Source organism: Salmo salar, chromosome ssa18 (genome assembly GCF_905237065.1).
Source record: "Salmo salar chromosome ssa18, Ssal_v3.1, whole genome shotgun sequence".
NCBI lineage: Eukaryota > Metazoa > Chordata > Actinopteri > Salmoniformes > Salmonidae > Salmo > Salmo salar.
Genome location: NC_059459.1, coordinates 60,751,033 through 60,895,211, shown reverse-complemented (window position 1 = coordinate 60,895,211; position 144,179 = coordinate 60,751,033). Strand labels below are relative to the sequence as shown.

Below are 144,179 nucleotides of genomic sequence, written 5' to 3'. Positions count from 1 at the left end.
ATAGGCTGTGCTTTACTTCACTTTGTCTCGTGTTACAATGGATGACTATGATTGGCTGCCAATACTGCCTAAACAAGTAATTGCGTCACTCACACTATTTCACAAGATAGTTAACCAAATTCAATGATCTGAGATGTCATGGGCTGACACCATATCCAAACTAAATATTCAACATATTAAATGAATAATATTAGGAAATCCAGCCAAGTCCCACTTACAAATAACCCCTTAACCCTGCAGTGAGGGTACGTTAAAAAGTATATGAACATACCACAATCCCACACTTAATGATGATGGAACACACACTATGTTCATCTACATCTACGCCCCAGCTCTGAATCTGCATAAAGCCATGTGAGGATAATGCTAGAACCTATTAGGGAGGCCATTACTGAGCGCTAAGTAGGTTGCTATTCAAACAGCATAGGCTTGATGACATCAGACCAGGACTTGGCTCAGGTGCTCATAACGCCATGACCCATATCACTTTATATGAACACTTCCTAGGTTTGTGACGCATTATGTGTTAATGGTGCCGGAAGAAATGGCAGCAGCTTTACGGGCGCCCAACCAATTGTACCATTGTGTTTTTTTTCACGTTATATGTAACTTATTTTGTACATAATGTTTCTGCAACCATATCTTACGGCAAAAAAAGAGCTTCTGAATATCAGGACAGCGATAACTCACCTCGGCTTAGACAAAGATATTTTCTTCAACAAGCAGGAAGCACAGGGCATTCTCCAAACACCTGACAGGGCCAACATCCCCGTTATTTGCAAGAGGAGATGCTGGTAGAGGACACAGAGCGGGATGCCTCGTGAGGACCAGCAGGAGGCGAGTGGGAAAGCTGCCGTTACCGTCAATATTACCCGCCAACGTGCAATCATTGGACAATAAATTAGACGAGGTACGATCACGAATATCCTACCAACAAGACATCAAAAACTAATATCTTATGTTTCACGGAATCGTGGCTGAATTACGACACGGATATTGAGCTAGAGGGATATACACTGCACCGGCAAGATAGAACGGAACACTCCGGTAAGACGAGGGGGGGGGTGGTGTGTGGATATTTGTAAACAACAGCTGGTGCACGAAATCTAAGGAAGTCTCTAGATTTTGCTCGCCTGAAGTAGAGTATATTGTGACAAATTGCAGGCCACACTACTTGCCTAGAGTTTTCAGCTTTTCGTCGCTGTTTATTTACCAACAAAGACAGATGCTGGCACTAAGACCGCACTCAGTCAGCTGAAAAGGAAATAAGCAAACAGGAAACAACTCACCCAGAGGTGGTGCTCCTAGTGGCCGGAGACTTTAATGCAGGGAAACTTAAATCAGTTCCACCAAATTTCTATCAACATGTTAAATGTGCAACCAGAGGGGAAAAAAAAGTATAGATCACCTGTACCCCACACAGAGACATGTACAAAGCTCTCCCTCCATTTGGTAAATCCGACCACAACTCTATCCTCCTGATTCCTGCTTACATGCAAAAATTAAAGCAGGAAGCACCAGTGACTCGGTCTATAAAAAGAAAGTGGTCAGATGAAGCAGATGCTAAACTACAGGACTGTTTTGCTATCACAGACTGGAACATGTTCCGGGATTCTTCCGATGGCATTGAGGACCACATCAGTCACTGGCTTCATCAATAAGTGCATCGAGGATGTCGTCCCCGCGGTGGCCGTACGTACATACCCCAACCAGAAGCCATGGATTACAGCAACATTCACACTGAGCTCAAGGGTAGAGCTGCCGCTTTCAAGGTGCGGGACTCTAACCCGGAAGCTTACAAGAAATCCTGCTATGCCCTGCGATGAACCATCAAACAGACAAAGCGTCAATACAGATTGAATCATACTACACCGGCTCCGACGCTCGTCATATGTGGCAGGGCTTGCAAACTATTAGACTACAAAGGGAAGCACAGCCGCGAGCTGCCCAGTGATACAAGCCTACCAGACGAGCTAAATCACTTCTATGCTCGCTTCGAGGCAAGCATGCAATGACGCATGCATGAGAGCATCAGCCGTTCCGGACGACTGTGTGATCACACTCTCCGTAGCCGACGTGAGTAAGACCTTTAACCTGTTATGATAGGGGGCAGTATTTTCACAGCCGGATAAAAAAACGTACCCGATTTAATCAGATTATTACTCCTGCCCAGAAACTAGAATATGCATATAATTATTAGCTTTGGATAGAAAACACTCCAAAGTTTCTAAAACTGTTTGAATGGTGTCTGAGTATAACAGAACTCATTTGGCAGGCCAAAACCTGAGAAGATTCTGTACAGGAAGTACCCTGTCTGACCATTTCTTGGCTTTCTTGATTATCTCTATCCAAAACAGGGGATCTCTGCTGTTACGTGACACTTCCTACGGCTCCCATGGGCTCTCAGAAGGCGGCAAAAAGCTGAATCGTGGCTTTGCAGGCCCTGGCTGAAAAACAGTACCGCGTTTGGATAGTGGCCGGTCAGAGTACTATGAGACTGAGGCTCGTGCACGAGTCGACTCCGTGTTTACTTTCTCTCTTTGAACGAAAACCACCACTCCCGGTCGGAATATTATCGCTTTTTTACGAGAAAAATGGCATAAAAATGTATTTTAAACAGCAGTTGACATGCTTCGAAGTACGGTAATGGAATATTTAGAATTTTTTTTGTCACGAAACGCGTCAGGCGCGTAACCCTTCGTCACCCTTGGATAGTGTCTTGAACGCACGAACAAAACGCCGCTATTTGGATATAACTATGGATTATTTTGAACCAAACCAACATTTGTTATTGAAGTAGCAGTCCTGGGAGTGCATTCTGACGAAGAACACCAAAGGTAATCAAACTTTTCTAATAGTAAATCGGAGTTTGGTCAGGGCTAAACTTGGTGGGTGTCAAAATAGCTAGCCATGATGGCTGGGCTATCTACTCAATATTGCAAAATGTGCTTTCACCGAAAAGCTATTTTAAAATCGGACACCTCGATTGCACAAAGGAGTTCTGTATCTATAATTCTTAAAATAATAATGTATTTTGTCAACGTTTATCATGAGTAATTTAGTAAATTCACCGGAAGTTTGCGGGGGGTATGCTAGTTCTGAACGTCACATGCTAATGTAAAAAGCTGGTTTTTGGATATAAATATGAACTTGATTGAACAAAACATGCATGTATTGTATAACATAATGTCCTAAGATTGTCATCTGATGAAGATCAAAGGTTAGTGCTGCATTTAGCTGTGGTTTGGGTTTATGTGACATTATATGCTAGCTTGAAAAATGGGTGTCTGATTATTTCTGGCTGGGCACTCTGCTGACAATCTAATGTTTTGCTTTCGCTGTAAAGCCTTTTTGAAATCGGACAGTGTGGTTAGATTAACGAGAGTCTTGTCTTTAAAATGGTGTAAAATAGCCATATGTTTGAAAAATGGAAGTTTGGGTTTTTTTGAGGAATTTGTCATTCGCTCCACGCCTATCATTGGATATTGGAGCAGGTGTTCTGCTAGCGGAACGTCTAGATGTAAGAGGTTAAACAGGTCAACATACACAAGGCCGCACGGCCAGACGGATTACCAGGATATGTACTCCAAGCATGAACTGACCAACTGGCAAGTGTCTACCCTCACATTTTCAACCTGTCCCTGATTGAGTCTAATACCAACATGTTTCAAGCAGACCACCATAGTCACTGTGCCCAAGAAAAAAGGCAACCTGCCTAAATGACTACAGACGCGTAGCACTCACGTCCGTAACCATGAAGTGCTTTGAAAGGCTGGTAATGGCTCACAATACCATTATCCCAGAAACCCTAGACCCACCTAATTTGCATACCGCCCAAACAGATAATGCAATCTCTATTGCACTCCACACTGCCCTTTCCCACCTGGACAAAAAGGAACACTTATGTGAGAATGCTATTCATTGACTACAGCTCAGCGTTCAACACCATAGTACCCTCAAAGTTCATCGCTAAGGATTCTGGGACTAAACACCTCCCTCTGCAACTGGATCCAGTTGCAGAGGGAGTACTTTGAGGGTACTATGGTGTTGAACGCTGGACTTCCTGACAGGCCGCCTCCAGGTGGTGAGGGTAGGTAGCAACACATCTGCCATGCTGATCCTCAACACTGGAGCCCCCCAGGGGTGCGTGCTCAGTCCCCTCCTGTACTCCCTGTTCACCCACAACTGCATGGCCAGGCACGACTCCAACACCATCATTACATTTGCAGACGACACAACAGTGGTAGGCCTGATCACCGACAATGACGAGACGGCCTATAGGGAGGAGGTCAGAGACCTGGCCGGGTGGTGCCAGAATAACAACCTATCCCTCAACGTAACCAAGACTAAAGGAGATGATCGTGAACTACAGGAAAAGGAGGACCGAGCACACCCCCATTCTCATCAACAGGGCTGTAGTGGAGCAGGTTGGGAGCTTCAAGTTCCTTGGTGTCCACATCAACAAACTAGAATGGTCCAAACACACCAAGACGATCGTGAAGAGGGCTCAACAAAGCCTATTCCCCCACAGGAAACTAAAAAGACTTGGCATGGGTCCTGAGATCCTCAAAAGGTTCTACAGCTGCAACATCGAGAGCATCCTGACTGGTTGCATCACTGCCTGGTACGGCAATTGCTCGGCCTCCGACCGCAAGGCACTGCAGAGGGTAGTGCGTACGGCACAGTACATCACTGGGGCTAAGCTGCCTGCCATCCAGAACCTCTGCACCAGGGGAAGGCCCTAAAAATTGACAAAGACCCCAGCCACCCCAGTCATAGACTGTTCGGTAGCGGTATCGGAGTGCCAAGTCTAGGACAAAAAGGCTTCTCAACACTTTTTACTCCCAAGCCATAAGACTCCTGAACAGATAATCAAATGGCTACTCGGACTGTTTGCATTGTGTGCCCCCCCCCCCCCCAACCGCTCTTTTACGCTGCTGTTACTCTGTTTATCATATATGCATAGTCACTTTAACTATACATTCATGTACATACTACCTCAATTGGCCCAACCAACCAGTGCTCCTGCACATTGGCTAACCGGGCTATCTGCATTGTGTCCCACCACCCAATCTTTTACACTACTGCTACTCTCTGTCCATCATATATGCATAGTCACTTTAACCACATCTACATACTACCTCAATCAGCCTGACTAACCGGTGGCTGTATGTAGCCTCGCTACTTTTATAGCCTTGCTACCGTATATAGCCTCGCTACTGTTATTTTTAACTGTTGTTTTTTTTTTCTTCCCTTACTTACCTATTGCTCACCGAATACCTTTTTTGCACTGTTGGTTGGAGCCTGTAAGCAAGCATTTCACTGTTGTATTCGGCGCAAGTGGCAAATAAACTTTGATTTGATACAGGCCATTACATAGCCACAACCTGTTATAGAAGCTAACATACATTTTAAAGCATGATGGGGATAATACACTATTCATATGTGGTTCATAGAACGTTAGAGTTGTCTCCAAGAAGAGGTACACTTAGAATTTCCTGACCCTCTCCTACTTTCCTAGATAGTAATCCAAACTACTAGAAGCTATGTGCATCCCCTGAACGTGGAGGTGAACTTCACACAGCCGTGACACAATAGCCTACTGAGGAAGAGATTATCATTCTTATCGTCTCACTTAAAAATGTGTCTACTTTCTGTCCCAACAAGTGTGCACAACGGAACTGATCCAATGCATGTTTTATCCACAAATTCTTGGCTTTGATAATCCTTTATCTAGAAATGCCTGTACTGAGTGTGTACGTGCCATCCTGCCCAGTACCACAATGTCATTGTGGTCAGAAGCTTTGTGGTTTCATGACAACAAGTCAGTGGGTAACCACAGCAGGGCCAGACAGCAGAAGCACACTGCATATGACACACACCAGGGCTATAAACTGGTCCTCCATCAAAAACAGCAGAAGGGGCATAGCAAATTGTCTCCTTAATAAAATCCCCTGCGGCATTTAATGTAAAGAGGTTTTGAGCCCTCCAGGCATTGGATTTAGTACACCAACTGAGCTGGCCCTGTCTTTTTACAACAAAAGTCATTAATTTGCCAATAATTGTATATATTGTGCCATTTTAAAACAGAACACTTCACTGTTAGGAGCATCATGAATTGTTCGGCTTTTACTCAGACACTACCACTCACAAGCACAAGAAATTGATACCATGACCTCGTTGACCATATCAAGTAATATGGATATACCATGGGGAAAATCCTAAGACAACACAAAGCCCAGAACAAGGAAGCCAATGTTGAGGTCAAGTTAAAAACAACGGCTATGAAACATAAAACTGCTGTGTGTGAATTCATAATGCAGTCGACTGCCTTTAACTTTGTTAAAAAAACATGGACGGTATCAAGAAACATGCCATGACAAGGAAAGAGAGATGACCATAAAAGACAACTCGGCACGTTCCTTGTTTACAATAAATCCCTGCACTCACGTGGTGGCATTCATCAATAAGGAAACAGATATTTGCCTGTTTTATTGTACTTTGATCAACTACTACAGGAATCACTCGTAAACACTTATATCAGCAACACTAGTTAACCATTGTTAGGAATTCATTTTGTGGCTTGTACTGTATAAAAGGTGCATCTCTTTCTCCAGATGAACAGAACCCTGTAATAGGAGACTAGTGCCATGGCGAAGTTGACCATCCTCCTACTTGTCAGTGCCGTCCTGGAGCTCAGCAACAAAACGCCCTTAATGGAGGCCCAACTTCTTCCTCTTGAGCGTTCACTAGAGGCAAACCCAGAGCTCCCGACTTTTGAAATCTTACAGAAGATTGACGCCGAACATGTTCCTCCTATGGAGGACATGGGTGCCGAGGGAAAGTACTTTGAAAAGAACCCACCTTTCGAGGTGTTTGAGGAAACAGACGCCGGACAGGGTCTTCTCTCTCGAGCCATCAGAGGAGCTTGGTGTAGTGCAGTCCATGTCTCTGGAGGAGGAGCAGGTACAGACAGAAAGCAGTGGCATATGCCCCACAGGATGGTTCAAACATGGACACCGCTGTTTCACATACATCCACACCGAACGGGCATGGGCCGAGTCGGAGCAGTACTGCGTGTTTCAGGGGGCCAACCTGGCATCCATCCACAGCACAGAAGATAACCACTTCATTCATGAGATGATCCACAGACAGACGCACGACTTCCCATGGGCCTGGATCGGCGGACAGGACGCTACCCAGGAGCGCCTTTGGCTGTGGAGTGACGGGTCCAGGTTCTACTACCGCGACTGGAGCAATGTACAGCCTGATAACGCCGGTGGAAATGAGAACTGTTTGCATATAAACTATGGAGAAGAAAAACGCTGGAATGATAATGTCTGCAGGATGAAGTTACCTTCTGTATGTTCCATGAAACTATAAGCTCTGACATCGCCTTAATCAAGATGTCTATTTTGTTTAGTTTTCCCATGTATTTCCATGACTATTAGCGAGTGAGTAAGATTAAATAAATTGCTACTTAACATGATTAACACGAAAAACCACACTCCATTATGTGCATCATCGTTTCTAGTTCTCTGCATTTGCTAGTAACAGCCATCTTGTCAAGACCAAAATAAGGGAAGTTTGATCATGTTTGTCAAATGTAAATATTGGATTAGTTCTGTATATATTCAAAAGGCTACACATGTTATTGTAAGGACACAACCTCTAAACTGGTTTGTAGGGTGACACGATTCTTAGACTATGTATCTGTAAAGAATACAACTTAAAGGAAAAAATGACTTATATCCCAATCATTGAATAGAATTACATGCCAATCAAGAATTTTCATACTATAGTAATAATTATACAGAGATTGTAATTATTTCCCAAATGAGACTTCGGCAGTTTTTATTTTATTTTTTAAATGGGAATTGTCAATTCTTTTTATTTCACCTTTATTTAACCAGGTAGGCAAGTTGAGAACAAGTTCTCATTTACAACTGCGACCTGGCCAAGATAAAGCAGTGTGACACAGACAGAGTTACACATGGAGTAAACAAACAAGCCAATAACACAATAAACAAGTCAATGATACAGTAGAAAAAAGAAAGTCTATATACAGTGTGTGCAAAAGGCATGAGGTAGGCAATAAATAGGCCATAGGAGCAAATAATTACAATTTAGCAGATTAACACTGGAGTGATAAATGAGCATATGAAGATGTGCATGTAGAGATACTGGTGTGCAAAAAGAGCAGAAAAGTAAATAAAATAATATTAGTAAGGGGATCAGGTAGGTAGATAGGCTGGGCAATGTACAGCTGGGCAATGTACAGCTGGGCTATGTACAGCTGGGCTATGTACAGCTGCAGCGATCGGTTAGCTGATGTTTAAAGTTGGTGAGGGAAATAATACTCTAGGAAAGAGCCAACTTCGCATAATTGTAATGAATAGTGAGAGCGGCGTAGTCCATGTTTGCTTGATCTCAGTCTCCCCCCATAGCAGCCTTTTCACCTGACATTAACGGCCTGAGTAGCAAGCCACTTTATAGACACACGAGTCACGACACACACACACACACACACACACACACACACACACACAGGAACCTTAAACCCATCTTTTCTCAGGAGATGTGCCGTGCTCTGACGGGCTGGAATGTCTCCATAAATTATTATTTAGGCATGCGGTGCCTGCTATACGCAGATAACAAGTGGCTCTTTACCAGTCAGCGTGTTCCAAAGACACTGTAGAGATGCACACTTAACAAGCCACCTGGGATTCAGGCCTCTGTCCGTGAAGGGCTGCGTGTCATTGTTGCAAAGGAGCTCAAAACAAAAAGTACTGTATCCTACATACTAGAGGTCACTATTTTTCTCAGGGGCTCCATTTTCTCAGCTCACTAGCAAGAGGCTATTTGGGGTGAGACTTTACACCAACAGTGACAAAATGTACATCAGGAATGAATGAAGGCAGCGTGTGACAGCACTGTTCGGCCCCACCATATGCTAGACTATCTTAAAAATAAATAATTGTTTTGACAGAATTTGCAATCAACAGTGCTGAGCTTAGCTAAAATACAATACCTATTTGGTAGGGGTGTAACATAGGGCTGGTCAAAATAACATATTACGGATTTTTTTTTTTTTTAAAGTGACAGTATTTTATGTCAGAAAAAAGTATGAAGCTAGCCTGGGAAAAAAAATATATATATACATATTATATACACTGATTTTAAATTTGGCAAATTGGCTTAGTTGCGTAGTGAGGAGCCTATAAAACATTGATAGATTAATAAAAAAAAAAAATTGCAATTCTGAAATGATTTGAATAAATGACCAAACTATAAAACTAGCTAGCCAGCTATGTGTAACTGTAGCTAGCTACCCGACAGGAGGGCTACCTACAGTTGAAGTCGGAAGTTTACATACACCTTAGTAAAACACATTTAAAACGCAGTTTCACAATACCTGACATTCAATCCTAGTAAAAATTCCCTGTCTTAGGTCAGTTAGGATCACCACTATATTTTAAGAATGTGAAATGTTACAATAATAGCAGAGAGAAAGATTTCAGCTTTTATTTCTTTCATCACATTCCCAGTGGGTCAGAAGTTTACATACACTCAATTAGTATTTGGTAGGATTGCCTTAAACAATTTCAACTTGAGTCAAACGTTTTGGGTAGCTTTCCACAAGCTTCCCACAATAAGTTGGGTGAATTTTGGCCCATTCCTCCTGACAGAGCTGGTGTAACTGAGTCAGGTTTGTAGGCCTCCTTGCTCGCACACGCCTTTTCAGTTCTGCACACAAATTTTCTATAGGATTGAGGTCAGGACTTCGTGATGGCCACTCCAATACCTTGACATCATTGTCCTTAAGCCATTTTGCCACAACTTTGGAAGTATGCTTGGGGTCATTGTTAATTTGGAAGACCCATTTGCAACCAAGCTTTAACTTCCTGACTGATGTCTTGAGATGTTGCTTCAATATATCCACATAATTGTCCTACCTCAAGATGCCATCTATTTTGTGAAGTGCACCAGTCCCTCCTGCCGCAAAGCACCCCCACAACATGATGCTGCCACCCCCATGCTTCACGGTTGGGATGTGGTTCTTCGGCTTGCAAGCCTCCCGTTTTTTCCTCCAAACATGACGATGGCCATTATGGCCAAACAGTTCTATTTTTGTTTCATCAGACAAGAGGACATTTCTCCAAAAAGTACGATCTTTGTTCCCATGTGCAGTTGCAAACCGTAGTCTGGCTTTTTTATGGCGGTTTTGGAGCAGTGGCTTCTTCCTTGCTGAGCGGCCTTTCAGGTTGTGTCGATATAGGACTCGTTTTACTGTGGCTATAGATACTTTTGTACAAATTTCCTCCAGCATCTTCACAAGGTCATTTGCTGATGTTCTGGGAATGATTTACACTTTTCGCACCAAAGTACGTTCATCTCTAAGAGACAGAATGCATCTCCTTCCTGAGCGGTATGACGGCTGTGTGGTCCCATGGTGTTTATACTTGCGTGCTACTGTTTGTACAGATGAACATGGTACCTTCAGCATTTGGAAATCGCTCCCAAGGATGAACCAGACTTGTGGAGGTCTACAATTTCTTTTCTGAGGTCTTGGCTGATTTCTTTAGATTTTCCCATGATGTCAAGCAAAGAGGCACGGAGTTTGAAGATGCCTTGAAATACATCCACAGATACACCTCCAATTGACTCAAATTATGTCAATTAGCCTATCAGAAGCTTCTAAAGCCATGACATCGTTCTCTGGAATTTTCCAAGCTGTTTAAGGCACAGTCAACTTAGTGTATGTAAACCTCTGACCCACTGGAATTGTAATAGTGAATTATAATTGAAATAATCTGTCTAAAGAAATTGTTGGAAAAGTACTTTGTGCATGACACAAGTAAGATGTCCTAACCGACTTGCAAAAACTATAGCTTGTTAACAAGAAATTTGTGGAGTGGTTGAAAAATGAGTTGACTCCAACCTAAGTGTATGTAAACTTCCGAATTCAACTGTATGTTCTGGGTCATTATCTTGATGTAGGATGAACACCTGAAAAACTAGACGTATACCAGAGTATATTGCTTAGAACTGCAAAATGCTGTGGTAGCCGTTTTGGTTCAGGGTGCTACTCACTCCCTGCAAGTCGCCTACACTGGATCCAGCAAAGGACCATCATGCTTTCTCCATGTTTGACAGTTGGTGTCACACACTGAGGAACCATCGTTTCGCCTAATCGATGGCGTACAAAAAACTTGTGTTATGAACCGAAGATTTAAAAATCAGTCCATAAGACCTTCCAGTCTTCAGTAGTCCAATGGCGGTGCTTCATGGCTCGGGAGCTTTCCTGAGCCATGAAGCACCGCCATTGGACTACTAAAGACTAGAAGGTCTTATGGACTGATTTTTAAATCTTCGGTTCATAACGCAAGTTTTTTGTACGCCATCGATTAGGCGAAACGACGTGTGACACTCTTATTTTGCCATCTCAGCAATGGCTTGCTTACTGCCACTCGACCTGTCAAACCTGCAGCTCGAAGTCTTCTCTTCACAGTCGAAACTGAGACTTGCTTACTTCTACCAGTGTTAAGCGGTGCTTCAAGCTGCTGTCCTGTGAGCTGCCTATCACACAAGTAGTGGACTCTGAGAAACTTGTCTTCTGATTCTGTTGTGGCTTTGGGTCTGCCAGACTTCTTCCTGTCAGAGTTTCTTCCAGTTTCCAAGGGCCTTTTGATGGTGTAGGAAACTGTACTCACTGACACCTTGGCTTTCTTTGCAATTTCTCTAGATTTTTCCTTTTACACTTTTAAGGGAAATAATGGTGTCATTCTTCCTTTGTTAATTGCCTTTTTCCTTAAATTGTAAATAATCAAAAGTTGGGACACCTGTAGGAATTGTTAGCATCAACTGTCAAGGCTTAATTTACTTCCATTACATATTCTCTGAAAAATTCATATTTTTATTTTTTTTATAACTCTGAAATGTACATTAATTCCGATTTACGTAACCTAAACTTTTTAATTTATTTTTACCTCTGGCAGTTTACCACTTACCTTTGTACAATTTCAGGTTATTCACTGGACTTGAACTGCTTAAATTAAGAATTTTAAAAAAATTAAAAAATGGGAGTATTCTAAAACGTTTTACACTACCGGTCAGTATTCGAACCCTTTACTTAGTACTTTGTTGAAGCGCCGTAGGCAGCGATTACAGCCTTGAGTCTTTTTGGATATGACGCTACAAGCTTGGCACACCTGTATTTGGGGAGTTTCTCCCATCTCTGCAGATCCTCTCAAGCTCTGTCAGGTTGGATGGGGAGTGTTACTGCATAGCTATTTTCAAGTCTCTCCAGAGATGTTTGATCAGGTTCAAGTCCGGGCTCTGGCTGGGCCACTCAAGGACATTGAGACTTGTCCCGAAGCCACTCCTGCATTGTCTTGACTGTGTGCTTTGGGTCATTGTCCTGTTGGAAGGTGAACCGTAGCCCCAGTCTGAGGTCCCAATCGCTCTGGAGCAGGATTTCATCAAGGATCTCTGTACTTTGCTTCATTCATCTTTCCCTCAATCCTGAGTACACTCCCAGTCCCTGCTCCTGAAAAACATCCCCACAGTATGATGCTGTCACCACCATGCTTCACCGTAGGGATGGTGCTGGGTTTCCTCCAGACGTGATGTTTGGCATCAGGCCAAAGAGTTCGATCTTGGTTTCATCAGACAAGAGAATCTTGTTTCTCATGGTCTGAGAGTCTTTAGGTGCTTTTTGGCAAACTCCAAGCGGACTGTCATATGCATTTTGCTGAGTGGCTTCCGTCTGACCACTCTACCATGCAGGCCTGATTCATTGGTGGAGAACTACAGATATGGTTGTCCTTGTGGAAGGTTCTCCCATCTCCACAGAGGAACTCTGGAGCTCTGTCAGAGTGACCATTGGGTTCTTGGTCACCTCCCTGACCAAGGCCCTTCCCCGATTTCTCAGTTTGGCCGGGCGGCCAGCTCAATGAAGAGTCTTGGTGGTTCCAAACTTCTTCCATTTAAGAATGATGGAATTATCTGTTTTTGGGGACCTTCAATGCTGCCGAAATGTTTTTGTACCCTTCTCCAGATCTGTGCCTCGACACAATCTGGTCTTGGAGCTCTACGGACAATTCCTTCAACCTCATGGCTTGGTTTCTCCTCTGACATGCACTGTCAACTCTGGGACCTTGTATAGACAGGTGTGTGCCTTTCCAAATCATGTCCAATCAATTGAATTTACCACAGGTGGACTCCAAACAAGTTATAGAAACATAAGATGATCAATGGAAATAGGATGCACCTGAGCTCAATTTCAAGCCTCATAGCAAACGGTCTGAATACTTATGTAAATAAAGTATGTTTATTTAACACATTTTCAAAGTTTAAAAACCTGTTTTCACTTTGTCATTATGGGGTATTGTGTGCAGATTGTTTACATTTAATCCATATTTGAATAAGGCTGTAACGTAATAAAATGTGGAAAAGAGGTCTGAATACTTTCCAAATGCGCAGTATTCATGCTTCCCCTATTCCTCTGATTTAGAAGATACTGTTGCACAAACATGCCGATTTAAGCCTACACCATCATTAGTATCAGGCTGTATAGCTACCTACATTTGCTCTGACTCATCCTCCTCCCTCAGGTGGTACCCTTCCTGCAGGCTCATCCTGACATTACCCTCCAGCATGACAATGCCACCAGCCATACTGCTCGTTCTGTGTGTGATTTCCTGCCAGACAGGAATGTCAGTGTTCTGCCATGGCCAGCGAAGAGCCCGGATCTCAATCCCGTCTGGGACCTGTTGGATCGGAGGGTGAGGGCTAGGGCCATTCCTCCCAGAAATGTCCAGGAACTTGCTGGTGCCTTGGTGGAAAAGTGGGGTAACATCTCACAGCAAGAACGGTCAAATCTGGTGCAGTCCATGAGGAGATGCACTGCAGTACTTAATGCAGCTGGTGGCCACACCAGATACTGACTTTTGATTTTGACCCCCCCCCCCCCACCCTTTGTTCAGGGACACATGTCTGTGGAACTTGTTCCGTTTGTCTCAGTTGTTAAAGCTTATGTTCATACAAATATTTACACATGTTAAGTTTACTGAAAATAAACAGTTGACAGTGAGGGGACATTTCTTTCTTTGCTGAGTTTCAGCAAATCTCATTAGGCCAACTGTTTACAAATGGATGAGAGCATAGCAAACTGTCAGTACATAAGACTGGAGCCATGTCTAGCATCTTTCCCACGTAAAACCTTTTCTAATAATATTTCCTCCATGACCACTAATCTGACAGGGAATAAAAGGTGAAGTATGCATGGCAGAAACCTATCAAGTCCATTCACGTGTCAGTGGTGATGGACGAAAGGAGACAAGGAAACTATGCCAATCAACTAGAACATGTCATCCTGTGCTTAGTGTACTGGGATCTCATGTTTTCTTAGTATGTAGAAATAGTTCAGTTTCACTGTATTACCACTGGATGTCAGTCTTGCACACCATTACTGCTGTTGTACCAAATAGTGGTTTCTGGGAATGGATATGCCATCCAGCTGTCCATTTCAGATATGTAACAGAAGAGATTTATTTTTCTTCAGAGATATTTGTTTGACATTTGTTAATGTGTCTGTTTGATTTCTGAAAGGGGTGAAGGGTTTACAAGACACAGCATAATGTGGGTTATTGCACACATCATAGGTGTGTACATTGTGGGATAGTAGGAGCAGCACGACGTTGTCCCACGACACTAGGGTCAGTATCGCTTGCCATCTAATGATTAAAATGGCACTCCAGTCTCCTTTTCCCCTAATTTATAACCTGATTTATTTAACAAAGGCACAACAGGTGGTCCACGTATGACATGGCACAAGTGGGGAGGTGGGCCTTTTCTCTTTTGTCCTCCATTGCTTCTGCAATCGTGTATATTACTGTATTTATACTTGGGATATTGTTTTTCAACACGAAAGTTCAAGAATAGCTGAGTGTCTAAGGTTAGGATTTGGTAAGGATAAGCTGATCCTAACTTCTACCCAAAGCGGGGTTGTTTGGGTGCAGAAGTGGGCAGGATTATGGGCGGACTCTGAGGACATGGACAGGGCCAGACCGGCCACTTCAGCTGGTCATGTTCCTCCTATATAGGGTCATAACTCCTCAGTAAAGATGCAGACCCACCCCCACACATGGCCCACAATGCCCAGCTCCGATGCAATCACATCCAGTTCACCTGTCTAACAGAGAGCACACTAAATGTCACACATCGAGGTATTGAAGAACTCAATGGATTCATATCAAATTCTGTCACATGCGCCGAATACAACAGTGAAATGCCTACTTACAACCAACAATGCAGTTATGAAAATACCTTTTTTTTTTTTTTAAATGAGATAACAAATAACAATAGCGGGGCTATATACCAGGGGGTACCGGTACAGAGGTAATATGAACATGTAGGTAGAGTTAAAGTGATAATGCATAGATAACAGAGTGGAAGCAGCATGGGGGGGGGGCATGCAAATAGTCTGGGTAGCCATTTGATTAGCTGTTCAGGAGTCTTATGACTTTGGGGTAGAAGGTGTTAAGAAGCCTCTTGGACCTAGACGTGGGGCTCTGGTACCGCTTGCCGTGCGGTAGCAGAGAGAAAACTATGACTATCGTGGCTGGAGTCTGACAATTCTTAGGGCCTTCCTCGGATAGCGTCTGGTATAGAGGTCCTGGATGGCAGGAAGCTTGGCTGATGGGGAATAGGTTTTGTCGTGCCCTCTTCGCGACTGTCTTGGTGTGCTTGGACCATGATAGTTTGTTGGTGATGTGGACACCAAGGAACTTGAAGCTCTCAACCTGCTCCACTACAGCCCCGTCGATGAGAATGGGGGCGTGCTCGGTCCTCCTTTTCCTGTAGTCCACAATCATCTCCTTTGTCTTGATCACGTTGAGGGAGAGGTTGTCCTTGCACCCCACGGTCAGGTCTCAGCCTACAGGGAGGAGGTCAGTCCCGTCGTTGATCAGGCCTACCACTGTTGTGTCATCAGCAAACTTAATGGTGGTGTTGGAGTCGTGCCTGGCCATGCAGTCATGAGTGAACAGGGAGTACAGGAGGGTACTGAGCACGCACCTGAGGGGCCCCAGTGTTGAGGATCAGAATGGTGGAGGTGTTGTTATCCACCCTTACAACCTGGGGGCGGCCCGTCAGAAAGTCCAGGATCCTGTTGCAGAGGGAAGTGTTTAGTCCCAGGGTCCTTAGCTTAGTGATGAGCTTCGAGGGCACTATGGTGTTGAACGCTGAGATATTAGTCAATGAATAGCATTCTCACGTAGGTGTTCCTTTTGTCCAGGTGTGAAAGGGCAGTGTGGAGTGCAATAGAGATGTGTCATCTATGGATCCGTTGGTGCGGTATGCAAATTGGAGTGGGTCTAGGGTTTCTGGGATAATGGTGTTGATGTGAGCCATGACCAGCCTTTCAAAGAATTTCATGGCTACAGACTTGAGTGCTACAGGTCAGTAGTCATTTAGGCAGGTTACCTTAGTGTTCTTGGGCACAGTGACTATGGTGGTCTGCTTGAAACATGTTGGTATTACAGACTCAATCTGGGACAGGTTGAAAATGTCAGAGTAGACACTTGCCAGTTGGTCAGTGCATGCTTGGAGTACACGTCCTGGTAATCAGTCTGGCCCTGCAGCCTTGTGAATGTTGACCTGTCTAAAAGGTCTTACTCACAACGGCTGTAGAGAGCGTGATCACACAGTCGTCCGGAACAGCTGAAGCTCTCATGCATGCCTCAGTGTTGCTTGCCTCGAAGCGAGCATAGAAGTTATTTAGCTCATCTGGTAGGCTTGTGTCACTGGGCAGCTCACGGCTGTGCTTCCCTTTGTAGTCTAATAGTTTGCAAGTCCTGCTACATCCGACGAGTGTCGGAGCCGGTGTAGTACGATTCAATCTTAGTCCTGTATTGACGCTTTGTCTGTTGATGGTTCGTCGGAGGGCATAGTGGGATTTCTAATAAGCTTCCGGGTTAGAGTCCTGCTCCTTGAAAGCGGCAGCTCTACCCTTTAGCTCAGTACGAATGTTGCCTGTAATCCATGGCTTCCGGTTGGGGTAGGTACGTACAGTCACTGTGAGGACGACGTCCTCGACGCACTTATTGATAAAGCCAGTGACTGATGTGGTGTACTCATCAATGCCATCGGAAGAATCCCGGAATATGTTCCAGTCTGTGCTAGCAAAACCATCCAGTAGATTAACATCTGCTTAATCTTATCAGTTTTTAGAGACCGAGTCACTGGTGCTTCCTGCTTAAATTTTTGCTTGTAAGCGGGAATCAGGAGGATAGAATTATGATTAGAATTGCCAAATGGAGGGCGAGGGAGAGCTTTGTATGCTTTGTGTAAGGAGTAAAGGTGGTCTAGTTTTTTCCCCCTCTGGTTGCACATTTAACATGCTTATAGAAATTAGGTCAAACTGATTTTAGTTTCCCTGCATTAAAGTCCCAGGCCACTAGGCGCGCCGCCTCTGGATGAGTGTTTTCCTGTTTGCTTATGGCGGTATACAGCTCATTGAGTGTGGTTTTAGTGCCAGTGTCGGTCTATGGTGGTATGTAGACCGCTATGAAAAATACAGATGAAAACTCTAGGTAGATAGAGTATCATGATAAACTGTAGACCACACTACCTCAGGCAATCAAAACCTAGAGACTTCCTTAGATATCATGCACCAGCTGTTTACATATATGCATTGGCCCCCGCCCTGTCTTACCAGAAGCTGCTGTTCTAGCCTGCCGATAGTGTATAACCCACCAGCTCTATGTTCTTAATGTCGTCGTTCAGCCATGACTCAGTGAAACATAAGATTTACAGTTAATGTCCCGCTGGTAGGATATACGTTCTTTCAGTTTGTCCAATTTATTTTCCAGCGATTGAACGTTAGCTGGCAGGATGGAAGGCAAAGGCAGATTAGCCACTTGTCTCCTGATCCTCACAAGGCACCATGATCTTTTTCCACAAAATCTCAGGTTTCCTTCTCCAGCCAATGACGGGGATTTGGGCCTGGTCGGGTGTCTGTAGTATCTCCTTCATTGAATATAAATAAACTGTCTAATCTGAGGTGAGTAATTGCAGTTCTGATGTTCAGAATCTCTTTTCGGTCATAAGAGACATTAGCAGCAACATTATGTACAAAACAAGTTACGAACGCGAAAAAACAAAATAGCATGGTTGGTTAAGAGCCGATAAGACAGCAGCCATCCACTCCGGCGCCATCTTCCGATTCCTATGCAAAACAATGCCTACTGTAACATATTATCCTACTTCAGGGGAAAGTAGTCTTACAAAGATAAAGTGACTGGCCTATAGTATAGAGCAACAGAAAATTGAAGGCAAGAGTCACTTAATATAAGTTGCTTGTGGCATAATCTTGTCAGCCTGGGTTCATGGCTCAACCGGCAATGTCAACATTAACAAAATAAGCCTGATAGAACAAAAGTTGTTTGAGCCATAAACCATTATTCCCATTACATCGGATTTTACAGTGTATTATTCTTGAATGAGCAAGTTGAAAAAGACATTACTTACCATTGTGTTTGTGTCTGCCTATGCATACAAGTAAAACAGTCACTAGTCCGATGTAATACAAAATCTGAATGCAACTACAGACAGACAAGGAATGCCAACTGAGCAATATTGTGAGAATAGAACGATTAGAATGTTTTAGATTTCACTTCATTCTAGTCCAAACTGAAAGAGCAACAATTTTAACACATGGTTGGGTGTTAGAGAGGAAACACTGAGTGTACTATACACAGGTGGTAAGAAAGGGTTTCTACTTTCCCCTTATTCCAAATCGATGTGTCGCTTATTCTGAGTAATGAACTTGGAGAAATAAGACAAAGCTAGAGTTGCCAGACTGCTTTATTGGGGAGCTTTAATGGACTGTAGGTATAAATCAATGGACTTTTTTTTCTGACTGTATATCAAAAACGTCAAATCATTAACATGCCAGACCTTTGTCTGCTTCAACAGTGTGGCAAAATAGTTATAATGCACTTCCATCTGCACTGCACCCAAAAACAATGACAACATACATTGGTAAAATTAGTTATCAAAGCACTTGATCAATACATGTTGGGACTGAGTCCATTTGTGCAAATCATTTAATCCTAAAAAGCAAGAGTTGAAACCGAAATTATTTTACAATTGTTATGTTCTGAACAGAATGATTGTTGTTTTCATTCTGTTCCACCAATTAGTCCACAAAAATAAGTTTTGAACAGGTTCAAATCCCCAAAAAGTTAAGGTTGATCTCATTCCTTTTGTTCATTTTGCAACCTTGGAAAACAAAAATTATTTTCAGCTCAACATTACATCACCAATGGATAGAGCAGCTTGCTATGGAGTGGGCAAGCTATGTACATGCACTGGACAGACAAGTGTAGTGTTGGCAGGATTTAACTGAAATTTCAAAGGTGAGGAGGGTGCTGGGCATCTTGTTGTTATGACATGCATTATCTGAATTAGGCCCACAGAATTCTACCTACGGGGGAGCGGCTTCTATGAACGAACTTTGAACTTCAGAGTTGGTTGAACTAGCGTTGGATCAGAGATAGCACCCTTGATCATGACTCTGTTTCACTACATTACACATAATGCCACCTAGAGTTTGAGAGCTAGACTAGAGCTAGCTAGCTATGTAGCTAACAAGCTTGTGTGTGCGCAGAGCAGCACTCGAATGTAAATAAACATCTAACCTTTGTAGTTAGTATCAAGTTTCACTTTGGATTTATTATAGTATCCTTAACCCTCAATGAAAAAGTTTATCCATTCATCTAATAAAAAATAAAAAATCTCCCTAATTACTGAATCATGCTTGTAATGCCAGTCGCTACGATAGACTATGCTTCAGAGGGTGGGGGAGGTAGCTGGCAGGCGGATACGTTTGAGTGACAAAGTGAGGGCTTTGCATAGGCACTGTTGCGTTTGCGGGACTGAAAAAAAAAATAGCATGAACGTAAAATAATGTTATTAACGGTTCTGTTCCGGAACAGTATACGGTACCAGTCAAAAGTTGGCACACACCTACTCATTCAAGGGTTTTTCTTTATTTTTAATATTTTCTACAATGTAGAATAATAGTGAAGACCTCAAACTATAGTGTAGTAACCAAAAAAAAGGTGTTAAATTAAAATATATTTTATATTTGAGATTCTTCAAAGTAGCCACCGTTTGCCTTGACAGCTTTGCACACTTGGCATTCTCTCAACCAGCTTCATGAGGTAGTCACATGGAATGCATTGCAATTAACAGGTGTGCCTTGTTAAAAGTTAAATAGTGGAATTTCTTTCTTAATGCATTTGGGGCCAATCAGTTGTGTTGTGCCAAGGTGGGGGGGTATACAGAAGATAGCCCTATTTAGTAAAAGACAAGTCCATATTAGTGCCATAACAGCTCAAATAACCAAAGAGAAACGAAAGTCCATCCTTACTTTAAGACATGACGGTCAGTCAATGCAGAACATTAAGAACTTTGAAAGTTTCAAGTGCAGTCACAAAACCATAAAGCGCTATGATAAAACTGCCTCATGAGGACCACCACAGGAAATGAAGACCCATAGTTCATTAGAGTCACCAGCCTCAGAAATTGCTTCCCCCAAAAAAATGCTTCAGAGTCCAAATAACAGACATCTCAACATCAACTGTTCAGAGGAGACTGCCTGAGTCAGGCCTTCACGGTCAAATTGCTGCAAAGAAACCACTATTAAAGGACATCAATAATAAGAAAAGACTTGCTTGGGCCAAGAAACACGAACAATGGACATTAGACCGGTTGCAATTTGTCCTTTCCTATGATTAGTCAAAATTAGAGATTTTTGGTTCCAACTGCAGTATCTGAGAAGCAGAGTAGGTGAACGGATGATCTCTGCGTGTGGTTCCTACCGTGAAGCACGGAGGAGGTGTGATGGTGCTTTGCTGGTGACACTGTCAGTGACTTATTTAGAACTGAAGGCACACTAAACCAGCATGGCTACCACAGCATTCTGCAGCGATACACCATCCCATCTGGTTTGCGCTTAGTGGGACTATCACAATGACCCAACACACCTCCATGCTGTCTAAGGGCTATTTGACTGAGAAGGAGAGTGATGGAGTGCTGCATCAGATGACCTGGTCTTCACAATCACCTGACCTCAACCCAATTGAGATGGTTTGGGATGAGTTGGACTGCAGAGTGAAGGAAAAGCAGCCAACAAGTGCTCAGCTTATGTGGGAACTCCTTCAAGACTGTTGGAAATGCATTCCAGGTGAAGCTTGTTGAGAGAATGCCAAGAGTGCACAAAGCTGTCATCAAGGCAAAGGGTGGCTATTTTGAAGACAATCAAATATAAAACCTATTTGGATTGATTAACACTTTTTGGTTACTACATGATTCCATGTGTGTTATTTCATAGTTTTGATGTCTTCACTATTCATATTGTGTATGGGTAGTAGGGGGTGTGCTGACATGGCCGTAATCGTATCCTTAAATTGACAGTTGATAGTCGGATCGGATGATACTAGTGATCAGAAAAAACTAAAATGTTTTAATATGCCTAAGTAAATGTTGGCAAAATAGGTTACCAATCTCTCTGCACGTTTATAGACCCAAACAAGCTGCAGATTAGGAGCCGGGAGAGGGTGTGTGAGAGTGTGAGAGTGTGAGAGTGTGAGAGCGTGAGAGTGTGAGAGCGTGAGAGCGTGAGAGCGTGAGAGCGTGAGAGACGTGTCTGTGTCCTCAACTTGCAGAGGACAGACAAGTTGACTATCAATCAGAATGTGCATCGGCGTGTCATCTTTTTTCCCCTACCCTCGCCCCGCTTAGACATGATGCACATTGATAGATTGATAGCAAATATCCTTGCCATTTGTCATAGTAGCAGGCTAACGAGAGGCAGCAGCAGTCTGAATGATTAGACTTAAAACAGAAGAGAAAATGGGGTGAAATTATGACGTGAGTGGACAGAGAAATACAACATTACTCTATCCAAACAGAGCAGCAGGATCAATGTACAGCCCCACCCTTCTCTTTAGACAGGCAAACAAGCCAGTTGAGTTATGTAGACCACATAGCACCTCACTTGACTGACATGAGAAAAATGCGTGCTGGCACCCGGAAATTACTCCCCCCACCACGGATAATTACATAAAATACTCAGATCCAGAAAAAAATCCCATTTCGGTTACGATACCAGTTTTGTCCGACTACTCTACACACCTCTAATGGGCAGTGTAAGATTTGCTTTTCTTTTATTGAATGAGATTGTGAACATAACAATTTGAATGATCTATCATATGTTCCAAATGGCAATAAGGTTCCAAAAAACTCCCCTATATAATCAATACATAGAACTGTATATGACGTCGTCAGAGGACAACAATAGAGTACCACAGTAGGAGTCATAATACCCATAAAACCTAGCAGCCAAACAAGGAAAATAGTTCCTATAATTTTTCCACCATAGGGGATTTTTAGAAACACTTAAATAATGTCTGTTTGGTGTAGGCTACCCTGGTGTGACTTAATAACCGTGTAAATCTCTCTAGGACACTATTTTTACCCCCCAAAAATGAAATGTTAATTAGCTGCTAATGTGACTATCATAAAGAACTACAAATGTCATGATATGGACGAGACTGCCGAATCAAGGCAAAGGTAAGAATCTCTGGATGAACTATGAATACATTTCAACATTTATTTAAATTGACAAATCTGTTCACTGTCATGTGCAAGATTTAAATTGACAATAATTATTTCGCAAAGCTGTCGACTAAAGATGATGCGCAGGAGCATGCAGCGATTTGTAGTCTTGCATGATGTACAACCCCACATCTGTAAACACAGGCACCATCATAGATGTCATCCTAACTCACACTCCAAATACACCTCTGCTGTTTTCAATCAAGATCTCAGCGATCACTGCCTCATTGCCTGCATCCGTAATGCGTCTGCGACCAAACGACCACCCCTCATCACTGTCAAACGCTCCCTAAAACACTTCTGCGAGCAGGCCTTTCTAATCGACCTGGCCGGGGTATCCTGGAATGACACTGACCTCATCCTGTCAGTAGATGCCTGGCTATTCTTTAAAAAGTGCTTTCCTCACCATCTTAAATAAGCATGCCCCACTCAAAAAATGTAGAACTAGGAATAGATATAGTCCATGGTTCACTCCAGACCTGTCTGACCTTGACCAGCACAAAAACATCCTGTGGCGTTCTGCATTAGCATCAAATAGCCCCCGTGATATGCAACTTTTCTGGGAAGTTAGGAACAAATATACACAGGCAGTATGAAAAAGCTAGCCTTAGCTTTTCTAACAGAAATTTGCATCCTTTTTTGTCCAAACTCAAAAAAGTTCTGGGACACTAAAGTCCATGGAGATTCAGAGCACCTCCACCCAGCTGCCCACTGCTCTGAGGCTAGGAAACACTTACCACCGATAAATCCACTATAATTGAGAATTTCAATAAGCATTTCTCTACGGCTGGCCATGCTTTCCACCTGGATATCCCTACCCCGGTCAACTGCCCAGCACCCTCCACAGCAACCCGCCAATGCCCCCACCATTTCTCCTTCACCCAAATCCAGATAGCTGATGTTCTGAAAGAGCTGCAAAATCTGGACCCATACAAATCAGCCGGACTAGACAATCTGGACCCTCTCTTTAAAGGGGGTGACACTAGACCCAAACTGCTACAGACCTATATCTAGCCTAACCTGTCTTTCTAAGGTCTTCGAAAGCCAAGTTAACAAACAGATTACCGACCATTTCGAATCCTACCGTACCTTCTCCGCTATGCAATCTGGTTTCCGAGCTGGTCATGGGTGCACCTCAGCCACGCTCAAGGTCCTAAACGACATCATAACCACCATTGCTAAGAGACATTACTGTGCAGCCGTATTCATCGACCTGGCCAAGGCTTTCGACTCTGTCAATCACCACATTCTTATTGGCAGATTCGACAGCCTTGGTTTCTCAAATGATTGCCTCGCCTGGTTTACCAACTACTTCTCTGATAGAGCTCAGTGCGTCAAATCGGATCCACCTCTATGCAGACGACACCATTGTGTATACTTCTGGCCCCTTTGGACACTTTACTAACCTCCAGACGAGCTTCAATGCCATACAACTCTCCTTCCGTGGCCTCCAACTGCTCTTAAACGCAAGTAAAACTAAATGCATGCTATTCAATCGATCACTGCCCGCACCTGCTCGCCCATCCAGCATCACTACTCTGGACGGCTCTGACTTAGAGTATGTGGACAACTACCTGGGTGTCTGGTTAGACTGTAAACTCTCCTTCCAGACTCACATTAAGCATCTCCAATCCAAAATTAAATCTAGAATCGGCTTCCTATTTCGCAACAAAGGATCCTTCACTCATGCTGCAAACATACCCTCGTAAAACTGACCATCCTACCGATCCTCGACTTCGGTGATGTCATCTATAAAATAGCCTCCAACACTGTACTCAACAAACTGGATGCAGTCTATCACAGTGCCATCCGTTTTGTCACCAAAGCCCCATACACTACCCACCATTGCGACATGTACGCTCTCGTTGGTTGGCCCTCGCTTCATACTCGTCGCCAAACACACTGGCTACAGGTTATCTACAAGTCTCTGCTAGGTAAAGCCCCGCCTTATCTCAGCTCACTGGTCACCATAGCAGCACCCACTCGTAGCACGCGCTCCAGCAGGTATATCTCACTGGTCACCCCCAAAGCCAATTCCTCCTTTGGTCGTCTTTCCTTCCAGTTCTCTGCTGCCAATGACTGGAACGAACTGCAAAAATCTCTGAAGCTGGAGACTCATATCTCCCTCGCTAGCTTTAACCTGTTATGGATAGGGGGCAGTATTTTCACAGCCGGATAAAAAAACGTACCCGATTTAATCTGATTATTACTCCTGCCCAGAAACTAGAATATGCATATAATTATTAGCTTTGGATAGAAAACACTCCAAAGTTTCTAAAACTGTTTGAATGGTGTCTGAGTATAACAGAACTCATTTGGCAGGCCAAAACCTGAGAAGATTCTGTACAGGAAGTACCCTGTCTGACCATTTCTTGGCCTTCTTTGCCATCTCTATCCATTACAAAGGATCTCTGCTGTTACGTGACACTTCCTACGGCTCACATGGGCTCTCAGAAGGCGGCAAAAAGCTGAATCGTGGCTTTGCAGGCTCTGGTTGAAACAAAGTAGCGCGTTTGGGTAGTGGCTGGTTACAGTACTGAGAGACTCAGGCTCGTGCCCGCGTCGACCGAAAGCTTTGTTTTCTTTCCTCTGTTTACCTAAACGGAGATTCCCGGTCGGAATATTATCGCTTTTTTACGAGAAAAATGGCATAAAAATTTATTTTAAACAGCGGTTGACATGCTTCGAAGTACGGTAATGGAATATTTAGAAATATTTTGTCACGAATTGCGCCATGCTCGTAACCCTTATTTATACTTTGGATAGTGTCTAGAACGCACGAACAAAACGCCGCTATTTGAATATAACGATGGATTATTTTGGACCAAACCAACATTTGTTATTGAAGTAGCAGTCCTGGGAGTGCATTCTGACGAAGACAACAAAGGTAATCAAACTTTTGTAATAGTAAATTGGAGTTTGGTCAGGGCTAAACTTGGTCGGTGTCTAAATGGCTAGCCGTGATGGCTGGGCTATCTACTCAGAATATTGCAAAATGTGCTTTCACCGAAAAGCTATTTTAAAATCGGACATATCGAGTGCATAGAGGAGTTCTGTATCTATAATTCTTAAAATAATTTATGTTTTTTGTGAACGTTTATCGTGAGTAATTTAGTAAATTCACCGGATGTTTGCGGGGGGGTATGCTAGTTCTGAACGTCACATGCTAATGTAAAAAGCTGGTTTTTGATATAAATATGAACTTGATTGAACAAAACATGCATGCATTGTATAACATAATGTCCTAGGGTTGTCATCTGATGAAGATCATCAAAGGTTAGTGCTGCATTTAGCTGTGGTTTTGTTTTTTGTGACATTATATGCTAGCTTGAACAATGGGTGTCTGATTATTTCTGGCTGGGTACTCTGCTGACATAATCTAATGTTTTGCTTTCGCTGTAAAGCCTTTTTGAAATCGGACAGTGTGGTTAGATTAACGAGAGTCTTGTCTTTAAAATGCTGTAAAATAGTCATATGTTTGAAAAATTGAAGTTTTTTTTTTTTTGAGGAATTTGTAATTCGCGCCACGCCCATCATTGGATATTGGAGCAGGTGTTCCGCTAGCGGAACGTCTAGATGTAAGAGGTTAAGCACCAGCTGTCAGAGCAGCTCACAGATCACTGCACTTGTACATAGCCCATCTATCTACCTACCTCATACTGTATTTATTTATTCATCTTGCTCCTTTGCACCCTAGTATCTCTACTTGCACATTCATCTTCTGCCCATCTACTATTCCAGTGTTTAATTGCTCTATTGTAATTACTTTGCCACCATGGCCTATTTATTGCCTTAACTTTCCTAATTTGCACTCACTGTATATAGACTTCGTTTTCTTTTGTTCTACAGTATTATTGACTGCATGTTTTGTTTATTCCATGTGTACAGTGGGGGGGAAAAGTATTTGATCCCCTGCTGATTTTGTATGTTTGCCCACTGACAAAGAAAGAATCAGTCTAACTTTAATGGTAAGTTTATTTGAACAGTGAGAGACAGAATAACAACAAAAATATCCAGAAAAACGAATGCCAAAAATGTTATAAATTGATTTGCATTTTAATGAGGGAAATAAGTATTTGACCCCCTCTCAATCAGAAAGATTTCTGGGTCCCAGGTGTCTTTTGTACAGGTAACGAGCTGAGATTAGGAGCACACTCTTAAAGGGAGTGCTCCTAACCGCAGCTTGTTACCTGTAAAAAAGACACCTGTCCACAGAAGCAATCAATCAGATTCCAAACTCTCCACCATGGCCAAGACCAAAGAGCTCTTCAAGGATGTCAGGGACAAGATTGTAGACCTACATAAGGCTAGAATGGGCTACAAGACCATCGCCAAGCAGCTTGGTGAGAAGGTGACAAAATTTGGTGCGATTATTCGCAAATGGAAGAAACAAAAGAACTGTCAATATCCCTCGGCCTGGGGCTCCATGCAAGATCTCACCTCGTGGAGTTGCAATGATCATGAGAATGGTGAGGAATCAGCCCAGAACTACACAGGAGGATCTTGTCAATGATCTCAAGGCAGCTGGGACCATAGTTTCCAAGAAAACAATTGGTAACACACTACGCCGTGAAGGACTGAAATCCTGCAGCGCCCGCAAGGTCCCCCTGCTCAAGAATACATATACATGCCCGTCTGAAGTTTGCCAATGAACATCTGAATGATTCAGAGGACAACTGGGTGAAAGTGTTGTGGTCAGATGAGACCAAAATGGAGCTCTTTGGCATCAACTCAACTCGCCGTGTTTGGAGGAGGAGGAATGCTGCTTTTGACCCCAAGAACACCATCTCCACCGTCAAACATGGAGGTGGAAACATTATGCTTTGGGGGTGTTTTTCTGCTAAGGGGACAGGATAACTTCACTGCATCAAAGGGACGATGGACGGGGCCATGTACCGTCAAATCTTGGGTGAGAACCTCCTTCCCTCAGCCAGGGCATTGAAAATGGGTCGTGGATGGGTATTCCAGCATGACAATGACCCAAAACACACGGCCAAGGCAACAAAGGAGTGGCTCAAGAAGTAGCACATTAAGGTCCTGGAGTGGCCTAGCCAGTCTCCAGACCTTAATCCCATAGAAAATCTGTGGAGGGAGCTGAAGGTTCGAGTTGCCAAACGTCAGCCTCGAAACCTTAATGACTTGGAGAAGATCTGCAAAGAGGAGTGGGACAAAATCCCTCCTGATATGTGTGCAAACCTGGTGGCCAACTACAAGAAACGTCTGACCTCTGATTGCCAACAAGGGTTTTGCCACCAAGTACTAAGTCATGTTTTGCAGAGGGGTCAAATACTTATTTCCCTCATTAAAATGCAAATCATTTTGTAACATTTTTTACATGGGTTTTTCTGGATTGTTTTGTTGTTATTCTCTCCCACTGTTCATATAAACCTACTATTAAAATTATAGACTGATCATTTCTTTGTAAGTGGGCAAACGTACAAAATCAGCAGGGGATCAAATACTTTTTTCCCCCACTGTAACTCTGTGTTGTTGCATGTGTCGAATTGCTATGCTTCATCTTGGCCAGGTCGCAGTTGCAAATGAGAAATTCTCAACTAGCCTACCTGGGTGTATATATATATACACACATATACACACTTTGATGCTAATTAGCATGTTCGAATCAGAGTAAATAGAGCCGAATACATTGATAAGTCACCTTGTCCGAGAGAGATTTACATGTTTATCAAAACGTCACGCCAGGGTAAGCCTACACGAAACACTGCCCTTATTTTAAGTGTTTCTAAAATTCCCTATGGTGGAATGACTATTGGAACCATCTGTTTGACCGCTAGGTTTTATGGGTATTATGACTCATACTGTGGTACTCTATAATGTGTGGATCTGGGATCTCAGCCAGCAAGACTCATGGGCTGAATGGTTTCAAATCGGTGTCTAAACCGAGCTCTTTTGCTCAACATCAGATTTATTTTCCACAATCCAATTCGAACCATTTCCAATACTGTTAGAGAAAAAGAAAGAACGCAAAGAAGCCAATTGGACAGGCCATTCCATTGTACATGTGATGATTTCACTTAATTGCATGTTATGCTCTTACATCATATATATGAAACATTAACCATGACCTCCATCCCACACCAATTAACATATGGATAGGCAGTTGGGAACTTTTTCATTTTATGAAATGTCCTTCTTTCAAATTTTTCAGATGGGACATAAATGAAGAGCGCGGGGGACTATGAGCATGAAACAGAACATTTATCATTGACATGGGGGACTGATGGTTGTCGATGTAGCGTTCCAGATCAGTACTTCAGGATATGGGCAGGCAGCATGACATTTCAGATGACCTCTATGACAATAGTGCAACTCTGTACATTATAAGGCTTGACTACATTCTCTGACACGTTGCCCTAGTTCAAACACCACTCAATTTTTTTTAAAATAAAATAAACACCTCACTCTCTTTGGAAGAGTGGCGATAGAGTGCCGTCTGAAACATTGCAGTGCGCCTCCTCGGACTTCACTTTTGATGATAGGGGCAAAGGCTGCCGAACTCTTTCTGCACAGTGCGGGTGAATCACGGCTCCGTTTCATGCAGCGCACCAGAGCAGTTCTTCCACTGTCAGGAGAAATGGTAATCCACATTAATTAAATGTTAATTGCTTCGCTACCATACCCACAACGGAAGCACAATCACGGCCTCGGATTTGCAGGTGGTCATTCGAACAGACCCAGGGTCTGTTTGTGGTGGCAGAAACACTATGGCTCATGGTTAGTGTAGTTTTGGTGCCCTTGGAAAGTAGGAAATAACAGTAAAACATGACTAACAGGGGCACTACATCAACGTACAAATTGTTTTGCAATCTGAGGAGAAAATATGTCTACTTTGCACAGTAGGCTTTATATTGTTAACAGATCTCAAGAGATATATATAGATATAGATATAGATATATAGATATATATATATATATATCTCTTATGGATGAGACTTTGTGATTCCTTAGTAAAAAGGGAGTTATGGAATCTGAAGACCTGTTCCATTAACCAAGACAAATTAAACCAATCACATGAATTGTTTAAAACATTAAATTCCACAATGCACAGGTGTGTGAATCGTGAAAACCAATGAGCAAGTCTGCAGTGTTGAGAGTGGTTGTATGAAACCAAGCAAAGCACTCAACCATGCCAGCCCGCTTAGAATTTCTATTCAGTTAGACTCGCTTAAGGCGTCTGAACTGTACGTAAGTAGCCTACAGCACACTACAGTGAAGGAGCTGACTGGCACTCAGTGGCACAACCTGTTTGGTATACCCATCCAACTGAGTCAAACGGAGTAGAATGTGTGGCATAAACAAGCCTAGGGGTTGACCATCTAAACAGTCCAGTCTCCTTTTGGCCTCAAACAATCATAAACAAACACCTTCTGTTCCCTCTTCCCTGCGTTGTTTATTTCTGCCACCAACGCACACCGACTCCACCACTTCCACTCCCCATCTGCCTCGATCCATCTCTCCCTCCCTCACACTCTGGCCCGCGTCTGATGGCCATCCTAGCAGATGCTTCCCACCCCGGCATCACTATGGAAAAAAATTAAAGCTGGCTCCAAAGCAAACAGAACCTGGTGGAGACAAACGGGGAAGTTCTCCTCTGCAATTAATCCTCTTTTTCAGAGGGATGTTTTTTTTAGGTGAAATCAACTTGGTAACTAGCTAGTCTTATTAAGTAAGACGGCTGGCATGGGCTCACTTTTTTAAAAACAGTTTCAGGGATCAATTTGTTTAGAATGCATCCTTCCTACCTCAGTTCTGTATTGGTTTGAAAGTCAAATGGGTGAATTTGAAAGCCATGGGGTGGAACCATGCCTTCACTTTCCCAATTCAATGCAGAACAGTGGTCTGCCCTTTCTCCAATTCATATAATAGTCAGCATTACTGATTAAAACACTGTCTGTAGACACACCGACAGATCACTCAGCAAGCCGTAAACATGTGTGCCAATTCTGGAATTACTTTCTGCTTTTTCAGAGATCTGCATTCTGATAATCAAGTAATCTGACAAAAATAATTTTTAAAAGGCACATTGCCATTGTTTTAAAGACACAGCCACCTACTGTGTCTTTATAGTATGTGCTAGTGTTTGACACTACTTTGTACATAGAATACACACATCCTTTGCAATCTGTATTCACCAGAAACGTCTGATCATTGATCCGGTGTTAAGAAACAATGTCCTCTGAAACAAAGATGTACGTCTCTATTGTCGGAGATTGAGGACAGCCTGTTCAACCAGTCGAAACTCTGCTGTGAGCTCAGGAAGATTGGCTGACAAACACAGATGCTTCAAAGATGGCCCTATACGCTCTCACGTGGTGAGCTCTCCTCAATCTAGCTGAACTCAATGCTCCCATCTACTACGAGATGATTAAAGCCAATAGCAGGAACAAAGAGCAGGAACACTGCGATTCCTTGTTATAAGACTAGGTTTAATAGCCGAGTGCTAAAAAACTAAGTTGCATGGTTCTCACAATAAAGGTCCCACAACCCTATTACAGGGGCTGAGTCACTGGCTTACTGGTGCTCTTCCATGCCGTCCCTAGGAGGGGAGCGTCACTTGAGTGGGTTGAGTCACTGACGTGATCTTCCTGTCTGGGTTGGCACCCCCCCTTGGGTTGTGCCATGGCGGAGATCTTTGTGGGCTATACTCGGACTTGTCTCAGGATGGTAAGTTAGCGGTTGAAGCTTCCCCTCATGGTGTGGGGGCTGTGCTTTGGCAAAGTGGGTGGGGTTATATCCTGCCTGTTTGGCCCTGTCCGGGGGTATCGTCAGACGGGGCCACAGTGTCTCCCGACCCCTCCTGTCTCAGCCTCCAGTATTTATGCTGCAGTAGTTTGTGTCGGGGGGCTATGGTCAGTCTGTTATATCTGGAGTATTTATCCTGTCTTATCCGGTGTCCTGTGTGAATTTAAGTATGCTCTCTCTAATTCTCTCTCTCGGAGGACCTGAGCCCTAGGACCATGCCTCAGGACTGCCTGGCCTGATGACTCCTTGCTGTCCCCAGTCCACCTGGCCGTGCTGCTGCTCCAGTTTCAACTGTTCAGCCTGCGGCTATGGAACCCTGACCTGTTCACCGGACGTGCTACCTGTCCCAGACCTGCTGTTTTCAACTCTAGAGACAGCAAGAGCGGTAGAGATACTCTGAATGATCTACTATGAAAAGCCAACTGACATTTACTCCTGAGGTGCTGACTTGTTGCACCCTCGACAACTACTGTGATTATTATTATTTGACCATGCTGGTCATCTATGAACATTTAAACATCTTGGCCATGTTCGGTTATAATCTCCACCCGGCACAGCCAGAAGAGGACTGGCCACCCCTCAGACTGGTTCCTCCCTAAGTTCTGGCCTTTCTAGGGAGTTTTTCCTAGCCACCGTGCTTCTACACCTGCATTGCTTGCTGTTTGGGGTTTTAGGCTGGGTTTCTGTACAGCACTTTGACATCAGCTGATGTAAGAAGGGCTTTATAAATAAATGTGATTGAATGGTATTGTATGCTTCTCCAATAGTGTTCATTACAATAGAGGCATTACACATAAGTTAGGTCCAAATGTCAGAGGAAACAAATGGAAGCTATAGAATTATCATAGAGATAAAATAATTAACTATAATTTAGTCATGTTATTATGTTTTGTCAAATCAAAATAAGATCTGGGGGAAATATTGCATGGTGAGGTCAGGTGCAGGCTGCATACAAAGAGTTAGAGTTCCATACAAATCCGAAAAGCTTTCTTGATCTATTTACAGTAGTTGTAAAAAAAGGTAAATTGATTGTTACAGGCTGGTTCAAGGGTGGACAAAGCATATAACTTAGTGGTAAAGGAAAGAGGGATACCTAGTCAAGTTGTACAACTGAATGCATTCCAACTGAAACTTCCGCATTTAACCCAACTCCTCTGAATCAGAGAGGCGCAGGGGGCTGCCAAATTAGCAAAAACTCAGCCGGTGTGAATCTGAATAATACCAATGCACCTAGATCTAATTATTGATTAATGCAGAAGTGTTTATTTATATACAATCTACCTGCAGTGAAGCCGCTCAACATTTACAAGAGTGTTCATCTTAAAGCCAATTTGTAAAGTGATGCATATTTGTTCTGAGACCAACCAAATAAAGGTGGAGAAAAAAAAAAACGCTAGCAGAAAGAAAGTGCTATTATGTAGAGAATCCACCTGACTCCAAAAGCGAAAGTATAAAATGTTTGCACTTGGACAATGTCAACGCAAACCAGGGCCCAGCTAAGTTCATTGTTTGAACCTTCGTAGGAGCATTGGTAAATCTCTGAGCAGTTTCCCAAAACAATCGTTATTATCATTCGTAATCGAATGCCTGCCTTCCTCAGACTACCAGTAGAAAAGCTTAGTGTGTCATTAGATGTTTTGCCCTCCCGCATCACTTTATACACAGAAGAGCTCAGCTAAACATAGAATCACATGGTTTCTGTCTCTGTGACCCCCCCCCCAATAACTTCAGAACAAAGTTGACTACAAATAAAGTTTCCAATGTCTTTGCAATTGATACAAACAAGCGACATAAAAAAAAGGTGCTTCAAATGGAAACCAAAATGACTGCATAAAAATATACATTAGGCCTATTCAAATCATATTGAAATACATTTCATGTTCAATAAATTGAGTTCAATTTTTCTACGGTCTAATTTGTTTCAATATATTTAATGTGTAGCCTAACAAACGTGGGCATTTTTATTGGGTAGGCATTAGAATAAGCCACCTGCTGTAGCCGTAGGTGGTCATCTCTAGGAGCTGATCCGTCAGTATGCTGAAATAATTCACGTTAAACTAAGATTACAATTGCGAAAGCTGATCCAAGCGCTACACTGCCTTTCTGACCTATCAGTAGCGACATGCTCCAACGACGCATTCAGCTAACTTTCTGCTTGGTGTTTAACCTGTTAGGGCTAGGGGGCAGTATTGACACGGCTGGATAAAAAACGTACCGATTTAATCTGGTTACTACTCCTGCCCAGTAACTAGAATATGCATATAATTATTGGCTTTGGATAGAAAACACCCTACAGTTTCTAAAACTGTTTGAATGGTGTCTGTGAGTATAACAGAACTCATATGGCAGGCCAAAACCTAAGAAGATTTCAAGCAGGAAGTGGCCTGTCTGAGAAGTAGTGTTTCATCTTGGCTCTTTTTATTGAAGACTCAGGATCTGTGCAATAACGTGACACTTCCTACGTCTTCCATAGGGTCTCAGAGCCCGGGAAAAAGTTGAACGATAGAGGCAGGCTCTGGCTGAAACACTTTATCGCTTTTGGCAAGTGGCCACTCAGAGTACTATGGGCTTAGGCGCGTGCCCGCTTCGACCGAATGCTTTCTTTTCCTTTGTCCGTTTATCTAAACGCAGATTCCCGGTCGGAATATTATTGCTTTTTTATGAGAAAAATGGCATAAAAATTGATTTTAAACAGCGGTTGACATGCTTCGAAGTACGGTAATGGAATATTTTGAATTTTTTTGTCACGAATTGCGCCATGCTCGTCACCCTTATTTACCCTTTCGGATAGTGTCTAGAACGCACGAACAAAACGCCGCTGTTTGGATATAACGATGGATTATTTTGGACCAAACCAACATTTGTTATTGAAGTAGAAGTCCTGGGAGTGCATTCTGACGAAGACAACAAAGGTAATAACATTTTTCTTATAGTAAATCTGACTTTGATGAGTGCTAAACCTGCTGGGTGTCTAAATAGCTAGCCCTGTGATGCCGGGCTATCTACTGAGAATATTGCAAAAAGTGCTTTCACCGAAAAGCTATTTTAAAAATCGGACATATCGAGTGCATAGAGGAGTTCTGTATCTATAATTCTTAAAATAATTGTTATGCTTTTTGTGAACGTTTATCGTGAGTAATTTAGTAAATTCACCGGCAGTGTTCGGTGGGAATGCTAGTCACATGCTAATGTAAAAAGATGGTTTTTGATATAAATATGAACTTGATTGAACAAAACATGCATTGTATAACATAATGTCCTAGGGTTGTCATCTGATGAAGATCAAAGGTTAGTGCTACATTTAGCTGTGGTTTGGGTTTATGTGACATATGCTAGCTTGAAAAAATGGGTGTCTGATTATTTCTGGCTGGGTATTCTGCTGACATAATCTAATGTTTTGCTTTCGTGGTAAAGCCTTTTTGAAATCGGACAGTGTGGTTAGATTAACGAGAGTCTTATCTTTAAAATGGTGTAAAAGAGTAATATTTTTGAAAAATTGAAGTAATAGCATATCTAAGGATTTGAATAACGCGCCACAGGATTCAACTGGCTGTTGAGTAGGTGGGACGCAAGCGTCCCACCTAGCCCATAGAGGTTAAGGAAACGCATTTTAAATCTTCAGCTGTTGTAGAAAAAAAAAAAAACACTCCTAAGCTATCGGGAAACCGGGCCCATGGATTTCTGCGTTAAAAAACCCAACACTACTACATATCTGATAAACCAGACCAAAAGATCCCATTTCCTTCTGCCAATTGTGACTAGGCATGTGACTTGTCATCTGACAGATGGTTGAGGAAAACCCTACCGTGGTTTGTTGTATTAATATGGCTGTCAAATTACAGAATCGAAAGAGAAAACAATAGGGAGAAATAGCAGCCGATCCTACAGAATGCATCTTCCTCCACTGTAAAAGCTCAGTGGTATTCTACTAGGAGGATGAATGAGGCAGTGACGCCAGTCATAGTTGCCCCCACAGTACCCCAAACTGGGTGGCTAGTTGTAGCTTTTTCACAAGGGACAATTCCATTCCAAGAAAAGTTAAGGGGGGGGTGGGGGATTAGTATCAAGTCCTGGTAGACACAACCATTATGCGCTGCCACATGAAAAGCTGGATTTGCGGTTGCCAACGCCGATCAACAACTGAAAGGGTGACTGGCCGCTCATCAGTTTGTTGATGCAATGTAGTGAAATGGCCAAGCCTAGGCAGATATATACACACACACACACACACTACCCCTGCCTATTTACACAGCACACAGATTGGAGGCAGGATCCTTACATTGCATCATGGGCGGCCAACTCACCTAGTGAGCTACCGGCTGTTGTCTTTTGTTCCAGCCCTGCTCAAACCACCTAATTCAGATCATCAATGTCCTGGTAAAAATAGCAGGTTAGAGCAGGGCTGGAGCAAAGGCCTGAATGTACCGAGTAGCACCACAGGAGGAGATTTGGCCACCCCTGTATTACAGAATATGTTTCTAACAGTTAGGGTTGATACACTTTCTATAAGAGACAGCGCAAAACGGTATTATGTACAAACACTGCAGTGTCACTTGTCATCGTACAACATATTTAACCAACATGTTTAAATTAGGCAACCACTTAGATTATACAGCTACGGAATCTAAAACTGACCACCCATGGCCCGAACGTAAAGAGAAGACAATCTGAGCATGAATGTTAAGCACCATGCAAGGTTAAAAAAAAAAAAAAAGTAAAAGAAATTACAAAGCAGCTAAATGCATTGAATATGCAAATTAAAGCAATTAAACTAATCTTGCCAGAGGCTGAGAGCATTTCTTGCAATACCACAAGAACATCAAATGATTGCATGATTAATCTGCCTTGTCAGTAGAGTTGGTTTAAGGAGGTACAGAATTACCCAGTCAGAATAAATCAGTTCCGTATCTCACATCTGAAAACATAGGGAAAATGTGAAAAGCACTTAAAATTACATACACTTTCTACCTCTGCAGAGGTCAGCACACTTCCATCTACTCAGTTGGGATTCCTTGATTCAAACTCATATGCAGGCATAATAAGAACCCAATCAAGGATACAAACAACACAAAAAACATTGACCTGTGTGAGGGATAATTATCTGTTAACTGCTGTTCAACTGCTTTGTGAGAAGTGATGAGCTGCCTGAAGGAAACCCATCAACTATAACAGAGTGATAATCTGTCTGGAAGGCAGCCAAATTCTCTGATTAGAGAAGCAGCCAGGATTAGAATGCAGGTGTTCTGCAACCTGTGGTCAGTTCTACTGTAGAACAAACTGGATTGTCCATGACCTCCAATGATCAAGCGCCCTTGTCAAAATGGACAAATTACGTAGTTGCAGGGACTGAGGATCTAAAAGTGCATTTTTGGTAATACAGAGGAAAAATGTACTTACTACAGTCAATTGTGTAATATTGTATTAAATGATTTGCTTTCAAGTTGCATAGAAATTAAGTTGAGCAGATAAGAGCAACAATGTTCATAGAGGGAATGTCAGTTATATGGTTTACGTTTTTACATTACAGAAATGGTGATTAAGACATTAGCTAGGCCTAGTAAAACAGTCTACACCGTTTGGTCCTGACTGCAGTATTGCAAATCATGGGTATTTATTATCCATTATAACATGGGTTGGTAAACAGTTTACAATAGTAGTAAGGCACCTGAGAGGTTTGTTACACTGTATATGGCCAATAAAACACTGCTAAGGGCTGTGTCCAGGCACTCTGCTTCACATCATCACCGACAGCGTCATTGCATTTTGGTACACCAGAATTACATTAATTCCCAATGAAACGCTGCGTTTGCCTTGCAGTATTGCGTTGCGGAGGCAGTGCGTTCTTTGTGGTGCATATGTTGGATTTATCGAACGTGTGTCAAACTGTATGCGTCGAGGGCTTGACAGAAATGGTAGCAGAATGTGAATGTTGAACTTTTGTTGCATACATATCAAGATGATGATGATGCGTACTATTTTGCGCAAATACACTGTTCGAAGCATTAGCCTTGGTCACACCGATAGTGTCATTGCGCAAAATAGTATGCAGCATCATCTGGATGCGTGTACAACAAAAGTTCAACATTCACCTTCTACCATTTCTGTCAAGCCATCTACGTATAGTTTGACGCATACGTTCGATAAATCCAAAGTATGCATCACACAGAACGCACGCAACAACAACTTTCAATTCCATTGAAAATAAAATGTACTTCTGGTGTACCAAAATGCAAATACACTGTCTGTGATCCAGGCGTTATCCGTGGTATATTGGCCGTATACCACACCACCTCGGGCAATATTGATTTATTATATTGGTGTCAGCTACATATGTATTTAATAATCTGACAAACTTGCTGTCCAAGATCCCTACACGAATGCTGGGACCAGTAATGCTAAACAATTGGGCTACAATACAAAACGATGCGACGCAAAGGACGCTGCCTCACTCAGGTGTCGCTAATCAAAAACAGCTGTTCAAATTGACGAGTGTGCCAAATAGTAGAATGTACACCAAATAAGGTAGGGATGAATTTCGTTTCTATAATTTCAGAAGACAAAAGTACAAACATGACTCCTTAAAAAAAGCAGCGTTGAGCAAAAGTCTCCATGCAAACACTTCGAGGGAAAAATAACATGCTTGTTGCTCCAACTGCATATAACAAAACATAGGGGTATAAACATGCAAATACTGTCCTACCAGTTGAAGACCCAGCAGCATCCACTTGGGCAGAAATGCTTTCCACTCTATTCGTCTTTGAATCCATGGTCATATAAGTTGCAGTTTAGTTTGAGTTCCGACGGTGAGTGTTTGGAGCGCTGGATAGTTTGTTGTAGTTATGCTCACTTGCAACTTGTGCCGGAGTTATTGCAGAAATGTCGCGCGCATGACATTCTCCATGGGCGCGCGCAAACAATGTGGTATAATTGCAGACCGCAATTCGGGGCGTTTCGCCCATCGATATCTGCCTTTGGGCGGATCCGATAATGCTGAATCGCGGGGCACCAAAAGCGTTGAGGTCATGTTGACGCCAGTGATGCCAATTTAGCAATTTTGTTGCTAGATTTAGCAACTTTTCAGACTACCCTGGCAACTTTTTATTTTCAAACAGCACCTAGCAACAAATTTAGCTACTTTAAAAAATGTATTTGGAACTTTTAGCAACTTTTGAAAAGTGACTCAAACGCTAAAATGCACGCATTTTCCCTCTAAATGACACCAAAACTATTTTCTCTGTCACACACTCAGTCACAAAACACGTGCCTGGCTGCAAAAGTGCATTGTGAGTGACGTCAGCAGCAGGCGCTCAGCTCGTGCACAGGCAGCAGCAGGCCACCTACAACGCTACAGTTGTCCCCAACTGCCACCGACCAGAAACTGGCACAGACCAATGGCGAACATTAATGGGTGTAACTTGATATCAAGAAACCCTAAATCAGAAAACGCCGCTAATTTCGGTCTGCAATTACACCCTTTTTATTCCAAAATGTGAATAAAATCAGGTAAATGTCTCACTGTGCACCTATTTAAATTCTAGTCTGCACCGTACAGGGATATGAAAAGGTCACTCAAGGACATATACAAGTTCTTCCTATTGACACAATATATTGACTATATATAATTCTGAAGTTATGCAGGAGTATGGTACCGTGGGTAGCTAATATTCCAGCTGTGCATGCACGTGCGCACATGAACGTGCACACACACACACTTGTCTTCTTGCTTTTACCATACAGACCCTAATGCTTTAAATTCTGAGATCAAAAGACCACCTAGATTCATCCGGATTGCATGTCAGCAACTGTAGACAACAAAATCTGACATTTCACAGAAAATGGTTCCTTTCAGTGTCAAATCAAAGGAGTTTGCAAATCAGTGTAAAAAGTTATACTCGGCACCACTGGGAATAGACATTTTATCTCTATTTTGGACACTGTCAGTTACCTAAAGCACAACGGACAGCTTTGGGGTAATCATTGGTGTGAAACAGGAGACAATTTACTCAGTTGATTGCAAAATTTGCTGACAATATGTAGAAGGGACGCAATCCATTATAGTCCTTGTTAAATTAATAATTATGCTGTGAATGATGTATTAAACCACACATTCGCTGCAGGACAGGAAGGAAACTGCTTAGCGATGTCACTATGAGGTCATTGGTGATTTTAAAACTACAAAGCAATGGCCTGTGATGGGAGAAAAATGCAGATGGATCAACATTGTGACTCCACAATAATGATCTAAATGGCAAAAAATATTAAAATAAAAAAATACAAGTATTCCAAAACATGCATTTGTATGGTACAATAACAAAAAGCCAACGCAAAGGAATACACTTAAATGCAAAGCCTTATGTTGGGGCAAATCCAATAACACATCACTGAGTAACTGCTTCATTGGTACGGCAAAGACTGGGGAGTTTATCAGGATGAAAATAAACGGGATAGAGCTAAGCACAGGCAAAATCCTAGTGGGAAAACCTGTTTCAGTCTGCTTTACACCAGACACTGAGAGAGGAATTCACCTTTCAGCAGGACAATAACCTACAACATAACCAAATCTAAACTGGAGTTGCTTACCAAGAAGACAGTAAATGTCCTTGAGTGGCCAAATTACAGTTTTGATTTAAATCTGCTTGAAAATCTAAAGCAAGACTTGAAAATCGCCATACAGCAATGATCCCCAACACCTGGATAAAGCTTGAAGAATTTTGAAAAGAATAATGGGCAAACATTATACAATACAGGTGTGCACAGCTCTAATGAGACTTACCCAAGAAGTCTCACAGCTGTAATCGCTCGTGTTTCTAACATATATTGACTCAGGGGGTGAATACTTATCTAATCAAGGTATATAAACTCAGCAAAATAAGAAACGCCACTTATTCAGGACCCTGTCTTTCAAAGATAATTCGTAAAAATCAAAATAACTTCACAGATCTTCATTGTAAGGGGTTTAAACACTGTTTCCCATGCTTGTTCAATGAACCATAAACAATTAATGAACAAGCACCTGTAGCACGGTTGTTAAGACACTAACAGCTTACAGACAGTAGGCAATTAAGGTCACAGTTATGAAAACTTAGGACACTAAAGAGGCCTTTCTACTGACTCTGAAAAACACCAAAAGAAAGATGCCCAGGGTCCCTGCTTATCTGTGTGAACGTGCCTTAGGCATGCTGCAAGGAGGCATGAGGACTGCAGATGTGGCCAGTGCAATAAATTGCAATGTCCGTACTGTGAGACGCCTAAGACAGAGCTACAGGGAGACAGGATGGACAGCTGATCGTCCTCGCAGTAGCAGACCACGTGTAACAACACCTGCATAGGATCGGTACATCGGAACATCACACCTGCGGGACAGGTACAGGATGGCAACAACTGCCCGAGTTAGACCAGGAACGCACAATCCCTCCATCAGTGCTCAGACAGAGAGCCTGGACTGAGGGCTTGTAGGCCTGTTGTAAGGCAGGTCCTCACCAGACATCACCGGCAACAACATCGCCTATGGGCACAAACCCACCGTCGCTGCACCAGACAAGACTGGCAAAAAGTTCTCTTCACTGACGAGTCGTGGTTTTGTGTCACCAGGGGTGATGGTCGGATTCGCATTTATCGTCGAAGGAATGAGCGTTACACCGAGGCCTGTATTCTGGAGCAGGATCGATTTGGAGGTGGAGGTTCCGTCATGTTCTGGGCCGGTATGTTACAGCATCATCGGACTGAGCTTGTTGTCATTGCAGGCAATCTCAACGCTGTGCGTTACAGGGAAGACATCCTCCTCCCTCATGTGGTACCCTTTCTGCAGGCTCATCCTGACATTACCCTCCAGCATGACAGTGCCACTAGCCATACTGCTCGTTCTGTGCGTGATTTCCTGCAAGACAGGAATGTCAGTGTTCTGCCATGGCCAGCGAAGAGCCCGGATCTCAATCCCATTGAGTACATCTGGGATCTGTTGGATCGGAGGGTGAGGGCTAGGGCCACTCCCCCCAGAAATATCTGGGAACTTGCAGGTGCCTTGGTGGAAGAGTGGGGTAACATCTCACAGCAAGAACTGGCAAATCTGGTGCAATCCACGAGGAGGAGATGCACTGCAGTACTTAATGCCGATACTGACTGTTACTTTTGACCCCCCTTTGTTCAGGGACATATTATTACATTTCTGTTAGTCACATGTCTGTGGAACTTGTTCAGTTTATGTCTCAGTTGTTGAATCAAATATTTACACATGTTAAGTTTGCTGAAAATAAACGCACTTGACAGTGAGAGGATGTTTCTTTTTTTGCTGAGTTTATATATATTTTTTAAACATCTTTAAACACTGATAGAATGGTTTCTTCCACTTTGGCAGAGTATTGTGTAGTGTAGATCCCTGACAAAAAGTGACAATTAGGAACTCCGAGTGGCGCAGTGGTCTAAGGCACAGCATCGCAGTGTTAGCTCTAGCTGCCACTAGAGATTCTGGGTTTGAGTCCAGACTCTCTTTTTCACAATACCTGACATTTAATCCTAGTAAAAATTCCCTGTCTTAGGTCAGTTAGGATCACCACATTATTTTAAGAATGTGAAATGTCAGAATAATAGTAGAGAGAATGATTTATTTCAGATTTTATTTAATTCATCATATTCCCAGTGGGTCAGAAGTTTACATACACTCAATTAGTATTTGGTAGCATTGCCTTTAAATTGTTTAACTTGGGTCAAACATTTCGGGTGGCCTTCCACAAGCTTCCCACAATAAATTGGGGGAATTTTGGCCCATTCCTCCTGACAGAGCTGGTGTAACTGAGTGAGGTTTGTACCTCACTCGCACACGCTTATTCAGTTCTGCCCACACATTTTCTATGGGATTGAGGTCAGGGCTTTGTGATGTCCACTCCAATACCTTGACTTTGTTGTCCTTAAGCCATTTTGCCACAACTTTGGAAGTATGCTTGGGGTCGTTTGCGACCAAGCTTTAACTTCCTGACTGATATCTTGAGATGTTGCTTCAATATTTCCACATAATTGTCCTCCCTCATGAAGCCATGTATTTTGTTGAGTGCACCAGTCCCTCCTGCAGTAAAGCACCCCCACAACATGATGCTGCCACCCCGTGCTTCACAGTTGGGATGGTGTTCTTCGGCTTGCAAGAATCCCCCTTTTTCCTCCAAACATAACGATGGTCATTATGGCCAAACTATTTTTGATTCATCAGACCAGAGGACATTTCTCCAAAAAGTACAGTCTTTGTCCCCATGTGCAGTTGCAAACCGTAGTCTGAACCAAGAATGAACCAGACTTGTGGAGGTATACAATTTCTTTTCTGAGGTCTTGGCTGATTTCTTTTGATTTTCCCATGATGTCAAGCAAAGAGGCACTGAGGTTGAAGGTAGGCCTTGAAATACATCCACAGGTACACCTCCAATTGTCTCAAATGATGTCAATTAGCCCATCAGAAGCTTCTAAAGCCATGACATCATTTTCTGGAATTTTCCAAGCTGTTTAAAGGGACAGTCAACTTAGTGTATGCAAACTTCTGACCCATTGGAATGGTGATACAGTGAATTATAAGTGAAATAATCAGTCTGTAAACAATTACTGGGAAAATTACTTGTGTCATGCACAAAGTAGATGTCCTTACCAACTTGCCAAAACTATAATTTGTTAACAAGAAATGTGTGGAGTGGTTGAAAAACAAGTTTTAATGACTCCAAACTAAATGTATGTAAACTTCCGACTTCAACTGTACATATAAATATATGGATGAGCGATGGCCAAGCGGCATAGGCAAGGTGCAATAGATGGTATAAAATACAGTATATACATATGATATGAGTAATGTAAGATATATTTACATTTTACATTTTAGTCATTTAGCAGACGCTCTTATCCAGAGCGACTTACAGTAGTGAATGCATACATTTCATACATTTTTTTTTTCCTGTGCTGGCCCCCCGTGGGAAACGAACCCACAACCCTGGTGTTGCAAACACCATGCTCTACCAACTGAGCTACAGGGAAGCTACAGCTACAGATATGTAAACATTATTAAAGTGGCATTATTTAAAGTGGCATTGTTTAAAGTGACTAGTAATCAATTTATTAAATTGGCCAGTGATTGGGTCTTAATGTAGGCTGCAGCCTCTCTGAGTTAGTGATTACTGTTTAGCAGTCTGATGGCCTTGAAATAGAAGCTGTTTTTCAGTCTCTCGGTCCCAGCTTTGATGCACCTGTTCTGACCTCGCCTTCTGGATGGTAGCAGTGTGAACAGGCAGTAGCTCGGGTGGTTGTTGTCCTTGATGATCTTTTTGGCCTTCCTGTAACATCGGGTGCTGTAGGTGTCATGGAGGGCAGGTAGTTTGCCCCCGGTGATGCGTTGTGCAGATCGCACCACCCTCTGGAGAGCCTTGCGGTTGAGGGCGGTGCAGTTTCCGTACCAGGCTGTGATACAGCCTGTCAGGATGCACTCTGTTGTGCATCTGTAAAGGTTTGTCAAGGTTTTGGGTAACAAGCCAAATTTCTTTAGCCTCCTGAGGTTGAAGAGGCGCTGTTGCACCTTCACCACACTGTCTATGTGGGTGGACCATTTCAGTTTGTGATGTATACGCCGAGGAACTTAAAACATTCTACCTTTGTTTTGATGACGTTGAGTGAGAGGTTGTTTTTGTGACACCTCCTCTCTGTAGACTGTCTCGTCATTGTTGGTAATCAAGCCTACCATTGTAGTGTCGTCTACAAACGTGATGATTGAGTTGGAGGTGTGCATGGCCACGCAGTCGTGGGTGAACAGGGAGTACAGGAGGGGGCTGAGGACGCACCCTTGTGGGGCCCCAGTGTTAAGGGTCAGCAAAGTGGAGAGGTTTCCTACCTTCACCACCTGGGGGCGGCCCGTCAGAAAGTCCAGGACCCAATTGCTCAGGGAGGGGTTGAGACTCAGGGCCTCCAGCTTGATGACGAGCATGGAGGGTACCATGGTGTTGAATGCTGAGCTTTAGTCAATGAACAGCATTCTTACCTAGGTATTCCTCTTGTCCAGATGGGATAGGGCAGTGTGCAGTGTGATGGCGATTGCATCGTCTGTGGACCTGTTGGGGCAGTATGCAAACTGAAGTGGGTCTAGGGTGGCTGGTAAAGTGGAGGTGATATGATCCTCGTCTCTCAAAGCACTTCATGATGACAGAAGTGAGTGCTTCGGGGTGGTAGTCATTTAGTTCAGTTATCTTTGCCTTCTTGGGAACAGGAACAATGGTAGCCATCTTGAAGCATGTGAGGACAGCAGTCTGGGATAGGGAGCAATATATCCGTAAACACACCAGCCAGCTGGTCTGCGCATTGCTCTGAAGATGCGGCTAGGCATGCAGTCTGGGCCAGCAGCCTTGCCAGGGTTAACACATTTAAAATGTTTTACTCAGGTCGGCTACGGAGAAGGAGTCCTTGTTAGCGGGCTGTGACGCTGGCACTGTTTTATCCTCATAGCGGGCAAAGAAGGTGTTTAGCTTGTCTGGAAGCATGATGTTGGTGTCTGAAGTGGCTGGTTTTCTTTTTGTAGTCCGTGATTTCCTGTAGACCCATACGTCTGGTGGCTGAATCGTTGAATTGCAACTCCCCTTTGTCCCTGTACCGGAATTTTGCTTGTTTGATTGCCTTCCGGAGGGAATAACTACACTGTTTATATTCAGCCATATTCCCAGACCACTTTCCATGGTTAAATGCGGTGGTTCGCGCTTTCAGTTTTTTGTGAATGCCTCCATCCATCCATGGTTTCTGGTTATGGTAGGTTTTAGTAGTCACAGTGGGTACGGCATCTCTAATGCACTTCCTTGTAAACTCACTCACCGAGTCAGCGTATCGATCAATGTTGTTCTCTGAGGATGACCGGAACATGTCCGCGTGATCAAAACAATGTTGAAGCGTGGATTCCGATTGGTCAGACCAGCATTGAATGGTTCTAGTCACTGGTACATTCTGTTTGAGTTGCTGCCTATAAGACAGTAGGAGCCAGTTGGCGTCGTGGTCGGATTTTCCAAAGGAGGCCGGGGGAGGGCTTTGTATGCATCGTGGAAGTTAGAGTAGCGGTGATATAGTGTATTACTCCCGCATGTAGTTCAATCAATATGCTGATAGAATTTCGGTAGCCTTGTTCTCAAATTTGCTTTGTTAAAATCCCCAGCTACAATAAATGCAGCCTCAGGATATATGGTTTCCAGTTTATATAGAGTCCAGTGAAGTTCCTTGAGAGCCATCTTGGTGTCTGCTTGAGGGGGAATGCACACAGCTGTGACGATAACTGACGAGAATTATTTTGGGACGTAATATGGCCGGCATTTGATTGTAAGGAATTCTAGGTCGGGTGAGCAGAAGGACTTGAGTTCCTGTATGTTGTTATGATTACACCATGAGTCGTTAATCATGAAGCATACACCCCCGCCCTTCCTCTTCCCAGAGAGGTGTTTATCTATGTCGGCGCGATGCATGGAGAAGCCCGGTGGCTGAACCGATTCCGACAACATATCCCGAGAGAGCCATGTTTCCGTGAAACAGAGAATGTTACAATCTCTGATGGCTCTCTGGAAGGCAACCCTTGCTCGAATTTCGTCTACCTTTTTGTCAAGAGACTGGACCTTGGCGAGTAGTATACTCGGGAGCGGTGGGCAATGTGCACATCTACGGAGCCTGACCTGGAGGCCGCTCCGTCTGCCCCTTATGCGGCGGTGTTGTTTTGGGTCGGCTTCTGGGATAAGATCCATTGTTTTGGGTGGTGGTCCAAACAGAGGATCCGCTTCGGGAAAGTCGTATTCCTGGTCGTAATGTTGGTAAGTTGACGTCGCTCTTATATCCAATAGTTCTTCCCGGCTGTATGTAATAAAACTTAAGATTTCCTGGGGTAACAATGTAAGAAATAATACATAAAAAAACTAAATACTGCACAGTTTCCTAAGGACTCGAAGTGAAGCGACCATCTCGGTCGGCGCCATCTTGCTAATGTATAGTGTTTACATGACTTCCTATCCTGATTGAGAGTGAGAATGTCTGTTCTACACAACACATTTCTATGTGAACTTTCTACTGTGTACCATTACACATTATGGTTGCACAATTCGAGTAACTTTCCCAAAATTCCCAGTTTTTCTGAATCCTGGTTGAAAAATTCCTTGACGTCAGGATGGAATAAGCAGGAAATCCGTAAATCCTCCAATCAGGATTTCTAGAAAAACTGGGAATTTTGGGAAAGTTACTGGAATTGTGCAACCCTAATTGCATACAAGCATAGTAGGGTATACTATTAGAAAATGTGTCCCACTTGGATGTTTTGTAAATACCACTGCCAGCACATTCACTTAACTTGAATAGCCTATGAATATGTGCAAATGCCCTAGAGTTGCATTGTAGTACATGAAATAAGCTAGTTTACCCAAAAGGCTAGTGGCTCAGTCACAGTAGCTTCCCCTTCAGATGCAATTTGGAGTGATTCTCACAACCTCCTGAATCTACTATGCAGTTGACAGGTCGCACTAGAACTGAGTGTGGCCTGGGCGTGATGAGGCTAACACAGAATCTTATGTGTGATGGGTTTATGTAACTCCAGTCTAAAGTCACCATTTTCTGGGCTATATGGTACACAAAAGCAGGTCCCTGGATTTGGATATTACAAACACTTGTGTGTTCTCTATTTACCGTGGTCAGTCATTGCCTTTGTGTGGATTATCCTAATGCTCTGAGGTATCGTGTGTAGTAATAGCCTAAAATGCATGCCTTCCGATGGAAATGTAAGCGAAAATCGTGAACGTGGCAATTAATACAGAAGATTTTAATGAGTCAAATGATTTCAGATTATTTTGAACGAATCAATCAAAAGTGCAATATTGTGGCTCTCTTGTAAACCTGTAACATATTGCAACGTTTCAACTAACCAACATATTGACTGCAAACAATGCGTTCAGATAAAAGCACATGACTACTCATCATTTTTAGCTGAAAATACTAAGAATACAGAAAAGCTCCATCAAAAGGGACTGCATGGTCTTCCACATTAGTCCAAATGGCGTCCATGTGCAGGAGCACACCAAATGATCAACTCTCACCACCACACGGATTCCTGATTTCATATTTCGCTACATGTAATAAGACAATAGCTTGACACTGCCATAATCATTAGAAACGCTGGTTGCTAATTTATATTTGAATCTATATTTCAGGCCTCTAAAGCTGTAAGTAATTAGGACGCTCCAGGTAATATATTTATTTTCCTCTAGACAGTTCGAGCCAGCTAATTGTGACTAGCACAGATGGCATGACTTTGTAGAAGGTATCAATCTTAATTCCCATGGCAAGTTCCCACAACAAAGCCAGATGCTTCTTCCAGGCAAGGTAGGCAGTAATCGCAAAATGTAAAAGATGCATTACTCGTCTGACCTTTAACGTCCTTCGCCTCCCATAAGAAAGTGGTTGGTCACGCTCTTAGGTATTCATAGCTGGTGACAAAAACCACCATTTGAAGTTTCTCAACTACTTTTTTTTTTACAGTCAAGTCCTGGCTGCATTGGATATCCTTTGCTGAGTTCTAAACACACATTTGGGGAAGCAATTGACTATTAATATCGGATCTTTAATTTATACATTTTTGCCCAAGGTGTCTGCGTGATTTCAAAGCAGATTGTATCAGCCTGTTGGTTGACTTGATTAGCTCAAGAAAGAAAACAGGAAGTTAACTTGAGGTTGACACTTTTCTAACAGATGGGATCGACTCCTTGAAACCTTTGTCATTATATGAAGCTCCTGACTGGAGGGAATCACTGAAGTCAACACTAATCAAGCCATAACTGCTCAATACATTATTCAAAGGCCGTATTACAGTTTGTCACTTTCAAGATGGCTGGGTAATACATCTCTGCCTGCCTGAAATATGCTTTGTATTGCATCATTAGCATAAACATTCAAGTGATGTCTTTACTTCCTTTGCTGTGTCCTTTGTGACTTCGAAAGTTAGTCAGTCTTTTTTTAATGAATCACATCTGTACTTTCTTTTTACATGACCTTCACACAAAAGTTGAATAAAAGGACAGGTTGATTCGTAATAGGTGCAGTATGTCAAACAAATGACTGTCTAACGTATTGTGAACATTTAGGGCAGATCCTCCAGCATGGATTGCCCCTAGGCCCTATACGGGGATTACTAATCAACGGATTAAGACCAGTACATGATAACTGACAATGGGATGCATCTAACAGACTAAATGATGGCAATCCATCCCTCTCCAACACATTGTGCGGTAAAGTACAGCTCAGTCGTCACTCCTCCCCACTCTTTCCTAACAGATATATCTAGCAGTAAAAAGCACTGATGGTCTGCTACAGAGAGGGGAGAGGTATAGAGGTGAAGATGCACTGCATTAATTATCCTCTCCTCTCATTGCTGACAGTGACTCTTGCTGTCAAATCACTGCAGGCGTTGTGGACCCCTTGAGCAAGCCAGTGGTTCCTTGAGCTTGTCAAGGAACCACTGACAGTAGGGGAACTTTTGAGAACCAAGATGCTTTGACTCACCTTCGCACTCTTGAAATATGCCGGAGTCAAGGTTAACCGAGAACAGGGGAATGAGAGACTTTCAATTAGGTGAATGGAAATAGAAACTGTTGGTTTATTACGTTGAAACAAACTAGAAAATACAAAAGAACCAGCCCAATGGATATGCATGATACAGTAACGGTACAGACCATGTAGTTTCACGTACAAAACTCGAGAACAGTGTAACCAATCGGGATGAAATGATATAAAAATAGACCATTTATAAAATGTCTACTACAGAAACAGACGAGTGGCATCCAAAACACACACTTTCACAAACTCAAAATAGTGGGACTATTTTTCCCAATACATTTTAAAAAAAATAAAAAATATTGTACACAAATCTAAAAAGCAACAATAGTAGAAAATAAAATTTCACAGTTGAAGGGTAGAGCACGTGATATCCAGTCTTTGGTGCAGAAAACATTCGCTACACGGTAGTTTCGTGTTTCCATAGGCCAGTCTTTATGTTGGCCGAGCTCGAGCTCTCTGTGTTGATTAAAGGCATGTTCTGCCCGTTGTCTTTCAGCGTGCCGTTTTGTGTAGCCAGGTTGAGCCCGTACGATTTGGGCTGGCCCTCCACCAGTTCTGTATTATTGGGCTGCTTTACACGACCACTGCTTTTACTCGTAACGGAAGCAGCAGTCCCAACCCCCTCACTTTCCCCACCTGATCCTACTATTGTTCCTACACTTCCACTTCCAACTCCTCTGACAGCCCCGTTGCCCAGGGTGCTAGTGCTGCCCCCTCCCTTGTCGGCATAGCGCGAGCGTCGGGGCAGGGACGTGCTGGCGTCGCTGCTGTCCTGTTGCATCTGGCTCTGGAGGCGCTCTCTGTAGGCCATGTAGGCTGCCCGTCGGCTGCTCCGTGCCTGCTGACTGTCGTGGTGTTCATGGCGATGCCGCCTGTGGGGGGCGCTCTGCACGCTGCTGTCCACGCTGGTGGGCACGTCATAGGCGTACTCGCGCAGCACCGTGAGTCGGCTGGCCCGGTGGGCCCGCGCCCTGTTCTTGTGGTGCCGGCCCGCGTGTCCGTTGGTGGCGGCAGTGGGATTGTTGTTGTTGTTGACGGGCCGGAACTGCACCTCCACAGGCGCCACGTGCATCTTGATCTCGTTGTCCACAGAGTGCTCAGTCAGGCTGTTGTCCAGCAAGGCTGCACCATTGGCCGGCGCGGGCAGGGGTATTAGGGGCAGGGACTTGTTCTGCGCCGCCTCTGCATGCAGATTGGTCAGTTTACTTCCCTGGGCGGAGTTTCGCATGCTGGGGACACTCTTATTGGTGCAGGATGACTCAGCGCTGCTGTGGGCACACTTGACTGCATCGCCATTGCCCCTACCAACCGACCCAGCCGCGGAGGCCGTGGATGTCCCCGGCAGCGGCAGCAGGGCGTCCTCTTGCGCAGAGTAGGCCCGTCTCCCAGGGCAACAGGCCTGAGCCCAGTGGCGCCTCATGTCCTGGCGGTTGACGCAGTGGTGCGCCATTAGAAAGCCACCCAGGGCCAGCGCCGCCACGCCAAACAGGCAGGAGAACACCAGGTCGGCCGGCCTCTCCTGGGACACGGCCATGGCGCCAAACACCCACAGCGCAGCGTAGAGCCCAAGAGCCGCGGCCGCGCCCAGGAGCTGCACCGCGAACGTATGCTCGTTCTCCAAGGCAAACAGGGACACGGCGTGGGGAGCCGAAACTGTGGAGGACGAGGCGTCGTGGGGGTGGAGGTGGAGAAGGGTGGCTGGGACATCTCCGGCCTCGCTGCCTGCTACCGCCAGTCGCCGCTGCTCCTCTGCGGGCTCTTTGAGTTCGTAGCGGCGCTCAGGGTGGCGTCGCAGCTGGAGGAGGATGCTAAGGAAATACATGCAGTCCACGAAGACGATGAAGCTGACAGGGCCGTAGAAGGCCCCCAGGCTGGGCTCCCACGCCATCCAGCAACTGAGAGACACACAGAGGGGGAAGGCATCAGTACAAACAGTAAATATTTATGTTAATGTGGTACACACGCACGTTATCATTCACACAAATGTAGTATGCAGTGGTGTTGATATGTCAGCAAAAACATATGTTGGCAATGGAGCCATATGACATGTATTAGGGTCGTGCCACAAAGAGTGCCTTTGATATTTTAAGTAGAAATTATGCACCAATACTGAATGTTAAAAGCCTGTTATATTAAATGAATTGTCCTTTAAAATAGACCAAATTGTTTATTCAATAAATCAGATTTTTTTATGTATAAATACTTGCTAAAGTGCCAAAATTCAGAATCTTCACATGTCCCTCCATCAACCAACTGTGTCACTTCTTGGAAGATTTGAACCTCTTAACCCCCAAATTTCACCATCATTGTAAAGCCCTAGTTATTTTGTTGCTTTACAAAGTCATTTCTGAGATAATCATTTATTTAATGTGATGAGTGATTCATTTACATATGTCCCTCATTTTAAGGTCAACCCTGTTACGTGAACTGAAATCGTGTTAATGGTGAACCTATTCCTTTTTGTTATTATTGCAAAAGAAACATTAAACATTTAATAGGCAAATAATAATGTTAAAGCAGGTGAGCTGGTTCTCTTTTGGGGCATTTTCTGATGTTTTGTGGCGGAAAACTAAGCATAACACGTCAACCCTGTAGATAGGCAAGAAATGTTTTCACAATTTCATTTTGCCACTCCTATTTGCACACAACAAGCTTCCCATGTCACAAGCGGATTTATGGCCGATTTAAGGCGAAAAAAATCAACCCAATTAGTCATAAGTTACTTTATTTGGCATTTAATAGGCACTTACTATAGTATTTTTCTCTCTTTATGACAGAATGTTTGAATGAGGTGAAATCAAAAAGTTACACTTTTCAAAAGGCACCGAAGTGGTGGAACGACCCATGACAAATCTTTGCATAATGAGTCACTGGATGAGTCAAGTGCCAACCATTCAAGTGGTCCAACCTTTAAAAAAATATATATAATAACTTCATCATTTCAAGTTTGACTCAACCCCTTATCTCATTAAATCAGGTAAAGGCACACGTGCACGCATTGAGTCTCTTTGTATTAAACATCCTGCTCTTCCTATTCTCAGAGAATCTGTTCCAGAAAATTCCACAGGGCGGTTTCCATTCGTCTCGGTAGCTGTGAATTAATTAAACTCCAAAGACTTCCAGGTCCAGATTTCCAAATTACTCAGTGCGCTTATGCAACCCAAACAGCTGCCACCATAAAAGAGAAAGGGGGGAGCGAGCAAGAACAAGAGAGAGAGAACATGAGAATGAGAGAAAAAGAGGACGAAAGAGAAGAGAACGATAGATTAAGAAAATGGCAGAAGATTTCAGAGAAAAGAGAGCGAGAAGAGTGAAAGAGAAAGACAGAAAGACAGAACACGAGATCGAGAGAAAAAGGAGTGAAACTGGCAGCAGACGTGAGGTGCCGAGACACTATAAATAGCGCTCCCTAATCGGGTTCTCAGAACTTCACAGGGACTCAGAACTTTTCCTATCCCCGCTAAATATGTGTTATTTACATAAATCCACACATGCATTCTGGTCAGTCAAAAACAAAAGGCAATTTCTCTTGGGTATAGTTTTGTCTATATACACACAAAGCCTTCTGGCGAGATACAATGTAACAGAATTTCCATAAACACACAGTATAGTAGAAGGACTAATTGGTTTCCATACAATGTGACAGACTGGCACTACTTACTATGCCGCGTTGGCCTGACTACCGTAGTTCTTGATGTTGGCGGCTGCGGTTATGCCACAGACTATGATCGGTATCCCTCCGCCTATTAGGTAGAACCTGGTAGGAAAAGGTATTGGAAAAATAACTTATTAAGACCTGCTTTCTTGTGGAAGAGATCAAATTGGTGGTAGAGATGGTATGTATGCTTTAGGCCTCTATAGTAACACCCTGTGATGGAATTTAAATCAACAACACAAACCAACCTTTCTCCCTCCATAAGTCACAGAGATAAGAGAAACCTTTCTAGAATATATTTCAATAGTATTAGCAGCTCCTTGTAAAGGGAGAGAAAAACATTCAAATGTGAATATACAGCATTTCAACTACAGTGCACACACTTGTCGGACTCGCTAGATGCCATGAAAGTGGTACTTCCTGGTTCCTCGTTTTGAAGGTCAAGAATTGTCTTCAAATTTACACCGTCAAATTCATGAAAACATGGTCATTTAAACATGTATATTAAAATGTATAAGTGTTTCCGAGTGAATTTACCATATGCCAGTTTTCAATGTATTTGACGGCCAAGACGAAGCATGAAGCCGAAAAGTCATTAGAACTACACACTTTAACTACAACTCCCACCAGCTGTATGTATGTATGTATATATATATATATATATATATATATATATATATATATATATATATATATATATATATATATATATATACATATACACACACACACACACACACACACACACACATACATATATACATATATACATATATATACATATATACACACACACACACACACACACACACACACACATACATATATACATATATATACATATATATATATATATATCTCACTTTCAACAGCTTGCTGGTCTACAAAAAAAAAAATAGGTTTTGTATTTCTTTTAAGTACTGGCTGGCAATGTTCAGTAAAAAAGCCACAGCGTAATCTAATATAAAACACATCAAATGGACTGTAACTAAAGGGTTTTTACCGTCCTGTGAGTCCTCAACTCAAGCAAGCAAGCTCCAGCATGCTAACTAGACTACAGGAGTTGTAATTCAAATGAGACTAACTTTCGCCGATGTGTCTTACTTATTAAGCATAAAATATTTCGATAAAAGGCATCAGGTACGAGCAAATCAATGCACAAATATGAATATAATTTTATATATATATCTTATATGACTGCGTTTTCATGAATTTGATGATATAAGCTTGAAGCCCATTCAAAAACTGTACAGAACTAGAATCAGGAAGTAGGCAGGGCTTTCATAGGGTATAATGACCAAGCAGTTTCATAACAGTGCATTGTGGGAACTGTAGTATTTTACCTCAGCATGGGTCGTGGAGGGGGCGGGGGCTCGTCCAGCTCTTCATAGCGCTTGGCCTTGCGAGTCACCTGCTTGTAGATGTTGCGTGCCGTCACGCCCACCCACAGAGCCGTGGCCAGGGTAGAGTAGTGCAGAATGATGCCCACCTAAAAACAAGACAACAATCTCAGTCCAACTTCAAACAAAAACCTTAGCTGTGAAAAGGTTCAGTGCCCCAAACTGTACAAGTGTACCAAGTTTCATGCTTTTATGAAAAAGTGGAAGATTTTTTCCATATATTTTGCCTGGACTATATGAAGGCTTTATAGAGCATTCATACATTCTACATAGGCGCTATATAGATGCTTCACAAATTATTTGTGGGCAAAATACTAGGCATTTTCTGAAAATTAACTTCATAAAATGTTATTGTACTAATTGTCAGTTGTTGAAATTCCTTGACAAAGTAGAGCCTAGCTGTCGGATATCCTTTATTGCTGGTAAATACTGGAAAACCAGTATTTTCCCAGATGTTCTCTACCAGCCGGGCCCTTTGTATGAGAGACAATTCATTAATAAAAGAACCCAGTGAAGATCAGCAGGGGCTGCCTTCAGCTGAAATATAAATACTTGAGAGACAGGCCGAGTCCCGATTCTCCACCCTTCTCCCAAAGTGTGCACTTGCACACATCTCATCATGGATTTCACAAATGGTGTAAACTCCCTCTAGCCAATCCAATGCATTTCAATCTATGGCGGCAAGTGCACACTTTGGGAGAAAGGTGGAGAGTCGGGACTCAGCCACAAGTCCAGAATCACAGTATGTTGCCAAAGGCACATCTTTCTCCACAACATCTTGAGATCCCCATATAATTGTGAGATGCTTTGGGCACGGGAAGGCAGGTTGCCAGTCTGCATGGTAGGCAGATAGGCTTGCACACCAGGGGGGTATGGTGGGTAGTAGGGGGGAATACTCACGGCTTGGCACACGCTGGCGTAGCGTGTCTGGTTGATGCCACCCACAAAGACGCCACAGGTGAGGAAGATGTGGAGGCAGAGGTTGACCAGCATGTGCCAGTACTTACGGCTGATCCGGACAGACCTGAACACGCAAACACACAAAACTGACATGGTAAGATTCAGCAAATACATGCTGAGCTCAGGGAATAAAATATGATAGCCAAATGTAAAAAAAAAAAGCTATTTGTACATTTGACAAATTCAAAATCTTTGTTGTAATTTTGAATGAGTTTGGAATGGTATAGATACACTTGTGGAGTGGTGAAAATCTTACTGGAGCCTGGACAGTATTGGTTCCCAAACTTCTTTGCATTGTGACCCAACCAATAAGAAACCTTCTGGCCTCAAATCTTATGCTGCGACCCGAAAACGAGTCACAGTCCACCATTTGGTAATATACACTGTTTTAGATACCGTACTACTAATAAGATTGGTACTTGGAATTGTCATGGCGTTGCCCTGTTGGTAAGGTTTATGACCCCCATAAATACCTTTCCCCATTTTCTCTCTCTACTATACAGATTGGACTCTTAGAAAGCCCTTTGTTAACATAGAGAGAGTCTGGTAACATCAAAAGGTTGTGGAACGGAACCATATTTCGGTAATCCAACCAGTTGAAAATATCCGTTGGTACATAAAGTATATGATGTCAGATCAGTTGTCATCTGAGACATTATTACTGATGATAGGATGACAAACTGTCACATCCTAGTTATCAGATTCACATGGAATTGTTGTGCAATTTAAATGTTTAAATATGAAACTATTTGTGAAAAGATTAAATGTAATTTTAGCTTCTAAATGAGAGAATTATTTTCATAAGTGGCCCCGCCCAAGTGAACAGACATTGGTTGTGAACTATGCAACACGCCCTTCTTTCCACCACTACAAAAGCTCATTGACGAAAGTCAACCTTGTGTTCCCGATGACGTGAGGACTGCTGTCCATACGTTTAAAAGGGCTAATATCAACTACAGAACTAAGCCAACCTCAGCGTGAGCTCTGGTTGAACGGCAACTTGGTATGAACTTTGAACTCTTACTCACTAAAGAAGTGATACATCCTAGACGTTGAGTTAGCAGCAGCAGCTGTAAACGTGGGCTAGGAAAGGACGGACAATCTCTTCAGAAAGACTACTACAACGTATCCGTTCTACCACACGACGTTCTATCACAAGACATATTCTTCAAAGGACAAGGGAGATCTCTGCTGGGCAACACAGTCTTCCATCTACGACCGATCTACCAAAGCGCAACTCAGAGTAAATATTTATTGCATTTTCCTTTTCCAAATAGGCGGTTATTTAGAATGCATAATATTCTGTATTTACAATAGCATAGCTTCATAAGGTCCGATAGAGACCCAATCCTTTTGTTCCTCAGTCTTCCCGCGCTTTCATTCAAACCCAACCCCCTTTCTTTGTGTAACCAGCCATCATATCGGTTCCGTCCGCTCGGGACATTTTCTTGTATGGCATAATTAGTGATCAATGTATGATCCATCCTGTGTATATGTAATTCTGTGATTATTTAGGTATTTAGTAAATAAATAACTAAACCAAATGTTGTATTGCTGATTCAACTTGTTAGTCAGGGTTCGTGAAGATAGCCAAGAATTTTACAACGTTCAGATGAGACTGAATAAGGTGACGATTAATTATTGACTGCTATTGATATAAAAGATTACCAGGTCTTTAAGAGTCTATTCGGAAGACAACAGCTCTATAAACATTCTTCCGTGGTGCCCTGACTTTCTAGTTAATTACATTTACATGATTAGTTTGATCTGGTAATATTAATTACAGAGAAATTATTTTATAAAATAGCATGTCATATCACTTAATCCGGCATAGCAAAGACACGACCGTATCTTATATACCTGGTATACACTGTATTAGACTCTAACAGGACGAGTATGCAGGTAGAGCTGTTACCTGTGGTGGTATATGTAACTGATGATGATGATCAGTAGACAGAGCAGGAGGACGATAGCCGTGGCGTAGATGACTGGGTGGAGAGGCTCGATGCTGGGAGAGAAATACTCCACCCCAGTAAGATCCTGTGGGATCAAATCAAATTGTTATGCACCGAATACAAAAGGTGTAGACCTTACCGTGAAATGCTTACTTAGAAGCCCAATGCAGTTCAATAAATAAGAGTTAAGAAAATATTTACAAAATAAACTAAAGTAAAAAATAAAAAGTTACACAAAATAACAACAAGGCTATATACAGGGGGTACCGGTACCAATGTGTCAATGTGCGGGGGTACAGGTTAGTCGAGGTAATTTGTATATGTAGGTAGGGGTAAGATGGACTCTGCATAGATAATAAACAGTGAGTAGCAACAAAAACAAAGGGGGGGTCAATGTAAATAGTCTTGGGGGCCATTTGATTAATTGTTCGGCAGTCTTATGGCTTGGGGGTAGAAGCTGTTAAGGAGCCTTTTCGACCTAGACTTGGCGCTCCGGTACTGATTGCCGTGCGGTAGCAGAGAGAACAGTCTATGACTTCGGCGACTGACGATTTTTGGGGCCTTCCTCTGACACCGCCTAGTATTATAGGTCCTGGATGGCAGGAAGCTTGGCCCCCAGTAATGGACTAGGCCGTACACGCTATCCTCTGTACGCCTTTTTTTAAACCTCTATTAACTAGGCAAGTCCGTTAAGAACAAATTCTTATTTTCAATGACGGCCTAGGAACAGTGGATTAACTCCCTTGTTCAGGGGCTTTGGGGATTTGATCTTGCAACCTTTCAGTTACTTGTCCAACGCTCTAACCACTAGGCTATCTGCCTTACGGTCAGATGACGAGCAGTTGCCATACCAAGCGGTGATGCAACCGGTCAGGATGCTCTCGATGGTGCAGCTGTAGAACTTTGAGAATCTGGGGACCCATGCCAAATCTTTTCCGCCTCCTGAGGGGGAAAAGGTGTTGTCGTGCCCTCTTCATGACTGTCTTGGTGTGTTTGGACCATGATAGTTTGGTGATGTGGACACCAAGGAACTTGAAACTCTCGACCTGCTCCACTACAGCCCTGTTGATGTTAATGGGGGCCTGTTTGGTCCTCCTTTTCCTGTAGTCCACGATCAGCTCCTTTGTCTTGCTCACATTAAGGGAGAGGTTGTTGTCCTGGCACCACACTGCCAAGTCTCTGACCTCCTCCCTATAGGCTGTCTCATCGTTGTTGGTGATCAGGCCTACCACTGTTCTGTCATTAGAAAACAAAATGATGGTGTTGGAGTTGTGCCTGGCCACACAGTGAACAGGAAGTACAGGAGGGGACAAAGCACGCACCCCTGAGGGGCCCCAGTGTTGAGGATCAGTGTGGCAGATGTGTTGATGCCTACCCTTACCACCTTGGGACGGCCCGTCAGGAAGTCCAGGATCCAGTTGCAGGAGGTGTTTAGTCTCAGGGCCCTTAGCTTAGTGATGAGCTTTGTGGGCACTATGGTGTTGAATGCTGAGCTGTAGTCAATGAACAGCATTCTAACATATGTGTTCCTTTTTTCCAGGTGGGAAAGGGCAGTGTGGAGTGCGATTGAGGTATGTGAATTGGAGTGGGTCTAGGGTATCTGGATGATGGTGTTGATGTGAGCCAGGACCAGCCTGTCAAAACACTTCATGGCTACCGATGTGAGTGCTATGGGTCGGTAGTCATTTAGGCAGGTTACCTTCGCTTTCTTGGGCACAGAGACTATGGTGGTCTGCTTGAAACATGGAGATATTCAAGACTCGGCCTTGTTAATGTTGACCTGTTTAAAGGTCTTGCTCACATCGGCTACGGAGAGCGTGATAACACAGTCGCCCGGAACAGCTGGTGCTCTCATGCATGCTTCAGTGATACTTGCCTCGAAGCGAGCATAAAAAGGTCTTTAGCTCTTCTTGTAGGCTCACGTCACTGGCCAGCTCACGGTTGGGTTTTCCTTTGTAGTCCGTAACAGTTTGCAAGCCCTGCCACACACATCCAAGCCCTGCCACAGCGTCAGAGCCGGTGTAGTAGGATTCCATCTTAGTCCTGTATTGACGTTTTGCCTGTTTGATGGTTTCGTCGGAGGGCATAGCATGATTTCTTATAAGCATCCGGATTAGTGTCCTGCTCCTTGAAAGCGGCAGCTCTAGCCTTTGGCTCGGTGCGGATGTTGCATGTAATCTATTGCTTCTGGTTGGGATATGTACAGTTGAAGTCGGAAGTTTACATACACTTATGTTGGAGGCATTATAACTCGTTTGTCAACCAATCCACAAATGTATTGTTAACAAACTATAGTTTTAGCCAGTCGGTTAAGACACCTACTTTGTGCATGACACAAGTAATTTTTACAACAATTGTTTACAGACAGATTATTTCACTTATAATTCACTGTATCACAATTCCAGTGGGTCAGAAGTATACATACACTAAGTTGACTGTGCCCTTAAACAGCTTGGGAAATTCCAGAAAATTATGTCATGGCTTTAGAAGCTTCTGATAGGCTAATTGACATCATTTGAGCCAATTGGAGGTGTACCTGTGGATGTATTTCAAGGCCTACCTTCAAACTCAGTGCCTCTTTGCTTGACATCATGTGAAAATCTAAAGAAATCAGCCAAGACCTCTACAAATCTGGTTCATCCTTGGAAGCAATTTCCGAACGCCTGAAGGCACCATGTTCATCTGTACAAACAATAGCATGCAAGTATAAACACCATGGGCCCACGCAGCCGTCAAACTGCTCAGGAAGGAGACACGTTCTGTCTCCTAGAGATGAGTGCACTTTGGTGTGAAAAGTGCAAATCAATCACAGAACAACAACAAAGGACCTTGTGAAGATGCTGGAGGAAACAGGTACAAAAGTATCTATATCCACAGTAAAACGAGTCCTACATCGACATAACCTGAAAGGCCGCTCAACAAGGAAGAAGCCACTGCTCCAAAACTGCCATAAAAAAGCCAGACTACGGTTTGCAACTGCACATGGGGACAAAGATCGTACTTTTTGGAGAAATGTCCTCTGGTCTGATGAAACAAAAATAGAACTGTTTGTCCATAATGACCATTGTTATGTTTGGAGGAAAAAGGGGGATGCTTGCAAGCCGAAGAACACCATCCCAACCGTGAAGCACGGGGGTGGCAGCATCATGTTGTGGGGGTGCTTTGCTGCAGGAGGGGCTGGTGCACTTCACAAAATAGATGGCATCATGAGGGAGGAAAATGATGTGGATATATTGAAGCAACATCTCAAGACATCAGTCAGGAAGTTAAAGCTTGGTCACAAATGGGTCTTCCAAATGGACAATGACCCCAAGCCTACTTCAAAAGTTGTGGCAAAATGGCTTAAGGACAACAAAGTCAAGGTATTGGAGTGGCCATCACAAAGCCCTGACCTCAATCCTACAGAACATTTGTGGGCAGAACTGAAAAAGCGTGTATGAGCAAGGAGGCCTACAAACCTGACTCAGTTACACCAGCTCTGTCAGGAGCTGTTTAAAGGCACCATCAACTTAGTGTATGTAAACTTCTGACCCACTGGAATTGTGATACAGGAAATTATAATTGAAATAATCTGTCTGTAAACAGTTGGGAAAATTACTTGTGTCATGCACAAAGTAGATGTCCTAACCGACTGGCCAAAACTATAGTTTGTTAACAAGAATTTTGTGAAGTGGTTGAAAAACTAGTTTTAATGACTCCAACCTAAGTGTATGTAAACCTCCGACTTCAACTGCACGTACGGTCACTGTGGGGACGACGTCGCCGGTCCACTTATTGATGAAGCCGATGACTGAGGTGGAATACTCCTCAATGTCATTGGAAGAATCCCGGAACATATTCCTGTCTGTGCTAGAAAAACAGTCCTGTATCGTAGCATCCGTGTCATCTGACCACTTCTGTATTGAGCGAGACACTGGTACTACCTGCTTTAGTTTTTTCTTGTTAGCAGGAATCAGGAGGATAGAATTAGGATAGAATCAGATTTGCCAAATGGAGGGCGAGGGAGAGCTTTGTATGCGTCTCTGTGTATGGAGTAAAGGTGGTCTAGTTTTTTTCCTCCTCTGGTTGCACATTTTACATGCTTATAGAAATGAGGTCAAACTGATTTCAGTTCGCCTGCATTAAAGTCCCCAGCCACTAGGAGTGCCGCTTCTGGAAGAGCATTTTCTGGTTTGCTTATAGCCTTATACAGCTCGTTGAGTGCGGTCCTACTGCCTGCATCGGTTTGTGGTGGTAAATAGACAGCCACAAATAATATAGATGAGAAAACTCAACAGCCAGTGTAATCCCGTGGCGCGATATTCAAATACCTTAGAAATGCTATTACTTCAATTTCTCAAACATATGACTATTTTACACCATTTTAAAGATAAGACTCTCGTTAATCTAACCACACTGTACAATTTCAAAAAGGCTTTACAACGAAAGCAAAACATTAGATTATGTCAGCAGAGTACCCAGACAGAAATAATCAGACACCCATTTTTCAAGCTAGCATATAATGTCACATAAACCCAAACCACAGCTAAATGCAGCACTAACCTTTGATGATCTTCATCAGATGACACCCCTAGGACATTATGTTATACAATACATGCATGTTTTGTTCAATCAAGTCCATATTTATATCAAAAAACAGCTTTTTACATTAGCATGTGACTAGCATGTGACTAGCATTCCCACCGAACACTTCCGGTGAATTTACTAAATTACTCACGATAAACGTTCACAAAAAACATAACAATTATTTTAAGAATTATAGATACAGAACTCCTTTATGCACTCGCTATGTCCGATTTTAAAATAGCTTTTCGGTGAAAGCACATTTTGCAATATTCTGAGTAGATAGCCCGGCCATCACAGGCTAGCTATTTTGACACCCACCAAGTGTGGTACTCACCAAACTCCGATTTACTATTAGAAAAGTTTGATTACCTTTGCTGTTCTTCGTCAGAATGCACTCCCAGGACTTCTACTTCAATAACAAATGTTGGTTTGGTTCCAAATAATCCATAGTTATATCCAAATAGCGGCGTTTTGTTCGTGCATTCAAGACACTATCCGAAGGGTAAAGAAGGGTGACGCGCCCGACGCATTTCGAGACAAAAAATTTCAAAATATTCCATTACCGTACTTCGAAGCATGTCAAACGCTGTTTAAAATCAATTTTTATGCGATTTTTCTCGTAAAAAAGCGATAATATTCCGACCGGGAGTCGTTGTTTTCGTTCAAAGAGAGAGAAAGTAAACATGGTGTCGGCTCGTGCACGCGCCTCCAGTCTCATTGTCCTCAGATCGACCACTATCCAAATGCACTACTGTTTTTCAGCCATGGCCTGCAAAGCCACCATTCATCGTTCTGGCGCCTTCTGAGAGCCTATGGGAGCGTTAGAAAATGTCACGTTATGCCAGAGATCCCCTGTTTTGGTTAGAGATGATCAAGAAGGCCAAGAAATAGTCAGAGAGCGCTTCCTGTTTGGAATCTTCTCAGGTTTTGGCCTGCCAAATGAGTTCTGTTATACTCACAGACACCATTCAAACAGTTTTAGAAACTTTAGGGTATTTTCTATCCAAATCAAACAATTATATGCATATTCTAGTTACTGGGGAGGAGTAGTAACCAGATTAAATCGGGTACGTTTTTTATCCGGCCGTGCAAATACTGCCCCCTATCCCCAACAGGTTAAGTACTCTACCTCAGGGGAGCAATACCTCAAGACTTCTTTAATATTAGACATTGCGCACCAGACAAATAGACACACACCCCCGCCCCTCGTCTTACCAGACGTAGCTGCTCTTTCCTGCCGATGCACGGAAAACACAGCCAGCTCTATTTATCCGTGTTGTCGTTCAGCCATGACTCGGTGAAACAAGATACCGTTTTTAATGTCCTGTTGGTAGGATAGTCTTGATCGTAGATCATCCTGTTCATTTTCCAGTGATTGCTCGTTGGCTAATAGGACTGATGGTAGTGGCGGTTTACCCACTTGCCGAAGAAATCTCAAAAGGCCCCCCGACCTCCGCCTCCTTTGTCTTTTCTTCATGCGAATGACGAGGATTTGGGCCTGGTCTCGGGAAAGCAGTATGTCCTTTGCTTCGGACTCATTAAAGAAAAAAATCTTCGTCCAGTTCGAGGTGAAGCTCTTTTTGGTAGCAGCAACATTATGTACAAAATAAGTTACAAACCATGTGAAAAAAACTAACAAAATAGCACAGTTGGTTAGGAGCCCGTAAAACGGCAGCCATCCCCTCCCGCGCAATTATTAAAAAATACACATTGCATGTTAAAATGTCATCACTTAAGACAATGTATCGTACAATAACAAATTAACCTCTATGGGCTAGGTGGGACGCTTGCGTCCCACCTACTCAACAGCCAGTGTAATCCCGTGGCGCGATATTCAAATACCTCAAAAATGCAAAAACTTCAATTTTTCAAACATATTACTATTTTACACCATTTTAAAGACAAGACTCTCGTTAATCTAACCACACTGTCCGATTTCAAAAAGGCTTTACAACGAAAACAAAACATTAGATTATGTCAGCAGAGTACCCAGCCAGAAATAATCAGACACCCATTTTTCAAGCTAGCATATAATGTCACATAAACCCAAACCACAGCTAAATGCAGCACTAACATTTGATGATCTTCATCAGATGACAACCCTAGGACATTATGTTATACAATACATGCATGTTTTGTTCAATCAAGTTCATATTTATATAAAAAACCAGCTTTTTACATTAGCATGTGACTAGCATGTGACTAGCATTCCCACCGAACACTGCCGGTGAATTTACTAAATTACTCACGATAAACGTTCACAAAAAACATAACAATTATTTTAAGAATTATAGATACAGAACTCCTCTATGCACTCGATATGTCCGATTTTAAAATAGCTTTTCGGTGAAAGCACATTTTGCAATATTCTCAGTAGATAGCCCGGCATCACAGGGCTAGCTATTTAGACACCCAGCAAGTTTAGCACTCACCAAAGTCAGATTTACTATAAGAAAAATGTTATTACCTTTGCTGTTCTTCGTCAGAATGCACTCCCAGGACTTCTACTTCAATAACAAATGTTGGTTTGGTCCCAAATAATCCATTGTTATATCCAAACAGCGGCGTTTTGTTCGTGCGTTCAAGACACTATCCGAAAGGGTAAATAAGGGTGACGAGCATGGCGCATTTTGTGACAAAAAAATTCTAAATATTCCATTACCGTACTTCGAAGCATGTCAACCGCTGTTTAAAATCAATTTTTATGCAATTTTTCTCGTAAAAAAGCGATAATATTCCGACCGGGAATCTGCGTTTAGGTAAAAAGAGGAAAGAAAATAAAAAACGGGGTCGACTCGTGCACGCGCCTAAGCCCATTGTCCTCTGATCGGCCACTTGCCAAACGCGATAATGTGTTTCAGCCAGAGGCTGCCTCAATATCATTCAGCTTTTTCCCGGGCTCTGAGAGCCTATGGGAGCCGTAGGAAGTGTCACGTTACAGCAAAGATCCTCAGTCTTCAATAAAAAGAGCCAAGATGAACAACAACTTGTCAGACAGGGCACTTCCTGTTCAGAATCTTCTCAGGTTTTTGCCTGCCATATGAGTTCTGTTATACTCACAGACACCATTCAAACAGTTTTAGAAACTTTAGGGTGTTTTCTATCCAAAGTCAATAATTATATGCATATTCTAGTTACTGGGCAGGAGTAGTAACCAGATTAAATCGGGTACGTTTTTTATCCGGCCGTGTCAATACTGCCCCTTAGCCCTAACAGGTTAAACCTGACGAAAAGCCAATTTCGCCAACTCAGGAGATTGTCATGTGGTTGGGCCAAAACTTAACAGGAAGTGTATATAGAATGTATGAACCCAAACAGATGGGGGAAAGGCTAATGTCTCGAAAATAGTAAGGTTGTCACGATATCACTATCCTAATACTCAGAAGTATCATGGCAAGAAAACACAACAAGAAGCTAACTAGATTTCCTGAGGAAAATAGCCCTTGTTGGGAACAAACAACCTTAAGTTGTCAGATTTGTTCATTAAGTTTAAAGGCCAGGAACCCCCTGGCCACTCACCATGAGCACGGCATAGTTGCTGAGCGAGTCACAGGAGAGCGTGGTGAAGTTGTCGTGGTGGCCCAGGAGACGGCAGCCCTCGCTTTGCCAACCGCCCTGCCCGCCCAACAGGCTGAAGTTCCAGCAGGCGGGCACGGCGTCAGTGCCGCGGGCAAACCTCCGCAGTGTGGCGTTCACCGGCATCCGCAGGCCGCGCAGTGGGAAACCCTCTGACCAGAGAGAGAGGCATTAGTCTTGACGGTCAAAGCATGTCATGGTTCTTATCTTTATGAATCTAATCAATCATTTTGCATTTTCAAAAACCTGCTGTAACAAAAAAACATATTGCCATCTCACACGTAATTAACAGAGAATATAATGGCCTCAAACACTTTCACTACATACAACCAAAAGTTGTAAAGCTTTTCCTACACTCTAAAATGTCAAATTACAGATGGATCCTAAATCAAGTCTTTGCAAGCTTTAATCAACATCTATTCATTCTAATAACATGTGTTGCCCATACCATAAAATTCACTATTAAAACAAGTCACAACAACATCTTGAACAAAACCATCTAATACTATAGTGATACAGTGAGGTCCATGCCAGACTCACCTATCTTGGCCAGGAGCACGGGGGTGGCCACATTCCTCCTCTTTCCCCCGTCGGCCAGCAGGGTGGAGTTGCCCGTGGAGGGGAAGAGCTTGCCGTTGCGGAAGGCCAGCAGGTGGAACTTGTAGACGTTGTCACCGGCCTGGCCCGGGACAGAGTACTGGGAGAACAGAGAGGGGGGGAGCTGCAGGGACGCCTCTACTATGGTGTTCTAGGGAGAGAAAGAGGCTATTTATTCTATAATTGTATTTATATTTTATTTCTACAGGAGAATCCCATTGAGATTAAAATAATGGAGTTATCAGTATAACTGTGGAATTCTGGGTAACGCTTTATTCTACAGTTCATCGTTTTAACATGTGTTATGGGTGAACGTCACATGACAATGCACCTCATTAAAGACGTCCACATTTTTCCCCATCTGAAACTGTTTGTGCATATTATGACAACATTTTGTGACGTTTTGGTCTTTGGTACGTTTTTTGGGGGGCTGTTTGTGCACACAACACAGCCAAAGTCTACGCCCCTAGGGATTCTGTAATTAAGTGTGTGTTGTCATTCAACAAGAGACGACTCTTTTTCCTGCACATTTTGTCACTTGAGAAATACTGCACCAAACAGATTAGTTCGATGTAAAATTGCACGACTAAACAAAAACATCAACATTTATGACAGATTTCTTAAATTATCTTAGACTAATTCTGACTGTTTTGAGGAAGTGTATAATGACTACGGCGTCTCAAGATGGACAAGCAAAGTTCTTTTAAGGGAGTTTACGTCCCCTAGCAGAGTTCTGCTAGGAGCAAGCCGAACCAAGTATGCAGACGCCTTAAGGAGGCCTGTTTCAATTAACAAGACTGCTGCTGCTTGCTCTTTGCGGTCTAGACTGGGTTACTTTATAAGCACTTTGTGATCGACTCCCTTATGGACATTCCTGTATACTGACCTTAAGAGCAAGGCTGGACAAGGTGCTGGTGATGTTACACTTGAAGCTGAGCTGGCGGTCAGGGTTGCCGTCTAGGTCGATGCGTGGACCCAGGTCTCTGATCCCAACACGTTCAGGCATCAGCTTCTGAAACAGTGTGCAGGTCATGCCGTTGAAGCTGCTCGCCTTGATGGCGTGGGCCTCCAGAGCGATGTTATGGGAATTCTGGGAACAAATAATAGGAATTAGAGAAAGAATAATACACGAGGCCAAATGAAGAACAATAAGATCAGATGGGCTTTTAAATTCAAATAGTGGAAAACACACACACACACACACACACACACACACACACACACACACACACACACACACACACACACACACACACACACACACACACACACACACACAGAGAGACAGTAGACCAGCTTCATGTGCGTCTCCCAATGCTGCTTAGGATTTGGTCTGTAGAGTTGTAATAGGACATTATTGTCACGTCCTGGCCAGTATAAGGGTTAATTGTTATTGTAGTTTGGTCAGGACGTGGCAGAGGGTATTTGGTTTATGTGGTTCGGGGTGGTGTTTTTTCTAAAAGGGCATTTGATTTAAGTATTCCGGGGTTTTTGGGCACTGTTCCTTGTTTATGTAATTCTATGTTTAGTCTAGGTAATCTGTTTCTATGTTGAGTTAATTGGGGTGGACTTCCAATTGAAGGCAGCTGTGTGGTGTTGCCTTTGATTGGAAGTCCTATATTAGTTGGGTGTGTTTGTCTGTGTATTTGTGGGAGATTGTTTCGTGTTTAGCGTGTGTGAGCTTAACAGGACTGTCAGTATATCGTGAGTTCGTTTTGTTATTTTTGTATGTTCATCTTTGAGTTTATTAAACGTTCAAAATGAACTATCTCAACTCTGCTGCATATGGGTCCTCATTTTCCGACGATGATTTCGCCATATCGTCTGACGACCAAGAAATCCCTGACAATTATATACTGTGATCTCATGATTTACTGTGATCTTACGGTGGAGTAGGTCTGGGCTGTGCTGGCTAGGCGGTGTACAGCAATCCTCTGGAGACACTCCACGATGCGGGAGCAGGCCCTGGCCTCGCGCTGAGCCATCCACAGCAACCGCTCATCAGCCAGCATCAGGTTACTGGAGATGTCCACCATCACGTCCCCCAACTGAGACAGACAGAACAGGGTTAACACACACGCCAAGAAACAACATAACTACACGCTAATAGTTACCTGCACATACACGCAGGGCCACAGACAGGCACATGCATACACCGGCCATATCAATCGAAACAATAACACAATGTTATTATCATCACTGTGGTTCCTCTCAGCGCTCCTTCCATGAGTGCTGACTGAGGACCGCAGGTCTCAACCAGGTGTGACATTGAAAGCCCTCTCTAATGAGCTCAAACTGCCAGGTGCGCCACTGAATGCCCTTCCAATGGAAACCCAACAGGCAAAGAAACCTGACCCGGCCTTGCTCTGCAATCCCCCACAGGAAACATCCCTCATTCCAGATCCTATCTTATCCGCTCTCATTCCGATTCCTCTGGATTTAAACAGGACAGGGTTGCCTTGTGTCAACTACGAGGAACGTAGTGATAAAGTCAAGGGAAGACGCCCCAAATATCAGCAGTAATATGGAAAGGCCTACAGTAAGTTGTATATTCACACTGTCACTTGCACTCAGAAGCAATGTGGCGGCATTCACCTGAACACAGTGAACACACACTGACAAACTATTATCTACAGTAGCTCGACTTAAAGTGACCCCATTTCTTCTCATTACACCTATGCCTGAAGGTTCACCTCATCGTGCATGGTGTTCCTATCCTCTGTTTGTGCGTCTGTGTGTCTTTATATGCAAGTGCGTGCATCTTATTCACGCCTAAATGAGACGCAAGGTGGGACTGTGAGATGGAAGCGGGACTCACCTCCTTGTATTTCTCGGCAAACTTGCCAAACTTCTCGATCATCTCGGCCACGAAGATGACGTCCATCTTATCGGAGAAGTTGGCGGCTTCAATTGTGTAGACGAGCAGCTGGCGGGCCGTGATCACTGCGTTGGTCATGTTCAGAGGCATCTAGAAGACACAGACAGACAGACAGACAGACAGACAGACAGACAGACAGACAGACAGACAGACAGACAGACAGACAGATTTAGGGAGAAAGCATCAAGAAGGAATTTGAGTGTCGGAGGGGATAAATAATAAAAACACTGTCAGAAGAAAGAGATGAAAATAACAGACCAAGAGTAAAGACTTGAAAGATGAAAACAAAGGAAGATGAGGAAAAAGACTAAGCTATAGAAAGAGAACGATGGAGGTAGAGAGACAACACAGACAGACACAGAGGGCAAATCAAACATGAGCAGATAGTGCCATGGTCACCTGGTTGATGATGTAGAGGATGCGGGTGACGTCCTTCTGGTACTGGCAGCGGGAGTAGTTGTCCTCGGCCCACAGTCCCCCGCGGTCACAGCGCCGCCATGCCCGCAGCTCATCACCCACCGAGCCCGAGTAGATTCCCGCGCCCGACGCCAGCTTGTTACAGGGCACGTAGGCTGTGATGCCCGCCAGGGTACGAGGCCATCTGAGAGGATGGGGAGGGTGAGAGGAAGAGACAGAGAGGGGGAGAAAGAGAGAGAAAGAAAGAGAGGGGGGAGAGAGATGGAGGGAAGAGAGAGACAGATGGAGGAGAGAGAGAGACAGACGGAGGGGAGAGAGAGAGGAGAGACAGAGGAGAGAAAGAGAGAGAGAGAGAGACACACACAGAGAGAGAATTTGTTCAGATAGTAAAATGCCAGAATCCCCCTAAGATTGATGAAGTGCTTAATAGATGTGCCAGGTTGACGTTTATTGTCACGAGTCTTCCTCCCAGCAAACCGGTTAAAGAGCGAGAGAGAGTTAGTAACGAAAAGGAAGGGTGGGTATGTCTGAGTGCGGTTAGCATGAGTCACGTGGTGTGTTCCAGGAACATCATGTGATTATCTAGCCACAGCAGCTGCCACTTACTGGTGCTCAACATCATCATCTAAAACTGTGGAAAGCTTTTATTCCAGCCCTGTTCTACGAGTCACTCAATGGATTAGACGCTTTTAAGACAATTACAATTTTACAAATTGAAAATATTCAGCAATCAAAACGAGCATTTCTTATAAGGACAAGTTCATGTTAGTCCTTGACTGGTTCAGTCAGTTTTCTTCCATTTGGTGCCTAGTGAATACGACCTAGATATTACTACAATTAAAAGTCTGATATTCAGCCACTAGGAGGTGCCACAGAGCCGAGCGTGTTCCACAAACAACTGGCGCACTTAAACAGCCTAAACAAGTCCATTCAAATGACACAAGTCAGTACATACATACCTGCTTACATAAAACAATAGATGAGATTAAACCGCATGGCGGAGATTAGATTAAACCAATAGATGAATAAAAGTACAACATTTACCTAAAAACATTTATCTGACAGATTACTGACTGACATCAACCTAGTCTGTGACAATGAACATATCCCCCCGCTCACCTGAAGTCTCCCTTGTTGTTGGACACCCTGTCGGGCGGGCAGTACTTGGCAGAGCTCTCCAGAACCACAATGTGGACGGTACGTGTGGTGTTCCCACGGCTGGTCCTGACGCGACACTCCCAGTTTCCCGTAGAGCCAGGCTGGATGTTGGAGATGGTCAACACACTGATAGAACAGAGGGGGGACAACAGTGACATAATAATATATGACTGCCAAACAGTAGCTATTTTCAACCATGATTGCTGACGGGTGCCATTTGCATCAAATTAAAGTTTAAAAAAAGGTAACGTTCATTGCCATTTCTGGCTTTGGCCTTTTACTGTAACATAGGAGTCATGCACAGGATTTCCTCAGGGCTGACCGCATTGCTTTTTTACAAATGCATATACTGTGGTTTCATACACTGCCGTGCTAAAGAGGCCGCTTCAACTTCACGGTATCAATCAAATTTAGTTTACGCTGCCCTTCCCCCCCCCCAACATCATTTGTCACAAAGTGCAAACAGCAGCACAGTGAGCAGATAGCAGAAGCACAGTGGCAAGAAGAAACTCCCTGGAAGGAGGAAACAGACAGGAAGCAGATGGTCTTCATCTTACCTGGCGATGAGGGAGCAGTTCTGCACCATGCTCTTCTCGATGAAGATGCCCTGGGCTGCGTCGGGTTCCACCATGCGGCCGTCCTGGTACCACAGTACCTGCATGTCCTCCGCCACGAACGAGGCCTGGCACTGGAACGGCAGGCTGTCGCCCTGGAACACCACCTGATGCTGGGATGGCGTCAGTTGGAAGGAGGGCAGCTCCAGGGGTGCGTCTGGGGAGGACAGGGTTACATTTAGGGCATTTGTTTCAGGTGTGTTTTATTTTAGAGTTTGGGCTTTTTTTACTTCGTGATGTGTGTGTGTGTGTGTGTGTGTGTGTGTGTGTGTGTGTGTACACAAGACCTGAGTAGGATGGGGTTAATTCAATGCATTTCAACACAACTTCATTCATCTCCTGCTGGGATCCCCTCAATAGTCAAATGTTGGTCCTATTCATCACTCAGGTCATGTGTGTCTACTTGTGAAAGCTGTGCCACGTATTTCCTAACCCGTGCAGTGGAGAGTGCCAAACTGATAAGACAGGGCAAGCACAAACAAACGCTGCACTGCTCCGTACTGCTGGCCCTTTCCTTATCGCCTGTGCCATTGGACAACTCCCATTCCCAAAAATACCAGCAACACCAAACAGACTACGGAGCCAAACTCACCACTATGGACTGGGGAGAGAGAGGTTTTACGTACATCTATACTGTATATCTGTCCTGTCTGAGAATGCGTCTTGGGAGGGCAGCGTGCCAAAGACTGCTTGTGGGAGTGTGTTCATCAAGAGTTAGCCTCTTACTGGGTGCGCTGGTTTGAGCAAGGTGATGTATGGTGTAGTGGAGTAGCATGTGTGTGTGTTGGTGACTGTGTTCTGACAAAACTTAGGTTTGATGAAGGTGAGTGAGTGTGTGTGCGCGCACACACACACACGTGTATTGGCGCGTGCCTGTGTCTAGTGTTCTCTCTGTGTGTGTACGTACGTGGCGCTTAAGGGCTGATGACTAAGTGTAGGACCAAATGTATGTGTGTCTGAGTGTGTATGTGTGTATCCTTACCACAGGTGAACAGTTCAGGCTTGGTGGAGGTGATGAGCTGGCCCTGCAGGGAGCGGGGGTAGGAGCAGCTGGTGTCCTTCACCCCCACGTTGTTGTCATTGATCCAGTGCAGCAGCCACAGCAGGTTGCAGTCGCACAGCAGGTACGGCGTCTGGAACTCCCTGAGGTAACATGGAGACAGACACAGAGTTAAAGGGGCAGTTCAACACTCCCGATGACATCGTAGAGAGTCATTTTCTTATCTTTTTGACTACAGAACATATTAAATCACCGTTTTACACATCTGTAGAGATAATAAATATGAGGTTAAAAAGTGGTAAAAGTGCCCCTTTAAGTTTCATTTCCAGTCAAAAGTGCTAGCCCTATGAAGCAGTCTGGAAACAGAGGTTGAGGGTTTTGGCAGAACCATTTGATTGTATGTTTTGTAATGTGTTTGTAGAACCTTGAGTTGCCAACTGGGAAATGAAAGTTACAGATTCCACTTTTAAGTGGCTGCCTGAAGAATGGTGTAGCGGAAATAGCCCAGTAAAAACACCGTAAACTGCTACAGAAATGCAAGGGATAGCGTTTCTTTCCGTAAAACCTAAATCATACTTACAATGTCTTCAACGACACCAAGCTGTCGAACGTCCCTTGGGCTAGCGATGAAAACATATTTCCTGAAAGGTTTCTGAAAAGACAAGACAAAGGCTATCAATCACCTTTAACAAATTCATTAAAATATGCCAACCTGTCACATCACACCATCAGGACCCAAACACAACCTGGCATTGGTTACTCTACTGAGATGTCCAGGAATATCTTAATCCTCACCTTTGTATTGTGGGAAGAGGACATGGAATACTGTTTTGCAGCTGTTGCACTGAAACTCGTGGGGGAACCCTGGGTAATATGCTAATATCTCAGCACCTGGCTGCCACCATTTTCTGGTGTTCTAAGAAGGGCAAATACTATTGGGGCGCTGGAGCCAAATATGTAACTTTCCCGTGAATGTACTTATCAAGGACCTATGGCGATATTTTGAAAGTCATTTTTTTAAGATGGATAGAGAAAAAAAGTGAACAGTTTTCAAAGCAAATCGAAAATAACTATTACTTACAGTCGAACCAGACTTATGAGGCCCTTGAATATGTCCACGTTGAGGCAGCCAATGCGGTTGTTGGACAGGTCTCTGTAGAAAGCCAAACCAATGGAGACTCTGGTTATATTCTGTCCTGATTTGCTCATGTCAAACAGCAGCAATATTTTTTGAAACATCATAGGCCATCGCAAATTGTACAAACATGAAATGCATACGACTGTAGTTAATTGACATCATGTGGTGACTCAGTGAATTCTAATAAATCTACGTTTTAGGTCAACAAATCAAAACCGGAGAAAACTGTCAACTAGACTGGTGTTGTCGTTCCCTGAGAGACAGGTTGGGGCAGAGGCAGGGATAAAAAAATAAAAAAATTCAGGTGTCAGTTGTACAACTTTTCAAGGTGATTTGAGATGTCTGTGTTCACCCAGAGGGGGTTTCCACATCAAAGCTTGTGTAACACACTAAACTAGTCGTGATTAACCTCTTATGATGCATGTCATACACATCAAAGTGTGTCTTTTTCGCCAGGACGTCAGGTAGCATTATCTATTGCCCGGAGGTCCTTTGTAAAGAGACCATGTTTGGGCAAAGATCTTTCTTTGACAACATATGATTTTGTTTAACTCAGATACAGTAGGTCAAACTAGAAGAAATGAGGTAGGCAGGGAATTCGAAACAGCCATTCCAAAAACATGCCCCCATGTTTAAAAGTAACGCTGTGGGTGTATAAAAAAAAAAATCTAGGTTGTGGGTGTTTATGCAAGCAGTTACAGCTGGATAAAATAGCATCTGCTTAATGACTCAAACGTAAACCAATGACTAAAGTGTAACACCAGTACATGTTACGAGCATGATAGTGTAGATGACATCCGTACGATGGCATCGTCCATATAAGGTTAACCCACATTTACAGTATCAAGGTCTCACAATGCAATACAAACCCTAACCCAAGGCCCAATGCCAGGGCAGCATCATTGCTACAACCCTAACCCAAGGTCTAATGCCAGGGCAGCATCATTGCTACAACCCTAACCCAAGGTCTAATGCCAGGGCAGCATCATTGCTACAACCCTAACCCAAGGCTCAATGCCAGGGCAGCATCATTGCTACAACCCTAACCCAAGGCTCAATGCCAGGGCAGCATCATTGCTACAACCCTAACCCAAGGCTCAATGCCAGGGCAGCATCATTGCTACAACCCTAACCCAAGGCTCAATGCCAGGGCAGCATCATTGCTACAACCCTAACCCAAGGCTCAATGCCAGGGCAGCATCATTGCTACAACCCTAACCCAAGGCCCAATGCCAGGGCAGCAGTATTGCACTAGCAAACATCACAGCACTAGCAACACTTTTTTTCAAATAATTGTGGAGCGCATCACGTAAACATCCTGGTGTTGGTCTAATTATTGTTGTGGTTCCTAGGGAGGGTGGCAGCTGGGGAATTTACTGTGTGAGGTGGTTAGTTCCGCCTGCCCCGGAACACGGAAAAACCTTTCGAGGGCTGCCAAGAAGTCGTGCTGGCATCCTGTGTCTGAGGAGGATCACCTAGTGGGGGGGGGGGGGTACTTCCTTAGCTAAAGGGATAAACTCCTGTCCTGCCAGTGCTGCCATGCCATATCACTAGACATGGTGCAGTGCTCTCGCAGTTGGGAAAATGTTGTGTGATGTCAAAGCAGCCCACATAAGGAGGAAACCATCTGCTATGCCTCTCACAAATGACATCGTTGTTGCTTGTGTCATCATCAGCAATGATCATAGCAACATCATGTCCAATGATTGGTTTTACAGTACTTCAAATCATAAAACCTGTCCATGACCTTGTAGTCTGTCCATGAAAGTAGCAGCAGAGCTCAACATTACAGCCAGGCAGACCCAGAGCAAGCTGTCTTTTGTGATATGAGCAGATGTTAAAATAGCCTGGTGTGTAAGTAACAAGGCAGGGTCAGTGACTGTTCAGCTGTTGGTGGAATGTTGCGGCTGCTAGATGGTAAGGCCCTGGAGAGGCCAGTACGGAAGAGGAGGGGTTATAGGGTGAAGTTTCCCCTAGACGCTCATCTTTGGTCAGTTTTGCATTTTCCCCACTATGGGTTAATATCAGGGTTGGGGGAGGGGAAGTTGATCCTACATCTGTACCTAGGGGAAACTTCACCCCGGAGTGACTTGAATGGGTGGCACTAAAACGCATCCAGTGACTCATGCAGCACAAACGAGCATTGTTATTTCATAGGTGTCATGTGACTATATTGCCAACCTATGCATTTTGCTGAATGCAGATCATATGTCGACACAGCACTGAGTCTACTACTTGCTCCTCACCAGGACCTTGACTAGATGTATCAGGTGTTGCAACAGGGTTGGAACTAGCCTTCCTTGGGGCTCTCTCCTCCCAGGCTCTCTACTCCCCCACCTCTAGCCAGCCCGCCCCTAACAGCTGAGACCAGGCACCGTCTGACTGACACCAGATCAGACGTTTGTCCCGTGAAGAGTCCAGGCGCCAACCTAAAAGCAAAGCTAAGCTACCCTGCCAACGTTGTGGTTGTGTTAGCTCTGCTTTTTATTTACTACAGTGGGAGTGGATCAGTTGCATATCTGTTGTGCTGTTAGAGCCCTGGTTTGACTTTTAAAAAATTTGATAGTATTTAACCTTTATTTAACTAGGCAAGTCAGTTAAGAACAAATTCTTATTTACAATGACGGCCTACCCCGGGCCAAACACGGACGACGCTGGGCTAATTGTGCGTCACCCTATGGGACTCCCAATCACGGCCGGTTGTGATACAGCCTGAAATCGAACCAGGGTCTGTAGTGACGCCTCTAGCACTGAGATGCAGTGCCTTAGACCGCTGTGCCACTCGGGAGCCAATCAATAGGCTACAACATTTCCTAACAAGGTACACTAGAATGGAAAGAGGACTTTGACCTCTCATTTGATTAAAAATGATGATAATGAAAGGGGTGAAGTACTGCATTGTAGCGTGCATTGAACATGTCTGTTTCTTCATGAGAACATGTCAAGTCTGACTTCCCTCTCCTCTCGCTGACAAGATGGGTAAAAAAGGCAGGCAGCTTTGGTTTGGCCTAGCCGCTAGCGAGTGGCATGTCTCAAAAACAAGCAATAATCTAATTAGGGTCTTTGGAAAGAGGTATAAGGACAGATGGGAACAACTTAAGATTGGCTGAGGCTGTGTGAGAGAGAGAGAGAGAGAGAGAGAGAGAGAGAGAGAGAGAGAGAGAGAGAGAGAGAGCGAGCACTGCAAGTCTTTGTCAGGAGCCTTTGCTACCGACTGCATTACAAGAGAGGGAGCGTGTATTCTCATGTCCTCCGTGTCAATTAAGTCTATCACCTTTTTCCAGAAGCCCAGCAGAGGGCTGGTGAGAGGGGTAGAAGTTCAAGACTTTTTACCTCAGCTACTCTTTTCGCACTTTCGTTAGCTGTGGAATAGGTTGAAGTGTAAGAGATATATTGGAGACGCAGCCAGTCACTAGTCAAATGCATGATTTAACGACCTGACAAGCTGTCTGAAATATATTTCCACTGCCAAACATGTTCATTTTGTGAAAAGACTGTTGTGTCGTTCTGAACAGAAACGCATTAAATTGATGAATTTACACCAATGGATATACAGTGTTTCTGATCAATTAATTTCATTCTGACCCAACGTTGGCATTGTTATATAGGCCCATTCAAGATGAAATAGCTGTTGGCTGAATGATATAGGTTAGACAAGGGAAATACAGCTATAGGTTTAGAGAATATAGTTATACTGCTGTTTGTAAAATGGCCGCGGCTTGACAAGGGGAAATGAAGCTCTGTCCAAGCCAAGGAGATGACAACCTTCCCGTCTCACTCACTGCTCTGCACCAGCAGCCAAACTCTAGTTTATGTTGGCAAGGTCCGGCCAGTGTGAGATGACAATACACACGCACTCATACAGGCGCACACTCATGCTCACACACACACACACACACACACACACACACACACACACACACACACACACACACAAACACAGTCTTACACTCTCTCTCCCTAACACACACACACACACCCAAGCACACACCCATCCCCCTTTTCCCTGTATGTGTGAAAGTAGATAGGGCTTCATGCAGTCTCGAGCAGTCCCTGGCAAGGGCCCAAGTGGACTGGAGAACTGAATAGAAAGCTGCTTTACAGCGGTTGCTTATAGACTGGATACACTAGAGACGGAGAGTTGGCATTAGCCTCTATACCAGATACGACAGATAGGGCCAACATGGGTCAACAGTATTGATGAAACCTGACAAAAACCTATCGGTCAAAGTGTTGCGACGTGCGAACATATACAACAGTGTGTAGGTATTTCTCTTATCATCATACCCATCTCTTTCTCTTCTCTAACAGTATTGGAAATGGTGCGAATTGGATTCTGTGAAAGAAATCTGACGTTGAGCAAAAGAACTTGGTATAGACACAGGTTTGAAACCGTGCGGCCCATCACTCTTGCTGGCTGCCGTCCAAGAGCTACACATTATAGCGTCTGCCAAGACATTGACAAATGTTATTAAAATGAAAATGATTTAATGCTGATGGTAATACTGATAACGCTCACAGTCTTTTGAGTGCGAGCAGTCCAAGAAAAACCCCCGGTTCGATACGGCTGATGATGTTGTTCCGCATGTCCCTGTGAAAGACAAAAAGAGGGTAAGCCACAAGAAATTAAAGACAAACTAAACATCAAGTACACAACAATTAATACTTGTAGTCTTGTTCGTGTCATAATGCAATCAGATATTACGACTACTTGCAACCGACTTCAGTAGAAATGAGTAAAAATCATATTCAACCTATCTTATAACAAACATTAGAAAGGGTTGATTCATATTCCCTGATTGACTGCTCAAATAAATAGGGCTACTGTTAATATAAGTGCTTTGTACAATCAGGGACCACATGAGGGCAAAGAGACTAAAGGTGTCCGCATCTTTCCCAGCTGAAACAGTTCGGAAGAGTTTGTGCGTTTTTGTTAGTTTTGGACTTCAGTTAGCGTTTTTCAGCTATTTTTTTCTTCCAGAGTCAAGCCGTCTACATCCCTTCGTCTGCGATTGGTCAACAGCAGGGATTCTTCAATAAAGTCTGTTGCCGTCATTCAACGAAAGATAACTCGTTTTGATGAAGAAAAAAAATCATTGAGAAATACTGCACCAAACATCTTCTTTAGACGTATAATTGTGCTACTAAGATCTGAACTGAAGTATGCTAACGCCTTAAGGCCTTCACCCAAGAGCCAGCTTTAAGCTAAAGATTCAGAAGAATGCATTGACTGAAATCCCACTGCTGCTCACCCCATTAACCCCTGGTTCTATGGTACTTTGTTACAGGATAACCACATGGCTAACAATCCTCCCATATCCCGTAGGACTCTCACCCACTCAAAACACCTGTGGCTAGGGCACGAGACCCCCCCCCCTCCCCGCATCAATCAGGCCTCCTCAGCACAATCGCTGACAGCCGTGGGTCCCCACACACTAAGGACCCCGCCACGCTTCGTCCTGGACCAAGTTCAAAGGCTGCGCGGTCACAGATACCTGCTAGCTCCTAGCGCTCACCCGCGCCGCCGAGTCACTCATTACGATCCATGTTTCAAAAGATCTCGCGGGTCACCACCTGAGCCCCCACACAAAGGCCGCTGGGTAACTGTGACTGGGCTGTTTGATGTTGAGGAGCTGTCATCTGGTTGGAGGGGGATGGTGGAGGGGATTGGGAGGCAGGGCTACACATGGATCATAGGAGTCTATTGCTTTTGATGTGAACTGGCAGAATTGGCTTTCCTGTAGAGGGGTGTTGAAAGAAAAATGGAAAAGGGGGAGGACGAAAAAAATAATTCCCTTTGAAATGCAAGGCACAAATAGAGCACAGAGTGCCTTCAACCACCTGCAAGAGGCTAGGAAGTGAGGATCTTTGTACTTGCTTCGTGCCGAAATTGTACTTTTTCCCGACTCATTTCTCTATAGCCAATTCTGTTCTCCCCTCTAAAAACCTTCCAACAGTTTCACTTTGAAATGCTGGTGTTGCCATCCCCAACCCTAGCTGTGGTTTTAAACCAACTGTTTGATGTTGCTGACCATAGTAAATCAACAGAGAGGGTAGTGGTAGAATAGCAGTTCAGGCTCTGGGGGAGGGTGTTCAACAAGCAAAAGGTGGGTTTTACATTTATCCATGTCTTGATCAGGCTTAATCGTGCCATGGTGGGGCCGGTGCCAGTCAAATGGCCGGTGTCAAAACATCAGTGGGGGCAGTTTAGCACCAAAGCCAATCCCAATCTAATGAGCCTTTCATTTCCTCAAAGAGTAGTGTTGGAATGCTGGCAAAGGGTGAAACAGTCCAACAATTGTTCTGGACTCGTTTCGAATTGCCTTTCCTAAGTTCGTTCAATGGTTTTCCAAAAAAATGACAGCTTGAAGTGATCAGTTCTGGGCTTCTTGGAAGGGGGTAAAGAATGGTCTTTGTTTGGTGGATTACTTGAGGCGAGTCACTGAAAGGTACCGTTTCCAATCTGTTTGCAATTCAACGGAGTGTGTCAGTTGTTTAAAGATGGAATTTGCATTAGGGGAAACAGCGCCAATGGTCGCCCCCACCTCCTTTGTTATTGTTTGAACAAGGTGAGGAGCGTCACAGTGTGGTAAAGAAGATTTGCAGTACACATTCTTCTGTTCTATCGCGAGTCCAGTATTCGTTGTTGGAAGTAACTTCTTTGTTGTTGTAATATCCCTAACGGACATAGCCGTTTCACCATTACGGATTCCAGCTTTAAGAAGCTGGTTGATCTATATTTTCGATTCATTGACGCTTGGGTGAAGTGCAATCTGCAGTACCTCACTGTCAAGTCGTCACTGCTATCACTAAGATACAATTTGAGGGGTGGCATCGACGTATTGCAAAGTAAAATCTTACAAACCCAACACTACCACCTTTGGATCTGCAATCTACTGGCAGAAATAGGAGTAAAAGTGCAGAATATAAAACCCTTTGAAGTTTCCTTTTTAGAGAAGCTTGTGGATAACATGAGGGAGGAGTTGGGTTAATGGTGGGGGTTGCATTTGGAGGTACACCGTGCACAACCTATCCCAACTCCCCCTCAAATTCTACAGTCTCTTTGCAAGAACACACTAGGCCTGCTTGCCATGCTAAAATGGAAATTACTGGATAATGGAGTCTGAATTAATTTACCTCAGAGTGCTTTAGGGGGTTCCAGAATTATCCTCGTGTTCAGTCTAGTTTAAACTTAAGATTATGAGAAGCCTATGCAGCCATTTTGGAAAGGTGTAGAAACATAGCCAAATGAGCTGTTCAATATAAGAACACGGTAGCTACTGACAAACATTATGACCTTGTCATTCAGAAGGTGGAAAAGAAAGTCTCTTCAATTTCCATTTGTCACAAGCAATATTAAAGCCAGATTGTCTCTTTGGCAGGTTTCTAAAAATATACTCTACCAAATCTGTCACAAGGCTGCATTTTCAAGATGAACATTCATGTTGCAACGAAGAGAAATTGCCGATGTTAAACAAGGCTGTCTGCTGAAACAAAATGATGGATGATTCCTTGTTAGCGGATCACAAGATCACACGCGTCGATCAAATAAGGCTTCTCTCAACTTTGAGATTTTTCACTCCACCTCAGTCCGGTTAAGTGAGAAACACAAATGTCTCACCCCATAATATACTTTTTTCTGTAATTGCTTTGTTATCTTATGCAATGTTGAGAACCTACAGTCACACAATATGTACAGTTCTCTTACATGAATACAGTTCCAGACTAGCATTCCTCATAGACGGTTATTCCCCATAATAATGCTTCCTCTTGAAACTCAATACCTCTCCAGTCTTTCCAAATAACAAGAGATTAGTCCTGCTTCATTCGTAATAACCCTTCGCTCTGCATTGAATTTGTGGCAGCTTTGAGAGAGAATAACCGTGCAACAGGGGCTAGCTTGGGTTCATATTACTGTGTAGGAGGGCAATAATGGGGATTCAGTGGGCCTCATCTCCATGCTAGGACACCTTTGGCCCTAACAAAACACTGCCGTCGCCACAGTTACCCTGCCATTTCACGGCTGGGGCTGGAAAGGGCTAATCAATTTACCCCCTGCCTGCCACTCACAATCAGCTCCAATCACAGAGCGCACCACTGCACACAGACAGACTTACCCAAGCAGAGAATCCCTATTTTTGTTGGCTGTGATCTGGGAAAGGAGGGAAGGAAGGAAGCAGGGGAGGAAGGAATGAGGCAGGGGCGGAAGGAGGGAGGGAAGCAGGGGAGGAAGGAAGGATGACAGAGCTCGTCACTGCATGCAAACAGACCAGGGCACAGAATTTTTATTTTTTGTTGTCGACTGTAGTCAGAAGAGAGAGAGGAGGGAGTTGGAGGGAAGAAAATCAGGGGCCACTTCAGCATGCAACCGGGCTGGCTTTGTGTGTGTGTGTGAATCATTCTGCCGACACCTCTGGTCTTGGCTTCATTAGAATGACAAAGCAAAGAGCTTCTCTGGATGAGGGAGTGGGATGAAAGCGGGTTGGAGAGGAGGGAAAGCACAATGGGAGCTGCTTTGAGGTACATGTGCCACTGGCTGCACACTTCTTCCACACAGAGAATTAACTCGCCAGCCAAAGCGACTGGCCCTACACTATGCATTAAGATGAAGCAAAGAGCATTACAGGCTTCCTCAGCGTGGGGGATCAAAGAAGCTTACATTCACCGTCAGAAAGAACTCCAGTTTATCTTATGGCAGGGCTGCCCAACCCACTTCCTGGAGATCTACCGTCCTGTGGGTTTTCAGTCCAACCCTAATTTAACACCTGATTCTACTAATTAGCTGCTCAACAAGACCTTAACTAGCTGAATCAGATATGCTAAATTAGGGTTGGACTGAAAACCTACAGGACAGTAGATCTCCAGGAAGAGGGCTGGGCAGCCCTGTCTTACGGCCTTCCACTCCGAAATTCTAAAATCTGACCCATTTATAAAAACCAGGAAGGAAGCTCGCCCCAAATAATCTGGGAGCGGATGTCTTATTAATACGCCAAGGTAGTCGGGGTGAGGTCAGGCATTTGGCTGGTCCAAGCATAACTCAAAACAACTACAGTGTACGACATGCATACTTTGCAGTGCAGTGATATTCTAAAGCAAATCAATGCCTAGGTACATCCCTGGCCATGACCCCACTCTCCAAGGGTGTCTCAGGGGGAGTTGGGACATTTCCATTTCACACTCGTACAGGTTACCCACTTGTACATGCAGTGAAACAGGACAAATATAGGCACCCCCTATTTGACCTTTGATGTCATTCGGGGTCTTCTCATTGGTTCAAGATGCATCAGCATGGATCTACTAGTCAATAGCATCATAACATATTCAGATGAGGGATAGGTATGGCGGGGGTGAAAGACGTACGGAGGGTAAACAGGCTAACAGACTGGAGCTAAACATGTAGCCTCACACACTGAGAGGAACCTCAGGATTCCCAAGTGGGAATGTTTACTAGGTAGAACTCAAACTTCCACTGAGCACGGCTACATGCACACAATAATGTGATTATTGTGGACAGACAGGTTAATATAATAGTTTGTTTAAATGTTTACATGCTATGCAATAAGAACGATTTCCCGAATAATCCTGTTTATATGGACACAACTGAAATCAGGCTACTGATGGGACTTTTAATAAATGCAGAAAATCACCAATCAGAATAAAACAGTCTACCACAGTGACCATGTTATTCTTGGGAATACTTTTTGACATATAAAGTTTGTATGTGAAAACTATTTATAAGGATGCATACTCAATTCACTCACACATAAGAGGGAGGCTTGCGCTACCCGGTGCTGGCACATGCGCAGATCAAATACACTGCTGGAACGCTGATTAAGCAGTTTACATGTCCTAATCATTTGAAAGATTGCTCAGAAATCCAGGTGTTTTAATCGGCGTATGCTTACTTCGATTATGACCGTACGCCGATTAAGATAAGCAGAGTAAGGTGTTTTACGTGACTAATGCCATACTTGACCTTCTGCCATAATTAGTTTCATATTCAATTATTAGTGTGCATGTAAACGTACTGTGACCCAACATTAGAGGATACGTTTGTTCTACTCAACCCTCAACCGCCTGGCTATGGTTTCTAGACCAATACCAGATCGCTAACTGCGGCCAAAAAAAGTTTCACATACCTCCCACAGAGACTCCCGTACCTTTTAACAAGACCTTGGAAAATATTCCCTTAAAATTCCCCATTGATGCGGTCATCGGTTATTGTAGCCTTGGGTAAAAACATGGCTATTAATGGTCTGGTTATTTTATCTGCATGAAGCCATTGCGGAGCAATAAATCATCAGAGGTCCATAACACACGGGCCGAGAGCATTTCCTCTGAGTCTCGGGGGAAACCGCGGCCGATAGGATTCCAAAACAAGACTCTGCGCTGTGGCAGGAACAACGAATTTCCGCGTGCTCACTCAATCGTTCCGACGCATATTCAATATTGACAGAGCAGAGTAGACCACCTCAATAAATGTCTTCGCTGCCAATTGACACGGAGGCAGAGAAAGTACAATAGGCCTAATCCTCTCTGTATTGCTCCCCTCTAGCTTTCGCTCTTACTCTCTGCCTCATTTATCTTAAAAAAAGTAATTGTTCTCATTCTAACACTCATAGTTTATTGCATAATGTTTACTCCCCTTACAAACACTAGATATTGTTCTGAAATGAAACACTAAGAAATATCTGGTGTGTGAAACAAGCTCGGATTGGATTCTGTCATAACTGCCCCTAGAAAAGCTTAACAAGCCTGTAATAAATAAAGCACATTCCTGTCTAACATAGCACTTCCCTAAGCTTTACTATGCAATATATAGTACGAGTAATGGGTTTGGTTTAGGACTCACCTCACACATTATACTGAAAGGAAGCTGTCTTGTCAAAGAGTATGTGTAAAGTGAAACGTGATTCTAGATATTGATTGACACAAGATGAAAGGCATAAATTACACTTGGTATTCATTCTCCCATGGTCAGAGCTTTTAGGAAATATCAGAATATTATGAAAATGTTAAGACTCACAATCTTTCCAAAGTAGACAGCCCGATGAAAGATCCATTCTTCAGTTCCTGAATTTTGTTGTTGCTTAAAATCCTGAAGGAAAAAAAAGATGTGTCAATTTAATTTAAAGAATTCCTACAAATGTACAGCAGCTTTCAGCAGTAATTAGTATTAGCAGAATTTTAACTCAACTACATTTCACATACTAAAACGTGCTCATCACCTAACAAGAATGAGTCTACTTTGGACATTTGAAATTCCTTCGACACTGAAAAAAAGCCCAGCTCTAGTAATCCCATCCTATTGTACCTCAACCCTCCATTCATGGAATGTTCTCTAGCGCCAGAAAGAGGCCAGGGAAAAACAACTTTATCTTCTGCCCACCGTGGTCTTTCATGATGCTAAACTGGTAGCATGTGTCTCTACAGGGTACAATTCATCCAGGTTGGTGAGATGTGATAAAGTCGGTGGTTGCATACTTTCCGTCAACCCTCTTCCGCTTTGATGGTTAAAGGTATGATAATTTGATCCAAAGTGGCGGTGACTCACTTTGAGATTGTTTCCAAAATGCCACAAGAAGTCATTTGATGTAATGCTATATGCTTGATCGTAGACACCGGCAGTTCAGGTGTCTTGTCTTGACCTTCGATAATGATAGACGCATTGGCAACCAGGCATTATCTTTTTATAGGGGCTAGATCCACAAGTCACTGGTATTGCTAAATCTAGGTTCAGACTAGTCCTGGTCGGGGCAACAATGACTCAATGAAAGTATGCAGAATTTGTCTGAGAGAAATCTGATCTCTACATATGGTAAGATGCATCACCTCTATATACTATCAATCAGATAACAGAAAAAGCATTGTACAAAGTGCTTAAGTATTGTACTTATTGACCCCTTATGAATTTGAGAAAAGATGCTATCAGGTAATCAACTTTGTGAGTGCCAAATACATCACCAGGAGCATGCTGCCTGCCCTCCCGGACATTTACAGCACCCGGTGTCACAGGAAGGCTAAGAAGATCATCAAGGACCTCAGCCATGACCTGTTCACCCAGCTACAAGGCGGAGACCGTACAGGTGCATCAAAGCTGGGACCGAGAGACTGAAAAACAGCTTCTATCTCCAGGCCATCAGACTGTTAAATAGTCACCACTAGCCTGGCCTCCGCCCAGTACCCTGCCTTGAACCTTAGTCACTGTTACTAACTAGTTACCACCCAGTACTCTACTCTGCACCTTAGAGACTGTTGCCCTATGTATATAATCGTCAAAACAATGGTCACTTTAATAATGTTTGGATACAGCTTTACACATTTCATACACTACCATTCAAACGTTTGGGATCACTTAGAAATGTCCTTGTTTTTTAAATAAAAGCACATTTTTTTGTGGATTAAAATAACATCAAATTGATCGGAAATACAGTGTAGACATTGTTAATGTTGTAAATGACTATTGTAGCTGAAAATGGCTGATTTTAATGGTATATCTACATAGGCGTACAGAGGCCCATTATCAGCAACCATCACTCCTGTGTTCCAATGGCACGTTGTGTTAGCTAATCCAAGTTTATCATTTTAAAAAGGCTAATTGATCATTAGAAAACCCTTTTGCAATTATGTTAGCACAGCTGAAAACTGTTGTTTTGATTAAAGAAGCAATACAACTGGCCTTCTTTAGACTAGTTGAGTATCTGGAGCATCAGTATTTGTGGGTTCAATTACAGGCTCAAAATGGCCAGAAACAAAGCACTTTCTTCTAAAACTCGTCAGTCTATTATTTTTCTGAGAAATGAAGGCTATTCCATATGAGAAATTGTCAAGAAACTGAAAATCTCATATGCTGTGTACTACTCCCTTCACAGAACAGCACAAACTGGCGCTAACCAGAATAGAAAGAGGAGTGGGAGGCCCCGGTGCACAACTGAGCAAGAGGACAAGTGCATTAGAATGACACCTCAAGTCCTCAACTGGCAGCTTCATTAAATAGTACCCACAAAACACCAGTCTCAATGTCAACAGTGAAGAGGCGACTCCGGGATGCTGGCCTGGATGTCCTTTGGGTGGTGGACCGTTTTTGATACGCACGGGAAACTGTTGAGCGTGAAAAACCCAGCAGCGTTGTAGTTCTTGACACATTCAAACCGGTGTGCCTGGCACCTACTACCATATCCCATTAAAAGGCATATTTTGTCTTGTCCATTCACCCTCTGAATGGCACACATACACAATCCATGTCTCGATTGTCTCAAGGCTTAAAAAAAAAATGTTTTAAGCCGTCTCCTCCCCTTCATCTATAGAGATTGAAGTGGATTTAACAAGTGACATCAATAACAGTTCATAACCTTCACCTGGTCAGTCTGTCATGGAAAGAGCAGGTGTTCCTAATGTTTTTTGTTCTCAGTGTACATTGACTAACTCAACATCTTTCATTGAATCAGATGGTTCATTTATCACAAAAGCCTTTGATATTGACAATTACAAATTAGGCAAACTTAGGTATGAAATAATTGTAATTTTGAATTCTGTAAAGTTAGTGTGGTTGAGGTAGAAAATTATTGTTGTCCATCAATAATGAGAAACCACCTGGTATTGACAACTTAAATGGAAAGCTACTGAAGATGGTAGCACACTATATTGGCACTCCTATTTGTCTTTTTTCCCCTCAGACCTGGAGGGAAGTCAAAGTCATTCCAATACCCAATAATGGTAAAGCACCCCTTACTGGTTCTAACAACCGGCCAATCAGTTTGCTGACGACTTTTAGCAACATTTTGTAAATGTTTTATTTGACCGGATACTATTTATCTGCAAACAAATTAAAAGACTTTCAGCATGATTATAGAGAAGGGCACTCAGCATGCACTGCACTGACACAAATGACTGTTGATTGGTTGCTGAAAAACCTTGCTGAAAAAAACTTGTGTTATGGCTTTTCAACCTCAGCTCTGAATCCACAATATGGCAAGCTATGTAATAGAACATAGAGGGTTTTCTTTAATGGAAGCTTCTCTAATGTTAAACATGTAAAGTGTGGTGTACCACAGGGCAGTTCTCTTGGCCCTCTCTTTTCGATTTTTACTAATAACCTGCCACTGGCATCAAACAAAGACTGTATCTATGTATGCTGATGATTCAACCCTATGCGCATCAGCAACCACAGCTAGTGAAACTGCAAACCTGCAAACAAGCAGTTGCAGTCAGTTTTAGAATGGGTGGCGAGTTATAAACTACTCCTGAAAATCTCTAAAACTAAAAGCCCTGTATTTGGTACAAATCATTCCTTAAGTTCTAGACCTCAGATGAATCTGATAATTAATAATATAGTGTAGCTGTTAAGCAAGTTGAGGAGACTAAATTACTTGGTGTTGCCTTGGATTGTAAACAATCATGGTCAAAACATATTGATTCAATGGTTGTAAAGATGGGGAGAGGTATGTCCGTGATGAAGAGATTTGACACCACACTCCACAAAGCAAGTCCTCCAGGCTTTAGATTAATCTTATCTTGATTGCCTAGTCTTATGGTCAGGTGCTGCAAAGAAGGACCTAGTTAAGCTGCAGCTGGCTGAGAACAGAGCGGTACGTGTTGCTCTTCACTGTAATCAGAGGGATAATACTATGCATGCCAGTCTCTCTTGGCTAAAAGTAGAGGAGAGACTTACTGCATCACTTCTTTTTATAAGAAACATTGTTTTGAAAATTCCAAATTGTTTGCACAATCATTTTACACACAGCTCTGACACATACACATACTCCACCAGACATGCAACCTTGTGTCTTTTCAGTCCCCAAATCCAGAACAAATTCAAGAAAAAGTACAGTATTATATAGAGCCATGATTGCACAGAACTCCCTTTCATTTCATATTGCTCTAGTGAACAGATAAAAAAAACAGATAAAGCAACACCTCACGGCACAATGCCACTCCCCTATTTGACCTAGATATTTTGTGAGTATGTACTGATATGTGCAGGTGTGAAAGTATAATTAATTTCTTCCTGGAACAGGACCTCCTAAAAATTGTATGGGCCTAATCATAGAATTGCTATTAATTCAATAGGATCTCTGTGGGCCTAGTCGTAAAAGATTTGTCATTTAACTTTAAAAACCTATTACCTTTTTTGTGTGGCATAAACACAACCAGTCGTGATGTTCTCATTTGATTGTCAAACAATCACTTCAAAAAGGGCTCCTTTACTAGGCTACCCCCGCACGTTCATCCACTTGAAATATATTTCCAGCCTCAAAACAGTTGTGAATGGAAAGAGACATCTGTTTCTGTCTACGTCTAGTCTAGGACACCAGTCTAGTTACACAAAACACCAAAAAGTGTAATGACATTTGGAGATTGTTATTAAGCCAGAATTTATGCATCCACACGTGTCTTTGTGTAGGCCACTCATCTCTGCCTTGGCAAAATGTCCGCGTTCTCATCGAACCACATCGCATTTTGGAGCATACGCTATACCAGCCGTTTTCAAGTCCATTCGCTCATTTTCCATTCCTCTGACATGCGGTAATGATCAAAAGTGGTGTAATGATCAAAGGTGGTGTAATGGCCTACAGTTTTTGACATTTTGTTTTTATTATTGTGATTGACTCATGTACCGGACCGCCTTACCCCTGGCTATGTGTGACGTTTTCATTAAGTAGGTCTTCCCTTGAGCTGTTCTTGTCTATTTATGTTCTGCATTATGTCACGTTTCATGTTTGTGTGGACCCCACAGGAAGAGTAGCTGCTGCTTTCACAACAGCTAAATGGGGATCCTAATAAAATACAAAAACAAAAAGTGATACATTTTATGAAAGTCTCTATTCAAGGGTGAAAAAACCTTGAATGCTAAAACGGGAGAAGCCTCGCAGAAACCATACAATCGGGGAAATTAGGGTTTCAAACTTCAATTACCAAAGTTTTTTAAATGGTGGCTTCAGCCAAAAGCATCAATTAATAGGGTGTCCAATCAACAACAAAAAATGTTTTGACCAATGGGTAAAATAATGGTGTAGATAATCCTCTAAGAAAACCAATGGTCCAAACCACTTGTCTCTATCATAATCCGTTCAAAAGTTAAGTAACCATCTGTCTTATGTAACCATAGCAAACGTAACATATAATACGAAATGCTCTGAGACCAGGTTGGATTTTTGACCATTCTTTTTTCTCTGGCCTCTGGTTTAGTCACCCTAATTCCGGCCATCCTGCAAGGGTAAAAACTCTTAAGGCATTGTGAAGCAGAATTCACCAAGCGTTGGATTGTTCACCCACTAATAGGGAACGTGAGCTGGGTTTAGACCGTCGTGAGACAGGTTAGTTTTACCCAATTACAAAAACAAAAGGAAGGTGGTTGGTCGAGGTGGATGGGTGGGCGTATAACATCGAGTTCGAATCGCATCACGGACAACTTTAGCATTTTAGCAACTTTTCAACTACTTACTACTACTTAGCATGTAAGCGAACCCTTCCCCTAATCTTAACCCCTAACCTAGTCACCTAGCTAGAATTTGTAACGTATAAGTTTAGCAAATTCATAACATATTTAACGTTTTGACAATTAGTAATATGTTGTACATTTTGGAAACTCATAACATAATACGAATTGTAATTCTTAACATCCACAAATTAATACATACCATATGAAACGTAACATACTGGATCATACTAAATGGAGTGTTTTGCATTAACGTACAGAATAGTAAAAAAAGCTCTGAGACCAGGTAAAAAATTAAAAAGGAAAATTGCAGTGTCAGCTAGGCTGGATTCTGTGCAAGAATTAAGGCTACTGGCTACCTGACAGGCTCACTTTCTCGTTAAACTCGAATCCGCAGGAAATATAAAGATAGAGGTAAGACAGATATCAATTGAGACATGACATGTAGTATTTTCATACTTTATTATACGCTTCTCATATCAATTACAAATTCCTGTTCTTTAGAAGAAGATTTCTCACAAAAACAAGCGTCTCTCTGGAATGTCAACGGAGCACTGAGCGTATTTTTTATTTTCAAACCTTTCACATTTAATTCAGCTCATGTCATGCAAATTTTGCAACCCGCTGAAACAACTTTGAAGACAAACACAAAATGTAAAATCCAAAAATAAAACTGCACCGCTATGTCAACAGAGCTTGGTGTTTATTATCGGATGTATAAGGTTAAGATTTCCAACTTTTTTGATTTTTTTTTTTTACATTGTTAGAGAATGACCACACTGAACGATTCAGAACATTAATAATTATATTTGTCTTGGTAAAAATGTATTTTATAGCATAAGGAAGTGAATTTATATCACCAAAGTGCTTTTTCACCCAAACTGGGTAAACTGGACACCCTACAATTAACAGTCATTGGTTTACTCTGAAAAACATTGGTCAGAGAAAATGTCCTGTGACAGAAGCAGTGTCATACATGTCAGAAGAAAAGCAAAGAGCAGGAAGAATTTTGGCCCCAAAATACACTTTCTTCCCCTTTCTTCAGATTTTTAATCATGCTAGTCACCTTTCACAGTATAGTATGTTATTCAGTAGTATGTTAATATCACTTTTCAATTACTAAGCCTTTGGAGGAAGAGGGTGTGAGAAGAGGGGGGGGGAACAGAACTGGCTTGTGGTCGTCCTATTTTTTGGCTTTCTAGAGGGGATGTGCCGGGTCACACACACAACCAGTTCCCAAAACCCCCAGCCAGATTGGAGTCATTAAAGGGTGTTGAGGGCTAGCTTTATTACAGGGTTGGCCGGTGGAGACTCATTCGATATTTTCTCTTCCCTGCTAAAAAACCCCTCAGAGAGGGAACACAAACAGTTCCTGTGTTTTATGGCTGGCCCGTGCAGACTTTTCTCTGTGCTGAAACTCCAGATGTCGGGGCTTGGCGAGGAACGAGACTGTAAACTCTATCACAGCTCTCGACACGTACTGATGATATAGGCAGAGCCACAGGGGCATCGCATAAAGTGCTCGGGTCGAGAAAATCTCATTTGCATTGAGGAATAACTGGTTTGACTGATTTATATAGCCTATTTGATTGCTATATTATATGGTTTAGGGAGGGATGGTCTAAAAACGCAATTCCATTGTGAATAAATAATAAGTAAAGTACATGAATGGTTTTTGCACTGATGATAATGAGCACAAAGATGAAAGTAAGCAAGTAATGCTCTAAATGAATTACGTTTATATATTTATATATATATATAAAAACTGTGCGTACATTTATAACTTCGAATAAACAAGTTCAATATATTCTCTCTCACAGGACCTGAGTGACATGTAGGCACATCCAGATCCAATTACAGCTTTGTTTATCCACAAATATCCCTGCTATTTTCATAGAAAACGGCATAAATAGGTATACACTGGATTCAGAATTAAAATCAGCACAGCTATATTACAAATACACACAGACTGTTCGGAATTCTTCAAGTCCGTCTAGATAAATATGCACTTCTAACCTTGTGACTCTCCCGACTGTCAAAATAAATCTGTGTAAAAGAATTCTCCTGAGTCATGAGCTCTGTTCTCGCTCTTCTCCTTCGTCTCTCCCATGACTGGTGTGTGACCTCCGTGAAGGGAGCTGCTTAGCTTCCAGGACTGCAGAAAAACTTGCATATAGTTTACCATAAACAACTACCTCTAAACAGCGGGTGTTTATAGTTCTGTTGACCACTCATAATATTCACATCTTAATTGGGACAAGGGTTCTGCATTGTAGATGAATAGAGGAGCCTACGATGAAGAAGAGATAGTAAACCTGTGCTGTAGAATCGATTCTGAAAAGTACGTCAAAGTAGGCCTATAGACTGTGCTGTTTAATATGTGAAAGTACAGTTGAAGTCGGAAGTTTATATACACCTTAGCCAACTACATTTAAACTCAGTTTTTCACAGTTCCTAACATTTAATCAGGGTAAAAATTCACTGTCTTAGGTCAGTTAGGATTACCACTTTATTTTAAGAATGTGAAATGTCATAATAATAGCAGAGAGAATGATTTATTTCAGCTTTATTTCTTTCATTACATTCCCAGTGGGTCAGAAGTTTACATACACTCAATTAGTATTTGGTAGCATTGTCTTTAAATTGTTTAACTTGGGTCAAACGTTTTGGGTAGCCTTCCACAAGCTTCCCACAATAAGTTGGGTGAATTTTGGCCAGTTCCTCCTGACAGAGCTGGTGTAACTGAGTCAGGTTTGTAGGCCTCCTTGATCACACACGCTTTTTTAGTTCTGCCCACAAATTTTCTATAGGTTTGGTGGTCAGTGCTATGTGATGGCCCCTCCAATACCTTGACGTTGTTGTCCTTAAGCCATTTTGCCACAACTTTTGGAAGTATGCTTGGGGTCATTGTACATTTGGAAGACCCATTTGCAACCAAGCTTTAACTTCCTGACTGATGTCTTGGAGCAGTGGCTTCTTCCTTGCTGAGCAGCCTTTCAGGTTATGTCAATGTAGAACTCATTTTACTGTGGATATAGATACTTTTGTACTCGTTTCCTCCAGCATCTTCACAAGATCCTTTGCTGTTGTTCTGGGATTGATTTGCACTTTTCGCACCAAAGTACATTCATCTCTAGGAGACAGAAAGCGTCTCCTTCCTGAGCGGTACGATGGCTGCATGGTCCCATGGTGTTTATACTTGCGTACTATTGTTTGTACAGATGAACGTGGTACCTTCAGGCATTTGGAAATTGCTCCCAAGGATGAACCAGACTTGTGGAGGTCTACAATTGTTTTTTCTGAGGTCTTGGCAGATTTCCTTAGATTTTCCCCATGATGTCAAGCAAAAGTTTCAGTCTCTCGGTCCCAGCTTTGACGCACCTGTAATGACCTCGCCGTCTGGATGATATGGGGTGAACAGTCAGTGGCTCGGGTGGTTGTTGTCCTTGATGATCTTTTTGGGCTTCCTGTGACATCGGGTACTGTAGGTGTCCTGGAGGGCAGGTAGTTTGCCCCCGGTGATGCGTTGTGCAGACCTCACTACCCTCTGGATAACCTTACGGTTGTGGGCGGAGCAGTTGCCGTACCAGGTGGTGATACAGCCCGACAGGATGCTCTTGATTGTGCATCTGTAAAAGTTTGTGAATGTTTTTGGTGACAAGCCAAATTTCTTCAGCCTCCTGAGGTTGAAGAGGCGCTGTTGCCCCTTCTTCACCACGCTGTCTGTGGGGGTAGACCATTTCAGTTTGTCCGTGATGTGCACACCGAGGAACTTAAAACTTCCCACCTTCTCCACTACTGTCCTGTCGATGTGGATAGGGGGGTGCTCCCTCTGCTGTTTCCTGAAGTCCACGATCATCTCCTTTGTTTTGTTGACGTTGAGTGAGAGGTTATTTTCCTGACACCACACTCCGAGGGCCCTCACCTCCTCCCTGTACGCCATCTCGTTGTTGTTGGTAATCAAGCCTACCACTGTAGTGTCGTCTGCAAACTTGATGATTGAGTTGGAGGCGTGCATGGCCACGCAGTCATGGGTGAACAGGAAGTACAGGAGAGGGCTGAGAACGAACCCTTGTGGGGCCCCAGTGTTGAGGATCAGCGGGGTGGAGATGTTGTTTCCTACCCTCACCACCTGGGGGCAGCCCGTCAAAAAGTCCAGGACCCAGTTGCACAGGGTGGGGTCGAGACCCAGGGTCTCGAGCGTAATGACAAGTTTGGAGGGTACTATGGTGTTAAATGCTGAGCTGTAATTGATGAACAGCATTCATACATAGGTATGGGTTAGGGCAGTGTGCATTGTGATTGCGTCGTCTGTGGACCTATTGGGGCAGTAAGCAAATTGGAATGGGTCTAGGGTGTCAGGTAGGGTGAAGGTGATGTGATCCTTGACTAGTCTCTCAAAGCACTTCATGATGACGGAAGTGAGTGCTACGGTGCTATAGTTGTTTAGCTCAGTTACCTTAGCTTTCTTGGGAACAGGAACAATGGTGGCCCTCTTCAAGCATGTGGGAACAGCAGACTGGGATAGGGATTGATTGAATATGTCTATAAACGCATGCTCTGAGGACGCGGCTAGGGATGCCGTCTGGGCCGGCAGCCTTCTGAGGGTTAACACGTTTAAATGTTTTACTCACGTTGGCTGCGGTGAAGGAGAGCCCACGGGTTTTGGTAGCGAGCCATGTCAGTGGCACTGTATTGTCCTCACAGAGAGCAAAGAAGTTCTTTAGTTTGTCTGGGAGCAAGACGTCTGTGTCCGTGACGGGGCTGGTTTTCTTTTTGTAATCTGTGATTGACTGTAGACCCTGCCACATACGTCGTATCTGAGCCGTTGAATTGCGACTCTACTTTGTTTCTATACTGACGCTTAGCTTGTTTGATTGCCTTGCGAAGGGAATAGCTACACTGTTTGTATCCGGTCATGTTTCTGGTCGCCTTGCCATGATGAAAAGCAGTGGTTCGAGCTTTCAGTTTTGCGCCAATGCTGCCATTAATCCACAGTTTCTGGTTGGGGAAAGTTTTAATAGTCACAGTGGGTACAACATCACCGATGCACTTGCTAATAAACTCGCTCACCGAATCAGCGTATACATCAATGTTGTTGTCTGAGGCTATCCGGAACATATCCCACTCCACGTGATCGAAGCAATCTTGAAGAGTGGAATCAGATTGGTCGGACCAGCATTGAACAGACCTGAGCACGGGCGTTTCCTGCTTTCGTTGCTGTCTATAGGCTGGGAGCAACAAAATGGAGTCGTGGTCAGATTTGCTGAAAGGAGGGCAAGGGAGGGCTTTTTTTACCCATTGCAGAAGTTAGAGTAGCAATGATCCAGAATTTTGTCAACCCGTGTCACGCATTCGATATGCTGATAATATTTAGGGAGCCTTGTTTTCAGATTAGCCTTGTTAAAATCCCCAGCTACAATAAATGCAGCCTCAGGATATGTGGTTTCCAGTTTACATAGAGTGTAATGAAGTTCTTTCAGGGCCGTTGAGGTGTCTGCTTGGGGGGGATATACACGGCTGTGATTAAAATCGAAGACTCCAACCTAAGTGTATGTAAACTTCTGACTTCAACTGTAGCTGGCTCCAACGGCATTTGATTCTCAATACATACACTGAACAAAAATATAAATGCAACATGTAAAGTGTTGGTCCCATGTTTCATGAACTGAAATAAAAGATCCCAGAAATGTTCCATGTGCACAAAAAGCTTATTTCGCTAAAATGTTGTACACAAATTTGTTTCCATCCCTGTTATTGAGCATTTCTCCTTCACAAAGATAACCCATCCACCTGACTGTTGTGGCATACCAAAAAGCTGTTTAAACAGCATTATCTCTAATGCTCTCTAAAATGTGCAGTTTTGTCACACAAAACAATGACACATATCTCAAGCTGAGGGAGCGTGCAATTGGCATGCTGACTACAGGAATGTCCACCAGAGCTGTTTCCAGAGAATGTAATGTTCGTTTTTCTACCATAAGAAACCTCCAATAACATTTTAGAGTATTTGGCAGTTCATCCAAACAGCCTCACAACGGCAGACCACGCCAGCCCAGGACCTCCACATCTGGCTTCTTCACCTGCGGGATCGTCTGAGACCAGCCACACGGACAGCTGATGAAACTGAGGGTTTGCACAACACAATCATTTTTGCACAAACTTTCAGAAACCACCTCAGGGTAGCTCATCTGCATGCTTGTCGTCCTCACCAGGGTATTGACCTGGCTGCAGTTCGGTGTCGTAACCGACTTTAGTTGGCAAATGCTCACGTTCGATGGCCACTGGCACGCTGGAGAAGTGTGCTCGTCACAGATGAATCCCGATTTCAACTGTACCGGGCAGATGGCAGACGTCATGTGGGTGAGCGATTTTCTGATGTCAACGTTGTGAACACAGTGCCCCATGGTGGCATGGGCAGGCATAAGCTACAGACAACGAACACAATTGCATTTTATTGATGGCAATTTTGAAGCACAGAGATACCGTGACGAGATCCTGAGGTCCATTCTCATGCTGTTTGATGGGAAGAAAAAATTACTTTGAGAAGCTCAACAGCACATTAGTGGTGGTCATTTAAGACAATCAGAAATACTATCAGACGTCCCCAGATGGGCACATTTATAGGCCTACATTTGCGCACAGCCCGGGTAGCTTAGGCGTGCATCTATATGCGCAATCAGGTGTGCGTCTTTATTCAACATTGACAGGAGTGCTCCAAAAAAAGACCATGAATAAATTGACAAAACTCACAAATGGAATGAAATAAACCAAAAGTTGTTCCTCACAAGTGTTGCATAGGTTGTGAGCTCTGCAAACAACGTGTCCACTCCAACAATGAGAATGGTAACCGACTGTAAATAATAATAATAATAATAAATAGAATACATTAACATGAAATTACCGTAACCAAACAAGCATTATGGGAATTAACGGTAAATTACCTACTGGTGACATACAGAATGTAGTGGGGAATTGAGAGACACTAACAATCAAAGGGCAAACAGTTCACACAATGAAGTTACGAAACAATGAATGTGCACTGGCAGGAGGAAGCACATTCTGGAGAGACGTGCCTTGTGCATCTTAGCCAAACTCCCCCGTTCCATCCCTGCGGCCTCCGCAATTGATTATTCTACTGACACGAATCAGACAGCTGTCTTGTGTGCCATGAAAGACTAAAAAAAGAATCTCAGTTCGACCAACAGCCTATCGACCAAACAATCAACCAGTAGACTAAATGGGGTCAGCCCTAAGAGAGATCCACACAAATCTCTCGTAATATGCTCTAATATAATAGGGACTGTAAATCACAAGAATTGTAGCCTCTATCACACAAACGTTGCATGTTGTCAAGCCTGACTGAACTCTCTCTCTATTGTTTCACCACCATTCCATTGTGATAATTCCTCAGCAATAAAAAAAACTCATAAAATAACAAAACAGGCAAACTAATGTTCTGTTCTCCCCGTGCTCTTCAAGTGAAGCAAAGAACTCAAAAGATAAAACACACCACCTACAATACGGCTATTCTTTCCCAGAATGGGCCTATCAGTTTAGCCTTCCCTGTAGCTCAGTTGGTAGAGCATGGTGTTTGCAACGCCAGGGTTGTGGGTTCGATTCCCACGGGGGGCCAGCAAAAAAAAATGTATGAAATTGTATGAAATGTATGCATTCACTACTGTAAGTCGCTCTGGATAAGAGCGTCTGCTAAATGACTAAAATGTAAAATCAGTCTTGAAGGTAAGGTTGCACACTTTTCACAACAGAAAATCCAGCCATTTGAAGTACATCGGCCCCAGGTTATTAGCACTAAAGTTAACCAGGGATTGAGTAAAAAAAAGTTCAGCCACTATTACAACCCCCTTCAAAGGCAGTAGGCAACAACAACAAAAAGCCTCGCAACACTTTCTTTATGCTTAGAAGGCTTAACAAAGGACGGCCTGAAGGAGAGCTGGAGCCCTTTAGAAACACAGGGGTAACAACATTTCTGACGGCAATTGAGCTCATAAAAAAAAAACCCTGCTAAAGAGACTCCACCATTCACTAAGCTCACACAGAGAGAGGGGATGGGTTGTGGTGTGAAAGAAACGGAGGGCTCAATAGCTGTGGTGCTGCTGAACTTCAGGAGGAGCCTTACTTGAAGCCCTTTACCTCTTGCCAGTCAATATTATTAAAGGGGAAACTATGAACATTCATCAAAAGTATCTGATTGAGATAGGAGGGTAGGCATCATATTACTTAATTACATCTGATGAAATCGCGGTTAAAGGTGACCCTGGCACTTTCTCTCCACTCCCTGAAACTGTGGTAACAACCAGACCACTTGGGAGACCATAAGGAAACTCCTCATAAATTCCCATAGATTATTCTTTAACTAAGTTATGAATTGGCAGCCTACGTATTAAGCAAAATGAAGGCCTGAATACTGTCTAGCATTTGGAAGGCAAATGCGTTGTCTTTGAAAGAATTCACTGAGGTCACTTGTCATACAAGAACAGACTATGCTGTGTCACTCTCCCACAGCTATAAGCCGGACAATATCTCCTTTTAATTCCAATGAGCAACGTTAAAGCATGTATAGAAAACAGTCACCTGTCTCCTTTACGTGCAAGGTAGAGGTCGACCGATTCTGATTTTTTTTAACGCCGATGACGATTATTGGAGGACCTTTAAAAGCCGATACCGATTAAATCGGCCGATTTTTATACCTATTTATATTTTGTTTTTTGTAATAATGACAATTACAACAATACTGAATGAACAATGAACACTTATTTTAACTTAATATAATACATAAATAAAATCTATTCAGTCTCAAATAAATAATGAAACATGCTCAATTTGGTTTGAATAATGCAAAAACACAGTGTTGGAGAAGAAAGTAAAAGTGCAATATGTGCCATGTACAGTGGGGGAAAAAGGTATTTGATCCCCTGCTGATTTTGTACGTTTTCACACTGATAAAGAAAGGATCAGTCTATAATTTTAATGGTAGATTTATTTGAACAGTGAGAGACAGAATAACAACAAAAATATCCAGAAAAACGCATGTCAAAAATGTTAGAAAATGATTTGCATTTTAATGAGGGAAATAAGTATTTGACGCCCTCTCGATCAGAAAGATTTCTGGCTCCCAGGTGTCTTTTATACAGGTAATGAGCTGAGATTAGGAGCACACTCTTAAAGGGAGTGCTCCTAACCGCAGCTTGTTACCTGTAAAAAAGACACCTGTCCACAGAAGCAATCAATCAGATTCCAAACTCTCCACCATGGCCAAGACCAAAGAGCTCTCCAAGGATGTCAGGGACAAGATTGTAGACCTACACAAGGCTGGAATGGGCTACAAGACCATCGCCAAGCAGCTTGGTGAGAAGGTGACAACATTTGGTGCAATTATTCGCAAATGGAAGAAACACAAATTAACTGTCAATATCCCTCGGCCTGGGGCTCCATGCAAGATCTCACCTCGTGGGGTTGCAATGATCATGAGAACGGTGAGGAATCAGCCCAGATCTACACGGGAGGATCTTGTCAATGATCTCAAGGCAGCTGGGACCATAGTCACCAAGAAAACTATTGGTAACACACTACACCGTGAAGGACTGAAATCCTGCAGCGCCGGCAAGGTCCCCCTGCTCAAGAATACATATACATGCCCGTCTGAAGTTTGCCAATGAACATCTGAATAATTCAGAGGACAACTGGGTGAAAGTGTTGTGGTCAGATGAGACCAAAATGGAGCTCTTTGGCATCAACTCAACTTGCCGTGTTTGGAGGAGGAGGAATGCTGCCTATGACCCTAAGAACACCATCCCCACCGTCAAACATGGAGGTGGAAACATTATGCTTTGGGGGTGTTTTTCTGCTAAGGGGACAGGATAACTTCACCGCATCAAAGGGACGATGGACAGGGCCATGTACCGTCAAATCTTGGGTGAGAACCTCCTTCCCTCAGCCAGGGCATTGAAAATGGGTCGTGGATGGCTATTCCAGCATGACAATGACCCAAAACACACGGCCAAGGCAACAAAGGAGTGGCTCAAGAAGAAGCACATTAAGGTCCTGGAGTGGCCTAGCCAGTCTCCAGACCTTAATCCCATAGAAAATCTGTGGAGGGAGCTGAAGGTTCGAGTTGCCAAACGTCAGCCTCGAAACCTTAATGACTTGGAGAAGATCTGCGAAGAGGAGTGGGACAAAATCCCTCCTGAGATGTGTGCAAACCTGGTGGCCAACTACAAGAAACATCTGACCTCTGTGATTGCCAACAAGGGTTTTGCCACCAAGTACTAAGTCATATTTTGCAGAGGGGTCAAATACTTATTTCCCTCATTAAAATGCAAATCATTTTATAACATTTTTGACATGCGTTTTTCTGGATTCTTTTGTTGTTATTCTGTCTCTCACTGTTCAAATAAACCTACCATTAAAATTATAAACTGATCATTTCTTTGTAAGTGGGCAAACGTACAAAATCAGCAGGGGATCAAATACTTTTTTCCCCCACTGTAGAAAAAGCTAACGTTTAAGTTCCTTGCTCAGAACATGAGAACATATGAAAGCTGGTGGTTCAATATTCCCAGTTCTTCAATATTCCCAGTTAAGAAGTTTTAGGTTGTAGTTATTATAGGAATTATGACACGTCGACTATTTTTCTCTATACATTTGTATTTCATATACCTTTGACAATTGGAAGTTCTAATAGGCACTTTAGTATTGCCAGCCTAATCTCAGGAGTTGATAGGCTTGAAGTCACAGCGTGTGAATCAAGCATTGCTAAGAGCTGCTGGCAAACGCAGTAAAGTTTTAATGAATGCTTACGAGCCTTACCACCGCTCAGTCAGACTGCTCTATCAAATCATAGACTTAAATATAATAAATACAGAAATACGAGCCTTTGGTCATTAATATGGTCAAATCCGGAAACTATAATTTCGAAAACAAAACGTTTATTCTTTCAGTGAAATCCAGAACCATCCGTATTTTATTGAACGGGTGGCAACCCTAAGCCTAAATATTTATGTTGCATTGCACAACCTTCAATGTTATGTAAAATTCTGGCAAATTAGTTCGCAACGAGCCAGGCGGCCCAAACTGTTGCATATGCCCTGACTCTGCATGCAATGAACGTAAGAGAAGTGACACAATTTCCCTAATTAATATTGCCTGCTAACATGAATTTCTTTTAACTAATATGCAGGTTTAAAAAAATATACTTCTGTGTATTGATTTTAAGAAAGGCATTGATGTTTATGGTTAGGTACATTCGTGCAACGACTGTGGTTTTTTCACAAATGCGCTTTTGTTAAATCATCCCCCGCTTGGCGAAGTAGGCTGTAATTCGATGATAAATTAACAGGCACCGAATTTATTATATGCAACGCAGGACAAGCTAGTTAACCTAGTAATATCATCAACCATGTGTAGTTAACTAGTGATTATGTGAAGATTGATTGTTTTTTATTAGATACGTTTAATGCTAGCTAGCAACTTACCTTGGCTCCTTGCTGCACTCGCGTAACAGGTGGTCAGCCTGCCATGCAGTTTCCTCATGGAATGCAATGTAATCGGCCATAATCGGCATCCAAAAATGCAGATTCGGCCATGCCGATTCATCGGTCGACCTCTAGTGCAAGGTAAGATGCACCGTGTCAACAACCAAATACAGGGCTAACAGACAAATGAATAGAAACCAAGAACTGGAGCCTTTCAGATAGACAAACAAGAAGGCCCACATCCTTGTACAGAAATTCAGGTGCACATAAGACCAAGACCAAATTAATAGCCTTTGAACTTGAGGCCCAAGTATGGTCTGGCAAACCAAATGCTCAACAGGTCTGAGTGTGCAAGGAGAGACTGTGAGCCGCCTGGCTGTGAACACTCAGCCGCCAGTCATTGCCTCGCCTTTGGGATTTGGTTCTCCTCTGCAAACATCACACAACAGCAATGGAAAACACAGGGGGCGTTGCTTTAACTCAAATGCTTTCCTGAAAAGCAAAACAAACCTTTCTAGCCACCGGACATGCATGACAGCGTACTCTTGGGTACTAGTTACACAAGCACATCAAAGGCTGCCGGCCTGCCAACTTCACCTTTTCATGTAGGAGCAGCTAAATAAATCAAGCGAACAACAGAAAGGATTCTACCTTCAGATGCCACAACTAAATTCAGCTCACTCATAACGTAAACAACGATGTCAAATATAGTGCTGAGAGAACGTAGGCTTATAAATGATTACATTTTATAAATGTAAAAAGTACACTTATTTTACCGCAAGTTTCAAGTCAATCTATTATGGAGTTAGCAACTCCATTCTAAAAACATGGTCCACTGGCATTCACTGCAGGTTAAGTATTCAGGAAACTGGACGCATACCGGGCCATCCCCCATGATTCCCTGCTGCTGTGAACCTTGTGTTTACTGCTCCTAACTGTGTCGTCAAATTACACTTGCTTTTCCTGCAGTGGGGAGGAAATCCCTGCCTCGTGCTGACCTCAGTTCCACACTCTTCGGTGGACTCCAGGTGTGCTCTGGGCCGCATAGTCAAGCCCAGGTGCCTGCTGGGAAGGATCCCAGAGGGGCTGTTCTAATGTAGGGTGAAACATGAACAGGTACAGCCTCACACACATGCAGTTGCGCATATACTCTTCACACGACACACCTGAAATTACCACACTGTGCGGAAGAAAGAAGCAAAGGTTATGCTTGCACGAGGCCTCATTTTACACAACACTTTTCTGACAAGAGAACAAGCTGGTTGTGTCAATGCGTTTGTGTCATTTCTTTCAGATTCCTTTGGCATGCAGTATCAGTTGGAGAGTCCAAATGCTGGGAATGCAGCACTCATCCTTTCTCCACAGAGGCATTCAGCAGCCTGAACTCAGAGAGCCACGCTGGATAAATGGATGCATTCCACAACAGGGTCCCCAAATACTTTCCCTATGAGCCTAATGAGTTTGACTTTTAAATCAATCAAAGTTTTCCAGCCATTTTGATTACAAACAATGTCCAACTAAAATTTTTCTAAATCATAGTCCTTAGTTACTCTGAATAAAATGTCTAGATGAATTTCGTTGATGATTAAAGAAAGTTTTAAACTTGTCTTTGTTATTCGCTTTAAAGCTGCAATATGCAGATATCGCTTCGCCATTTACTGGTTGCAAAAAAGAAAAGTAACGTCTGTCTTATTTCAATTTCTGTGGCAAAACAAGCAGTCTGGATAGAGTATCATTGTACCATCTAAACCGCTGTGAAATATGTTTTCTATAACCAAAAATATTGTATTTTCAGCTGTTTGAAGCTAGTGTACAAAACCAAAAGAAGAAAGAAAATCAAAACTTCAGAGCGGGAAGCATAGAAATATTGCACATAGAATAGATCTACTGCTTCTTAGACTTGCTTTCAATGAGAATGAGAGACCTATAACTCACATTTCTATGTGAATTTAGTCAGTTTGCCCAAAAAGTTACATATTGTAGCTTTAACTGAGAGCTGCTCAGTTTGGCTAAAGGTCAGATGATCCCTCCAGACAGGAAGTGTGTGGGTCAAAAAGAGGGAAGGTATGATTAATGGGTCTCTAATTACACCCAACATGAATCACTGCATCGGACCAAGTCTTTAATTTACTGACAAGCAAGTCTGTCAATAGACCATTTCAAATCTCCCAAATAACAAGTCTGGAAAGGGACTGGTAATGATGCACCAAATCAACACATTTAGAACATGTTATGGTGGTTTCGCAGACCCTAGACCAGTTGTTAAGGCTGGATACGATTGTGTGAACTCTGTCCAGAAACATCCATTATCTGCACAAGGCAGAGGTAGCTCTAGATAAGCCATTCCCTGAGATAATGGTGTGGTAATCCAAACTAAACCAGATAGAAAGGTTTACTTACCCACAATGGTGGGTCTGACATAGCCCTCTTGACATAGAAAATTCACTGGGGAAAAGTTGTAACTTTTGCATACCACTGACTTAAAGATGAAATGCCCACAAAACAATCAATGTATGTGGTGTGCTTAACCAGAAGTTAAGGACTATCTAATTGGCAGTCCATTTTTCTAAATAAACTGAAAGTGCTATCCAAATTTCCTTACACTATCAATTTAGTTTTTTGCACTTTCTCTCCTCCCAACTTTAGCTTTTGGGGCCAGAAGGCAGGGTGAACTTCTTGGCCCCACAGAACAAGAGCAAGAGGTAGTAGGGCATGACTGGGACCTACGGTGTCCAGGCAGGGGGAAGTGATTGATTTTCAGGGTCAGGTAAGGTCGGGTGGAGGAGCAGGGACCCTGCCTGTGATCAGGCCAGTCCAGGCCCAGTGTCCAGACCGCTGTTAACCCCTCTGACAGGACACAGAGAGGTCGTAAACCAGCCCCTTAACCACTAGGCATGCTGATCTTACAAGCCATAAACAAACACCCCCAAAATGTAGCAGCCAAAAAGAGAGCGCGGTTTCATGGAAAGTGGTCACTTTCATCTTTCATCAACAGAGTTGCAGTGAGTCTATTTGACGGAAACTTTGAAATCCTGAAAACCTACCGCCATTATTCACGAAATCTGTTGACAAAAACTTTAAGAGACCCATGGGGAAGTTTAGTGGGAAACCCATAGGAATGCCTGAGAACTTTGCAATGTGTGCTATCTAATTAGTGCTCTTGTTCTGCGGTGATCAACTCTCAGACCTTGAATCATGGAGCTCGGTTCAATGCTCAAGACAGGAATATGTTTCCACTCCCAATCAATCACTGTCGGGCAGAACAAAATGATGGCCCTCCAAGCGGTTGAGCTCATTGTAAGGAAAAAAGAAAGATCGCATACCATGACGGGGGTAATAACATCTCAATCAGTCACTGACTTAACCAACATCATGCCTAGCCAGAGTAGAAAAAGAATCCTTGAGGAACTACAAGCTTCTTTGGAAGAACTTAAAAATGTAGAAGAAGAAGCAACATTCTACCACCCACATCAATCCACACCTACATCCTCCGTTTCAAAGTTCTAGAGGCCCACGTACAATCACTAAGCCTAATTCCTTGCATTCTTTCCTCCTATTTTTGGAATAGGGACTGGAAGAGGCCACTAGAAGAGAGACAACTGTACCAATGAGGCTTTGATACATGCTTGACGTAGCCCCTTGAAAAGACATCCCATCACGTGGTTTGTCATTCATTTAGCTCCGAACAAAAAAAGGCACCCAACATAACATAGATTAAATTAGGCAAAGGCTCAACCTTTCATCAACCAAGTCACAAAAAAAGGCCTTTTCCCATCTCTTTGGCCATTCAAATGAGGTATTAGTGTAGAGTACTAGTATAAGGAACTGATGTTCTTGGCTGGTGTAGACTCAAAAACACTTCAGTCTTCTCTCCATCGGGGTAACTGCATGTGCAATATGCTGTGGTGGTTTAATGGTACACAGTGTGGTTGCATTACACAAATAGCTGTGCCGTGGCAATGAAAATGATTACCAACCACACACTAGATGTGTTCAACAATCTCAGTATATGTGTCTGCTTAGCCTATATAAATACCCTTGGGATGCCATAGGATTATATACTGCATTTACCATTTAAAACTGTATTCTGGTCTCTGACATTTCCATCATACAGGACTAGTCTTCCCTGTGGCTCAGTTGGTAGAGCATGGTGTTTGCAACGCTAGCATTGTGTGTGCAACGCCAGGGTTGTGGGTTCGATTCCCACGGGGGGCCAGTACAAAAAAATGCAAAAATGCATTGTATGAAATGTATGCATTCACTACTGTAAGTTGCTCTGGATAAGAGCGTCTGCTAAATGATGTAGATTATAGTGAGACATGACAATGACATCTGTTAGAAAGGATACTATTATTGTTATGCAGCTGACAAGGGATGGACGTGGAGGTGATACAATAAAGCTACACATGAAATAGGGACCTCTGTATCCTTGACACAAGCAATAAATAAATGTGGAAATTGAGCAAGTTGAGATGACTAAACTGCTTGGAGTAACCCTGGACTGTAAACTGTCATGGTCAAAACATATTGATACAACAGTAGCTAAGATGGGGAGAAGTATGTCCACAATAAAGCTCTGCTCTGCCTTCTTAACAGTACTATCAACAAGGCAGGTACTACAGACCCTAGTTTTGTCGCACCTTGACTACTGTTCAGTCGTGTCGTCAGGTGCCACAAAAAAGGACTTAGCCAATTGCAATTTTCCTCAGAACTGGGCAGCACGTCTGGCTCTTGGATGTACACAGAGAGTTTATATTAATAATATGCATGTCAATCTCTCCTGGCTCAAAGTGGAGGAGAGATTGACTTCATCACTACTTGTATTTATGAGAGGTATTGCCATGTTGAATGCGCCTAGCTGTCTTTTTCAACTATTGGTACACAGCTCGGACACCATTGCATATCCCACAAGACGTCTCTTCACAGTCCCCAAGTCCAGAACAGACTATGGGAGGCACACAGTACTACATAGAGCCATGACTACATGGAACTCTATTCCACATCAAGTAACTGACGCAAGCAGTAAATTAATTAAATTTTTTTTTTTTTTAAAACACCTTATCGAACAGCGGGGACTGCGAAGAAACACAAACATAGGCACATGTATACACCCACACGATAACATACGCACTATACACACACGGATTTAGTACTGTAGATATGTGGTAGTGGTGGAGTAGGGGCCTGAGGGCACACAGTGTGTTGTGAAATCTGTGAATGTATTGTAATGTTTTTAAAATTGTATAAACTGCCTTAATTTTGCTGGACCCCAAGAAGAGTATCTGCTGCTTGGCAACAGCTAATGGAGATCCATAATAAATACAAATACAAATTTAGTAAGGGCAGGGTCATTTGATTTGAGCTGTAATGTACAGTATGTGTATGTCAGTAGTTGAATTCATTAGCAGAACTTAGTGATTAACATAAACATACCCAAACAAGGTCAGTGTAAACTAACAAGATATAGCTGGCTATTAGCTAACTGAAGGATTCTGCAGAATCTAAGTTGGTCCCCCCAAGACCCCTCACTAAGCAATAGTCTTAAGGTTAAAAAAAAAAAAATACCGGTATGTTATGCCAGTTGTGTTGGCCTGAAAGTTGAATAGTAGTTGACCTCAACAGAAAGAAGCAAGTGCAGGTAATAAACAAGACAAACATTTGGCGGTTTGGTTATTTCTGTGTGCCCAAGCTGTTCAAACAAGGGGACAGCGTAATTATTTTGTTAATGCGATTTATACTTACAAAGTGACTGTTCTGTTGGGGAAGGAGTCCGGCGGTAACACCTGATGGAGTTCCATATTACTGCAGACCACTTTCCTATCCGCGGTGGCCACCGACTGTGTGCTTTTCCCTGCGCTTTTTGAACGTTCATCATATGATTTACAGTCAGATGATAGCGCAGATCCATCGCCTCTGAGTAGCAAAACAAGTAACAATTGCAACAAATCCACCGCGTTTACCCTCATTTTAAATGATATGTTAAGATAATTAGGCTACTGAAGCATAGGTAGAGAAAAGTATATATTAATATCAAGTAGCGTGGAAGGCAGGGATTTGTGGTCGTACTATGAAATGGCCTGGCACAATTAGGCTACTGTTAAAATGGTAAACCAAAACGTCCTTCAGAATATTCTGAGCTTCAGTCATGTTGCAAACATCTTGTCCACCATAATGTGGATTTCCCCCTCCATTTCTTGCAAAGGTTTCGATTTGTGTTCGGCGTCAATTAATCCGAGAGAGGGTCTATACATCCTTTGCCAAAATACACGATTTATAATTCAATTTCTTTATCGGGTCTTAGCTGACTTCCGAAAAAAAAACATTCAATTGTAATTGTACCAATTTTTCTAGGCTACACAATTTGACTTCAACGATTGAGAAAATATTTTCTTTGTTGCCAATAGCGCGGATCCAAGTGAGAATTTTGTCTACTCCACCAAGAGACAGCTGCAGTCATCCAAAGATAACACACTAACTTAATGAAATCTGATCACGCCTAAACTTTAAAAACGTTCTCCCTAAGATAACTGATCCCGAGAGCCGTAAACTGCCACACATTTAAATAGGCTTACAACTAACTAAAACATCTGTAAGCAACTTTTCACTTTAGGCGTCCATCGAGTCCAGTTGTTGGTGCAAAGGGAAATCATAGCACTCCTAAAAAACGAAAGAAAGAAACATATTCCCACTCGAGTTAGTCAGTAATGTGTAGACATTTTTCCAAGTTTAAATAGATATCCATAATTGCTGTCCTCGTCTCTCTCTTTGAAAGTATTCATTGGCTTCATTTCCGTTGAGAACTCTTCTCCCACAGTCTTGACCCGGGCTCCATGTTGCATGCATTTACAGCCACTGACGTCACTCTACAGGCAATACAGACTGCCTCTGTCTCACATTCTATCTGCTGCTCAGGTTTACATTTTACGTGCCGTTGAAGAAAAAGATGAAACACAATAAAAGGTCAACAAAGCAAAATTGTGCACCCATCAGTTATAGAGAAAACAACCCTATTTTCTTTCATTTAATGGAAAATAGATATGCCTAGCCATTTTGACTATGAAAAATATCCAGTATTCGTCCTTGAACTTTTGAGCATTCCCGACTGACAAATATATATTCTTGAATATTCCTAGAAAATAATGTAATGTTGTCAAGCTTTAGGCTACATCACAAAACAGGGAATGTCAGTTAATAACATGTATTGCCCCTCTCCTTGTTAGCCCGAACAAACTGTTTTTTTAATAAATTTGTTATTTCACCTTTATTTAACCAGGTAGGCCAGTTGAGAACAAGTTCTCATTTACAACTGCGACCTGGCCAAGATAAAGCAAAGCAGTACGCCAAAAACAACAACACAGAGTTACACATAAACAAACGTACAGTCAATAACACAAAATAAAATGTGAAATATCTATGTACAGTGTGCAAATGTAGAAGAGTAGGGAGGTAGGCAATAAATAGGCCCTAGAGGCGAAAATAATTACAATTTAGCATTAATACTGGAGTGATAGATGTGCAGATGATGATGTGCAAGTAGAGATACTGGGGTGCAAAAGAGCAAGAGGATAAGTAATAATGAGGTAGTTGGGTGTGCTATTTACAGATCGGCTGTGTACAGGTACAGTGATTGGTAAGCTGCTCTGACAGCTGATGCTTAAAGTTCGAGAGGGAGATATAAGACTCCAGCTTCAGAGATTTTTGCAATTCATTCCAGTCATTGGCAGCAGAGAACTGGAAGGAAAGGCGGCCAAAGTAAGTGTTGGCTTTGGGGATGACCCGTGAAATATAGCTGCTGGAGCGCGTGCTACGGGTGGGTGTTCCTATGGTGACCAGTGAGCTGAGATAAGGCGGGGCTTTACCTAGCAAAGACTTATAGATGACCTGGAGCCAGTGGGTTTGGCGACGGATATGTAGTGAGGGCCAGCCAACGAGAGCATACAGGTCGCAGTTGTGGGTAGGATATGGGGCTTTGGTGATGAAACAGATGGCACTGTGATAGACTACATCCAGTTTGCTGAGTAGAGTGTTGGGGGCTATTTTGTAAATGACATCGCCAAAGTCAAGGATCGGTAGGATAGTCAGTTTTACGAGGGTATGTTTGGCGGCATGAGTGAAGGAGGCTTTGTTGCGAAATAGGAAGCTGATTCTAGATTTAATTTTGGATTGGAGATGTGAGTCTGGAAGGAGAGTTTACAGTCTAACCAGACACCTAGGTATTTGTAGTTGTCCACATATTCTAGGTCAGAACCGTCCAGAGTAGTGATGCTACGGGTGGGTGTTGATTTGGATATGTAGCCTATTTAAATGTGGTCTACCAGATTTGTTGACAGATAAATCCTTTCTCATCCTTGGGTAAAATTAATTTGGTAACACTTTACATACTCTTGGTGCTATATGCGTAGTAATACTGCAACAACTACAGTAACGAAATTGTTGTTACATAGCAATTTCATTTGTGCTATCAAATGCAATTTTTTAAATGGTATGTAACAACATAACAATACTTAATTGTTGTTACTAGTGTTATAATAGCATGATTACCCGTCTACCTACACATGTCTACCTTGATAACAATGCAGCCAAGACAATTAAACAATGCTTTCCTTTTCAAATGTAATAAAAGCAGGTCTTTGCAATGCACCCCTTCTCTCTTTTAGTTTATCCAGCATTGTATCTCCTCTCTTTCTGTGTTCCTTCACACAAAGCTTCTCAAACAAGTTCAGACTCGCTTTTCAATGGGCAATAGCCATGGAAAGCCAGAGTCAGTCAGAGAGGAAAACACCATATAAGAATTCACATGTGCAGTACTACAATACCCTTGTGTAACACTCATGCAAAGCCAACCTGTCTTCACTCATCTTTTCTATGATAGGGTAAATTGAGCATCTTGGTTTTAGAAGAGCGACAGACAGACAGACAGACAGACAGACAGACAGACAGACAGACAGACAGACAGACAGACAGACAGACAGACAGACAGACAGACAGACAGACAGACAGACAGACAGACAGACAGACAGACAGACAGACAGACAGACAGACAGACAGACAGACAGAGAAAGAGAGACATACAGAGACAGACAGACAGAGAGACAGAAAGACAGACAGAGAAAGTAACCCAATTATCCCAGGAAACCTCATACCCCTGGGCTACGCAGCTTTTACTTCCATTAGTCTTGTTTGTTTTCAGGCTCACACAGGACTTTGACGTCCACTGAAAAAAGGCTGTCTGCAAACATACGGATGACAGCTATTGTAGTAACATATTTTCCTGGAGACAAAGCAAGGAGTGCTTTAGGATGACACAATTAAATGTATTGATGAGGCGGTGGCCTTCAATATTTACTAACAAGAGTCCAAAAGAAGGTAACATAACAAGCCAATTATATGAAATAAGGTAATATGAGTAATGTAAAATGTATCTATTTCTCCAGATGCAGGACTTACTCCTATTATATTACCCATAAACTATGCAATTGTCACTATGGTCCAAAGAATGTCTGTTATGGATAGTATGCAATGACTGGTAATTTGATTACTAGATTGTGCTATCCCTATAGAGGACAGAGGACTAGTCACATGCCTGATCATGAATGATTCAGGAGGTCATCTCATTCTCTGGGTTATTTTTTTAATCAATGGGCTCCTGGGACCACTGTTGTGAGGTAGCCTATAACTAATGCATTTATGAATATATATATATATATATATATATTTAAATAAAATTCAGCCAAGGTACAGGACAGGTAACAACTGATTAATGAGTAATGCGCGGATTCACAATTTTTTTTTAAATGAAATGTATGCATTCACTACTGTAAGTCGGTCTGGATAAGAGTGTCTGCTAAATTACTAAAATGTAAATGTAAATAAATAGAGTGCCTTCAGGAAGTATTCATACACTTTGACTTATTCCACATTTTGTTGAGTTACAGCCTGAATTCAAAATGGATTAAATTGATTTTTTTCTCACACATCTACACACAATACCTCATAATGACAAAGTGAAAACATGTTTTTAGACATTTTTCCAAATTGATTGAAAATAAAATACAGAAATATCAAATTTTTATAATTATTCACACCCCATGAGTAAATACATGTTAGCTTCACCTTTGGCAGCGATTACAGCTTTGAGTCTTTCTCGGTAAGTCTCTAAGAGCTTTGCACACCTGGATTGTACAATATTTACACATGATTGTTTTCCAAATTCTTCAAGCTCTGTCAAGTTGGTTGTTTATCATTGCTAGACAGCAATTTTCAAGTCTTGCCCTAGATTTTCAAGACGATTTAAGTCAAAACTGTAACCAGGCCACTCAGGAACATTCCATGTAATTTGGTAAGAAACTCCAATGTATATTTGGCCTTGTGTTTTAGGTTATTGTCCTGCTGAAAGGTGAATTTCTCTCTCCCAGTGTCTGTTGTAAAGTAGCCTGAACCAGGTTTTCTTCTAGGATTTTGCCTGTGCTAAGCTTTATTCTGTTTATTTTTATCCTACAAATCTCCATAGTCCTTGCCGATAACAAGCATATCCATACCATGATGCAGCCACCACTATGCTTGAAAATATGAAGAGTGGTACTCAGTGATGTGTTGTGTTGGATTTGCCCCAACCATAACGCTTTGTATTCGGGACATAAAGTTAATTTCTTTGTCACATTCTTTGCAGTTTTACTTTAGTGCCTTATTGCAAACAATATGTATGTTTTGGAATATTTTTTCTTCTGTACAGAAATTCTTCGTTTCACTCTGTCAAATAGGTTAGTATTGTGAAGTAACTACAATGTTGTTGATCCATCCTCAGTTTTCTCCTATCACAGTGCCAAGAATAGTAGGCTAAGGCCCAGTTCTCTGTGACATTTTAGAGACACATTTGCATACACCCATGTACACACTTATGAAGAAGATTCAATTTCACACACACACCCAGAGCACAAAGAAGAATGAACATTGAGAGAGAATTGACATTGACTAAGGAAAATACGTAAAATAAGTAAAATAAATGAATTGGGACTGGAATTTGATGATTAAAGGTTAATTATGTTAAATGCTAAAGTTTGAAAGCATAGGGAAATGTATAAGGGAAGATGTTATTAAAGGGTGATTCGAGTAAGGTAGTAAAGGAGTAACAATGTGTGATTAAAGTAATGTACTAAAATAGTTAACACTGTTTTAATGTTGTTTGCTTTAAGGTATGATGCATATAGACTAGGTTTGTTAACCTGTTTGGGATAGGGGGCAGTATTTTCACGGCCGGATAGAAAACGTACCCGATTTAATCTGGTTACTACTCCTGCCCAGAAACTAGAATTTTAATTTTAAATAAACTTGCTTTATTGTTCTGAAACCCTGTCATCAAACAGTAATACAAGTATATGTCGTTTTACTCTGGGTCTCTGAAAAATGCTTGATTAATTGAGGATCTCTAGCTAATTTTCATGATTAAAGGAATCTAACCTGAAAGCCAACTATAGGTATTGTATAAGGCCATAAGTAAACAAGAACATGCTCATCCAGAGAAGGTGGGGGACTAGTGGCCGGTGACTTTAATGCAGGGAAACTTAAATCCATTTTACCTCATTTCTACCAGCATGTTACATATGCATCCAGAGAAAAAATAACTCTAGACCACCTTTACTCCACACAAAGAGACGCATAAAAATCTCTCCCTCGCCTTCCATTTGCCAAATCTGATCATAACTCTATCCTCCTGATTTCTGCTTACGAGCAAAAACTAAAGTAGGAAGTACCAGTGACTCGTTCAATACGTAAGTGGTCAGATGACGCAGATGCTAATCTACAGGACTGTTTTGCTAGCACAGACTGGAAAATGTTCCAGGACTCGGGTAGGCCGTCATTGTAAATAAGAATTTGTTCTTTACTGACTTGCCTAGTTAAATAAAGGTTGTATACAAAATAAAAAAAAGTATCTTCACTGACATTTTCAACCTGTCCCTGACCGAGTCGGTAATACCTATATGTTTCAAGCAGACCACCATAGTCCCTGTGCCCAAGAACACCAAGGTAACCTGCCTAAATGACTACCGACCCATAGTACTCAGGTCTGTAGCCATGAAGTGCTTTGAAAGGCTGGTCATGATTCACAACAACACCATTATCGCAAAAATCGTAGAACCACTCCAATTTGCGTACCGCCCCAACAGATCCACAGATTACGCAATCTCTACTGCACTCCACACTGCCCTTTCCCACCTAGACAAAAGGAACACCTACGTGAGAATGCTATTCATTGACTAATATCTCAGCGTTCAACACCATAATGCACTCAAAGCTCATCACTAAGCTAAGGACCCTGGGACTAAACACCTCCCTCTGTAACTCGATCCTGGACTTCCTGATAAGCCGTCCCCAGGTGGTAAGGGTAGGTAACAACACATCTGCCATGCTGATCCTCAACACGGGGGCCCCTCAGGGGTGCGTGCTCAGTCCCCTCCTGTACTCCCTGTTCACCCATGTCTGCATGGCGAAGCCCGACTCCAACACAATCATTAAGTTTGCTGACCACACAACAGTGGCAGGCCTGATCACCGACAACGATGAGACAGCCTATAGGGAGGAGGTCAGAGACCTGGCAGTGTGGTGCCAGGATAACAACCTTTCTCTCTCAATGTGATCAAGACAAAGGACATGATCGTGAACATAAGGAAAAGGAGGGCCGAACACACCCCCATCCACATCGACGGGCTGTAGTGGAGCAGGTTGAGAGCCAATGAACTATCATGGTCCAAACACACCAAGACAGTCTTAAAGAGGGCACGACAACACCTATTCCCCCTCAAGAGACTGAAAAGATTTGGTATGGCTCCTCAGATCCTCAAAAGGTTCTACAGCTTCACTCTCGAGAGCATCCTGACTGGTTGCATCACCGCCTGGTATGCCAACTGCTTGGCCTCTGACCACAAGGCACTACAAAGGGTAGTGCGTACGGCCCAGTACATGACCGGGGCCAAGCTTTCTGCCATCCAGGACCTCTATACCAGGCGGTGTCAGAGGAAGGCCCTAAAAATTGCCAAAGACTCCAGCCACCCTAGTCATAGCCTGTTCTCTCTGCTACCCCCAAGCCATAAGAGTCCTGAACAGCTAACCAAGTGGCCACCCGGACAATTTGCATTGACCCCCCCCCCCCCCCCCCCACTTTACCAACATGTACATGTTACCTCAATTACCTTGACTAACCTGTGCCCTCGCAGACTGACTCTGTACCAGTACCCCTGTATATAGCCTCGTTACTGTTCTTTTATTGTTGCTCTTTAATTATTTGTTATTTTTCAATTTTCTTATTTTAATTTTTGGTATTTTTTTACTTTTATTTTTTTTGTAAATACTTTCTTACTTATTTTTCTTAAAACTGCATTGTTGGTTAAGGGCTTGTAAGGAAGCATTTCACTGTAAGGTCTACACCTGTTGTATTCGGTGCATGTGACAAATACAATTTGACTTGATTTGAGTGCATTGGTAGGAGTCGTAGGAGGGGAGATTCTGGGCTAAGCCAACCCGGGAGGGAGCCTCTCACAGTGCTCTAAGGATGAAGCTCTGGCCTGGACGGTCCTGCCGGGATGCAGGGTGAAAGAGCACAGGCAATCGACTTTGGGGATAGCCCACTCTACTGTAAGGCCCTTACTGTTGAGTCTGAGGGACAGTCCCTAGCTGTACACTAACCCAGTGGTAAAGCAGAGTGGCATCTATCAGATCTGTGGGGATTAGGAGCAAGAGATAACGGAACTGCCATTGGGTAGACAGGGCCTAGTTGAGTCAGTTAATCCTGCAGGGGTGGTATTTTAGCTTTAACAACAGCTATTAAACTCTGTAACTGCTTTAAAGTCACCATTGGCCTCATGGTGAAATCCCTGAGCAGTTTCCTTCTGCTCCGGCAACTGAGTTAGGAAGGACACCTGTATCTTTGTAGTGACTCGGTGTATTGATACACCATCCAAAGAGTAATTAATAACTTCACCACGCTCAAAGGGATATTCAGTGTCTGCTTTTTTTACCCATCTACCAATAGCTGCCCTTCTTTGTGAGACATTGTAAAACCCCCCTGGTCTTTGTGGTTGAATCTGTGTTTGAAATTCACTGCTCGACTGAGGGACATTACAGATACTTGTATGTGTGGGGTACAGAGATGAGGTAGTCATTCAAAAATTATGTTCAACACTATTATTGCACACAGAGTGAGTCCATGCAACTTGTTTTGTGACTTGTTAAGCACATTTTTAGTCCTGAACTTATTTAGGCTTGGCATAAAGATGGGGTTGAATACTTATTGATTCAAGACATTTCAGCTTTTCATTTTTTATTCATTAGTAAAAATGTCTAATGTCCAACCACTCTTTCACGCTGCTGCTACTCTCTGTTCATCATATGCATAGTCACTTTAACCATATCTACATGTACATACTACCTCAATCAGCCCGACTAACCGGTGCCTGTATGTAGCCTTCCTGCTGTTATAGCCTTCCTACTGTATATAGCCTCGCTACTGTTATTTTCCCCTGTCTTTTTACTGTTGTTTTATTTCTTTACTTACCTATTGTTCACCTAATACCTTTTTTGCACTGTTAGGTAGAGCCTGTAAGTAAGCATTTCACTGTAAGGTCTACACCTGTTGTATTTGGAGCACGTGACAAATAAACTTTGATTTGATTTGAATTCCACTTTGACACTATGGGGTGTTGTGTGTAGGCCAGTGACACAAAATCTAAATGTAATTTTTAATTCAGGCTGTAACAATAAAATGTGGAAAAGGTCTAGGGGTGTGAATATTTTCTGAAGTCAGATAGATCCTCATCTTCCAGCTGTTTTTTTTTACTCCATCCTTTTTGTAGCCTACAAACAGAATTTGCGCAGCGCGAGTTCACAACAACGCTAGCGAACAAGCCCTAGTGATGTAACGCATCAGAGTCTACATAACTAAAAGCCAATTTATGCTTTATTCTAAATATGGTTGGAGGCTATGTGTGGAGGGTGTGACGCAATAGCGAAGCCTCCAGAGTCATGCAGAGACCAAATTGAGTTATGTACCGCACCGCCGTGCACTTCCCAAATGTTGTAACAATGCGGAGGGCTCCGTTTAGCTCCGCATCGACATTAATGGTTGACAGTCGGTAATGGCTGGAGGTCCTATATAAACACAAACTCACTTCCTTGAAAACTTCCTACACAATAGCTCTGCTCAACAGTTCTGCGCTGCTCCACGAAGCATGAATGCCACGGTAAATACTGCACGGCCAATGCAGAGGACAGATTGACCATGTAGCTCCTCTAACTCTTACCTGCTTGACAATACAATATTTCACAACAAGGTTTGTTGATTTTTTTTTTTTTTACATGTAGGCAAATATTAACCAACAGCCCTGAATGGAATTGTATCCATACGAACGATTCTGAAACCATGTTCCCGTCTAACTTTGCATGGGGCGCGGCTACATCCGCTTATCAAATCGAAGGTACGTAATAAGAATTTGTTCCCGCCGGCGGTAACGGTGTTTCTTTTGTGTGCATTTGTAGATACAGTCATTTGATTAGGAAACGTAATGCGCGTCCCCGAGACGACTTTCTCTGGCCAAGCGCGAGAAGTAGGCTGCTTGCAACCTATAGGTCTACCGGCAGGCTGCAGTTGGATCTCTAATGCAAAAGGGGGACTATTGATAGTAGCCTAATAGTTGAAACATTAATGAAGTTGTGTATAGATTTAATAACTACAGCATGAGCTATATACATACAGAATGAGCAACTATAGACTCAGAGTAGCCCATTGACAGTGCATTCAGAAAGTATTCAGACCCCTTCACTTTATCCACATTTTGTTACATTACAGCCTTATTCTAAAATTGATTAGTTTTTTTCCCTCGTCAATCTACACACAATACCTCATAATGACAAATCAAACTGGTTTTTAGATTTTCTTTGCAAATGTATAAAAAATACAAATTCAGATTCTTTACTCAGTACTTTGTTGAAGCAACTTTGGCAGCGATTACAGCTTTGAGTCTTTTTGGGTATGACGCTACAAGCTTGGCACACTTGTATTTGGGGAGTTTCTCCCATTCTTTGCATATCCTCTCAAGCTCTGTCAGGTTGGATAGGGAGCGTCGCTGCACAGCTATTTTCAGGTCTCTCCAGAGTTGTTCGATCGGGTTCAAGTCCGGGCTCTGGCTGGGCCACTCAAGGACATTCATAGATTTGTCCAGAAGCCACTCCTGTGTTGTCTTGGCTGTGTGCTTAGTGTCGTTGTCCCGTTGGAACCTTCCAACAGGATAACGAGCGTAGGACAGCGAGAGCAGGTTTTCATCAAGGATCTCTCTGTACTTTACTCCGTTCATCTTTCCCTCGATCCTGACTAGTCTACCAGTCCCTGCTGCTGAAAAATATCCCCACAGCATGATGCTGCCACCACTATACTGCACCATAGGGAGGGTATTGGCCAGGTGATGAGCGGTGCCTGGTTTCCACCAGATGTGACGCTTGGCATTCAGGCTAAAAGTTTCTCATGGTCAGAGTCCTTTAGATGCTTTTGGCAAATTCCAAGTGGGCTATCATGTGCCTTTTACTGAGGAGTGGCTTCTGTCTGGCCACTCTACCATAAAGGCCTGGAGCTCTGTCAGAGTGACCATCGGGTTGTTGTTCACCTCCCTGACCAAGGCCCTTCTCTCTCTATTGCTCAGTTTGGCCGTGTTAAGAATGATGGAGGCCACCATTTAAGAATGATGGAGGCCACTGTGTTCTTGGGGACCTTCAATGCTGCAGAAATGTTTTGGTACCCTTCCCCAGATCTGTGCCTCGACACAATCCTGTCTCGGAGCTCTACGGACAATTCCTTCGACCTCATGGCTTGGGTTTTGCTCTGACATGCACTGTCAACTGTGGGACCTTGTATAGACAGGTGTGTGCCTTTCCAGATCACGTCCAATCAATTGAATTTACCACAGGTGGACTCCAATCAAGTTGTAGAAACATCTCAAGGATGATCAATGGAAACAGGATGCACCTGAGCTCAATGTAGAGTCTCATAGCAAAGAGTCTAAATACTAATGTAAATAAGGTATTTTTTAAATATATTTTTACGTACATTTACAAACATTTCTAAAAACCTGTTTTCGCTTTGTCATTATGGGGTATTGTGTGTAGATTGATGAGGAAAACAATTCATTTAATACATTTGAGAATAAGGCTGTAACGTAACAAAATGTTGAAAAAGTGAAGGGGTCTGAATATTTCCCGAATGCACTGTATATAGGCTACAGTACAATAGCTATTTTTAGGAATTGTAGGCACATTTTTCTTAAGAATTTTTTTTGTTTTTGGTATTCAAACTGCTACTGCTATGAATTGAACCTTGCAGGAGGCTGGGATGTGGATGACAAGGGACCGAGCATTTGGGACACGTTCTGTCACGAGGGGGGCAGACTAGTGTTCGAGGGCCAGAGTGGAGATATCACCTGTAACAGCTATGAGCTCTGGGAAGAGGATCTCCGGTGTATCCGTCAGCTAGGCCTGACCCACTACCGCCTGTCTCTGTCCTGGTCCCGCCTGCTACCGGAGGGGATAACACGGCACGTCAATCAAAAAGGTAGCTGTACTCGGGTGGGGTGGGGGGAAACCATCTTGAAGACTTACCTTGAGACTGTGTAGTGGTTACTTACGATAAGATTCCTCCAGTATTTATTTGTGGTGAATGCCTATGACATATGATATGATAAAAAAAAGAAATATACATTATTGTGTTACGACCAGGCTTTTGTTTATGTAAACAGTGCAGTGCCACAAACTCTGTCAAGGGGTCTGGACCCTTTTGCCACAGTTTGTTGTGTGCTTTTCTTATCAGTGCAGCGTCCCTGATTTGAAGACTAATTTAGCCTTGATACCCATGATTTACTACTAAGCTATGTGTCTCTGTCCTGCAGGTTTGCGATACTACAACAAAGTGATCAATGATTTGCTGGCTAGTGACGTGTTGCCAATGGTTACCCTGTACCACTTTGACCTGCCACAAGCTCTCCAGGACCAGGGAGGTTGGAAATCACCTGAGATTGCGGCCATCTTTGACAGCTACGCCCGCTTCTGCTTTGAAGCGTTCGGGGATCGTGTGAAACTGTGGATCACGTTGAACGAGCCATACGTGTGCGCTAAACTGGGCCACGAGGATGGCATCTTTGCCCCGGGGGTAAAAGAACCAGGGATGGCTGCCTACCTGGTGGGCCACAACATGCTACGTGGCCACGCCAGGGCCTGGCACAGCTACAATGTCCTCTACAGGGAAAAACAGGGTGGCTCGGTGTCCTTAGCGATTAATAGCGACTGGGCTGAACCGTTGGACCCGGCCAGTCCTGATGACACGGCCGCCACTGAACGCTACCTGGCCTTTACACTAGGGTGGTTTGCCTGGCCCCTGTTTGTCACTGGAGACTACCCAGAAGTGATGAGGTCTAGTATTGAGGTCAGAAGCAAAGAACTGGGTTACGAAGAAGGTTCTAGACTGCCCAGGTTCTCCAAAGACGAGCCTAGTCTTCTCGGCACGGCTGACTTTTTTGCGTTGAACTACTATACGTCTCGGAGGGTGAAGCCAGGTGAATGTTGTCCAGGGGTGTTGGGGTTGAAGAGTGACCAGGATGCAGAAGGGGTGGTGGACCCATCCTGGCCGGTATGTGGGGTGTCATGGCTGGCTGTGGTTCCTGACGGCTTGAGGAAACTGCTGAAGTACGTTAAGGTAAAGAGGACCAGGGTCCTGTTCCAATACTTACAAAAATAAAACAAAGTTTTAAAAGTTCCACTTCTACCAATCCACATCATGTCAGATCAGTGATTACATTAAGGAAAGTACACATTTTTAAAGTATCCGAACAGCGCCCAGGTTAACAGGGTCGGCTCCATTCGAAAGCAGTCAATTCAGAGGATGAAATGACGTTTTAGAATACATTTTTTCTGATGATTTTACATTTAAGGATTATTCAATTCATGAATCCCCTGCCTTGAGCCAAACCTTTAGTGAGGAGAAAACATTTAACATTAATAGAGTTGCTCGCTATTGATAGTTTTTTTGCACAGTAAACAGATTGGGGACCCATTACAGTTGTCACATTGAATTGTGTCACACTGAATTGTGTCACATTGATTGCTTCAGGTGAAAACTGTTTTTTGAGAATGAGAAATATCCTGCTGTCGCAGTTTGTCACCGGGGTAAATCGATTTGAATGCAATTTAGCTAGTATACCATTGAAATTTTAATTGAAAATGTAACTTCTAATACCGCAAAGATGACCGGTCCACCCACCGTTAAATGTCAACTTAAATGGTAATGTCTATTCTATTATCTATATTTCTATGATTTTCCTATGGAGGATTGACAGTAGAATTTAAAACAACATATTCCCATTCAAGTCAACATTCTCTGATGTGTGGACCTCCAACCATCTTTGTGGTACCATTTGAAAGTTTAAATTTGTGGAACGAAACCAACAAAAGCCAGAACACACACACACACACACACACACACACACACACACACACACACACACCACTGTACTTTAAAGCCTTCCACTGTGTTGGTTGACTGTCATTATTGAACTCATATTTTATTGGACAATGATAGCAACCAGTTTCTTTGACAGGACACATTCAACAACCCTGCGATCTACATCACAGAAAATGGCTTCTCCCAGGTGGGGCCAGTGGACATGGAAGATGTCCAGCGCTGTGGGTTTTACCATGACATCATCCAGGAAGTAGCCAGAGGTATAGACCAGAAAGTGGCCACCATAAAGCTGCCGTATATTATGGAGAATCTATCATTATTTAATGTGAATTTCTTCTGAAATTCAATCCAGTCGCTACTTGTACTATTTAAATCTCTGAGGGGTTGCTTCTCACATAAAATCGTAGTATTTATACATGATCCAGAATCTAAGCTACAGGGGACTGAGTGACTTGAATCCTTCATTGATGAACCTGTTCTTTAGAATTAGTGACAGTATTTAGCTAATTTCAGGTCAATGGAGAAGGTTAAGAGAGAGACTATGGCAATCATAATACAATGGGATCTTGTCCTTTTGTAATGTGAACAAAGTATTTTCACATTACCCCTTAATGCGCACTGTCACATGTATTTTTATAAAAATACCATGTATGTTGTTTATCTTTGTTCTAGCTCTCCGAGAGGATGGTGTTGACGTGCGAGGCTATTTCGCCTGGTCTCTCCTGGATAACTTTGAATGGGCCGACGGGTTCAGCGTACGTTTTGGCCTGTTCCACGTGGACTTCTCTCGACCGGAGCGACCACGGACTGCGTACCGCTCTGGAAGGGAGTATGCTGGCATAATTTCCAAGTACAGATCTCAGACCATGGTAAATACCTAAACAGCCAATGGGCATAGTGTTAATCAGCCAATAACAGCTATTCTTTTGCTCAATGTTCTGTTCTAATTGACTGCAACCAAGCTTGGTCCATTGCAATGTTCCTACAGGCAATTTTGAATTGAAGCCCATCTGAAACAGATGGTAGCTGTGAAGTCTTTAAGACGTTCGCGTGTGGCTCAGTTGGTAGAACATGGTGTTTGTAACACCAGGGTTGTGGGTTCGATTCCCATGGGGGACCAGTATGGAGAAAAAAATGTATGAAATGTATGCATTCACTACTGTAAGTCGCTCTGGATAAGAGCGTCTGCTAAATGACGTAAATGTACGTCAACCCTGAAAATGTTTTGTTAAACAGTGCTAAGCTTATTCTGCTTCCTTCGCAATAAAGTGATTTTTGTCTGATTTCTTCCCTGACTTTGGCATAGAAATGCAAGGACCCAGCCAAAGAGTGTTACATTTATTCAAGTGGGTGGAAAATGTATTCCATCCTGCCCAATTCCCATTCAATTTGTACAAAGGGTTTATGTTGCCAGGCCAAGCTGTTGTGGCCAATGCAGGGCTTGGTGAGGGGCACAAGTCTACAGAGGTGTGTGTGTGACCTCATATCTCAACCCGCAAGGCCCCTGTATGGCTCAGATGATTAAAAAAAAAATCCTATACAGCCCTCATGTTGAAACAAAATACACAATGCAACTCACTGTGCCCGGTGGAGAGTTGGGGTTGAGTGAGAGCTTGATTTAACACTAAGAGTAAAAACATTAAAAATTATGCCAGGCAGGAGCCCATGCCCAGGTAAGAAGGATCACATTGTCTAAAACACAGGTTTGTATATACAAACAGAGAATTGGAGATAATACACAGGGAGGGGTCACTTGGATGTCAGTACGTTATGAGGGGAGAGTTACAGACATTCAAATGTCCAGGATGAGGACGAACATGGACAAACATTTACCAGCCAAATGTTAGCAAATGTCAACATTGTTACTGGTGCTCGATGTTTGCTGCTCATTGTGCTATTCATTGGCAGGAGAAGCCTTCAAAACAGCCAATTCGTCAGGGCATGGACTCTACAAGGTGTCGAAAGTGTTCCACAGGAATGCTGGACCATGTTGCTTCCAATGTATCCCAACTGTTAAGCGTGAAAAACCCAGTAGCGTTGCAGTTCTTGACACAAACTGGTGCGCCTAACACCTAGTACCATACCCTGTTCAAAGGCACTTACATTTTTTGTCTTGCCCATTCACCCTCTGAATGGCACACATAGTACTCGTGCTTCTACACCTGCATTGCTTGCCGTTTGGGGTTTTAGGCTGGGTTTCTGTACAGCACTTTGAGATATCAGCTGATGTAAGAAGGGCTTTATAAATACATTTGATTTGACATACACAATCCATGTCTCAATTGTCTCAAGATTAAAAAATCCTTATGTAATCTGTGGATTTAACAAGTGACATCAATAAGGGATCATAGCTTTCACCTGGTCCGTCTATGTCATGGAAAGAGCAGATGTTCTTAATGTTTTGTATACTCTGTGAATACAGTACTGTACATACTATAAAAGGGAAACTGTCCTTCTTAGCATCAATGGAGTAAAGGCATCCGTCAGATGTGTTTTTAGTTTAAAGGGTAAAGGGTCTGCCCATTGGGGGCTGAGGTACAGACAACATATTGCTCTCTTAATGGATCCAAACACCAGGAGGATTATGATACTTCCTGTGTATGAGACCCTAGTCGAATGGAATAGAGCTGTGGTATAAAGACTCATGGACAGGAGTACTGAGAACTCCAAAAAAGCAAATGCATCCAACAAATGTATACAGTCACATGCTTGATGTAGTCATTGAATGCTATGAATATGGGACCAAATACTTAACTTTTTACTACTATAACCCACATATAAGTGAATATGTCCCAATACTTTTGGTCTCCTAAAATGGGGGGACTATGTACAAAAAGTGCTGTAATTTCTAAACGGTTCTCCCGATATGGATGAAACTACCCTAACATTAAAGCTGACAGTCTGCACTTTAACCAATTTTAAATCCAAACTTTTGGAGTATACAGACAAAAGAAGAAAAAATGCTTCACTCTTCCAATAATTTCGGAGGGCACTGAATGGAACATCCTGTTTGTGTTTCCCTGAATCTGAACCCTTTTCATACAAATGTTCCTTTGTGAACTACAGTGTGTACTGTACAACAGCCTTAACCTGTAGTTTCAGTAGTACCTCTTTTGCCATCTCGTCTTTCCATTCATTGAATTCAAAGCCACCAATGACATTCAGTAAAAGGTATTAACAAGATACAAATAGATTTATTGCATTATGAGCCTGTCAGCATGGATAAAACTCATTGGAACACCTCTGATCGGAATGCCATGCTGAACAACAGATGTCATCATGCCACCAGAAAACCAGGGTGGCATTTGTGTACTGCTCTGGCTGCTCCCGCAGCTGTGAGAAACTACTCAGAGAACAAGGTGAAAATCCTCCATCAAGTTCTGTGTTTACTTGATGTACATACTGTGGTTAATTCTGGTTTCATTTAACATAGACCGTCGAACAATGGACTGCAACACCTGCACAGCTGAGGCTGGTCTTTCTCTGGGCAAGCCATCGCAAAACACCACTGAATGGCATGTCATGCACCCAAATATTTTGAGGGGGGACTTAAGGGATGACCAAACTGAATGTATTTGAATTAATACAGTGTAGAATGAACTACATCTTGTATTTTTTTTTATCCGACAAATGAATGAAATTGCTCCCTTAGTTTCAGTGGGCATTGACGATTGAACAGCCTCAATTGAGGCTGAAATTGTTCAAATAAAATTATACTTATTTTCAGTTAAAGAATTGGATTTATTTGTTGTTTTGCTGTTAGAGAAAAAAGATATTCCTTTTACTCGAGTACACGTGAACAACATGCTGGTTCTTTTTGTTGGCTTACACTGCAGCTGTGTGGTTCTAAATGGAACTACAGCTTTAATGCCAAATTAAATTATCATGGACACAACGTGGCGTCACACAATAAAGTGTTTTGAACCAATACAATGTATAACAAACAATCTATCTATCCACAAGTCCCTAAACCCTATCTGTCGTTATGATATATTTCACATTAAATATTAATATTTATGCACCAGTAGGATACAAAGCATAATTTATATTATGTATTATGTGACTTTGTTGTTTGCATTAATAAGGATATTGTGGCATGACGTATCGTCGACTATGCAGATTGTTTTCAACAGACGTGAAAAATGCCTCCGTGGCCCTCCTCTATTTAAGTCAAGCAGAATGAATTTGTCTTTTGTCTTATGATGAATAGCAACCTATTGTGCGGCCATCAATAATGTCTTTGAAGTCGGCAGTGAATATTTCTACGCAGATTTTTTTTTTATATGTATGTGTGATTTAACAACCTTTCACACCACTTCTCTAACCTGTCTTGAAAACCTTTGGACCAGATAATACATTCTTTAAAGTGCTTTCACCAAAGTTTGCCTCCTATTTTTCAGAGGGAATAACAACATTAACAGCAGAATATAAGTATGGTAAATTATTAATTAAAGGGGCATATTTACCATATTTATTCTCTCCAGCACCATACCAATGTCTACGTATTTGAAAACAGCGATAAAGACAAACAAGTGTGGAAACCAGTAAATGAACACACTAATAATAATTTTACACAACATATCAATAATCCTACTCAGTTTGAATCATACAAAACTTTGCACGTTATAATTCTACCAGCTTCCAAACTATAAGGCTACATTTGGAACACATGACAAGCCCATATTCAATAAGGTAAGCACAATAACTAAGTGTTTCTTTTCAGTATCAAATTGGGGGTAAAATGAGAGATCTTGAGTTATTTCCATATGACCTTTGATTGTCAAGGTATGTAATTTTCCCTCTAAATTCTAGCCTGGATTGGGTGAGTAATTTCCCAGGCTGTCTATCATTATTGATAGATTCATCTTTCCATGTGACTAACTGGGGACTAGTATGTGTGAGAGAACTACTTCGGAATTGATTGCCTGAAATATGAGGAAAAGTTAGCATTGGCCCTAACGAGCGGCAAGATTGGTATTTTGTGATAGTTAGAATGTAATAATATGTGCCTACTGCAGGTTGGAATGCTGAAACATTAATTAACATTTTAATAATTCTCTGTTACAGCCTCTTGTAATCAGCCCCACAAATATTAAACTTTCATTCTTTATGTAGGGAATTCATTCATATTAGGCTGTGATTTAAAAAGTCACTAAGCAAGCCGTTCACCCGAACGTGCTTTCCAATTAAGCCACAAATGTATAACGTATAATACATTAATAATACATTATTATTGTCATTATTATTTGTATTTGGACAAACTTAACTTGTTATATTTGACAGGCCCTATAAAATATTCAATGGCTAGGGAACTCATTTTCTTAATATAAGTTATCTGAATAATTTAGCTGCAAATGAACGAGTATCTTCATAATAAATTACAGTGCATTGGGAAAGTATTCAGAGCCTTTGACTTTTTCCACATTTAGTTACGTTACAGCCTTATTCTAAAATTGATTAAATATGTTTTTTCCCTCATCATTCTACACACAATATCCCATAATGGCAAAGTGAAAAAAAGGTTTTTAGAATTTTAGCAAATTTATTAAAAATAAAAGACATAAATACCTTATTTACATACAGTACCAGCCAAAAGTTTGGACACACCTACTCATTCAATTTTTTTCATTATTTTTACTATGTTCTACATTGTAGAATAATTGTGAAGACATCAAAACTATGAAATAACACATTTCGATCATGTAGTTACGAAATAAGTGTGAAACAAATTAAAATATATTTTATATTTGCGATTCTCTAAAGTAGCCACCCTTTGCCTTGATGACAGTTTTGCACACTCTTGGCATTCTCTCAACCAGATTGATGAGGTAGTCACCTGGAATGCATTTCAATTAACAGGTGTGCCTTGCTAAAAGTTCATTTGTGGAATTTCTTTCCTTCTTAATGCGTTTGAGACAATCAGTTGTGTTGTGACAAGGTATACAGAAGATAGCCCTATTTGGTAAAAGACCAAGTCCATATTATGGCAAGAACAGATCAAATGAGCAAAGAGAAACGACAGTCCATCATTACTTTAAGACATGAAGGTCAGGCAATCTGGGAAAATGTCAAGAACTTTGAAAGTTTCTTCAAGTGCAGTCGCAAAACCCATCAAGCACTGTGAAGAAACTGGCTCTTCTGAGGACCGCCACAGGAAATGAAGACCCAGAGTTCTCTCTGTTGCACAGGATAAGTTCATTAGTGTTACCAGCCTCAGAAATTGCAGCCCAAATACATGCTTCACAGAGTTCAAGTAACAGACACATCTCAACATCAACTGCTCAGAGGAGACTGCGTGAATCAGGCCTTCATGGTCGAATTGCTGCAAAGAAACCACTACTAAAGGACACCAATAATAAGAAGAGACTTGCTTGGCCCAAGAAACATGAGCAACGGAACTATATTTTTGGTTCCACTAGATTTTTGGTTCCAGTGTCTTTTTGAGAAGCAGAGTAGGTGAACAGATGATCTCTGCATGTGTGGTTCCTACCGTGAACCATGGAGGAGAAGGTGTGATGGTGTGGGTGTGCTTTGCTGGTGACACTGTCAGTGATTTATTTAGAATTCAAGAAACACTTAACCAGCATGGCTACCACAGCATTCTGCAGTGATACGCCATTCCATTTGTTTTGCGCTTAGTGGGACTATCATTTGTTTTTCAACAGGACAATGAACCAACACACCTGCAGGCTGTGTAAGGGCTATTTGACCAAGAAGGAGAGTGATGGAGTGCTGCATCAGATGACCTGGACTCCACAATCACCCGACCTCAACCCAAATGAGATCGTTTGGGATGAGTTGGACCGCAGAGTGAAGGAAAAGCAGCCAACAAGTGTGCAGCCAACATGTTTCTACAACTTAATTGGAGTCCACCTGTGATAAATTCAATTGATTGGACATGATATGGAAAGGCACACAGCTGTCCATATAAGATCCCACAGATTACAGTGCATGTCCGAGCAAATACCAAGCCATGAGGTTGAAGGAATTGTCCGTAGAGCTCCGGGACAGGATTGTGTCAAGGCAGCATTGAAGCTTCCCAAGAACACAGTGGCCACCATCATTCTTAAATGGAAGAAGTTTGGAACCACCAAGACTCTTCCTAGAGTTGGCCACCTGGCCAAACTGAGCAATCGGGGAGAAGGCCCTTGGTCAGGGAGGTGACCAAGAACCCGATGGTCATTCTGACAGAGCTCCAGTGTTCCTCTGTGGAGATGGGAGAACCTTCCAGAAGGACAACCATCTCTGCAGCATTCCACCAATTAGGCCTTTATGTTAGAGTGGCCAGACGGAAGCCACTTCAGTGAAAGGCACATGACAACACGCTTAGAGTTTGCCAACAGGCACTTAAATGACTCTCCGACCATGACAAACAAGATTCTCTGGTCTGATGAAACCAAGATTGAACAATTTGGCCTGAATGCCAAGCGTCACGTCTGGAGGAAACCTGGCACCATCCCTACATGGTGGTAGCAGCATCATGCTGTGGGGATGTCTTTCAGTGGCAGGGGCTGGAAGACTAGTCAGGATCGAAGGAAAGATAAACTGAGAAAATTACAGAGATCCTTAATGAAAATCTGCTCCAGAGCGCTCAGGGCTGGGGCAAAGGTTCACCTTCTAACAGGACAACGACTCTAAGCACACAGCCAAGACAACGCAGGAGTGGCTTCAGGATAAGTCTCTGAATGTCCTTGAATGGCCCAGCCAGAGACCGGACTTGACCCGATCGAACGTCTCTGCAGAGACCTGAAAATAGCTGTGCAGCAAAGCTCCCCATCCAACCTGACAGAGCTTGAGAGGATCTGCAGAGAAGAATGGGGGAAACTTACCAAATACAGGTGTGCCAAGCTTCTAGTGTCATACCCAAGAAGACTTGAGGCTGTAATCGCTGCCAAACGTGCTTCAACAAGGTACAGAGTAAAGGATCTGAAAATGTTATATTTCAGTTTTTTATTTTTATAAATGAGCAAAAAAATGTAAAAAATAACTGCTTTTGCTTTGTCATTATCAAATCAAATCAAAATGTATTTGTCACATGCGCCGAATAAAATAGGTGTAGACCTTGCAGTGAAATGCTCACTTACAAGCCCTTAACCAACAAAGCCGTTTTAAGAAAATACCCCCCAAAAAGTAAGAGATAAGAATAACAAATAATTAAAGAGCAGCAGTAAATAACAATAGCGGGGTTATATACAGGAGGTATCGGTACAGAGTCAATGTGCGGGGGCCCAGTGTCGAGGTAATTGAGGTAATATGTACATGTAGGTAGCAGAGAGAACAGCCTATGACTAGGGTGGCTGGAGTCTTTGACAATTTTTAGGGCCTTCCTCTGACACCGGCTGGTATAGAGGTCCTGGATGGCAGGAAGCTTGGCCCCGGTGATGTACTGGGCCGTACGCACTACCCTCTATAGTGCCTTGCGGTCGAATGGTTTTTATGGGTTAGTGTGTGTAGATTGATGAGAAGAAAAAAAACAATTAAATCCATTTTAGAATAATGCTGTAACGTAACAAAATGTGGAAAAAGGTAAGGGGTCTGAATACTTTCCGAATGCACTGTATATAAAAATTCCTGAGTCTTAGGTCTTGACATATACAGGTACAGATACCTTTTCTATTTACCCTCATATACATATTCCTGGGAGAAATGGTGCATTGAAATTGTTAATTTATTATCACGACAAAGAGATGTGCCCTTTGTGTACTGAAATGATAGCTTTCATGTATTTCACCATCTCTTCCTCTCTCACATTCCTAGTCTCTCTATCTCGTTCTCTCTCAGCCAATCAGAAAGGGACAGAGGAGAGGTCTATACAGATCTCTGTATCTCTTTCTCTCTCTCGCCCTCTCTCCTTTTCTCTCATATCTACAGTATATGCGCGCCTCTATCTTCCCCATCCCTCTTTCTCTTTCACCCTCTCTCTCTTTTCCTCCTCTCTTCCTCTCTCTCTCCCTCTCTACTCCCTCTCTCCTCTCTCTTTCTCTACAGAGCTCATCTCCTTCCCTCCTTCTAATCGCATTGCTGCTCAGTCTCCATTGACAAGAGAGGAGAAGAAAGAAAAAAAAAACAGCCCAAACTTTCTAAATCCCATTGACCTACTTCACCAGACATTTTGCTGGGAATTCATATTAATGCGAAACACTGAAAAAGAAATGTAGAAAAAATGTGTTCTCTTTTTATTTTTTTCTCATCACAACCTCAATATCCCCCTCTTCTTTGAGCTAAAAGCCATTTCCAGCACATCACATTCTGAGGGTAGGGTGGGGGGGGATAAATGCTTTTTTGCGTGGCATAACTCGCTCTTTCTGAGCTTTTGTCCATCTCGTAAGAAGTGTGACATCGGAGTTAAAAAGCGATTGGACAGCCTCGACATTGATTCTTGAATTTGGGGATGAGACAAGATTGAGGGATGAATGCTTCGGCCTCGAAGACAGGAACTGACATAGCAGGAGCGATGCCGAGGACTAAAGCACACAGAAATTAAGCAAAAAAGAACAAACTATTCAAAGTTTTTCTTTGTGGTCCCACTGAGAGAGAGGAAATGACCTCACTGACGACTGTTCAAGCCCAACTTCTCCCGCGTACGACAGCTCTCCGTGATGGGAGTTCACATACCCCTTGAAAAATCAAACGCTTGTGGAATAATCAGTTGCTTCTGAGAGCACAGTGGGTGAGGTGTGAGGAGATTGGTATTCCGGGTGTGTGTGTACGGTAGGTAGGTCTAGCGGGGGTGGGAGAGAGACCCCCTGTGTGTGTTGAGGTGACCAATGAGCCAAGTTCCGCCGTCTCTATCTCATGGCGGAAGCCGCGGGAGAGAGATAGAGTGAGTGTGTGTGCGTGTTTGTGTGTGTGTGTATCACACCGGGACACCTGCAGCAGCTAGAAAATCAGAAGTTAGTAGTTAGGAGCCAAGCAGAGAGAGAAAGAGATAATACATCAAATATAGACACTCTTGTGACCACTGTGATTATTATTTGTCCCTGATCGTCATCTATGAATGTTTGAACATCTTGAAGAACAATCTGGCCTTAATGGCCATGTACTCTTATAATCTCCACCCACACAGTAAGAAGAGGACTGGCCACACCTCAGAGCCTGGTTCCTCTCTAGGTTTCTTCCTAGGTTCCTGCTTTTCTAGGGTGTTATTCCTATCCATCGTGCTTCTACATCTGCATTGCTTGCTGTTTGGGGTTTTAGGCTGGGTTTCCGTATATGCACTTGGAGACATCTGCTGATGTAAAAAGGGCTTTATAAATACATTTGATTTGATTTGATATTTCTGTGCTAGTATGCAAACCGACTCCCATTAAAAATGTCAACAAAGACCAACACGAAATCTGAAACACCCTTGAATCTTGTCAAACGTCATTGAAACTCACCAATGTAACAACCACAACACCCCAAAACAATACCTAACTATTTCCACAAAAACATCATCAATGATCCCTACCAAAGTGATCAATAAAACCCCATAATCATCCGATAATCACCCTGTTTTTGCCTGAAGGATTATGGTTCCAGCAATCGCTGTCGACTGCCGCCTCTTTAGCCTTACACTAAAAGGTATCAGTGCTAAATAACGGGAGATGCCTCCGTCCACTGTCCTCTCGCTAGTGACAAAGCAAGGAGGTGAGGTGATGGTGGGGAGCAACAGTGTGCTACTGCCTCGCTAACCAGTGGTGGAAAATGTACACAATTGTTATACTTGAGTAAAAGTCTTAAACTATTTGGTTTTAAGTGTCAAAAGTAGTATCAAAAGTAAATGTAATTGCTAAAATATACTCACGTAAGTATCAAATGTAAAAGTGAAACTATAAATCATTTCAAATTCCTTATATTAAGTAAACAAGATGTCACTACTTTCGTGTTTTTATTTTATTTACGGATAGCAAGGGGCACGTTCCAACAAACAAAGCATTTGTGTTTAGTGAGTCCGCCAGATCAGAGGCGGTAGAGATGACCAGGGATGCTCTCTTGATAAGTGTGTGAATTGGACCATTTTCCTGTGCTGCTAAGAATTCAATGTGTAATGAGTATGTAATGTAATGGGTGTCAGGGAAGATTTTATGGAGTAAAAAGTAAACTATTTTCTTTAGGAATGTAGTGAAGTAACAGTTGTCCAAAATATAAATAGTAAAGTACAGATACCCCAAAAAACGATTTAAGTAGTACTTTAAAGTATTTTTACTTAAGTGCTTTACACCACTGTCGCTAACACTAATGAGCTCTAAGTGTTGTACGACATGCTCCCTCTCACCCGCGTTGTCACTCAGGGTTGGAGTGTGGCTATTGAGTGAGTAATCTAGGCCCCAGCCCTGGTGATAATGCATTCAAATGAACACCGCTGACCTGACCTACGGGATGGCTTTTTAATCTCACCACTTAATACCAATCAGACCGCTCGCTCGGCACTCGTTAGCTTAGCTTCTTTTTTTTGGCCCAGCCGCTGTCCATTTTCGGCATTGATCAAATAGGTGTGCTAATTGTGTTTAGTTTCTCTGTGATTTCTCTACACATGGATCGTCAGGTGTTTTGGAGCGAGGGGGGTGAAGTGGCACACACACTTGAGTCCTGAGACAAAGTGACATGGGTGTGTGTTAGGGTGTGTAAACCCCTTATCGTGGGTATACAGTAAAGGATTAGGGAGGTTAATAAGGTCACGAGTTTACAGTGGAATTCTGCGACGTGCAAAAGAGCTTTCGCTTTGTTTGGATTAACATAATCATTATCGGCTGGCGCCAAAACCCAACACTGGATTGTTGTGCAAACATTGTTTTCCAACGCAATACAAACCTTCCAAAGGGTTGCCGGGGAAATGTTATAATAATTACCTGGGTGATATTAGTAATTTAAGTGTTCACACTTTAGCAAATAAGCTTGACATTTTTTAATTGGATAAAGGTTGTTGTGAAGGAGGGAGGGAATGTGTGTCTGTGTCGCTTTCTGCCTCTCAGCCAGACAGCATTGAACCCCAGCAAAATGAGGAATAACTCCCTTCAGGTGTTTGGATGTTGGTGTTTTTGTTTTTCCAAGTGATACCGGTAATAAATAGCGGATCAGGCAGAGTTCAAGGCTGCGCACAAATGGGCTTATGAGTTGGCTGGCTTTTTGGGGGCTTTTATCGTTATGAATCTCTTTGGTGTTTGTGTGTGCGTATGTGTGTGTGTCTATGTGTGTCTTTCCGTCTGTGAATGTGTGTGTGTGTGTGTGTCTGTGTGTGTCTGTTGGGGGGGAGGGCATTAGCAGTGTTTTAACTCGTGAGCAGGGCTATGAAGGTAAATCAAACCCCCTTGGCCCTCAGACGTCACAGGGAGTGGAGAGGATGGAGAGAAAAGAAAACAGAAAGAAAAAGGGAAAACGCAAACTCACACCTACACACACACTCTGGAGTGACTTACACAGAAGCCCTCCACTCCCCAAACTCACTTCTTTATATTGTGTACAAGAAATTTGAATTGAACTGAATAGGGTGCAATTAAGAGGGATTTAACAGGATTTGCTAAGAGGGTCACTCCGGGGAGATCAAGGCCTATACCTTGGATAGCCAATTCGGTCCGGAATGTATATTTCCAGTTCAATTTAAAAACGCAACAATGGCCACTCGAAGACAACTGTCATCTTATGGGAGTTGCTACGCCACCCTGGAACCTCAATAATGATGGGATTAGACGCATGGCAATTGTTATTCCAGCCCTTTTGTTTAGACAAGAGCTTTTTGTTAGTGCATCGCTCTGAAACATACTTCCCCTCTCCTCTGTCACTCCAATGGATGCAGAAATCTCCACCAGCCAGTGGACATGAAACGTGTTGGATACTGTGTAAGTGTAGTCATTCTTATATAATTATAACGCTTTTAGAATCTGTTTTTCAAGGGAGATTTGGCCCAAGACTTGACCATAGAGTACATGATTAATGCATAAATGTGAAGGCAATATGTATGCATGCAGTGGTGTAATGTACTTAACTAAAAATACTTTAATGTACCACTTAAGTAGTTTTTTGGGGGATCTGTACTTTACCTTACTATTTATATTTTTGACAGATGTTACTTTTACTCCACTACATTCGTAAAAAAATATGTACTTTTTACTCCATACATTTTCCCTGACACCCAAAAGTACTCGCTACATTTTGAATGTTAACAGTACAGAAAATGTGTCCAATTCAGGAACTTATTAAGAGAACATCCCTGGTCATCCCTACTGCCTCTGATCTGGCGGACTCACTAAACACAAATGTTTGTAAATTATATCTGAGTGCTGGAGTGTGCCCCTGGCCAGAATTAAATTAAAAAAAACAAGAAAGTTGTGCTGTCTGGTTTGCTTAATATAAGAAATTTGAAATTATTCGTACTTTTACTTTTCATACTTACAGTAAGTATATTTCAGCAATTACATTTACTTTGATACTTAAATATATCTAAAACCAAATTCATTTAGACTTTCACTAAAATAGTGTTGTACTGACTTTCACTTTTACTTGAGTCATTTTCTATTAAGGTATCTTTACTTTTACTCAAGTATGACAATTGGGTACTTTTTCCACCACGGTATATACTACCGTTCAAAAGTTTGGGGTCACTTAGAATTGTCCTTGTTTTTTAAAGAAAAGCACATTTTTTGTCCATTAAAATAACATCAAATTGATCAGAAATACAGTGTAGACATTGGTAATGATGTAAAAGACTATTGTTGCTGGAAACGGCTGATTTTGAATGGACTATCTACATAGGCGTACATAGGCCCATTATCAGCAACCCTCACTCCTGTGTTCCAATGGCACGTTGTGTTAGCTAATCCAAGTTTATCATTTTAAAAGGCTAATTGAAATCATTAAAAAACCCTTTTGCAATTATGTTAGCACAGCTGAAAACTGTTGTTCTGATTAAAGAAGCAATAAAACTGGCCTTCTTTAGAACTTTCTTCTGAATCTCGTCAGTCTGTTTTTGTTCTGAGAAATGAAGGCTATTCCATGTGAGAAATTTCCAAGAAACTGAAAATCTCTTCACTGTTGACGTTGAGACTGGTGTTTTATGGGTACTATTTAATGAAGCTACCAGTTGACAACTTGTGAGGCGTCTGTTTCTCAAACTAGACACTAATGTACTTGTCCTCTTGCTCAGTTGTGCACCGGGGCCTCCCACTCCTCTTTCTATTCTGGTTAGAGACAGTTTGCGCTATTCTGTGAAGGGAGTAGTACACAGCATTGTATGAGATCTTCAATTTCTTGGCAATTTCTCACATGGAATAGCCTTCATTTCTCAGAACAAGAATAGACTGATGAGTTTCAGAAGTCTCTAAGAGCCATGGCCTCCTGAGTGGGGCAGTGGTCTAAGGCACTGCATTGCAGTGCTAGCTGTGCCACTAGAGATTCTGGGTTCGAGTCCAGGCTCTGTTGCAGCCGACTGTGACCGGGAGACCCATGGGGCAGTGCACAATTGGCCCAGTGTCATCTGGGTTAGGGGAGGGTTTGGCCAGCAGGGATATCCTTGTCCCATCATGCACTAGCGACTCCTGTGGCAGGCTGGGTGCAGTGCATGCTGTCATGGTCACCAGGTGTATGGTGTTTCCTCTGACACATTGGTGTGTCTGGGTTAAGTGGGCATTGTGTCAAGAAGCAGTATGGGTTGTGTTTCGGAGGACGCATGGCTCTTGACCTTCACCTCTCCAGAGTCTGTATGGGAGTTGCAGTGATGAGACAAGACTGTAACTACCATTTGAGAGAAAAAAGTCTCTAAGAGCTTTCCACACCTCGATTGTGCACCATTTGCACATTATTATTTTCAGAATTCTTCCAGCTCTGCCAAATATTGGTTGTTGATCATTGCTAGCAACAATTTTCAGATTTTGCCATTGATTTTCAAGTAGATTTAAGTCAACAGTGTAAATCTGCTACTCAGGAACATTCACTGTCTTCTTTGTAAGCAACTCCAGTGGAGATTTGACGTTGTGTTTTAGGTTATTGACCTGCTGAATTAATCTCCCAGTGTCTGGTGGAAAGCAGACTGAACCAGATTTTGGCTGTGCTTAGCTCCATTCTGTTTATTTTTTATCTTGAAAAACTCTCCAGTCCTTAACGATCAGAAGCATATCCATAACATGATACAGCCACCACTATGCTTGAAATAATGGATAGTTATACTCAGGAATGTGTTGTATTCGATTGGCCCCAAACATAACACTGTTGTATTCAGGACAAAAAGTTAATTGCTTTGCCACATTGTTTGCAGTATTAATTTAGTTCCTTGTTGCAAACAGGATGCATGTTTTAGAATATTTGTATTCTGTACAGGCTTTCTTCATTTCACTCTGTCAATTAGGTTAGTATTGTGGAGTAACTACAATGGTGTTGATCCATCCTTAGTTTTCTCCTATCACAGCCATTAAACTCTTTAACTGTTTTAAATTCACCATTGACCTCATGGTGAAATCCCTGAGCGGTTTCCTTCCTCTCCGGCAACTGAGTTAGGAAGGATGCCTTGTAGTGACTAGGTGTATTGATACACCATCCAAAGTGTAATTAATAACTTCACCATGCTCAAAGGTATATCTAATGTCACCTTTTTTATTTACCCATCTACCAATAGGTATCCTCCTTTGCGAGGCATTGAAAAATCTCCCTGGTCTTTGTGGTTGAATATGTGTTTGAAATGCACTGCTCAACTGAGGGACCTTACAGATAATTTTATGTATTGGGTACAGAGATGAGGTAGTTATTCAAAAATCATGTTAAACACTCTTACTACACACAAGTGAGTCCGTGCAACTTATTATGTGACCTGTTAAGCAAATTTTTACTCCTGAACTTATTTAGGCTTGCCATAACAAAGGGTTGAATACTTATTGACTCAAGACATTTAAATTTTTAATATTTAATTCATTTGTAAACATTTTGAAAAACATAATTCCACTTTGACATTATGGTGTGTAGGCCAGTGAAAAAAAATCTCTATTTAATCCATTTTAAATTCAGGCTGTAACACAACAAAATGTGGAAAAAGTCAAGGGGTGTGAATACTTTCTGAAGGCACTGTAATAAACAAAGCCTGTCATTGGTTCAAAGGGCATTGTGCACTACCCACTGGGAAAAAACTGGTTGAATTAACATTGTTTAAACGTAATTTGTCTACATATTGTGAAGTGGAATCTATGTGGAAAATACATGGGAATTGAAAAAAGTCCTTAACGTTAACTCTTGTCTTGAGTGTGAAATTTCAAACACGAGATTATTAGTCATCATGGTTACCAAATTTCAACATAGTCCTTTTATCAATTAGATTTCCTCAACTCCTGCATCTTCTCTCCTCCGTCCTCTCTCACCTCCTGAAAAATGTCAAAGGTTATCGAGAATCGGTGAGAAGAGAGCGTGGATGGCAATGCGCTTGCTTGAAATGAGACGGTCCTTCTCCACTTGTGCGTCATTAGGCTAATGACGTTTACAGGGTGGAATCACAAAATAGATGTTTAAAGGGATCAAAACAAATGTAGCTAGTTGTGTAAGACATTTTATAGATAAAAGGATATGTAACATATAGTTTTGAAATGTTCTCCTTTGAGAAAACAATAGCTGATTCAAAGGGGGTGTGACAGATTTCAAAGCTCTTCCGCAAAGGACTCAGGTAGGATACACTTGTGCTTCAATGGCAAAAAGAAGCTATCGAGGAGGACTTCTTCCATTTGCCTACTGACGAATTGACACACTCCTTGACCACTCGACCACTTATTGGTTACCTGGTCACGAGTAGAGAGGACAAGGGCGATGGGACAGAGGACAGACTTTTGCCAAAACAAGAAAACCCCGTAGGCAAACCTTGTATAACATATGTTGAATTTTTACCTTTAAAACAACATCAGACTTTCAACATTATATCCACTATCATAAAAAAAACAACAGGCTGTGCAGCACCTTCTACAGAAGAATTAATCTATCTACAGTTACCCTTTGGTCTCCCATCCAACATTTTAACCAATCCCAGCTTATCTACGATATTTGTCACTGACTATTACCCATGAGAATGATTGTTGAGAGATCTCTTCTTCAAAAATAGATTCGCTGTTGTTATCGAAGTCATTCCAAATGGTAGGCTTACCAGAGCAAATGAAATGTGAGCATACTTTATCAATCATCAATGATGCTATTTAGGCCTATATAACATTTGAAACCCAGAATTCAACTTAAAATAGACAAAACAATAGGCTTAGGGTTTCAAGCTCTGGGTGATTTCAAATGTAATAATATTTAATGATATTGAATTGTGTTTGGTTGCCTACGCAATCAAATATCAACATTTGAAGGAGATGTTTAAAATGCCCTTGAAATAAAGTTTGGTTTGATTGTCCTATTCTTTAACTTAGATTTTTGTTTGAGATGGAGATGTGAACGCAACATCTCAATGATACATTTTTAGACAAACTGGAATTAAAGCCAGACTAAGTCAGTGGGAGAGATGGAACAATCCAGGCAGAAGATACGTTGACAACCAAACACATTCAATATCACTTTTGAAATACAATAAATAGCCTATTAACTTGTCAACAAGTTAACAAAATAATATGTTGGACTCACGTCTCCAAGTCAACCTAAAATAAAAGTTAAAGAATGGGATTAAGCCAGTTTCTCAGATGGAACTATCTGAGCAGTAGATACATCTCCTTTAAATTATGATATTTAATTGCGTTGTCAACCCAAAAAAAAATCCATGTTACTTTTGTAATATAGTAAATAGCTTAAAGTTAAGGCTGTCTTACAAACTAATGTAACGTTCAACGTTAAAATGAGTAACACATCCTTGGCCACATTTTGAGGTTTCTGTAATTGTACATTTCTTCTTATGTAATCATATAAAGTGTGCATGTTCAAGATAACATGCATAGGTCATCCCAGGTCTGTGAGACCTTCACAATTGCTGTGATAATCTGCACAGAATCTCGAATGGCATTGATCACTTGCACCATGTACTTTAATGTAATCTTAATTGCAATCCAGCTCATTTGGTTCTGCTATTAGATGATATCAAATTAATCTGGTTGTATAAATTTATCTGTTGTATAAATAAATAAAATATCTGACATTGTATTCCCATTGGAACTGCTGTGCCTCTAAATGTTTGAAAGCGCAGTGATAGACATTTGGGTGACAACTAAAGCAAAAATCATTTGAATTTGGTTATGCTTTTAGATGGTATAGCGTAGTGATAACATAGTTGGAAATTCAACTAATTTATGGCTGTCTTATTGATTGGGTGAATATATGTTGTGATTCTCAACTAAATATGACCTAATTGTCTACGTTGAAATGACATAGTGAGCCCAGTGGGTAGCCTCTTCTTGAAAGCCACGAGAGTGTTCTATATGGGCTATGGGAAGCAGATTCATCTCTCTATCTATCGCCACTGTCATCCAGTGCCTCAGGTAAAGAGCCCAATCGTCACTTAATCCTGTGACGGCCGACGCTATCTACCCTGACGGTGACTGATGACAGGGGTGCCTGAGAGTGTGTGTGTCTGTGTGTCATTTCCGAGGGGGGTCTGGTGGATGGAGGCTGTGTATATGGGAAAGATGGATGCCACTCTGGCTAGGTGCTCTGTTGGAGGCCGGTGGGCAGTGCCACGCCGTGCAGCCATGCCCATGACAGAGGAGAGGGGTGGACGGAAAACCAAGGGCGACCACTGTCGCCAAGATGGATCAGTTGTCAAATGGTCGTTTGTTGGTGTGACTGTATTGGAGTACTGTATTCCTGGGGGGAGGGGCCCTCAGAGGGTGCCCCTTTTTGTTCTAGCCCAGCACTAACACATCTCATCCAACTAACCAAAGGCTTGGTCATTAATTGAATCATTAATTGAATTAGTTGAATCAGGTGTGTTAGTGCTGGGCTAGGACAAAAATGTGCACTCTCTCTTGAGACAGATCCAGTGAGTCACAATCACCAGCCTGGCCGAAGTGCCTGAAGCCGTCTAGTGGACACAGGGGTATGTAACTCAATGTGACCATGTGTCATTACTGGACCTATAGCAAGGACTCGTCTTTGAGGTGCTGAGGTGTGAGGTGCTCGAATCACCACAATGAACTCTGGGTGCTGAGTGTGTCTGTGTGTGTGTGTGTGTGGACTGAGGCTGAAGGTGATGTGCATGTGTACGTGTTCTCACGCAGCCTTCCCTGAGAAGATCAATGTGTCCCCATGGAACATTGTCTTGACTCCAGTGAGTAGAGACTAAGGGGTTGTAGGGGAGGAGGGGAGAAAGAACAGCACACTATGGATGTGATGCAAATGGCACCCGAGGACATCAGAATCAATTTACCTTATTGAAACAAATGGGGAGAGCAGCTCAGCCAGGCGGGATACATTTTCTTTGGCAGCCCCCATTGTTATTGTAATTAACCCTCCCAACCCAAATCCGTGACACCCCCCTCTTAACTCTCCCCCTGCACCCCACTCCCGCCGACCCCATTGCCGGGTCCTGCCTCAGATCCCTTTTACCTTAATGAAAAGCCCTGACGTTCTCAGGTAACATGTAAATGCAGTAATTGTGATTCATAGTCCCGGGTGACATGCTAAAAGGCATATGAGATTTTACATTTGCATAAAAAATACAAAAATGTAGAGACTTAGCAGAAACACTCTCTCTTATCTAGAGTGCACACATTTTTAAAACTTGTCCCCTGTGAGAATCAAACCCACAACCCTGGCGTTGTAAGCGCCACACTGGACCCCAGAACTGCTGTGGAAATAATTTACCAACACTATTCCATGTAGGCTGTAGCACCCATTCTCAGCACCCCTCTGAGATGTTTACGGTCATTCCCCAGAACGCTCTCACATTGATAAACTCAGCCACATTCATGAAATCCCAAATATACAAAAAGGACCCCCTTCGTCAAAATGACCTCGCGAGACACCAACGCGGCCACTCCAGCACGATTATTTCAGGGATGTGTGTCCTATTGTGTATTTGCCATTGCTGTTTTTTTTTTATTTGGCTGGCCATATTGACGTCTGTGGTGGCAGCGGCTATTCCTGAGCGCGGCGGGGCAATGTGATGGGGGTCACAGTGGTGATCAATGCCTCCATACAAATGATCTAGAGCTGCCGCATGATTGGCCGCTTGACACCTGAGATGGACTTTTCGCCAAATGCCCTCCATATAGAAATGCAACGATGGCGGGGCGACGGGTGCCGCGGATCCAAAACAAAAAGAGGCTAGATGCAAACTAACCCAGCACCCGGGAAAGTGCCGCCAGTGTAGCGCCCACAGTTTACCCTGTACTACCTAAACACAAACACATGCACCTGAGAATGTAAATTAGCCTGTGCACAGTGCATGTGCCCCCCTCTCGTGGCTTGCGTTTAACAGGCAAATTGGGATTCATTTGGGAAATAGCAGGCGTGGAGGTGACACCGTGTCGTTCCGCCCCGAAGAAAGGGGGGTTTTCCGTGGAGAATGCAGAGCGGCAGGCGACATTGATTGTTCCCCCATTACCCGAGTGCCATTTTGCATAAGCACCGCTTGGCTGTGATGAAAACAAGTGGCGGTTGGTTTCAGGTGTGAGGCAGACACACAGACAATTAGTTTGTCTTTTTTCTCATCTCGGCCCTTTCCACCACAGCATAATTCAGGGGAGCCATCTTGTGGAAATGTCAGCGTATGATGGGGCCGCAGAGCAGCCGGCGTGACAAAACGTGACACCTCCCAGGCTGCCGGGCCCTGAGACGGGCTAAGTGGAATGAATGCCGCTGCACGCCTGACCTTGCGGCTGGTGATGTATGCGGCCGCATTTGCGTCAGAAAAACTGAAAACGGATGCCTCTGTCTTGGGCAATTCCATGCCAGGACAGCTACAAAATATTTTGTCTATCTCAGATTGTTCTGGCAGTTGTCACGCAAGGCTGTAATTGCTGAAAATTGAGGATTCTTTGACGAAAGCAAAGTTTGAAGGACACAATTATTATTTCAATTAAAAATCATTATTTATAACCTTGTCAACATATTGACTATATTTCCTACTCAATTTGAAACTAATTTCAAGTATGTTTTCATGGAAAACAAGAACATTTCTAAGTGACCCCAAACTTTTGGTTGGCGAGTCCGAGCTAACCAAGCTAGTTGGTGATGTTAATAGTCACGTTTCCGTTTCCGTGGCACAAGGTGGAAGAACTGTCCATGGTCCTGGTACTGGTTGGTGACAGACAGTGCTTGCCTCTTCTTTGGTGGAGAATGGGACTTCCCACTCACATCGTTGCCAGTTAAAACAGCACTCCAGCGCTTTTTGTTCTCCATGTTAGGAGCTGCTGATAACTCTTGAGTGAGCTCTCACACCGATGGCCACTTACAGACATTATTTCCCTTGCCTCCAGGCCCGCATCTGGTAACTTTGGCATTCTGAAGTTGATATCCAAGCGACTGTCTTGACCCAGTCTTTAATTCTAATAATTCTATTCATTCCATGTTGCTATGCTAAACAAATTGGCATGTAGCTAACTAGCATTGGCATGTAGCTAACTAGCAGATAGTCAATGATTATGAGAGACAAGAACTTCAATAAAGAATTGTTTAATAAATACCCAATAGGCTTACATAGGCCGCAATGCGCTGCTTAATGAATAAATGGAATGTTTACAGTTTCCATGATGAATGATTAGTTTCACGTGCATTCTTGGGCTAGCTAGCCTACTGGCATGGGAGAGATCGCATTTGTAAACTGATGCATTGTTGCACAGGTCGTAGAGGTAGGTTTATACAACCCCCAACACGGCGGCAGGTAGCCGAGCGGTCAGAGCTTTGGACTAGTAACCGAAAGGTTGCAAGATTGAATCCCTGAGCTGACAAGGTAAAAATCTGTTGTTCTTTTCCTAGGCTGTCACTGAAAATAAGAATTTGTTCTAAACTGACTTGCTAGTTAAATAAAGGTAAAAAAACAGTTACAAACCTGCCATTTTTAAAAAGACCTGACCGGGCTCATTGCCTTCTTCAATCATGCAGAGACGGGCAGCATGAATATTTTGCTGGAAAGGGGAGAAATTGTGCTTTACAATGGTATTCATATTACAGTTGACCTGGAAGTATTACGTTTTTTGGGCACTAAAATAAGGTCAATTGTACGTTACAAAGCGAAGCACAAAAGTGTGTTAGCTAACTATACAGGTCTAAAAAGCCTTTAAAATGGCCACATTCATCATGATTTCCTTAAAAAGAAATTGTGATACAAATGTCAAAAGCATGTCAAACATCCTTCCTCCCAATTAAGTTCATATGTGAGAATTGCCAGAACAATTTGAGATACCCAAAATATTTCCAGACTGTTCCAACTCCTGGCGGCAGGTTGACATTTATTGGGATGAATCTTATAGAGGTCAATTATCTACCTCACATATCTTTTTTGTGCCCCCCAGTTCTTTGCCGTAGCTATTGGCACATCCGTAAACCTTCCACTGTTCTATCACAACCCGCTCCATCCCCTATTTCCTACCTTGAGAACAACAGCAAAGGTACCATCACCATTTCTGCCACCTCTTCTCTCCTTTAGAGACCTGATTACAAATGGTCAACTTGAAAATAGAGTCGAATGTCCTCCAAGGCCGCTTGCTTGTCAATTTGAAAAGGCACTAGGACGAGTAAGTCGCCCGTGTCCTCATCTTGATATTTGGAGGCGAGAGAGATAGAGATAGAGGGAGGGAAAGAGAGAAAGAGAGAGATAGATAGAAAGAACATAACAAATTCTCCCTGTTCAGCGGGCGAGGCGATGGTAGGTGATGTGGATGCGAGCGAGGAAGAAGCAGAGGCAGAGGCGGCGGGGGGAACAGTGGATCTTGAACATCTAGCCCTCAGCATTTATATCAGAAGTCTCCACAAAGCCGCAATGGATCACTCCAGTCAGCTGGTGTTCGCGGTATCAGGAAAACCATGGGACTTTCATAATTTACCACAGACAGGCCCTACCCTTTTCTCCCTCAGCCTCAGCCTCACTCAAATGCAGACGCAAGGCTTTGAGGATAATATCTTCTCAAATCCCTCTTCACCATGCTGAGAGAGAAGGCTATTTTTATTTCCTATACTTTATATATATATTTATTTCATTCTCTCACTATCTTTCCATCTCCCGCTTGTTTGTTTTCACCGTCCCTCCATCTATTTCTCTCTCTCTTTCGCTCTCTGTCTCTCTCTCTCTCTCTGTCTCTCTCGCTCTCTCTCTCTCTTTCTATCCCCAATCTCTTTCTCTCCCGGCCTATGACTTTACTGCTTGTGACTGCTGGAGGAATCGCTCCAAAGTTAGTCGCGGAGTGGTCTTAGCACGGCTCATTTTTCTGCTGTTGTCCACACTGATTCACTTCATCAAAGTGGAAGTGGTATTTTCTTGTCTTTTGGAGTTGTATATATAATACCAATTTATACAGTCACCATTCTAGTGTTTTCACAGTGGTAATTTAACAGTAAGTACCACAAGTCGAAAATATTAGGCAGTGAAGCCCCAAAAACATTTAATCTGACGGTGATGATTAGCTTTGGCACTTGCTCTCCTAATCATTTATCACACAAATTTCGCCCATCCTCTGTCCATAGAAATGCTAAGGCCATTGTAATGCTACAAACCAACGCTATGAGAGATGTCATCTAGGCATCTGCTGTGATTTTTTTCGCATTTGTGATGGCCCGCTCTCTGATTAATCATAGCTATGATGGAGAGTGCCCTTTGAAACACTCCAGATGCCGACTGCACCGCAACTCTTCGAAGATGGCTTGTAATCAGATGGGATACACGCTTTTTCCCCCCTCGCTGTTTTCCCCCACTCTCCCCAGAATACATTATGGAGGA

At 42.7% G+C, this 144,179-nt stretch overlaps 3 protein-coding genes across 4 annotated transcripts; 2 read left to right on the top strand and 1 right to left on the bottom strand.

Moving 5' to 3' along the window:
* The first annotated feature begins 6,550 nt into the window (after window positions 1-6,550).
* On the top strand, window positions 6,551-7,507 carry LOC106577617 (ladderlectin). Its single transcript, XM_014155834.2, has one exon. It carries the CDS (start codon window positions 6,808-6,810, stop codon window positions 7,381-7,383), a length of 576 nt encoding a protein of 191 aa, XP_014011309.1. The 5' UTR covers window positions 6,551-6,807; the 3' UTR covers window positions 7,384-7,507.
* Window positions 7,508-49,050: 41,543 nt separating this feature from the next.
* LOC106577615 (adhesion G protein-coupled receptor A3-like) lies at window positions 49,051-107,750 on the bottom strand. Its single transcript, XM_014155829.2, has 19 exons — window positions 106,624-107,750; window positions 83,975-84,046; window positions 77,468-77,539; window positions 72,892-72,963; window positions 72,391-72,462; window positions 71,793-71,953; window positions 70,754-70,967; window positions 70,158-70,322; window positions 69,021-69,222; window positions 68,562-68,711; window positions 67,630-67,791; window positions 66,630-66,833; window positions 65,687-65,894; window positions 65,090-65,298; window positions 56,965-57,089; window positions 54,990-55,113; window positions 54,033-54,178; window positions 52,696-52,791; window positions 49,051-50,929 (listed from the first exon to the last, which is right to left on the bottom strand). Exons 1-19 carry the CDS (start codon window positions 106,845-106,847, stop codon window positions 49,432-49,434), a joined length of 4,176 nt encoding a protein of 1,391 aa, XP_014011304.2. The 5' UTR covers window positions 106,848-107,750; the 3' UTR covers window positions 49,051-49,431.
* An 8,110-nt stretch (window positions 107,751-115,860) lies between these two features.
* gba3 (glucosidase, beta, acid 3) lies at window positions 115,861-121,656 on the top strand. 2 transcript variants are annotated; one of them, XM_014155828.2, is made up of 6 exons: window positions 115,861-116,114; window positions 116,236-116,348; window positions 118,244-118,471; window positions 118,806-119,608; window positions 120,510-120,633; window positions 121,046-121,656. In XM_014155828.2, exons 1-6 carry the CDS (start codon window positions 116,107-116,109, stop codon window positions 121,252-121,254), a joined length of 1,485 nt encoding a protein of 494 aa, XP_014011303.2. In that variant the 5' UTR covers window positions 115,861-116,106; the 3' UTR covers window positions 121,255-121,656. The 2 variants fall into 2 exon arrangements, with proteins under 2 accessions (XP_014011303.2, XP_045557308.1); XM_045701352.1 differs by having other exon boundaries at window positions 115,861-116,348.
* Window positions 121,657-144,179: the final 22,523 nt, after the last annotated feature.

Bases quoted from the DNA above. Each gene is read 5' to 3' on its own strand.
- gba3 (XM_014155828.2), top strand. The intron at 119,609-120,509 runs GTAAAGAGGACC...TTTCTTTGACAG, and splicing joins AACTGCTGAAGTACGTTAAG to GACACATTCAACAACCCTGC. The intron at 120,634-121,045 runs GTATAGACCAGA...TCTTTGTTCTAG, and splicing joins CATCCAGGAAGTAGCCAGAG to CTCTCCGAGAGGATGGTGTT.
- LOC106577617 (XM_014155834.2), top strand. From the start codon at position 6,808: ATGTTCCTCCTATGGAGGACATGGGTGCCGAGGGAAAGTACTTTGAAA.
- LOC106577615 (XM_014155829.2), bottom strand. From the start codon at position 106,847: ATGAGGGTAAACGCGGTGGATTTGTTGCAATTGTTACTTGTTTTGCTA. The intron at 69,223-70,157 runs GTGAGCGGGGGG...CCATCCTCTCAG, and splicing joins AACAACAAGGGAGACTTCAG to ATGGCCTCGTACCCTGGCGG. The intron at 54,179-54,989 runs GTGAGTATTCCC...TCTTGTTTTTAG, and splicing joins ACGCCAGCGTGTGCCAAGCC to GTGGGCATCATTCTGCACTA.